Source organism: Chiloscyllium plagiosum, unplaced genomic scaffold (assembly GCF_037043375.1).
Source record: "Chiloscyllium plagiosum isolate Xiang-an unplaced genomic scaffold, Cpla_swu_hap1 HiC_scaffold_20, whole genome shotgun sequence".
NCBI classification, from domain to species: domain Eukaryota; kingdom Metazoa; phylum Chordata; class Chondrichthyes; order Orectolobiformes; family Hemiscylliidae; genus Chiloscyllium; species Chiloscyllium plagiosum.
Genome location: NW_028270158.1, coordinates 71,659,364 through 71,803,542, shown reverse-complemented (window position 1 = coordinate 71,803,542; position 144,179 = coordinate 71,659,364). Strand labels below are relative to the sequence as shown.

The 144,179-nt window shown below is 46.8% G+C and overlaps 1 long non-coding RNA gene across 1 annotated transcript; it reads left to right on the top strand.

Moving 5' to 3' along the window:
* Positions 1-24,216: 24,216 nt before the first annotated feature.
* LOC148146661 (uncharacterized) lies at positions 24,217-126,808 on the top strand. Its single transcript, XR_015760654.1, has 3 exons — positions 24,217-24,444; positions 122,195-122,284; positions 123,630-126,808. It is a non-coding gene; the product is annotated as an uncharacterized LOC148146661 (long non-coding RNA).
* The last annotated feature ends 17,371 nt before the right edge of the window (positions 126,809-144,179 follow it).

Genomic DNA, 144,179 nt, shown 5'->3' with positions numbered 1-144,179 from the left:
AAAATAACGTCTCTGGTACTGTGTCAGCTCCACCTCCAAAAGAACGCTCCAACTCTGACAGATTGCCAGCAGCAGGAATGGAGAGGTTGTCTCACAAACAACAAAATGCATCTTCTAAGGGAAAAGATCGATATAATGTATGATCACATCCTTGTCATTGTTGGTGTTCCTGGTAAGTCTTGTAACAGCTTTAGCAGATGTAGATGTCTGCAGGAAATCATCCTTTTTGATACCGACAAAATATTTCCATTCAGCAAAGCAAATACCGATGCCATGTGACAGCGTTCTCACTTCCTGAGTTCAAAGAAAATACTTGTTTGATTAGGAGGTTCCTCAGTAATGTGCAGCATTGTCTGTTTCTCTATACTGTGCAGAATGGGTTTGCCCTGAGGCCACACTGATAGGGTTTTGCTGAGCACCGGCGCTGGATGGTCTCGAAAGTCTCGAGCATGTCCACTCTCCCTCTGTTGGAGTACAAATCCTGCTATCGGTCAGATGGGACTTGAAATAACCCACTTCTCAGTGACACCTGGTGTTTTCCAATCCTTAATGTGATAGGATTGTGTTGGTGGATCTTTTAAAGGGAGGTTGCTTCAAATGGGAGATCAGGTACAACATGATCAATGAGTGGGATGAGCAGGTCATTAGGAATGATAAGCAAGGGTCAGTACAGAATGGTTTGACCATCTTGTGTGATGTCACCAGTCAGTGGATGTGCAGGGGCATGATTTGTGAGGACAAGTCACAGAGAGGGGTGTTAAACACAGGGTTCCAATTATGACATTTATTGCTGAATTGTGTGATTGTGCCATTTTAAAAATGATACATGTTACTGTGGTGCAGAGTTTCACAGAATAAACGCTGGGATCCAGAATGTTCTGGCACCAGCTCTCCCACAGAAGATCAAACAACTTTGTCCAACAGGATAATTCCCACCCTGCCCTTTGTTGCTGTTACCCTTTGATGTTCCCCAAACAGTAATGGTCTCTGTGAAGATTATCTCATGTGCCTTCATTTGGGATCATTATTTTGTCTTTGGCTATTAATTTCTTTGTGCTTTTACTCATGTATCATGCAAGGCTATGGTACAATTGAGAATGCTGTTTAAACTATGGGGATTCCTCCTCCACATAGCTCCAAATGTGGGATGGGGAAATCAGTTTACAAGGAGAGGGCTTAGGAGAGGAACTTGGCAGTATGAACCCTGAAATCTTGTTGGAAGATTTGCTTCATCACAGATAGTCTGATTTCTAGATGGAGCCTGTGGTGTACGGTCTTGGACAAGCAGGGCAGTCTGCATCAAATATTGAAGTTCTAAGGATTGCAGTGGGTATCCGACCTGGCACATGATGATTGGATTCACTGCTGACTACCTACATGGTTCAGCCTGTCAGGATATTTAATCCTGTGCACAAAGGAGGGACTAATGCCCTATTATTTGCGGAGGACATCCATTCCTAGTGATTAAATGTCCTGTACTGTTGTTCATACAGTGTGGATATACAACTCTGGGGGCAATCTGAACTGTGGACTCTCCAAAACCGAATATAGAAATTTTGTAATCAATGTCCATGTGGGTGTCTCCTGTCCTTTGTTTTACTGATCCCAGGTGTTGTTGCATGTATGTTGTGGTCTGATGGGAAACTCCAGCCAATCCAAGTAATCTACAAAACAGGGGAAATCAAATGCTGTCAATCTCAAAACAAATTGAGTCTATGACCTGTTTCTGTGGGCAATATGCTGCTCATGTTCTTCCCTACGCGTTTTAAAGGTGCAAATGATTCATTTATAGTGAGTTTGTTGCTGTGGTTCATATTTGTTAAACTTCATATGACATGGGACGACAACTATCTTTGTGCCAGTATGTACAGTCTGGGCTCAGCAAAGGAGAATGTTTGATCAGTAATTTCAAATCTCTTTTTTTTTTCATTTCACTCTCTTACAGTTAGTCTAGTGATGATTGCAGCCCTGGCTTGGGGCAAGTGTGGTCTTTCTACATGTAGCACTCACTATCTGGTGGTCATGGCAATGTCTGATCTATTTTTCATTGTGTTTTGTATCATCCTTCTGGATTTCGCTCTTATTATTATCCACTGTGTTTCCTGGACATCACTCCTGTTTGTAGTGTTATCTTTGCCCTGAACCGCTTGTCCATTGATTGTTCTGTGTGGTCCACTGTTGCTTTTTCCTTCGATCGATTTGTTGCCATTTGTTTTCATCAGAAGAAACTTAGGTATTGCACAGAGAAAACTGCAAGGAAGGTTCTAGCAACAATCTTTATTTTCTTTTATTTAAAGAATGTTCCCAACTACTTTGTATGTATACCTGGAAAGATCATCAACAATATTCCATGGTACTGTTGTATCAGATCCAGCTATTTTTCTGACCGTCGGTGGTCAAGTTTTAAATATTTTGAGACTTTTTTAACACCAATGTTCCCATTCACTTTTATTCTCTTTATCAACATTCTGACTGTCAGACACGTCTTCGAGGGCATTAAGGTGCGTAAGGAACTGAGGGGTCAGAGAAAAATACAGAATGACCCAGAGACAAAAAGCAGAAAGAATTCTATGATTTTACTCTTTGTCATATCTGCCAGCTTCATCCTTCTCTGGTTTGTATATTTTATATTTCTTTAATGCTGGTTATTCCTTGAAAGAACCTGCTTTCCGTCTCTTTACACAAATTGCGTATATGCTGCGGAACCTCAGTTGCTGCACAAATGCATTTATTTATGTGGTGACACAGAGAAATTTCAGAGACCAGTTAAAGTATGCAGTGAAATATCCTGTTATAAAAATAATTCAATTGATGAATAAATCCAAGCAATTGAGAGCCAACATTAGCTGCAGCAGATAATGGAACAAGGAGTCCACATGAGGAATGAACCAAAAGGAAGAGGAACAGCAGCAACATAAAAGAACCAGGAAAACCAAAACCACTGTAAAGTGCTGTTTGTAATGAGCAAGTTAGTAGAAAGCTGAAGAACAAATGAAAATACAGAGGAGGAATTAGATCAACATAAAAGCTCCATTCATCTGAAACAATCAGTCCTAAGTAAATGAACCAGATACAAATCTAAATGAGCTGCAGGAAAAGGATCATCGTTCACTGCAGGCCAGAGTGGGAAACGCATCTATAGGATTCTGTCCGCTCTTCCTCACTGAATTCTTTGGTCCACACATCTGGACATTTTCTTTTCGACAAGTTTTTTTTATAAAGATTAAATAATATCCGATAAAGATTCTATGTCTTCTGATTGCAAATTTATTTTCAACAATAATTTACGTTGTTTCCATTTAATTCACTGATATCATTCCATTTTTTTATTCCTTTCTTTCCATGAACCAGATGATGCAGTCGTGGGAGAATCCAAGCCAAAACAGAGAGACTCCTGAACTGCCTCTCTGCACTCTCACAATGACACAGTTCCTTTACCTTTTTAAAATGTTCCTTAACACCCACCTCTTCATGCAGGTTATTAGTACCTGACCTAGTATCATCTTCAGTGAATCAAAATCAACTCTGTTTAATTTGTCAGGAATAAAGGTCTTTTTCAGTGTGTTTGCGGATTGTGTTGTATTAAAGTGGACAATGATGATGCTATTTTGTTGAGTATAGCTGTGTTGTGAGCAGGTGACTTGGATTTGATTCTTGGCAATCGCAAGTTGAGAGGTTTTTAAAATTGATCAATAGGAAAACCCAAAGACAAAAGGAATTTGATCAGTTTGAAAACACAAACATTTAACCTCACCCCTTCACCGAAACAGTCCTTCTAAAGCAAGCCGCCCAGAGTAGGGTCTGTCCCCAGTGACAAAGAGGGAGTGTGAACAACATCGAGAGAATTGGGCTCGACCTAAATGGTGAGTATCATCACTTTAATCTCGCCATGTCTTTCCTTAACTCCTGTTTACCTGTCTGAATTTTCCTCCTCCAGTCTCACACTTCGGTGTCATGATGTCTCAAACGTTAGCACTGCTTCCGCACAGCACCAGGGACCTGGGTTTAATTCCATCCTCGGGTGACTGTGTGGTAGGTACACATTCAGCCCGTGTCTGTGTGGGTTTCCTTTGGGTGCTCTGGTTTCCTCCCACAGTCCAAAGATGTGAATTGACCGTGCTAAATTATGCCATAGTGTTTAGGGATGTGTCGGTTAGGTGCACTAGATAGGAGAATGGTCCTGGGTGGGATACTCTTCAGAGGGTCGGTATGGAGTTGTTGGGTCAAACGGCCGTTTCCACACTGTAGGCGTTTTATGATTCCCCATCTTTCACTCGCTTACTGACAGTCTCTCTATTTTGTCTTTTTCTCTCTTACCTCTTCATTCCACCTTCAACTATATTCTTTCACATTCTCTTTCTTTTTCTCACTTTTGCTCTCTCTCTTTGTCTCCATCTGTTTCTTTTATTCATTCACAGGATGAGGGCATTGCTGTCAAGGCCAGCATTTATTGTCCATCTCTAATTACCCAGAGAGCAGTTAAGAATTGTCCACATTGCTTTCGGTCTGGAGTCACATGTTGGCCAGACCAGGTACGGATGGCAGGTTCCTTCCGTAAAGAACAACAATCGTCAATGGATTCATGGTCATTAATACACTCTGAATCCAGATTTTTAAAAGTTAAAGTTTGTTATGAAGTTGTAGATGTTTACCGAACCTTTAAGGGAGCTAAAATTACTGCTGGCACAAAGTGTTCTGAATGATTTTAAATTGAAACAGTGGATTGAACCAGATAGCTGCAGATGTGTTGCCTTTGTACACAGCAAATTCAAACGTAGCCAATCAATTTAAATTATGCCCCAAGTTATCAAAATCCAATCATTTTTTTGAAAAAGAAAATGCTTTGACAGCACTAAACCAATTAAATGTTCCGATGCCTCGAGGGTATAAGTGTCAGACATTTCGAACCGTTTTCCTGAGCAGCAAAGAGCACTAACAAAAAACAGAACAATACAGACTGCTCGCACACCTGCTCTCTGAAAGGTCCCTTAATCTATGAAAGATCTTAAAGCAGAATCCCAAAGAAGAAACGAAAACAAAATGCAGAGAAGAACCAAGTGTTGCTTGGTTTTGAAATAAGAAGTATTTTTCTAAATCTTAATTGGGTGTTTTTTTTTTATCAGACCAGTATTGTAGAGTTGGGAGGTAAACGAAAGGTTTAAGAAACATTAGAGTTTCTGTCCAATGTTCTTGTTTGGACTTAAATGAATAAATTATTCATTTTTACTGTAAATAGTGAAATCTGGGATAATTCTTTGACGCTCAAGATTAAACAGGTTATGGTGTAAAGTGAACTTTTTCTTTGTGTCGGTTTTAAATTTGCAGACTTCATGTCATAAGATTTTGGAGACTCGTTGTCATGATTTGAACAGTTTGGGTCTTGGATATATGGTTTGAATAGGTTTAGGTAGATGTTGTCTGAGATTTGGACAGATTTGATTAGATTTACGGTGCGAAAAATGCCCAGTCGGTTTAAACGCTTTGAGATTAGTGTGCTAGGTCTTTAAATAAAATGTTACCATTCAAATAAAACATAGGTAAGACAGTTTGCTTAATTTCGGTTACCCTGTGTCATAACAAGTTCCACCATCTGTCATGGCAGTGAAGCTCAACACGAACTGGAGGAACAGCCTGTCATCTTCTGACTGGGCACGATACAGCCTGCCGGTCTCAACATTGTATTCAACAACTTCAGATGATTATCCCATCTCGACCCCTCTGTTTTCATTCTGCTCCGTAACTTTATTTCATTTATTTTATTCCCTTTTTAAATTTTTTTTCACTGTTCTGTACCTCTTATTTCTTGATTGTCTCTCTTTCTCTTGCTCCTCACTCTCTCATCACCTTTTTCCTCTCCTCTTCCCCGTTTGCTACCCTTCTACCCTGTTTTCCTTTTTGCCTCTGCTTCACCCATTCCCCCCCATCCCCACTTATTTTGTCACATAGCACTGGCTTCAGCCTTGGTCATTCACAGCTCCTAATCAACCTATCATCTCTCTATGCACTGTCATTGTCTTCTTTTTATTGTTACCTTTGATTCTGGAGCCATGACTCACCTTCCCTCAGCCTGGTATAAATACCTCCCGATTTCTCCCTTTTTTTAGTTTTGACAAAGGGTCAGTTAGACTCGAAACGTCAGCTCTTTTATCTCCTTACAGATGCTGCCAGACCTGCTGACATTTTCCAGCATTTTCTCTTTGGGTTTCTGTCCATATTACTGTCTTTTGGTCCTGAATCTGTCCGTTCCCATTTTGCGGTCTCCTAAATTGAGCACCTTTGCCCATCTCCATGGCCACTGTCTAATTGTCCTGCCCTGTGTAGCTTCATCTCCACTGAACTGCACCCCCCCCCGGTAATTTCTCCATTACACACCCACTGCATGTAAAGGGCCCTCTGTATCTCTGTCCATCTACAATATCCTTGCCCCACGCCATGTCCCAGCCCTTGGGATCAAGGGTAAAGTGAGCATGTGCAGAGACGAACCCACCTTTCGACTGCCTATGTTATATTATAGTGTCATAAAGTCATAAAGCCTGGAAACAAAACCTTCGCTCCTACCAGTCTATGCCAACTATAATCCCAAACTAAACTCGTCCTACCCTCCAAACTGTACCTATTCAAGAACTTATCCAAATGGTTTTTAAATGCTAAAACTCACACGACACCAAGTTATTATCCCACAGGCTTATTTGCAGTTAGAACCTTTGGAACACTGTTCCTTCATCAGGTAGCTAGTAGGGCAGGATCATAGGACACAGAATTTATAGCAATTGATCATAGTGTCAGACAACTAATGGATATATTAAACAAACCGAGATTGCTGTTTTTAACGTTGTAACTGTACCTGCATCCACCACTTTTCCGGGCAGTTCATTCCGTACACAAACCATTCGCTGTGTTAATAAAATTGCCCATCATGTCCTTTTTACGTCTTTCTCCATTCACCTTAAAACTATAACCTCAACCTTTGAACTCCCCCAACATAGGGAAAAGATCCTTGTCATTCACCTTGTCTGTGCCCTTCATGGTTGTATGAACCTCAATAAGATCACCCTTCCATCCCCAATGCTCCAGTGAGAAATGTCCTAGCCTTTCCAATCTCAAACCCTACATTCCCAGCAACATTTTCTGAAACCATTTGCAGTTTAATAATATCCTACCTAGAACAGGGTGGCCATAAATGGACACATTAATCCAAAAGACGCCTCACGAACATCCTGTACAACCTCAATAGGGCATCTCCCAAGTGCTATACTCAAAGGTCTGAGCAATGAAAGAAAGTATGCAAGATGTCTTCTTAATCATCCTGTCTACCTGTGATGCAAATTTCAAAGAATTATGTATCTGAACTCCGAAGTCTCTCTTCTTTTTATTTCAAAAATAAACTTTATTCATAAAATAATTTGATGATCTGTACAGTTGGTCATGCCATACATTTGTAAACATTTGCATATAGAGAACAGAATTTATCATTTGTACATACAGGTCTGTATATTTATCAATCATATATCCATATATTTAGCTGAAGCGTCAGCGGAGCCCAAATGACTGCATGGACCCCCTGTTCTTCTGAGGCAGGCAGATGTTACACGGTGGTCTTTCCCCACTGCGCCTTGGCGGCAGCTGCCCTGAGCTTCAGCGCATTGCTCAACATGTAGTCCTGGACCTTGAAATGTGCCAGTCTGCAACACTCAGTCAGGGACAACTCCTTCAGCTGGAAGATGCACAGGTTTCGGACCGCCCAGAGAGCGTCCTTCACCGAGTTGATGCTCCTCCACGCACAGTTGATGTTCGTCTCGGTGTGCGTCCCGGGGAACAGACCGGCACTGTTCAGGACGAACCTCGACAAACACCACTGCATTCCTCTCCAGACGTCTTCTGCATAAGCACATTCCAGAAGGACGTGTGTGACAGTCTCGTCGCCCCCGCAGCCACTCCGAGGGCAGCATGCGGTGCAACTGAGAGTCCGGACGTGCATGAAGGATCTCACAGGCAGAGCCCTTCTCACCACCAGCCAAGCCATGTCTTGGTGCTTGTTGGAAAGTTCTGGCGATGAGGCATTCTGCCAAATGACTTTGACAGTCTGCTCAGGGAACCGCTCGAGAGGATCTGCCCTCTCCTTTTCCTGAAGGGTCTCAAGGACACTACGTGGTGACCACTTCCTGATGGACTTGTGCTCAAAGGTGTTTTTCTTCATAAACCTCTCCACGAAGGACAGGTGATACAGAACGGTCCAACTACTTGGAGCGTTCCGTGGCAGCGGGGCTCGGGCCCATCCCTTGCAACCCCGGGGACAGGTAGAACCTCATTACATAGTTACACTCGGTATTTGCATACTGGGGATCCACACAGAGATTGATGCAGTCACACACAAGGGTGGCCATCAGGGTGAGGGTGGCATTGGATGTATTTCCCCCCCACCCCGTTGTCCAGATTTTTATACATCGAGTCCCTTTGGCTCTGGTCCATCTTTGATCTCCATATAAATTCGAAGATGTCCCGGATGACTGCAGTGGCACAGGTTCTGGGAATAGACCAGACCTGTGCCACATATAACAGCAATTACAGTGCCTCACACCTGATGACCAGGTTTTTTTCCCGCGATGGAGAGCGACCACAGCTTCCATATGCACGGTTTCTGCCTCACTTTGCTGATACGCTCCTCCCAAGACTTGGCACATGTCCCAGCTCCCCAGAACCAAACACCCAGCACCTTCAGGTGGTCGGTCCTGACTGTGTAGGGGATCGAGGATTGGTCGGCCCAGTTCCCAAAGTGCATGGCCTCGCTTTTGCCTCGATTTACCTTGGCCCCCGAGGCCCATTCGAACTGGTCACATATGCACATGAGTCTGTGCACGAACAGCGGATCCGAGCAGAAAATGGCGACGTCATCCATGTACAGGGAGGCTTTAACCTGCAGGCCCCCGCTGCCAGGAACAGTCACATCTCTCAGGCTCGCATCCTTCCTGATGGACTTGGCAAATGGCTCTATGCAGCATACAAACAAGGCAGGAGAGAGCGGGCAGCCCTGCCTGACTCCAGATCTGACTGGGAAGCTATCTGATTCCCACCCATTGATTGAGACTGCACTGATAATGTTGGTGTAGAGCAGTCTGATCCAATTGCAGATTCCCTCCCCAACGCCCATTTTGCAGAGAACATCTCTCATATACGTGAGTAATATCCTGTAAAAGGCTTTCTCCTGGTCCAGGCTGAAGGTCTCTCTGTTATACAACAATACACAAGGGCATTACCATTAATTGTATAAATCCTGTCCTTCCTTGTGTCTAAAATGCAACACCTCACTTTTAACCAATTTAAACTCATTCTGCCACTCTTTAGCCCATTGACCCAATTGATAAAGATCTCTTTGTAATCTTTGGGAACATTCTTCACTCATGCCAAACAATTTTAACCTTAACTGCAAACTTACTAACCATGCTTCAGATGTTCTTATCCAAATCATTTATGTAAATGACAAATGAAAGTGGATCTAGTACCGATCCTTGTTGAACACCACTGGTCACAGACCTCCAGTACCAAAAACAACAATTTGACTCCGACATAAAGCCAATGTTGTGTCCAACCGGCAAGCTCACCCTGAATCCCGAACTTCCCTCGTTGGTCTACCATGCCCGAGTCATAGGGTCATAGAGTAGTACAGCACAGAAACATCCATGCCGACCAGGTATCCCAAATCGATCCAGTGCCATTTACCAACATTTGACCCATATCCCTCCAAGCCCTTTCCATTCATATACCGATCCAGATACCACATTGCATTCAAGGTCGTCAGTTACAGGCTCTGTCTTTTATTTCAAATGACCACTTCCTAAACCTTCAGGATCCTTTCTGCATTGCAGTCCCTGTCAAACCCATCAGGTTTGACACTCCCAACATTTCCATCCAATTCCTTTACCTAGCTTTTCTGCTTCCAACTTTACTCTTCAGTGAAAAGCAACTCCTCACCTCTCTTAAAAAACATCAACCCTGACTTTCAATGCAGCATCTATTAATTCGGGACTCACACAAAAGTATTTTTTCATGTCTACCTTTCAAGACCATTTAAGGTCCTATAAACTCCAGTGTAAACAGGTCCAGCCTGTCCAGTCTTTCCTCATAAGGCAACCCATTCATTCCAGCTTATCAGCCGAGTAAAACTCCCCCGAAAGACTAACGGAACTGAAAAATAACATTATTACGTTTATGTTCAATTATTTCTGTAATAAAGGAGAGCATTCCATTAGCCATCTTAATCATTTGCTGTAACTGTTGCTCATGATTTGAGATTGATGCCCTTGGTGCCTTAGATTTCTCTAAACCGTGGGATTCTGTCGTTTTTCGCCATTTAAGAAAATAATACTTTGCTTTTTATTCTTTTTATCAAAGTGAACAACTTCACATTTCTAACATTATACTCCATCTGCCAGTCACTTTATCTATCCATATCTGGCTGCATACTTTGGATATCATATTAACAATAAACTTTCCTAACTATGTAATCTGTGTCATCTATAAACTTAGTTGCCGTGCCTTTTTTTTGTCTCAACGAAATCAGTACGACTTATTGGGATTGTATTTTACACCTCCTAATAGTCAGAGAGAAATTTAGAAACAAATTTGTAAGGAGACCTCAGTTAACGGAAGAATAATAGGGTGGTTCTGGGAGGGGATTTTAACTTTCCAAGCATAGACTGGGACTGCCATGGTGTTAAGGGTTTAGATGGAGAGGAATTGTTAAGTGTGTACAAGAAATGTTTTTGATTCAGTATGTGGATGTACCTCCTAGAGAAGGTGCAAAACTTGGGAAATAAGGCAGGGCAGGTGACTGAGGTGTCAGTGAGAGAGCACTTTGGGGCTAGCGACCATAATTCTATTAGATTTAAAATAGTGATGGAAAAGTTGAAGTTCTAAATTGGAGAAAGGCCAATGTTGATGGTATTAGGAAAGAACTTTTGAAAGCTGATTGGGGGCAGATATTCACAGGTAAAGGGATGGCTGGAAAATGGGAAGCCTTCAGAAACAAGATAACGAGAATCCAGAGAAAGTATATTACTGTTAGGGTGAAGGGAAAGGCTGGTAGGTATCGGAAATGCTGGATGACTAAAGAAATTGAAGGTTTATTTAAGAAAAAGAAGGAATCTTATGTAAGGTATAGACAGGATAGATCGAGTGAATCCTTAGAAAAGTATAAAGGCAGGAGGAGTATACAAAAGTGGGAAATCAGGAGGGCAAAAGGGGACACGAGATAGCTTTGGCATATAGAATTAAGTAGAATCCAAAGGGTTTTTACAAATACGTTAAGGAGAAAAGGGTAACTAGGGAGAGAATAGGCCCCTCAAAGACCAGTAAGGCGGCCTTTGTGTGGAGCCGCAGAAAATGGGGGAGATATTAAACGAGTATTTTGCATCAGTATTTATTATGGAAAAGGATATGGAAGACATAGACTGTAGGGAAATAGATAGTGACACCATGCAAAATGCACAAATAACAGAGGAGGAATTGTTGGATGTCTTGAAACGCATAAAGATGGATAAATCCCCAGGAACTGATAAGGTGTACCCTAGAACTCTGTGGGAAGCTAGAGAAGTGATTGCTGGGCCTCCTGCTGAGATATTTGTATCATCGATAGTCACAGGTGAGATGCAGGAAGACTGGAGGTTGGCTAACGTGGTGCCATTGTTTAAGAAGATTGGTTAGGACAAGCCAGGGAACTATAGACCAATGAAGCTGAACTGGTTGGTAGGCACGTTGTTGGAGGGAATGCTGAGGGACAGGATGTACATGTATTTGGAAAGGCAAGGACTGATTAGGAATAATCAACATGGCTTTGTGCATGAGAAATCATGTCTCACAAACTTGAGTGAGTTTTTGAGGAAGTAACAAAGAGGATTGATGAGGGCAGAGCGGTAGATGTGATCCATATAGACTTCAGTAAGTCGTTTGGCAAGGTTCCCCATGGGAGACTTATTAGCAAGGGGAGATCTCAGGGAATACATGGAGAACTAGCCATTTGTATACAGAACTGGCTCAAAGGTAGAAGACAGAGGGTGGTGGTGGATGGTTCTTTTTCAGATTGGAGGCCTGTGACCAGTGGAGTGTCACAAGGATCGGTGCTGGATCCTCTACTTTTTTGTCATTTACATAAATGATATGGATCTGAGCATTAGAGTTACAGTTAGTAAGTTTGCAAATGACAGCAAAATTGGAGGTGTAATGGACAGCGAAGAGGGTTACCTCAGATTACAACAGTATATTGACCAGGTGGGCAGAGAAATGGCAGATGGAGTTTAATTCAGATAAATGTGAAATGCTGCATTTTGTGAAAGCAAATCTTAGCAGGACGTACACACTTAATGGTAAGGTCCTAGGGAGTGTTGCTGAACAAAGAGACCTTGGAGTGCAGGTTCATCGCTCCTTGGACGTAGATTTAGCGTGAGAGGGGAAAGATATAAAAGAGACCTACGGGGCAACGTTTTCACACAGAGAGTGGTATGTGTATGGAATGAGCTGGCAGAGCAAATGGTAGAGGCTGGTACAATTGCAACATTTAAGAGGCATTTGGAAGGGTATATGAATAGGAAGTGTTTAGAGGGGTATGGGCCGGTAGCTGGCTGGTGGGACCAGATTGGGTTGGGATATCTGTTCGGCATGGACGGGTTCGACCGAAGGGTCTGTTTCCATGCTGTACATCCCTATGATTCTATGACAAATTGTAAAACAGTTGAGGGCTCAAGCAGTGACACCTGTGGGACCCCACTTGTCACATCCCGCCAGGCTGAAAAAAACACATTTGTGCATACTCTATGTTTTCTCTCTGGCCGCCAACCTTATCTCTATACTCTCATGTTACCCCTTACACGGCGACCTCCTACTTTGTGCAATAACCATATGTATGAAACCTTGTCAAATGCCTTCTGAAAATCCAAGCACGTTACACCAAAAGGTTCTGTTGTTCACAGCATATGTTACTCTACCAAAGAATTTTAACAAATTTCGTTAACACAATTTCCACTTTAAAAAGAGGACTTGCCTCTTTTATTTGGTGCCATAGTCGGCTTCTTATCAAGTTGACTAAACTACAGTTGTCTTATCTGTTGGGGGTAGTGGTTTTCCCAGATATTAGAAGATACCAACTAAATTCTCTTCTATCGTTTGTTCGTGATTGGGCCTGTGAAGACCCATCATCAATGTGGCTAGATATTGACACCTCCCTGTCAAAATGTACCCTCATCAGCCTTTTATGCTTGGATAAAATGAAGACGGTCATGGAATTTTTCCGTAATCTGATTGTTATTAATACTGTTAAGGCATGGAGGAGAATGCGGCAGAAGGAGGGTAATATGTACAAAACGCCATTTCTTACCCCTAGAGTGGATATGCTGGGTTTTCAACAGGGGTTAATGCACCCTGGATTTAAGCTCTAGGAAGCTTGGGGACGCTCATGTTTGGCTGATTTATTTGAAGGTGAAATAATAATATCGTTTGACCAAATAATTTGTAAACATAATCGAGTTAGCAAAGCGCTTTTTCACTTTTTTTCAGGTCAGGGATTTTATTCAGAAAGGAATCACGTTCTTGTCCATCTGCTGCAGATCTATTATAGAGAAGAGGGAACTTTATGCTAAAAGTACTCTCTTTATTAGTACGCTTTACGCTGGGGAACGATCCTTCAGAAGACGATAAGCAGCTTTGCGAGGTTTGGGAGAGGGAATTAGGGGTTGAGTTTTCTATGGTAGCATGGGGGAATATTTGTGAGAATGCGAGCAGAACTTGACTTGTAATAGGACCCATGCCATGCAGTTAAAGATTTTGCATAGGGTCCATTTGGCTCAAGACCGTCTCTCAAAGTTTAAGATGGGAGCATCCCCCTTTTGTCGGAAGTGTAATGTAAACATCGGTACTCTCACACATTATTTATGGTGTGCCACAGGCTCCGTGCACATTGGAGATCTGTGGCAGAGGTCATAGAGAGGGTCTTGAGGGCTGAGGTTAAGATGGGCCCCTATTTCGCTTCTCATGGGACTACCCAGTATACTCTCTATGGATGCTCATGGGGAGAAAAAACTTTCTAATATCCTCACTTTGTGTGCTAGGAAAGATATTTTAATGTATTGGGTTTCAGAACTCCCCCCATCAGGCTTTTGAGTTCGCATAGGCTTATTATGGAACATATCTCTTGGACCTTTTCATCGGAAAACAGAAACTTTTTATTGGATATGGCACCCCTTTCTGGACTGCTAAGATGCAGATTTATCTGCCATTTTAACTTGGGCTTTTGTATAGCCATGGCGTTCTGATTTTGTGTACTTGATGCCCTTGAAAGAAGACTCTGGAATATTTTGTGTGGTTGAGAGGCAATATTTTGTTGTGCTGAGCTGTTTTGCTTGTTTATTTATTCATTAAATACCTTTATTGATTTTTCTGTTTTGCACATGGGTGTAGTTGTGTTTTGGTTGTGTTGCTGTTGCTGTTGTGGGTTTTTGTTTCTCATTTTTCTGTTGTCATATGTATATAGAGTAATGTTTGCTGGTGATGTAATTTATCTTTCTTTTTATGGTTTTGTAAGAAAAGGTGAATTAAAATATCTGTTAAAAAAAGGACAACACAGATCAAAATTCAATGTATTGGCCTAATGAATGACAAAAGTCTAGTGATAATTTCTGTCAACTATTGATATATTTTTAAGTATAAAAAGCTGGTCTTTGTCGGTTTAACATGGAAGAGAAATTGAAAACAACTTGTACCTCTCCCTGTCTCAAGTTTTAGCCAAACCTGTTGCAGTTCCATTGTCTATAAAAACTGATTTTTTTGAGCATTGTTGGCTTTTTTGCTCTCATAGGTCCCAGGTGTTTTAGCTAATTTTAATCCAGTTCGACAGGTTTCCTATTTTTAGGCATTAAGCTGCCCAATTACAATGGGTAGTTACTCCAATGTAGTCTAATCAGAAATTTCCTGTCATAGGGTGAAGAGTCAAAATAGTGCCATCAAGCTCCCTTGTGTTGAAAGTGCTCTGCTGACTTCCCAACACCACTGCACAGCAGGTGGTAGGGGATGAAAACCCTCAAGGATCCAGAGAGGGAGAGGGGGAGAGAAACAGCTCACCAAACCATCCAAACTGACAGCACCATCAACGCAGAGCAACACACAAACACATATAACTACACAATGCTGGTGTGAAAAGAGGTCTCTCATGTGTAACATAGTGGAGAAATGTCGTGCTTCCTCTGCAACGTGGAAATGATTTGTCTTTGAACAGTATTCCTAACATTATGCACATTAAATATAATGTTTCTACTGCAACTATATCCAGACACCTCGGAGTGAACCGTTTCATAAGTAGACAGCGTGAATTTTATTGCACTACCTGCAACTTACAATGTATTCTGATGTTCTCTCACAAATTCAAAGTGAGAAAGAATTCAAAGGTAGAGGGGATGCGACTAACACTGGGCATGTTCATCTCATTTTCCTCATATCTCAGGGACAACATCATAAGGGATGGGGCAAAACTGCTCTGTTAAAGACATTCTTTGAAGATGGAAACAAATGTGCAATGTGTGACATTAAAAGACTTTGATGCTCCCCCCACTCCCACCAAAATAAACTGCAGCCTGTGCAGTGACATGGGGAGTCCAACAGAGAGTGGCGTTGTATCTCTTTAAACAGACGATGGAATGAATGATTGATAGATTAGATAGATTAGATAGATTAGATAGATTAGATAGATTAGATAGATTAGATAGATTAGATAGATTAGATAGATTAGATAGATTAGATAGATTAGATAGATTAGATAGATTAGATAGATTAGATAGATTAGACAGATAGACAGACAGACAGACAGACAGATAGACAGACAGATAGACAGACAGATAGACAGACAGATAGACAGACAGATAGACAGACAGATAGACAGACAGATAGACAGACAGACAGATAGACGGATAGATGGATAGATGGATAGACAGACAGACAGGTTTCACTCCAAAACAATAGAGACCCCAATTGGGCAGAGACACAGACATACACAGAAACAGAGATACGTGGAGATATTCTCAGGCTGAAGCAAACCCCTGAGACAGGGATGTCCCTCATGGGAGACAGTGAGTATGAGAAACCATCGAGGGTGCTGGGACCAACCGGAATACTGAGTATAACTCCTTCAGTCTGTCCATGTGTAAACTTGTGTTTGTTTCCGTCTGACTGTTCCCCTTATCTCTCTCTGTTCTTCTCTCACTCCCCTTGTCTCTTTCTCCCCCACCTTTCTCCATCCCCACTCTTCATCTCTCTCTCTCTTACTCCGTCTCTCTTTCTCCCTCGCCCTCCTTTTCTCCTCATCCTTTTCTCCATTTCAAATATGAAAGTGCCCACCATATTTTGTAACCCCTCAAAAATATTTTATTCCTCATTTCACTCTGCTCCCAAACTTAGGCAGTTTCCACAAATAGTTTTCTCACCAAAGGTGCACCCCAAATATTTTGCTGACCCCAATACTGCACTGAGCCCCATTCTCTGGGGCAGAGGTAAATAAGTCTGTGTGGATTGACTGGCCTGTGACTGACAGCAAGATCCTCGTGCCAGAATTACCAAAGTTTTACATCAGAGAGGGAGTTCCTTCAGCCAGTTACGCCTGCACTACCACAACATTCCCCCCATACTTAAATGGCCCATGTCCTGTCCAGCTCCTCAGGATTTGCCCAAATGGCATAATTGACTACCCTTCCTGTTGACACTGCTCCTCTGCTCTGTCTCACACCCTGCCTCTTGTGCTGCCCCTCCTCCATCTGTCTCTCCTACCACAACCCCTCCCTCTTCTCCACTAAAAAAAAACCGTAAAACACTCCCTCCTCTCTCAGGCTCTCCTGGCACCTCCTTTTTAACCACTCTTCCGCTCAGGAATTTCAGGGCATGGCCATTGTCTCTTCCCCTCCCCTCGCAGACTCACAGCCCCTAGGCTGAAGGACATGGTGCAGAGACTAACTGTCGTTTTGACTGACTACTGTAATGCACAGCAAGTTCCCAGCTTGCAGATATCCCCTGGCCACAGAATCAATGAGAAAGGTACTTCATGTGTCTTCCACTCCCCCTATCAATGTATTACCTACGCGAAACAAGACTCAGACAAGTATTTGAATTGTCCAAAACCAAACTTTATTTAATCACACATGGAGAGAGGTACTATAATCAAATATAGGACGCATCTCCAAACTTATCCAAATTACAGTCTTTTATAACAAAAACCATGAGAAAGCCTATACATGACTTATTCACTTTTGTAACAAGCGCAGTTATGATATAATGCCAGGCTTATAAAAAGGAATGAAGCTATATTTTTACAGTTCCATTGTTAGTATAGTACAAATCACAGCTTGTTCAGATCACAGACACTGTGTGTTCCTTCCCAATGATTCTAGCCAAAAAGGCCTAAACTTGCTAAGGCTCTTTGATTATGACTCCAATATATCTCCTTGATTAACACGTTATTTGCTTTAAAATGGTTACTGCTTTATGATTTCAACTAAATGTCTCTATTGTTAATAATAATACATTTTAATCCTTAACTCTTTTGTCATAGAGTCATAGAGACGAATGGCACGGAAATAGATCCTTCGGTCCAACTTGTCCATGCCGACCAGATATCCCAAACCAATCTAATACCACCTGCCAGCACCTGGATCAAATCCCTCCAAACACTTCCTATTCATATACCCATCCAGATGACATTTAAATGTTGCAATTGTGTTAGCCTCTACCACTTCCTCTGGCAGCTCATTCCATACTCTGAGTGGGAAAGTCGCATCTTAGGTCTCTTTTATATATTTCCCCTCTCACCCTAAACCTATGCCCTCTCATTCTGGACTCTCCCACCCCAGGGAAAAGGCTTTGTCTATTTATCCTATCCATACCTTTCATGATTTTGTAAACCTTTATATGGTCACCCCTCAGCCTCTGACGGTCCAGGTTTAACAGCTCTAGCCTATTCAACCTCTACCTACAGCTAAAATACTCCAACCCTGGCAACATCCTTGTAAATCCTTTCTGAACCACGTCAAGTTTCACAACATCTTTCCAATAGTAAGGAGACCAGAATATACTTGCAATTTTCCAACAGTGGCCTAACCAATGTCCTGCAACATGACCTCCCAACTCCTGTACTCAGTACTCTGACCAAATGCCTTCTTCATTATCCTATTGATTTGCGACTCCACTTTTAACGAGCTATGAACTTGCACTCCAAGGTCTCTTTGTTCAGCAACACTCCCTAGGACCTTACCATTAAGTGTATAAGTCCTGCTATGAATTGCTTTTCCTAAATACAGCACCTCATATTTCTCTAAATTAAACTCCATCTGCCACATCTCAGCCCATTGGCCCATCTGATCAAGATCCTGTTATAATCTGAGGAAAACTTCTTCGCTGTCCACTACACCACCAATTTTGGTGTCATCAGCAAACTTACTAACTATACCTCTGATGCTCACGTCCAAATCATGTATATTAATGATGAAAAGTAGTGCACCCAGCATCGATCCTTTTGGCACTCCACTGGTCATAGGCCTCCAGTTTGAAAGACAACCCTCCACCACCACGCTCTGTCTTCCAAGTTTGAGCCAGTTCTGTTTTCAAATGGCTAGTTCTCCCTGTATTCCATGAGATCCAACCTTGCTCGCCAGGATCCCATGCGGAACCTTGTCAAATGCTGACTGAAATCCGTATAGATCACATCTGCCACTCTGCCCTCATCAATCCACTTTGTTACTTCTTCAGAAAACTCCATCAATGTTGTGAAACACTATTTCCCATGCACAAAGCCATTCCTAATCTGTCCTTGCCTTCCCAAATACATGCACATCATGTCCCTCAGGATTCTCTCCAACAACCTGCCCACCATCGACGTCAGCCTCACTGGTTTACAATTCCCTGGCTTGTCCTTACCACCATTCTTAAATAGTGGCAAAGTGTTAGCCAACCTCCAGTCTCACCTGTGACTATTAATGATACAAATATCTTAGCAAGAGGCCCCCCAATCACCACCTTAGATTCCCACAGAGTTCTAGGGTACACCTGTTCGGGTCCTGGGGATTTATCCACTTTTATGCGTTTCAAGACATCCAGCACTTTCTCCTCTGTAATATGGACATTTCTCAAGATGTCACCATCTATTTCTCTACATTTTATATTTTTCATGTCCTTTTCCACAGTAAATACTGATGCAAAATACTCGTTTAGTATCTCCCCCAACTCTTGCGGCTCCACACAGAGGTCGCCTTGCTGATCTTTGAGGCGCTCTAATCTCTCACTCATTACCATTTGTACTTGATGCATTTTTAATTTGGATTTTCGTTAACTCTATTTGCCAAAATTATCTCATGTCTCCTTTTTGCCCTCCTGATTTCTCTCTTAAGTATACTCCTACTGAATTTATAGACTTCTAAGGATTCACTCGATCTATCCTGTCTATACCTTACATATGTTTCCTTCAAAGTTTGTGAGAAGATTTGTAGCTCGGGTGCTCGTTGCTCTGGTTCTGTTCGCCGAGCTGGAAGTTTTTGTTGCAAACGTTTCGTCCCCTGTCTAGGTGACATCCTCAGTGCTTGGGAGCCTCCTTTGAAGCGCTTCTGTGGTGTTTCCTCCGGCATTTATAGTGGCCTGCCCCGGCCGCTTCCGGTTGTCAGTTTCAGCTGTCCGCTGCAGTGGCCGGTATATTGGATCCAGGTCGATGTGTTTGTTGATGGAGTTTGTGGATGAGTGCCAAAATCCCATGCAAGGACTGCACAAAATACTATATAGGACAAACAGGAAGACAGCTAACGATCCGCATCCACGAACATCAACTAGCCACGAAACGACACGACCAGCTATCCCTAGTAGCCACACGCGTAGACGACAAGCAACATGAATTTGACTGGGACAACACTACCATTACAGGGCAAGCGAAACAAAGAATAGCCAGGGAATTCCTAAAAGCATGGCAACACCACAGAAGCGATTCACAGGAGGCTCCCAAGCACTGAGGATGTCACCTCGACAGGGGACGAAACGTTTGCAACAAAAACTTCCAGCTCGGCGAACAGAACCACAGCATATGCTTCCTTCTTTTTCTTAAGCAAACCCTCAATTTCTTCCGTCATCCAGCATTCCCTTTCCCCACCAGCCTTTCGTTTCACCCTAACAGGAATATATTTCTCTGCATTTTCATTATTGCATTTCTGAAGGCTTCCTATTTTCCAGCCTTCCCTTTACCTGCAAATATCTGTCCCCAATCAGCTTTTGAAACTTTTTCCTAATAGCGTGAAAATTGGCCTTTCTCCAATTTAGAACTTCAACTTGTAGTTCTGATCTATCCTTTTCCATTACTATTTTAAAACTAATAAAATTATGGTCGCTGGCCCCAAAGTGATCCCCCATTGACACCTCAGTCATTTGCCCTGTTTTATTTCCCAAGAGTAGATCAAGGTTTGCAACTTCTCTAGTAGGTACATCGACATACTGAATCAGAAAATGTTCTTGTGCACATTTAACAAACTCATCTCCATCTAAACCATTAATACTATGGCAGTCCCAGTCCATGTTTGGAAAGTGAAATCCCCTCCCAGAACCACTCTATTATTCTTCCGTTAACTGAGATCTCCTTACAACTTTGTTTTTCAATTTCCCTCTGACTATTAGGGGGTCAATAATACAAAACCAATAAGGTGATCATCCCTTTCTTATTTCTCAGTTCCACCCAAATAACCTCCCTGGGTGTATTTCCGGCAATATCCTGCCTAAGTACAGCTGTAATGTGTCCCTTATCAAAAACGCCACTCCCCCTCCTCTCGTCTCCCTTTCTGTCCTACCTGTAGCATTTGTATCCTGGAACATTAAGCTGCCAATCCTGTCCATCCCTGAGTCACGTTTCTCTAATTGCTATGATATCCCAGTCCCATGTTCCTAACTATTCCCCGAGTTCATCTGCCTTCCCGGTTAGTCCTCTTGCATTGAAATAAATGCAGTTTAAGTTATCAGTTCTACCTTGTTCTCTGCTTTGTTCCTGTCTTTCCTGACTGTTTGATTTGCCCTTGTTCTCAACTGTACCAATCTCAGATTGACATCTTCCCTCACAAACTCCCTGAGTCCCACCCACCCACCTTACTAGTTTAAATCCTCTTGAGCAGCTCGAGCAAATCTCGCTGTCAGTACATTAGTCCCCTTCCTCCCGAGCAGCTCTAGCAAATCTCTCTGCGAGTATATTAGTCCCCTTCCAATTTAGGTGCAATCCATACAGATCACTTCGACCCCAAAAGAGATTCCAATGATCCAAAAATGTGAATCCTTCTCCTGAACACCAGCTCCTCTGCCATGCATTCATCTGCTCTATCTTTCTATTCCTGCCCTCACTAGCTCGTAGCACCAGGAGAAATCCAGATATTACTACTCTCGAGAACCTCCTTTTTTATTTCCTGCCTAACTCTCTGTAATTTACCTTCAGAATCTCAACCTTTTGCCTTCATACGTCATTGGTTCCAATGTGTAAAATGACTTCCTGCTGGTCCCTCTCCTCCTTGAGAACATTCTGCACCGTCTCTGAGACATCCTTGATCCTGGCACCAGGGAAGCAACACACCATTCTGATTTTTCGCTGCTGGCCACAGAAACGTCTGTCTGTATGTCGGACTAGACAGTCCCCTAACACAATTGATCGCTTGGAACCTAACACGTGTCTCATTACATAGAGCCAGTCTCAATACCAGAATCTTGGCTGATCCTGTTACGTACCACTGAGTGTCCATCATCCCAGACATTTTCCAAAACAGCATACTTGTTGGAAATGAGGATAGCCACAGAAGACTCCTGCACTACCTGCCTCCTTCTCTTACTTTTCCTGGAGTTAACCCATTTGTGTGACTGAATATAACTGCCATCCCTTCCTATAACTGCCATCCATCACATCCCCTTGCTCTTGTAAAGTCTTCATTGCCTCTACCTGCCTCTCCAACCAATCCATTCGATCTGATAGGATTCGCAACCAGCAGAAGGAAAGGTCAGTCAGAAGAAGGAATGCGAGGAGGAATGGCTGGAAAGAGAGTCAGGAGAGGTGAAAGGAGGTCATTTGAAGTTGGAGAACTCAATGCTGAGTCCTTAAGGCTGGAGGCAGAATATGAGATGTTGTGGTCTGATTCACTGTGGCAACAGAGGAGGGTCATGTCAAAGAGGGAATGGGAAGGGGAAATTGTAGTGAGCGGTGACTGGGAGGTCAGATCAGCCCTTTCGGGCCTGGCTGAGATGTTCAGTGAAACATGCCCTTAGTTTACTTTTGGTCTCACCAATGTAGAGAAGACCACATCAGGAGCACTGGATACAGTAAACTCGGTTGGACGAGAGGTAGGTGAACCTCTGTCTCAGGGAGGACCGTTCAGGGCCCTGGATGGAGATGAGGCGTGTCGTGTGCCAGCAGACTTTGCATCTCTGACTGTTGCAGGGGAACGTACCAGGGATTTGGGGTGTTCGTGGGGACAGTGGCAGAAACCAAGGATTGTCGAAGGGAATGGTCCTTGTGAAAGGCAGACAGAGGTGCGGAGTGGAAGATATTCTTGGTGGTGGGGTCTAGATGGAGTTGGTGGAAGTGTTTAAGGATGATGTATTGGATACAGTGAGTGATGAGGTGGAAGGTGAGGACAAGGGAGACCCTGTCTTTGTTGCTTTTTGGGTAGAGGAAAGTATGTTTAGAGCAGTGGAGTGAGGAATTTTCCTGAAACCCTGCAACCGTAAAAGATGCTAAACCTGCCGGCACATTACCCCACTCCTCATCTCCATCCAGGGCCCCGAATAGTCCTTCCAGATGAGACAGAGGTTCATCTGCCTCTCTTCCAACCTAGTTTCCTGTATCCAGTGCTCCCGATATGATCTTCTCTGTATCAATGATACCAAATGTAAACGAAAGGCACGTTTCGCCGAGCCTCTCAGTCAGGCCAACAAGGACCAACTTGAACTCCCAACCAGTGCCCACTACAATTCGCCTTCCAATTTCATCTCCAGCTTGACCATCCTTGGCCTCGCCCATTGCCACAGCGGATCAGACTGCAAAGTGGAGGAACTGCACCTCATCTACCACCCGGGCAGCCAAACGCCAGGAGGACTTAACATTGAGTTCTCTAATTTCAAATAACTTCCAAGCCCATCCCCCGATTCCTTTTCCAGCACCCTCCTCCTCCCTTCCATATCTCTGACCGAGCCTGCCTTCCAGCTACTGACTAGATTCATTCCTCCCATCGACCAAACAGGCCGTACCCTCCATCTGTGCTCACTACTTTCCCCACTCCGCCCGTCTCAACACCCTCCCTTTATCTGCAGCTCATCTTCCCCAACACCCTGCCCCCATCCCTGAAGAAGGGTTATACCTGAAAAGCTGCCTTTTCCACCTCCTGATACTGCCCGGCTTGCTGTGTCCTTCCAGCCTCCTGTCCAATTGCCATGGTTTCCAGTATCTGCAGTTTTCTTTGACTCTAACAAAGAAATAGCTCAGGCAAATCAAGTGAACTGTCTGATGAACGTACCAAGCCTGGAAGATTTTCTCCAGTGGAACAGTGGATCACAAGAAAACCATAAACACCACAAGATGTAGTAGCAGACGTAAGTTAAAAATCCCACAACACCAGGTGAGTCCAACACGTTTTATTGAAAGCACTAACTTTTGGAGCGCCGCTCCTCCTTCATCAGGTGGTTGTGGTGTTCGAAAAGATAGAGTACTTCCAATTAATCCTGTCGTGTGATTTTTAACTTTGTACAACCCAGTCCAACACCAGCATCTCTAAATCAGCAGAAGTAAGTGATTCAGTCACCAAGTCTCCTCCAGCATTCAATCAGATCATGACTGATGTGATCATTCTCAATCCATCTTTCCTGCTTTTAGGACGTACCCCCTCCCCTCTATAACTGAAGATAAACCTGTCCTTCACCTTGGAAGATCACATTCCCAGCTCTTATACACAAGTTGTGACCAATCGTTAGATCACTTGCTTGAAATAGTTAATGTAAAATGTCCAGAGATTTTTCAGGACAGTAAGATCTTTGATTGTCTTCATAATAAGCATAAAATAAAACAAAGTTGGTAGCTTTGCCTAATTACTATCAGTGAATCTGAAACGTTACCTTTGCTTCATCTCTCCAGCTGCTCCCAAATCCGCCGAGTTTCTCCAGCGATTCCTCTTTGCGTCACTGGGCGGACCTCACGTCCTATTGGGTGGAAACACGGGATTGACGGTGTTCTGACCGATCCGAGCTGGACAGGAGCTAAGGCCCGCCCTAAGGGGGGGGGGGGGGAAGGACGCTCGCGGAGTCTCGAGGCCCGCGGCCGTTTTACGGACTCGCCTTGAACGAGCGGCGCGTCACCAAGTGTTGGCGGTGCTCACTGTTTATACCCGGAACCGAAAAATGGCCTGTGGTTTCGGCAAGAGCGAAGTGAGTGCTTTTTTAATCTTTCCAGTGACGGTAAGAAAACAGGTTCGTTTTTAGTCAACAGACGCTTAGTGTGCAGACAGGCTGGAGGAGGTTACATCAAACACGTTATCGGGTGGAAGGAGTCAGTGAGGTCAAAATGCCAAAAATAATTAACATAACACGCAAACAGACCCTTCGGCCCAAAAAACAATAACAGAAAATGCTGCAAAATTTCAGCAAGTCTGACAGCCCCTGTGGAGAGAAATCAGAGTTAACGTTTCAGGTGCAGTGCCCTTTCCTCAGGATTGACCTCGTCCAGACCGGCAGAACGTCCTGAACAAAGTTACTAACTTCCTATTGGTCGGCTCAAGAGAGATTGACAGATTTGTTGACCAATCAAAACGGGAAGAGGGAGCTAAGGCCCGCCGTGAAGGCTCAGGGATTCTTGGGGTGCGGCATTAACCGACTGTGCGCGAGCTCGCGGGGAGGCGCGGCTTTAACCGACTGCATGTGATTTCGCGGGGAGGCGCGGCGTTAACCGACTGCGCGCGAGATCCCGGGGAGGGGCGGCGTTAACCGACTGTGCAGGAGCCCGCGGGGAGGGGCGGCGGGTTACAGCTTGAACCTGCGCATGCGCGCTATTTAATGCGGGAGATGGTGGTGGGTTTTCGACTCGACTCGACTGGACTGGAGTGAGAGTTTAATTCTTTCATCCTTCCAGAGAGAAAACAACTTAGATATTAGTCTAATTGTGCTGACGTACTGGGGAGGAGGACACATCAGACCGTGTCTATATCCCGTGGAAGTGACTAGCAAAGAAATCAAACAGCACAGAATATTTTAAAAATTTTATTTCAAAGTATACTTTATTCATAGAAATAAATCATTGGTATATGTACAATTGGTCATGCTGTTCATATGTATCCATGGCATGTCTTAACATTACAAAGAACAGATTGAGTTAATCGAATTTACAGTTATCGTATTTACAGTTCTGTCTATTAACCATCCAGTCTCTTAGTATTTAGTAGAGGCTTCAGCGGAACCCAAGTACTGAGTGGGCACCCTGTTATACTATCGCAAAGAAACCTTCTTTAACCCCCAGTTTATGGGGTTACCATTGTCCATTTCACTGTCCTGTCTCTGGGGTGGCTGACTGCATCCCCATGGTGAGTGCGAACTGCTGGACACTCGCAGGTCTAAGGTAGCTGTCCAGCTCCTCACTGGGGTCATTTACCCGCTCTGGTGTCATTGAGCCGATGCAACGGTCCGCACCATCCAGTTCTGTCTCTGACAGTGGGACTGTCAGAGGATCACGGCTCTCAATTAGCTGTAGCTGTGGGGCAGTGGGTACCCCTCGTTCTCACTGGGTGGGGGGTGGACTTCGGGGGTCCGTTGTTTCCTGGTTGGGTGGAAATGCCCTCCTCTTCAGCTATGGCGCTCTGTCTCTTCTGGCGATGACCCTCCTTGCGCCCATCTTCACCATCCGAAGAGCTGGCCATACCTCCCTCGTGCAGTTGTCGTTTCCCCCCTTTGCTGGGAAGCTTTGGGGGCTTGGCAGGATTTTCTTTTCCTGTTTTTTTACAGGTATTCACTCCTCTGCCTTCTCGATTACCTCTTCTTCCATTGCTTCCATCTGCCCAGCGAGGGCTAGGATCAGCTGCTGTGTCTCTCCGCTGGCTGCCATCTCCTCCACTCCAGCCTGTTCTTCTTTCTGGGTGTTACCACACTCCGTTTCCTTGCATCTGGGTGGACCTAGCTGGTCTTTGGGGGTCCACAGCTCACATTGCCACCTTCGGCCATCTGTGTGTAAATGCCGCCTCCCCCGTCTGGGGCAGGTCTACCACATGTGCCCCGCCTCTCCGCAGAGGTTGCAGCTCCTTGCTTCCTGACAGTCCTTGGTCAGGTGACCCTCCAACTTGCCGTTTCTGCAGTAGGTCACCTTGCAATCCGACGTCATGTGGCCTGACCTCCCGCAGGTTCAGCACAGTTTTGGCTGCCCTGCATGTGTCAGGTAGCGTCTGCTCCATCCAATTGCAAAGCTGGAGGGTGGGTGGAGGATGTTCCTGTTGTCATCGACCCTCAGGGTTAGCATGACCTGCCGCTTGCTGGTCCAGATCCCGAAAGGGTCGACCACATCGATGCTTTCTCCCTCTACTTGGACGTACCTTTCCAGGAAGGTCAGGATATCAACTCCTGGAACATAGGGGTTGTACATATGGATTGTGACAACCCGACTCCTCTGTGCAGGAAACACACACAACGGGATCGCCGACACGATGGACAACAGAGGCTCCCCTTCCTTCTCCTTGAATACCTTCAGGAGCTGCTTGCACTGCTTCACGTTCATGAAGGTGACGTCGAAGTAGCCTGCCCCACGGAAATCCTGCAGGCAGTACACATCCTTTTTTTATTTCAGAAATATACTTTATTCATAAAATGATTGGGATCTCTATACAATCAGTCCTGCCATTCTTGTGCTCACATTACATTGCTTTACATACAGTCATCGAAATTTATTTTTCATACATACAAGTCTGTACATTTATTATCCAGCTCTTCTGAGAGGTCAGTGGACCCAAATGACTGGGTGGGCCCCCTTATCGTCTTAGGCAGGCAGATGTTAGACGTGGTCTTTCCCCACCGCGCCTTGGCAGCAACTACCCTAAGCTTCAGCGCGTCCCTCAACACGTAGTTCTCGACTTTAGAATGTGCCACTCTGCAACACTCAGTCGGGGTCAACTCCTTCAGCTGGAAGATCAACAGGTTTCGGACCAGCCCGAGAGCGTCCTTCACAGGGTTGATGATCCTCAGGCACAGTTGATGTTCGTCTTGGTGTGCGTCCCGGGGAATAGAGCATGGAGTTCCGCGTCATGGCGCTGCTCGGGACGAACCTCGACAAACACCACTGCATTCCTCTCCAGACTTCTTCTGCATAGGCACACTCCAGAAGGAGGTGAGTAACAGTCTCGTCGCCCCCGCAGCCGCTCCTAGGGCAGCGTGCGGTGCAGCAGAGAGTCCGGGCATGCATAAAGGATCTCACAGGCAGAGCCCTTCTCCCTACCAGCCAAGCCATGTCTTGGTGCCTGTTGGAAAGTTCTGGCGATGAGGCATTCTGCCAAATGACTTAGATAGTCTGCTCAGGGAATTGCTCGATAGGATCCTTCCTCTCCTTTTCCTGAAGGGTCTCAAGGACACTACGTGCTGACCACTTCCTGATGGACTTGTGGTCAAAGGTGTTTTTCTTCATAAACTTCTCCACAAAGGACAGGTGATACAAAACGGTCCATCTACTCGGAGCGTTCCACGACAGCGGGGCCAGGCCCATCCTTCACAACACCGGGGACAGGTAGAACCTCTGTACATAGTGACACTTGATGTTTGCGTGCCGGGGATCCACGCACAGCTTGATGCAGCCACTCACAAAGGTGGCCATCAGAGTGAGGGTGGCATTGGGTGTATTTGTTTTCCCCCGTTGCCAAGATCTTTATATATTGTGTCTCTTCGGACCCTGTCCATCTTTGAAAATCATATAAATTGGAAGATGACCCGGGTGACTGCTGCGGCACAGGTTCTGGGAATAAGCCAGACCTGTGCCAGGTATAACAGCAAAGACAGTGTCTCACACCTGATGACCAGGTTTTTTCCCGCGATGGAGAGCGACCGTAGCTTACATCTGCCCAGTTTCTGCCTTATGTTGCAGATCGTCCATCTGCATCAATGATGCAGTTGAAGTCTCTGGCCAGAATGACCGGCCCGGATGTAGCCAGCAACAGTGGAAGCTGCTGCAGGACTGCCAACCGTTCACTCTTACCCACTGGGGCGTACACATTAATCAGTCTCAGGGGAGCATTCCTGTACATGATGTCGTTGACGAGGCGGCACCCGCCCACCACCTCGTTAACCTCGGAGATGGTGAAGTTGCCTCCTCGCAACAGGATACCCAGGCCGGAGGCGCGGCTATCGTTGCCCCCCCCGACCAAACTGACGGCCCATGGGCCCACAAGATCGACCACCTCCTGTAGCTGCTGAGGTGCGGTTTCCCACACTCCTGCAGAAACAGGACGTTGGCTTTAACGTTGGTAAGAACGCTGGTCCTCACCTACCACCCCACTAACCTCCATGTACAGCGCATCATCCGCCGCCATTTCCGCCACCTCCAAACGGACCCCACCACCAAGGATATATTTCCCTCCCCTCCCCTATCAGCATTCCGCAAAGACCACTCCCTCCGTGACTCCCTCGTCAGATCCACACCCTCCACCAACCCAACCTCCACTCCCGGTACCTTCCCCTGCAACCGCAGGAGGTGCAAGACTTGCACCCACACCTCCCCCCTCACCTCCCTCCATATCCGCCACAGATTCACCTGTACCTCCACACATATCATCTATTGCATCCTTTGCACCCGATGTGGCCTCCTCTATATTGGGGAGACGGGCCGCCTACTTGCGGAGCATTTCAGGGAACACCTCTGGGACACCCGGACCAACCAACCCAACCACCCTGTAGCTCAACATTTCAATTCCCCCTCCCACTCCACCAAGGATATGCAGGTCTTTGGACTCCTCCATCGTCAGACCACAGCGAAACGACGGTTGGAGGAAGAACGCCTCATCTTCCGGCTAGGAACCGTCCAACCACAAGGGATGAACTCGGATTTCACCAGTTTCCTCATTTCCCCTCCCCCCAGCCTGTCTCAGTCAAATCCATCAAATTCAGCACCGCCTTCCTAATCTGCAACCTTCTTCCCGACCTCTCCGCCCCCACCCCAGTCTGACCTATCACCCTCACCTTGACCTCTTTCCACCTATCACATTTCCGACCCCCCTCCCCCAAGTCCCTCCTCCCTATCTTTTATCTTAGCCTGCTGGACCAACTTTCCTCATTCCTGAAGAAGGGCTAATGCCCGAAACGTCGATTCTCCTGTTCCCTAGATGCTGCCTGACCTGCTGCGCTTTTCCAGCAACACATTTCCATCTTTAACGTTGGTAAGGAAGGCCATCGTAGAAACACATTGCGTAGCTGATTTGATGCTATGCACATTGATGCTGGCAATTCTTATCTCCATTTTAACAGTTTACGAGGTTACCAGTGTCCATTTACTGCTGGTCTTGCCTCTCTGGGGTAGCTGTGTGCATTCCCGTGGTGACGGCAAACTGCTGGACCCTCCCAGGGCTGAGGTAGCTGTCCGGCTCCACGCTGGGGCCATTTCCCCGCTCTGGTGTCTTCAGGTCGGGCCGAGGATCCGCACAGTCCAGTTCTCCATCTGACAGCGGGGCTATCATAGGACCGCTGCTCCCAGTTACCTGGAGCTGTGGGCCAGTGGGTACCTCTTGGTTCTCACCAGGTGGTCTTTACCCATCCCCTCAGAGGGATCGTCTTTTCCTGCTTGGGCGGTGCTGCCCTCCTTTTTCCCCACGGCACTATGTCTCTTCTTCTGGTGACGACCTCCTTGCGCCTGACCTCACCATCGGAAGAGCTGGCTGTATCCTCGTCGTGTAGGTGTCGCTTCCCCCTTTGCTGAGTGGCTTTGGGGGCCTGGCGAGGTTTCCTCTTCCTGTATTTGACAGTAATCCAATCCTCTGCCTCCTTTGTTCCCTCCTCTTCCATTTCCACTGTCTGTCTTGAAAGAGCTTGGATCGGCTGCTGCACCTTCCCGCTGTCTGCCGTCTGCTCTGCTATAGCCTGCCCTTCCTTCTGGGTGCCTCCAGACACCGTTCCTGTACTGCTTTGTGGTACCTTGCTGGTCTTAGGCGGTCCACGGCTCGTGTTTCCACCTCCGGCCATCTGTGCATAGGTGGCGGCCCCTCGTCTTGGGCAGGCCTTGTACATGTGGCCCGTCTCACCACACAGATTACAGTTTTTGGCCTCTTAACATTCCTTGGTCAGGTGGCATTCCTGTTTGCAGTTTCGATAGACGGTCACCTTACAATCTGCCACCATGTGGCCTGACCTCCCACAGGTTCGGCACACTTTCTATTGCCCTGTGTATATCAGGTAACCTCTGCTTCCTCCGATTGCAAAGCTGGAGGGTGGATGGAGGATGTTCCCACTGGCATCGACCCTCAGGGTTACCCTGACCTGTCCTTTGCTGGTCCAGATTCCAAAAGGATCGACCACATCGGTGCTTTCTCCCTCGACTTGGACGTATCCTCTCAGGAAGGTCAGGACATCCGCTGCTGAGACATGGGGGTTGTTCATATGGATTGTTACAACCCGACCCCTCTGTTCAGGAAGCACACACAACGGGGCCGCCGACAAGATGGAGAATAGAGGTTCCCCTTACTTCTCCTTGAAGTCCTTCAGGATCTGCTCGCAATTCTTCACATTCCTGAAGGTGACGTCGAAATAGCCTGCCCCAGGGAATTTTTTTTATTTCAAAAGTATACTTTATTCATAAAATATTTTGATGTTCTGTACAATTGGTCATGCCATAAATATATAAACATTCCATTTATTTGCATACCGAGACAGAGTAATCATTCATATGTACAGATATGTATGATTACTATCCACATATTTAGCTGGGGGGTCAGCGGAGCCCCCTTACTGCGTCGGCCCTCTGTGCTTAGGCAGGCAGACGATACACGGTGGTCTTTCCCCACTGCGCGTTGTCGGCAGCTGCCCCAAGCTTCAGCGCGTCCCTCAACACGTAGTTCTGGAACTTGGAATGCGCCAGACTGCAACACTCCGTCGGGGTCAACTGCTTCAGCTGGAAGATCAACAGATTTCGGACCGCCCAGAGAGCATCCTTCACAGATGATCCTCCAGGCACGGTTGCTGTTCGTCTCGGTGTGCGTCCCAGGGAATAGGCTGAAGAGCACGGAGTCCCACGTCACGGCGCTGCTCAGGACGAAACTCTACAAACACCACTGCATTCCTCTCCAGACTTCTGCTGCATAAGGGATGAATGCAGATTTCTCCAGCTACTTCATTTCCCCTCCCCCCACCTTATCTCAGTCCCAACCCTCGGACTCAGCACCGCCTTCTTGACCTGCAATCTTCTTCCCGACCTCTCCGCCCCCAACCCCCTCTCCGGCCTATCACCCTCACCTTAACCTCCTTCCACCTATCGCATTCCCAACGCCCCTCCCCCAAGTCCCTCCTCCCTTTCTTTTATCTAAGTCTGCTTCGCACACCTTCCTCATTCCTGAGGAGTGGCTTATGCCCGAAACGTCGATTCTCCTGCTCCTTTAATGCTGTCTGACCTGCTGCGCTTTTCCAGCAACACATTTTTCAACTTCCTCTGTATAGGCACATTCCAGAAGGAGGTGCGTGACAGTCTCGCCCCCACCACAGCCACTTCGAGTGCAGCGTGCGGTGCAGCAGAGAGTCTGGGCATGCATAAAGGATCTCACAGACAGAACCCTTCTCACCACCAGCCAAGCCATGTCTTGGTGCTTGTTGGAAAGTTCTGTCAATGAGGCATTCTGCCAAATGACTTTGACAGTCTGCTCAGGGAACCGCTCGATAGGATCCGCCCTCTCCTTTTCCCGAAGAGTCTCAAGGACATTACATGCTGACCACTTCCTAATGGACTTGTAGTCAAAGGTGTTTTTTTTCATAAATTTCTCCACGAAGGACAGGTGATAAGGAATGGCCCAACTACTCGGAGCGTTCCGCGGAAGCGAGGCCAGGTCAAAGGTGTTTTTCTTCATAAATTTCTCCACGAAGGACAGGTGATAAGGAATGGCCCAACTACTCGGAGCGTTCCGCGGCAGAGAGGCCAGGCCCATCCTTCGCAACACCGGGGATAGGTAGTACATAACCCCAGTACATAATGAGACTTGGTGTTTGCGTACTGGGGATCCACGCACAGCTTGATGCAGCCACTCACAAAGGTGACCACAAGGTGAGGGTGGCATTGGGCGTGTTTTTTCCCCCCATCGCCCAGATCTTTGTACATTGTGTCTCTTCGGACCGGTCCATCTTTGATCTCCACATGAAGTGGAAGATGGCCCGGGTGACTGCGGTGGCACAGGTTCTGGGAATAGGCCGGACGTGCCACACATAATGATACTGACAGAACCTCACACCTGATTAGCAGGTTTTTTTCCCACGATGGAGAGCGACCGTTGCTCCCATCTGCGTAGTTTCTGCCTCATTTTCCTGATCCGCTCCTCCCAGGTCTTGGCACACGCCCCAGCCCCAAAAAACAAATAACCAGCACCTTCAGGTGGTCTGTCCTGACAGTCAAGGGGATTGAGGATTGGTCTGCCCAGTTCCCAAAGAGCATGGCCTCGCTCTTGCCTCGGTTTACCTTGGCCCCTGAGGCCCGTTCGAACTGGTCACATATGCACATGAGTCTGTGCACGGACAGAGGATCCGAGCAGAAAACGGCGACATCATCCATGTACAGGGAGGCCTTAACCTGCAGCCTCCCCCTGCCAGGGATATTCACCCCTCTCAGGCTCGCATCCTTCCTGATGGACTCGGCAAAAGGCTCTATGCAGCACACAAACAAGGCAGGAGAGAGAGAGGGCAGCCCTGCCTGACTCCAGATCTGACTGGGAAGGTATCTGATTCCCACCCATTGATTGAGACTGCACTGGCAATGTTGGTGTAGAGCAGTCTGATCCCATTGCAGATTCCCTCCCCAAAGCCCATTTTGGAGAGAACATCTCTCATATACGTGAGTGATATCCTGTCAAAGGCTTTCTCCCGGTCCAGGCTGATCAGGCAGGTATCCAACCCTCTGTCCTGCACGCAGGCGATCGTATCCCTGAGGAGTGCGAGACTCTCGGCGATCTTCCTGCCTGGTACAGCACAGGTTTGGTTAGGGTGAATCACCAACCCCAGAGCAGACCTGACCCGGTTGGCGATTACCTTTGACAGAATTTTGTAATCCGCATTCAACAGTGAGATTGGTCTCCAATTTCTGAGTTCCTCACTCTCCCCCTTCCGCTTGTAGATGAGAGTGATGATGCCTTTCCTCATGGATTCACTCATGGTACCTGCCCGAAGCATACTGACATACACCTCCAGCAGGTCCTGGCCAATCAAGTCCCACAGAGCAGAATAGAGCTCGACCGGTAAGCCGTCGCTTCTGGGAGTTTTATTCTTTTCGAAGGACTCGAGGGCCTTGGTCTGCTCGTCCAGAGACAGCGGCTGGTCCAGCCTCTCCCGTGTTCTGTCGTCTAAGACCTCCGTGATAGAGGACAGGAAAGACTGGGAGGCCAGGCTGTCGGTTGGTTTCGCGTCATACAGACTGGCATGGAAGGATTTGCTGATCCTCATCACATCAGCCTGAGATGACGTTATCGAGCCATCATTTTCCTTCAGGCTGCTGAGCACCTTCTGGAAGAAGAAACGTGAGCACGTCTCGTCCTGCTTCACCGAGTGGACGTTGGAACGGAAGATTATCTTGGAGGCCTCCGAGGCAAAGACCGTGGCTTGCTGGCCTTTCACCTCCTTGAGGTCCTCCGTGACATTGACCCCCATCTTCTGCAGCAGGAGCAGGTTCTGCATATTTTTCCTGGAGCTGGGACAGTTTTCCCTGCCTCTCTCTAGCCTCCTGAACACCTTTCAGGATGAAGAACCTCTTGATGTTTCCTTTTAGTGTTCCCCCCGCCACCTCTGAGACTTTTTTTATTTCAAAAATATACTTTATTCATAAAATATTTTGATCTGTACAATTGGTCATGCCAGACATACATAAACATTCCATTTCTTTGCATACAGAAACAGAGTAATCATTCATATATACAGGTCTGTATGATTACTATCCACATATTGAGCTGGGGGGTCAGCGGAGCCCCCTTACTGTGTCGGCCCCCTGTGCTTAGGTAGGCAGACATTACACAGTGGTCTTTCCTCACCGCGCCTTGGCAGCAGCTGCCCCAAGCTTCAGCGCGTCCCTCAACACGTAGTCCTGAATCTTGGAATGTGCCAGTCTGCAACACTCAGTCGGGGTCAACTCCTTCAGTTGGAAGATCAACAGGTTTTGGAGACTGCCGAGAGAGCGTCATTCAACAAGTTGATGATCCTTCCGGCACAGTTGATTTTCGTCTCGATGATCTCCCGCGTCATGGCGCTGCTCGGGACGAACCTCGACAAACAGCACTGCATTCCTCCCCAGACCTCTTATACATAGGCACATTCCAGAAGGAGGTGTGTGACTGTTTTGCGCCCCCCCTCCCCACCCCCACCGCAGTCGTTTCGAGGGCAGCGTGCGGGAGAGAGTCCGGGCGTGCATTAAGGATCTCACAGGCAGAGCCCTTCTCACCACCAGCCAAGCCGATCTCCAAATCATTAAACTCTGCCAACCCCGCCTGTTGAAATGAACAGAACCATGGTGGACCTGAAGTTCGATCGAGTGAATCAGCCACAAATGATTTGGCTTTGACTCCAAATATTCCAAGTTATATTTGCTACCTTAGAATTGCAAATCAAGATTCATAGAGTCATGGAGTTGTACAGCGCGGAAATAGACTCTTTGTTTAAGTGGCTGGCATCCATCAGATAACTTTGATGAACCGAGTCCCACTTGCCAGCATTTGGTCAATATCCCTCTGAATCCTTCCCATTCATATACCCATCCAGATGCTTTTCAAATGTTGTAATTGTACCCTCCTCCACCATCTCCTCTGGCAACTCATTCCACACACATACCATTGTCTGCATGAAAAAAGGTTGCCCCTCAGGCCCCTTTTAAATCTATCCTCTCTCAAACTAAACTTGTGGCGTCTTCTTTTGGACTCCCCTACCTTGGGGAAAAATGCCCCGCATGATTTTATAAACGTCTCTAAGGTCACCCCTCAGCCTTCAACACCCCATCACCCCATACGGAACATTGTCACCCACCTTGCTGAAGTACATGTAGACAACGTCTGTTACTCTGCTTCATCAATCCTCGTTGGCACCTCTTCAAAAATCTCAAAAAAGTTAATAAGAGACCATTTCCCACACAAAAAGCCATGTTAACTATCCCTAATCTGTCCTTGCTTTTCCAAGTGCATGTAAATCCTGATCCTCAACATACCGTCCAGTAACTTACTTATCACTGACATCAGGTTCACCAGAACTATATTGCTGTTATGGTGCAGTCAGCACATTATTAAAACAAATAGTTTAGCATAATCTTAGCAATCAGAATGCAAAGTCTAAAATGCAAAATAAATCATAGAACTTCCTCACCTGCTCTACTCCTCATAGTATTCATTAAAATTGTCCAATTCAGTTTGTGGTCAAGTCTTGCTTCCTTGATATTGAAAGCAGTGGATTAACGGAAATGTATCTGAATAGCAAGTGGGATCATTTGGATTCTTTCTTACTCGGGATGCTCACTGCCAGGCAGGGTTATGACTTTTCTACACCTTGTCACTTTTCACCCCAAGCCTGAACTTCTTTGAATGCTGTCACGGATTGCTTCAGTGTCTGAGTAGCTGGAAATTATGTTGCACGTAAAGCAACCGATTGGGTACACACACACTTCAGGTCTCATGGTAGATAGAAAATGATTGACCAAACCAAGCGCTGGCCGTGGTGAGGTCAAAGAGACATAGAGATGTATAGCATGGAAACAGACCCTTCGGTCTAACCCGTCGATGCTGACCAGACATCCCAACACAATCTAGTCCCACCTGCCAGCACCTGGCCCATATCCCTCCAAACCCTTCCTATTCATATACTCAACCAAATACCTCTCAAATGTTGCAAATTTTACCAACCTCCATACATTCTCTGGCAGCTCATTCCATGAACGCACCACCCTCTGCGTGAAAACGTTGCCCCTTAGGTCTTGTTTATATCTTTCCCCTCTCACCCTAAACCGATGCCCTCTAGTTCTGGACTCCCCGACCCCAGGGAAAAGACTTTGTCCATTTATCCTATCCATGCCCCTCATAATTTTGTAAACTTCTGTAAGGTCACCCCTCAGCCTCTGACGCTCCAGAGAAAACAGCCCCAGCCTGTTCAGCCCCCCACTGTAGCTCAAATCCTCCAACCCTGGCAACATCCTTGTAAATCTTTTCTGAACCATTTCAAGTTTCGCAACATCTTTCCGATAGGAAGGAGACCAGAATTACACGCAATATTCCAACAGTGGCCTAACCAATGTCCTGTATAGCCACAACATGACCTCCCAACTCCTGTACTCAATACTCTGACCAGTAAAGGAAAGCATATCAAACGCCTTCTTCACTATCCTATCTACCTGCGACTCCACTTTCAATGAGCTATGAGCGTGCACTCCAAGGTCTCTTTGTTCAGCAACACTCCCTAGGACCTTACCATTAAGTGTATAAGTCTTGCTAAGATTTGCTTTCCCAAAATGCAGCACCTCGCATTTATCTGAATTAAACTCCATCTGCCACTTGTCAGCCCATTGGCCCATCTGATCCAGATTCTGTTGTAATCTGCGGTAACTCTCTTCGCTGTCCACTACACCTCCAATTTTGGTGTCATCTGCAAACTTACTAACTGTACCTCTTATGCTCATCCAAATGCCTCTCAAATGTGGCAATTTTACCAACCTCCACACATCCTCTGTCAGCTCATTCCATGAACGGACCACCCTCTGCGTGAAAAATCATTTATGTAAATGACAAAAAGTAGAGGGCACAGCACTGATCCTTGTGGCACTCCACTGGTCACAGGCCTCCAGTCTGAAAAACAATCCTCCACCACCACCCTCTGTCTTCTATCTGGTGAGCCAGTTCTGTATCCAAATGGTTAGTTCTCCTTGTATTCCATGAGATTTTAACCTTGCTAATCAGTCTCCCATGGGGAACCTTGTCGAACGCCTTACTGAAGTCCATATAGATCACGTCTACTGCTCTGCCCTCATCAATCTTTGTTACTTCTTCAAAAAACTCAATCAAGTTTGTGAGACATGATTTCCCACGCACAAAGTCATGTTGACTATCCCGAATCAGTCCTTGCCTTTCCAAGTACATGTACATCCTGTCCCTCAGGATTTCCTCCAACAACTTGCCCACCACCGAGGTCAGGCTCACCGGTCTATTGTTCCCTGGCTTGTCTTTACCACCCTTTTAAATAGTGGCACCACGTTTGCCAACCTCCAGTCTTCTGACACCTCACCAGTGACTATCGATGATACAAATATCTCAGTAATAGGTCCAGCGATCACTTCTCCAGCTTCCCTAAGTGTTCTCGGGTACTCCTGATCAGATCCTGAGGATTTATCCACCTTTAACCGTTTCAAGATGTCCAGTACTTTCTCCTCAGTAATCTGGACATTTTGCAAGATGTCACCATCTATTCCCTGCAGTTTATATCTTCCATATCCTTTTCCACAGTAAATATTGATGCAAAATATTCATTTAGTATCTCCCCCATTTTCTGTGGCTCCACACAAAGGTCGCCTTGCTGACCTTTGAGGGGCCCTATTCTCTCCTGAGTTACCCCTTTTCGTTAATATATTTGTAAAAATCCTTTGGATTCTCATTAATTCGATTTGCCCAAGCTATCTCATGTCCCCTTTTTGCCTTCCTGATTTCCTTCTTAAGTATACTTCTACTTCCTTTATACTCTTATCAGGATTCATCTCCAACATAAACAGGATCTATCCTGTTTATGTTGGAGATGATTGTACGGCACCCCCATGGAAAAGTTGTACTGCTGAGATGATAGTCTTGTGGTCACCAGAAACATTTCCCTTTGTGATATGGATAACTCTAACCAGTGGAGAATATATCCCTTGATTCCCATTGACTTCTGTCCCAGGCGCTCACTCAGCTATATTTGACCAAATGCTGCAAAGAGCTCTCAGTCTCTCTCGTATTTCCTGTTCAGTTTCTTTGTCCATGCTCTGGTGTAACAGTAGAGTAGAGTAGAATAGAGTAACTTTCTTATTTGTCATTTCTACCATATGCAACTGATCCAGTAAAAACTAGATAGTGTTCCTCCAGTACAGAGGATGCTCCATGGACAGCACAAACTACAGACTCGTACATGGCATAAGAAATGCAAAACACAGGTTACAGTGGAACAAAAGAATGATGGATAATAGACACTTTTCTAGCAGCAATATGTAAAAATTTCAGATTGGAAAGAGTCAAATCATTAAGGAGCCTGATGGCTTGGGGAAGGAAACTTGCACAGTCTGGCTGTGAGAGATCGTATGTCCTGGTATCTTCTGTCAGATGGCAAGTGGGAGAAGCGTTTGAGTGAGGGGTGTGTGGGGTCTTCCACAATGTTCTTAGCTTTTTGGATGCAGCGCGTGGTGTAAATGTCTGTAATGGAGGGAAGCGAGACCCCAATGATCATTTCAGACTGCATTGAGTTCTGGACCTCTGTGGATACAGTGGACTCGAACTCAGAGTGTGTTTAGTCAGTTGTTGCAAATATTTACCTCTTGATATTTTCCTCTTAACTCTCCCAATGTTGGAGCAAAACTGGGAGCAGCTTGATTAGCCTCAGGTCTGATTTTGCAGGACAAACAGTTCTTGATTTTCTGAAGCGTCTCTGACATTAACATAGGTTTTGAATTGATTTTATTGTCAACACAATTCAAAAGCCACTTTATTGTTAGTGATGCTGTAGGAAATCAAGACACTCGGTTCACTGTGCCTACAAAATCATTCATTCCTGTTATGACTGAATACAGAAAGACAAACCCAAACGATGTTGTGCATGAAAGAGAGGAAAGGCAGAACAGGCTCCCGAATCATTTTATATCGTTACGAGAGGAGCAGGACAACCGAAACAGGGAGGGACAGGAAAATGAGTGAATTCCCTATCAGATTTTTAAAATTAATTTGTACTATAGTTTATTGTTCTAATCTCAATTGTGTACAATAAACAAATATTATTTTCTGTAAAAGCCGACTCTCAGTTCTTTTACTAAATATAAAGATTTAAATACACTGTGTGGCAGGCACATCAATGTAGACATGGATGAAAGGGGATCAGCACTGGGAGCTAAATATCCAGGGATATGCATCCTATCAAAAAGGCAGCTGGGCAGATGGAATTGGGTTGCCTTGTTAGTAAAAAATGAAATTAAGTCAATAGCGCTAATCAAAGTACAGTTGGATGATGTAGAATCTGTGTGGATAGGTTTGAGGAAACACAAAGGTTAAAAAAAAGTCATAACGGGAGTTATCGACAGGCCTCCAAATAGTAATCAGGATTTGGGACATAAGATACAGCAAGAGATAGAAAAGGCATGTGAGAAAGGTAAGGTTACAGTGATCATAGGGGATTTCAATATGCAGATGGATTGGGAAAAAACAGGTGGTCATAGATTGCGAGAAAAGGTATTTGTGGAACGTGTACGGGATGGCTTTCTGGAGCAGCTTGTGGTGGAGCCCACTAGGGGGCAGTCAATATTGCCCCCTAGTGGGCAGTATTGACTGCCCCCTAGTTAGTGTTGTGCAATGAGGCAGATTTGATAAGGGCGCTTACGGTGAAGGGACTCTGGGGAGGCAGTGACCATAATATAATTGTGTTTACTCTGCAGTATAAGAGGGAGAAGGAGGAATCAGATGTAACAGTATTACAGTTGAATAAAGGCAACTCCAGAGGCATGAGGAAGAAGCTGAACGGAATGGACTGGGAGAGGAGCCTAACAGGATACACAGTGGAACAGCAATGGCAGGAGTATCTGGGGATCATTCGAGAAACACAGCAACCATTCATGCCAAGGAAAAAGAGGCGTACTGAAAGAAGGATGAGGCAACAGTATAAAAGCAAAAGAGAAGACATAAAATGTGGCAAATGGTAATATGAAGCCAGAGGATTGGGAAGCCTACATAGACCAACAGAGGGCAATGCAGAAAGAAATCAGGAGGGACAGGAATAAATATGAGGGTAAGCTAGCCGTTAATATTAGGAAAGGTTGCAAGAGTTTCTTCAGATATATAAAGGACAGGAGAGAGACATAAGTGGACACTGGAGAAATTGTAGTGGGAAACAAGGAAATGGCAGCGGAACTGATTAAGTACATTGTGTCAGTCTTCATGGCAAAGACACAAATCATATCCCAAAAATTCAAGAGAGTCAGGGGAAGAGATAAGTATAGTAGCCATCACCAAGGAGAAGGTGCTAGAAAAATGGAACGGTCTGAAAGTGGATAAATCACCAGGACCAGAGGGGCTACAGACCAGAGTTCTCAAGGAGGAAGCTGAAGAGCTAAGGGAGGTTTTAGCAATGATCTTTTTTGAGGTATCACTGGACTCAGGGCGGATCCCGAGGGACTGGAAAATTCCTTCCTTTGAAGCAGTGAGAGAGTCTAGCAGGTGGTATATTATGAAAAGTTTCTGTATGTGACAGAGTGATACAGAGTGAGAAGAGGAGAGGTGAGAGTATTAAGTATTTGTGTGTGAGCGATAGTGAGAAAGTGCAGCAGAGATTACATTGATAAAGATTTGTACGTATGAGTGCAGCACAGGGGGAATTAGTAATATGCCTGTGTGAGAGAGAGACAACACGATGCACAGTACATCGAGGGACGGGGAGACACAGTTAATTTAGGATTTGTGTGTTACCCAGAGAAAGTACAGCAGAGGGCAATTTATTAAAGATTTGTGTGAGTGAGACAGAGCGGTACGGAGATAGCCCAGCAGGGGAGAGATAATGACATATTATTGTCTGAACGAGTGTGTGATAGATAGAAAGTGAAGCAGAGAGGATATTATTAAATATTTGTGTGTGCGTGTGTGAGTGAGAGAGAGACAATACAATACAGAGTGCAGAGGAGAGATGCACGTTATTCGAGATTTGTATGTCATCAGTTACAGGGAAGCTTTGACCTGCAGGCCCTTGCTGCCTGGAATAGTTCCCCTCTCAGACTCTCATCCTTCCTCAATGACTCAGCAAAAGGTTCCAGAGAACACGCAGACAAGGCAGGAGAGAGTGTGCCGCCCTGCCTGACTTTGGATCCAATCGGGAAGCTTTCTGATTCCCACCCATTGATTTAGACCGCGCTAATGACGTTGGTGGAGAGCAGTCGGATCTAATTACAAATTCCCTCCCCACAACCCATTTTGGAGACCATGCCCCACATTTAGGAGTGTGATATCCTGTCAAAGGACTTCCCCAGGCTCAGGTTGATGAGGCCATCCCCCTTGTAGGCGATCATCTCCCTGGAATGGTCCTGCCTGGTACAGCACAGGTTCGGTTGGGGTGAATCACCAATCCAAGAGCAGTTTGCCAGTTGTTGCTAATGTATGAACAATTCTCTTGTCGAAAGAAAGTTGCCCCTATGTTCAATTTAAAACTTTCTCCTCTCACTGTGAGCAATGCCCCCAGTTTTGATATCCCCCACCCTGGGGAAAAGACCCTAACCGATTGCCCTCATGATGTTACAATTCTCAAATGTTAATTTCTAGTTTATATTGATCCTGAGGATATGCTTGAACAAGGCTGTTGTAATTTTGTTCAAAAATAAAGGTATTGAGACTGAACCATCAGGTAAAATCACCATTGTCCCACTCTCTCATGAAGGAGAGAAAGAGAGGGAGAGAGAGAGAGAGAGATGACTGGTGGCGGTTTAACCTGAGGGGCCCCACGCTTCATGAGAGTGGGAGAGTTGAGAAGGAGAATCCTTGATGGTAACCTCAGCCAATGCAGGAATTAAGCCCACATTGTTGGCCTCATTTTTTTGTGCAAACCAGCCTCCACCCAACTGACAGAACCAGTCTCCAACAGTAAAAGAACTTGCCATGTTTCTGAGAATGGAAATTCTGAAGCCCTTTTGAGAATAATTTTCAGATTCGGCAGAATTGATCAGAATTGATCAGTTGTGACAGTGTGATAGATGGATGAAGCTTGTAACAGCTGATTTCACAGAGTTAAATCTAAAGGGACCCCAACTAACAAGGAGTTAACCATAACTCTGTCCATGGCCGTGTGGTTCATGGAGATGAACAGGCAGAGTCTGAGAAACATGCTCAATAGAAGAACTTTCAGCTCTGCAGTGTGATTGACAGAGACGATGTGGGCTTCAGTATCAATCCTTTTCCAATCACTAATCCGAACAACCAGATTAAGTTAATGGCAAATTGCAATTTGGGGAAAATCTTGAGGCATCCTTACAGAGCCGTCTGTGATAGTGGGGAAATCAGGCAGAGAACATGTGCTCTGGCTTCCAGCCCATAACTGCCTAGTGCCAATTGGTCAGGCCGTTCATTTGGAGCCTGCTAATGGGCTGAGTCACTGAGCCCATTGAAGCAACGTTTTTCCAAATTACTCACATAGAACACAACAAATGCTTGCCCCTACCCTGGAAGGAAATATTGGAACAGTCAGTCAGTGAAGATGCTCATCCCCAAACACAGCTGCTGTCCCACCCCCAGCCCTGTCGTCCTTTCCCCATCACCACCATCCACAATTGGTGCCAAGATCCTTTTTGCTTATCAGGACACCAATGTTGATAATGATCTGTTGATGATGGTGTCTGGGAAATACAACACTTAGACACGAGAATCACTCGCACTCACTGCTGGTATGGCCTTCAGTTACTTTTGTTCAGGCAGTTCCTTCAGAGATGGGCGGCACGGTGGCACAGTGGTTAGCACTGCTGCCTCACAGCGCCAGAGACCCGGGTTCAATTCCCGCCTCAGGCGACTGACTGTGTGGAGTTTGCACGTTATCCCCGTGTCTGCGTGGGTTTCCTCCGGGTGCACCGGTTTCCTCCCACCATCCAAAGATGTGCAGGGTCAGGTGAATTGGCCATGCTAAATTGCCTGTAGTGTTAGGTAAGGGGTAAATGTAGGGGTATGGGTGGGTTTCGCTTCGGCGGGTCGGTGTGGACTTGTTGGGCCGAAGGGCCTGTTTCTACACTGTAATCTAATCTAAAAAAAAATCTAATCTAAATCTAATCTAATCTAAAATCTAAGATGTCACTATCTACATCTAGATAGGGACACTACCACTGTCCAACAAGTGCTCGGAGCAGATTTGCTCCTTATGAATTAACAAAATACTTGGTGTGAGTGGATGTTGCACAGAGCTCTGTGACTGCTCTCTGAACCGAGGCTGAGTTGGAGGCTCAATTTGAAATTGAAAGGCTGGAAGTTGAGAGGGGATTTGAGAAGGAGCCTTTCCCCCCAGAGGGTGGTGAAGAATCTGAAATGCACCGTCAGGGAAGGGTGGTTCAGATAAGAAACCTGGAAACCTTTAAAACGTTCGAGGATGAGTACTTGAAGTGTCATAACATTGAAAGCCTTGAGCATAATGTGGGAAAATAGGACGACTGTAAGTAGTCAGGTCTTTTTGGCCGTCCAGGCTGGATGAGCCGAACGATCATTTTCAGCCATGTCCCCTACTATGTCCCAAGGGAGTGAAATGCGAGGGCAGTACAGTGGGAGCACCTCACTGCTGGAGGGTCAGCCCTGCGAATGATGGCCAGTCAGAGGTTTAGTAACGAGGGTGTGCTGCCCAGTCAGAGGGTTAGTACTGAGGGACTGCTGCACAGTCAGAGGGTCAGTACTGAAGGAGTGCTGCCCAGTCAGAGGGTCAGTACAGAGGAAGTGCCACACTGTCAGTGGGTCAGTACTGAGGGACTGCTGCCCAGTCAGAGGGTCAGCATGAGGGAGTGCTGCACTGACAGAGGGTCAGTACGGAGGGAGTGCTGCACTGTCAGAGGGTCAGTATTGAGCGATTGCCGCACTGTCAGAGGGTCAGTACTGAGGGAGTGCTGCCCAATCAGAGGGTCCGTACTGAGGGAGTGCTGCACAGTTTGGGGGTCAGTACTGAGGGAGTGCTGCACTGTCAGACGGTCAGTACTGAGGGGGTGCTGCACTGTCAGAGGGTCAGTACTGAGGGAGTGCTGCCCTGTCAGAGGGTCAGTACTGAGGGGGTGCCACACTGTCAGAGGGTCAGTACTGAGGGAGTGCCACACTGTCAGAGGGTCAGTAATGAGGGAGTGCTGCACTATCAGAGGGTCAGTACTGAGGGGGTGCTGCACTGTCAGAGGGTCAGTACTGAGGGAGTGCTGCCCTGTTAGAGGTAAGTACTGAGGGGGTGCCACACTGTCAGAGGGTCAGTACTGAGGGAGTGCCACACTGTCAGAAGGTCAGTACTGAGGGAGTGCCACACTGTCAGAGAGTCAGTACTGAGGGAGTGCTGCACTGTCAGAGGGTCAGTACTGAGGGGGTGCTGCACTGTCAGAGGGTCAGTACTGAGGAAGTGCTGCACTGTCAAAGGGTCAGTACTGAGGGAGTGCTGCACTGTCAGAGAGTCAGTACTGAGGGAGCGTGGCACTATCAGAGGGTCAGTGTTGAGGGAGTGCTGCGCTGTCGGCGGGTCAGTGCTGAGGGATTGCTGCCCAGTCAGAGGGTCAGTACTGAGGGAGTGCTGCTCTGTCGGAGGGTCAGTACTGAGAGAGTGCTGCACAGTCTGAGGGTAAGTGCTGAGTGAGTACAGCACTCTCAGAGGGTCAGTGCTGAGGGAGTGCTGCACTGTCGGACGGTCAGTGCTGAGGGAGTGCCGCACTGTCAGATGGTCAGTATTGCGGGAGTGCTGCCCAGTCAGAGGGTCAGTACTGAGGGAGTGCTGCCCAGTCAGGGGGTCAGTACTGAGGGAGTGCTGCACTATCAGAGGGTCAGTACTGAGGGGGTGCTGCACTGTCAGAGGGTCAGTACTGAGGGAGTGCTGCACTGTCAGAGGGTCAGTACTGAGGTGGTGCTGCACTATCAGAGGGTCAGTACTGAGGGAGTGCTGCACTGTCAGAGGGTCAGAACTAAGGGAGTGCCACACTGTCAGAGGGTCAGTACTGAGGGAGTGCCACACTGTCAGAGGGTCAATACTGAGGGAGTGCTGCACTGTCAGAGAGTCAGTACTGAGGGAGCATGGCACTATCAGAGGGTCAGTGTTGAGGGAGTGCTGCGCTGTCGGCGGGTCAGTGCTGAGGGATTGCTGCCCAGTCAGAGGGTCAGTACTGAGGGAGTGCTGCTCTGTCGGAGCGTCAGTACTGAGAGATTGCTGCACAGTCTGAGGGTAAGTGCTGAGCGAGTACAGCACTCTCAGAGGGCCAGTGCTGAGGGAGTGCTGCACTGTCAGATGGTCAGTACTGCGGGAGTGCTGCCCAGTCAGAGGGTCAGTAGTGAGGGAGTGCTGCACTGTCAGAGGGTCAGTGACGAGAGACTGCCGCAATGTCAGAGGTTCAGTACTGAGGGAACGCTGCACTATCAGAGGGTCAGTACTGAGGGAGTGCTGCACCGTCGGTGGGTCAGTACTGAGGGAGTGCTGCAATGTCGGAGGGTCAGTGTTGATGGAGTGCTGCACAGTCAGAGGGTTAGTACTGAGGGAGTACTGCACAGTCAGAATGTCAGTGCTGCGGGAATGCTGCCCAGTCAGAGTGTCATCACTGAGGAAGCACTATTCTTTTGGAGTTTTGCGAGATTAATCTGTCTGGGTGTTATTTGAATTATTGTGGCTTGTCTGGTGAAGAATAAAAAGGACATGATCGACCATTTTATGGGATGATGTTGTCACTACATTGATCATCCAACATCCCAATCTGAAAAGGTATGCCAAGTGCTGCCATTCTCAAAATGTTGTTGCCTTCTTCACCCATTGTGACAAGTGTGCTCTCATTGAGTCTGAAGAACAGCAGAAACTGAGTCACATCTTCCGGATCAATGACAATAAAGGCATCAGTTCACCAACTGGATCCTGACCCACAGCCAATCCAGGACCCCTCAACCCAGAATCCTCAGGCAGGTCCCTCGACCCCAGCCAATCCTGAACCCGGGAGCCTCAGCTTACTGTCAATTCAGGTCCTTTGCCTCCTGACCCCCATCCAAATAGGAACCCCCTGGCGATCCTCCATCATTCTGGGCCCCCTGACCCCCCAGCCAATCAGGACCTCCAACAATCTTCCATCATCACGGGCTCACTGATTCTGAGCCAATCAGGCTCCCACCCCACCCCATGCCCCCACAACCCTCTGTCATTCTGGGCCCCCTGACCCCCAGCCAATCAGGAACAACCATTTCCTGGAGAAGGTCAATGTATCGGGAGCTCCTCTTCCCATCCTGTGCTGCCCAATGTTACACTGAAAACCAACATATTCAGAATTAACACTCCCTTGCTGAAAGTGAATAGGACCTACTGGCCCTTGCATTGACTGACCAACTTAAATTGCCAACTTTCCATTGCATACCCAGCTCACATGCCTGAGGGACCCAGTCAGAAGTCAGAACTAAACCTGAAATAACTCCATCGAGGCCGGAATTTGTCCCTAAGTCACTCTTTATTTACACAAACATTCCTTAACTTTAGTACTGCCTCATTCAGAGACAGAGTGTCAATATCTCTGACACTTTCTATATCAGCTAGGGTTCCATGGTTGGACCAGATTAACCGCCCCAGTCAAGGACCTCATACTGTAAGGGGGCCAGCTGGCTGGCATTGTTACTATGACGACGAATTCCCTGAAACGACGGACATATTAAAATTCAGAAATGTAAAAGTGGGTCTTGAGATCCAGTGGATCTGTCCTTCTTTCTCAGTCAGAAGTCGGGATGCAAGCTACAGAATGGTCCTGTGGCCTGTCTGAGCAAATTGATTCCTACAATATTGTTAAACATCAGCTTACACGAGCATCCCCTCCCTGGGAGCAAACACAGCATTGTGTGGTGGTGCAGTGAGCAAACTGACGAAAACACAAATCCCTTTACAGAGACAACTTTCAGCTACAAGTCATGAAGCTTCCACACTCTCTCACCTTCTGGGAAAATCCACTCAACATAAACAGAACTAATTGCAGTTTCTTGTCCTAAACACAGTCATCCTTTCTAAAAAAAAAATCTTCCTTGATCAACTTGCTTTTACACAGCTCTGTAGCAGGTGGGACTTGAACCTGGGTCATTACGTCTGGGGGGTGAGGGCGGGGAGCGGTTGGGGACACTGTCACTACAGCTCAAGGGGGTGTTTAGTTCCCCTTTTTCAATGTTACAGTGGACTGTTTACCCCTTGCAATTTGATTTCACAGAGAGTGGGATCACTTCAGGCTGAATTTTGTACTCACTTCTCTCAAAGGTACCCTCACACTTGTGTCTTTAATTTTTCATTTTCAATCAAGAAGTGTCTGTTTCTCCTTCCCATACCCAGCAACCCATCAGATTTCACCTCTGCAGCCTCAGGCCCTCAAATAAACACTGGGTGCTGGAGAAACTCAGCAGGTCTGGAAGCATCTGCAGAGAGCGCGAGCAGAGTTCAAATCCAGGTATGAGAGTGCTTCAGAGTAAATCCCAATCTTGTGGCACTGCAACATTGGCAATTGTTAGTGCCAACATCTCAATCAAAGTCTCAATCAATCATTGTCCTGCTTTTTGAATCACAGAGGTCTACACTGCAGAAAAAAGGCCCTTCAGCCCATTGATTCTGTGCCAGTCAAAAACACCCATCAAACCATGGTAACCTCATTTCTCAGGGTCTGACCAATAACCTTGTACGCCTGGGCATTGCAAGTGTACATCTGAATAGTTCTTCAACGTTTTGTGTGTTTCTGCCTGTAACACCCTTATGGCAGAAAATTCCAGTTCCTCACCAACCTCTGGGTGAAAATCTTTTTCCTTCATTCCTGAAACCTTTGAGGACAGGAGTTAGGAAGTCATGTTGATGTTCTATATGATGCGGGTGGGGCCTGTTCCGGAATACTGTGTCCAGTTCTGATCTCCCTGTTATAGGAAGATATTGTTAAACTGGAAAGGGTTCTGAAAAGTTTTACAAGGATGTCGCTGGGAGTAGACGGTTTAAGTTATATGGAATGGCTGAATAAATTGGACCTTGTTTTCGCTGGAGCGATGGAGGTTTAGAGGGGACCTTATAGAGTTTTATAAAATCATAAGAGGCATTGGTAAGGTGAATGTCAGATATCTTCTCCATCGGGTGATGGATTTCAAGACGAGGGGCATATTTTAAAGTGAGAGGAGAAAGATGTAAAAGAGACATGAGGGACAGTTGTTTTGCACAGAGAATTGTTCATGAGTGGAATGAACCTCCAGAGGAATTAATGGATGTGGGTACAGTTCCCATGTTTAAAACATATTTGGATAAATGGGAAAAGGTTTGGAGGGATATGGACGTGGAGCAGGCGGTGGAACGAGTTTCGTTTGGGATTATGGCTAGCATGGACTCATTGGGTCAAAGGCTCTGTTTCCATGCTGGTTGACTTTATGACTCACATTCCCTTTAAACCTCCTGCCCCTTTCCTTCAATATCTGCACCTCCTTCCAGTCATTAACGGATCCTTCCATCAAGGGGAAAATTTAGATTAGATTCCCTACAGTGTGGAAACAGGCCCTTCAGCCCAAACCGACCCTCCAAAGAGTAACCCACCCAGACCATTTCCCTCTGACTAATGCAACTAACACTATGGGCAATTTAGCATGCCCAATTCACCGGACCTGCACATGTTTTGGACTGTGGGAGGAAACCCACACAGACACAGGGAGAATGCGCAAACTCCACACAGGCAGTCACCAGATGCTGGAATTAAACCTGAGACCCTGGTGATGTGAGGCAGCAGTGCTAACCATTGAGCCACCGCGCGACCTTTTCCTTCCTGTCTACCTGAATAATGCCTCTCATTATTTTGTATATTTCAGCATTGTCATACAGTTATAGAGATGTACAGCACGGAATCAGACCCTTTAGTTCAACTGCTGACCAGATATCAGAAATGAATCTAGTCCCATTTCCAGTATTTGGGCCATATCCCTCTAAACCCTTCCTATTCATTTATGCATCCATATGCCTTTTAAATGTTGTAATAGTACCAGCCTCCACCACTTCCTCCAGCTAATTCCATACACGCACCACCCTCTGTGTGAAAACATTGCCCCTGAGATATTTATATCTTTTATATCTTTCCCCTCTAAACACTAAACCTATGCCCTCTAGTTCTGGACTCCCCCACCCCCCAAATATACCTTGTCTTATTTTCTATCCATGCCCCTCATGAGTTTATAAACCTCTATATGGTCACTCCACAGCCTCCGACGCTCCAGGGAAAGCAGCCCCAACCCATTCAGCCTCTCCCTGTAGTTCAAACCCTCCAACCCTGGCAACATCCTTGTAAATCTTTTCTGAACCCATTCAAGTTTTACAACATCCTTTCAGTCGGAGGCAGAGCAGAATTGCAACACAATATTCTGACAGTGGCCTAACCAATGTCCTGTACAGTCGCAACGTGACCTCCCAACTCCTATACTCAGTGTTCTGACCAATAAAGCATACCAAACACCTTCTTCAATATCCTACTTACCTGTGACTCCCCTCTCAATCTTCTGTGGTCTAAGGACAATGACCCAATCTTTTCAATCTCTCTTCATAACTGAAACTCTCCAGCTCAGGCAACATCCTTGCAAGTCTCTTGTACATCCTCTCCTGTTCTATCACATCCATCCTATAATGTGGATTCCAAAAATGCACATAACAATGTCACTGTCCCCAAACCAATGTTTTATCCAGTTCCAATGTAACCTCCCAGCTCAAACTCTGTGCTCAACAAGTGAAGGCAATATCCCATCAGTTTACCACTTGACCTGGTGCTTAAATGACCTGTGAACATGCGCATCAAGGTCCCTCTGATCTTCAGTGTTTCCCAGTGTCCCATAATTCTTCATGGATTCCCTGACCATATTGGATCTCCTGCAACCTAAGTCTAAATTCCTCACTACTTAGCACCACACTAGTTTGCATATCGTCCAGGAACTCATTGATCAATCCTCCTACATTCAAGTCAAAATTATTTCCATAAACCCAGAAACAGCGAGGGCCCCCAATACTGGTCCCTGCAAGATGCCACTGGGCACAAGCTTCCCGTGACAGAAACACATCTCAATCCCTGTCACCCTCTGCTTCCTGCCACTCAGCCAACTGGGGATCCAATTTGCCAAATTCCCTTGGAACCCAAGGGGCCTTATTTTGCAATCAGTCTCCGATGCGGGACCTTATCAAAAGCCCCACTGACGTCCAAGTAAAAGACACCAAATGAATTGCTGCCATCTGCACGTCTGGTCACCTCTTTGAAAAGGTCAATTATGTTGGTCAGACATGACCTCGCTTTAATAAAACTGCCCCGACTGTTCTTGATTAATCCCTGCCTGCTCCAAGTGCAAATTAATTCTGTCCCTGAGTATTGATTCCAATAGTTTCCCCACCATGGCGGTTAGACTGATTGGCCTGTCGTTTTCTGGTTTCTCCCTCCTCCCTTCTTGAAGAACTTGTCACGTTGGCTGTTTTTAATTGATGTCTGCAGCCAGGTGTTAGGCCTCTCATTCAGACTGGGGAAGGTAGAAAGGGTCAGTGGCAATGTTTTTACCTCTGAGCCAGGAGATCCAGGTCCAAGTCCCACCTGTTCCAGAGGAGTACAGTACCATCATTGATCAGGTTGGTTCAGAAAATATCTCCAAGCTGTGTTTGATACACCTGGAATTGTCTGCTTTCTCTCCTGATGAGAAAATCCGAAGGACTGAGTTAATCCTGAATAGACATTCTGACAGCACCTCTACACCTGAATGTCACTGCGTTTTATCAATCTAATGACACATATCCCTTCCATCCGAACCTCTTTTGGGAGTTTTACAGCATTCACTTTATCCCCATTTAGCAAGTCCATGGAGTCAGACAGCAATTGCAAATGATTTGTTGGATCATCTTGTGTACAATCTCTTGCATCGACAGGATTAGTCTGTTTGGGTGCCTGCTTTTATAAAGCGTCTTCAAGCAACAAGTGACGATAGATTCAGAATGGTTTTGCTCCAATCCATGGTTAAGATACGTTCTCATGTTATTTTTGACTGATTTGTTTTCAAAATCCCAACCTCCTAAAATGGGGACTGGCCTCCGTCTCAAATTATGACACCAGAGCGATTTGGGGACCCTGACGAAATGATCAGGGAATTGTACCTGTACCTTTCCACCGTCTGGAGCCTGTCCCACCAGACAGTGCTCCTCAATACCTCAGAACGTACCCCCAGCCCTCAGTGTGTTACTGCCAAAGATCCTCAGACACCACCTCCACAAAAAACGTTCACACCGTCAACACCTCCGAAAGCAATCTTACTGCTCTCGAAAAACTGTGCTCCTCCGAAGCTTCTTCTCACTGTGATGACCCACAGCTACTCTAGGATTGGAACCCAGGGCCCAGAACAATTCCTTGAGTCTCTGGATTAATTACAGAATCCCTACAATATGGAAGTAGGCCATTCGGCCCATAAGGTCCACACTGACCCTCTGAAGGGAATCCCACACCCTGCTCTATCCCTGTAACCCTTCATTTCCAAAGGCGAACCCACCTCACCTGCACATTCCTGAGCAATGTCAGTAATTTAACATGGCCAATCCACACAAACCTGCATATCCCTGAACACTGTTGGTAATTTAACATGGCCAAACGACCCTGACCTGCACATCCCTGAACACTGTGGGGAATTTAACATGGCCAATCCACCGTGACCTGGACATCCCTGAACACTGTGGGTAATTTAACATGGCCAATCGACCCTGACCTGCACATCCCTGAACACTGTGGGTAATTTAACACGGCCAATCCACGGAACCTGCACATCCCTGAGCACTGTGGGGAATTTATCATGGCCAATCCACCCTAACCTGCACATCCCTGAACACTGTAGGGAATTTAACATGGCCAATCCACCCTAACCTGCACAGCCCTGAACAATGTGGATAGTTTAACATGGCCAATCGACCCTGACCTAGACATCGCTGAACACTGTGGGTAATTCAGCATGGCCAGTCCACCCTGACCTGCACATCCCGTAACACTGTGGGTAATTTAATATGGCCAATCCACCCTGACCTGCACATCCCTGAACACTGTGGGTAATTTAACATGGCCAATCCAACCTTACGTACACATCCCTAAACACTGAGGGTAATTTAACATGGCCAATCAACCCTGACCTGCACAGCATTGGACTGTAGGAGGAAACCGGTGCACCCGGAGCATACCCATGCAGTCACGGGTAGAATGTACAAACTCCACACAGACAGTCCTCTTGGTGGTGTGAGCCACCGTGAAAACCCCAAGATCTCCTCCCCATTGTTAAATGTTTGAGGTTTATTACCGGGGAGCGTCAAACTTGTCTAGTGTTTAGTTCAGAAAGAGTGGTGTCAAGGCCAATGCCCCCATAAGCTCAAGATGCACCATCTCCCTCCAAAAAAGAATTTATATCCATTTCAAAAAGATACTTGATTCATAAGATATCTTTATGTACAAACATCGTCATGAAAGTACTTTGGTTGTGTATAGTCTTTGGAACAAAACACAAACACAACATTTTGAACTGTCATGGCCTTTCGTACAAGTTGGTCATTTTGGGAGGTCGAATAAGGCAAGGACGGGCACAATGATTGGTCAGTCCCTCGGGAGTACTGACGGTCAAAGGGACATTGGTGTACAAGTCCATAGACCCTGAGGGTGCAGCACAGCTCAGCGGGCTGGGGAAGGAGCTACACGTGATACTGGTACCCCTTACGGACAGCACGGTGGCTCAGTGGTTAACACTGCTGCCTCAAAGCCCCATGGGACCTGGGTTCGATTCCCGGCATCAGGTGGCTCTCTGTGTGGAGTTTGTACATTCTGCCCATGTCTACATGAGTTTCCTCTGAGTGCTCTGGTTTCCTCCCAATCCCAGGCTGTGCTAAATTGTCCAGTGTGTTTAGGTTACGTGTGTTAGTCAGGGGGTAGATGTAGAGTAGTAAGGGAATAGGTCGGTGTGGGTTACCCTTCATAGGGTTGGTATGGCCTTGTCAGGCCAAAGGGCCTGTTTCTACACAGTAGCGATTGTATAAGATTTTCTTGGCTGATTACCTGAAGCATTAAATCTGAGCTGTTCCTTCTTAATTAACATCATAAAGTTAAATTATATGGAGCTTTGTGAATAGCCGAGTGCCTGTATTCTGTGTCTGTTCTGCCCTGCACTCCTCTCTCCGAATACAGTATCTTACAAAGCCACAAACCTGTTTTTCAACTTCCAGCTAAAACAGCATCAGGGCCATTGAAAACCTGCTGCATTGCTCAGTTACACTTGAATGACTGGGTCCGATCAAATGCTCAAGCAAGCAAGCACACAGCTTGCTGGAGAATCTCAGCAGATCTGGCAGCTTCGGTCATGAGAGAGAAACAATTAGCATTTCAAGTGACCCTTCCTCAAACCGGTCTGTTCTGAAAGAACGTTCCTGAAGAAGGTCACCGGACTTGAGTCATGAACTCTCTCTCTCTCTGTCCATTTCTCCCTGTGTCTCTTTCTCTCTCTGTCTCTTTCTCTCTCTCTTTCTGTCTCTTTCTCTCTCTCCCTTCACACAGATGCTGCCGGACATGCTCAGTTTCTCCAGCAATCTGTATTTATTTGTTTCAGGTCTCCAGCGCCAACAGGTATTTGGTTTATTTTCGTGTTGAATTCTCAAGCTTGATCTATTAAAGGGATTGAATTCATACAGCAGGGGTCAGTTAGCTCAGCTAGCTGGCTCCTGATGGCAACACTGAGGTGTCAATTTCAATCATGTCTGAATTGACCATTAAGATCCCAACTATTCAACCTCAGCTGAGGTGTGTGATCCACCAATCATCTCTCCCTCTCCCCTCTCTCTTTCCTCTCTCTCTTCTCTCTCACTCTCTCCTCCCTCTCCTCTCTCTCTCTTTCTCGCTCCCTCTCTCTGATGAGACAATAGCTCTTGGGTAGTTTCGGTCAACAGTAACTTTCTAATTTAAAGGGACACTCCAGTAAGAAGAGAGTTTTCTGCATGATTCAGGTAAAACTCCAGGATCTCCCTGTCGAAGATCACTATGGGCCACCCCAGGACAGCAGCAGGACAGGACAGCGCACTCCCACCTTCTTTACAACAATGAGAGCGTGTAGTTACTATTCACTCGCCAAATTTGAAATTAACTGTAACACAAGGTCACACTGGGTGGTCACAAAGACTGTTCCTGTACCTCAGTTAAAATCGTCATAACAGATAAGCCAGGGTTGGTTTGAAAATGACAGGGATAGCATTTTGAGGGTTTGTGTTTATGTGAGATCGCATCTACTGTCTGAATGTTGGAATTCACGGGTCAGCGGGTTGGAGCCGGATTGAAATGTCAGAGGGTTGGTACTGAGGGAGAGCCGCATTGTCAAATAGTCAGTACTGAGGGAATGCTGCACTGTCAGAGGGTCAGTACTGAGGCAGTGCCGCACTGTCAGAGGGTGAGTACTGAGGGAGTGTCACAGTGTCAGAGGGTCAGTACTGAGGCAGAGCTGTACTGTCCCAGGGTCAGTACTGAGGGAATGCAGTACTGAGGAAATGCTGCACTGTCAGAAGGTCAGCACTGAGGGAGTGCCACACTGTCAGAGAGTCAGTACCAAGGGCGTGCCTCACTGTCATAGGGTCAGTACTGAGGGTTTGCCGCACTGTCAGAGGATCAGTACTGTGGGACTGCTGAACTGTCAGAGGGTCAGTACTGAGGGAGTGCCGCACTGTCAGAGGGTGAGTACTGAGTAAGTGCCGCACTGCCAGAGGGTCAGGACTGAGTGAGTGCTGTACTGTCAGAAGGTCAGTAGTGAGGCATTGCCACTTTGTCAGAGGGTCAGTACTGAGGGAGTACCGCACTGTCAAAGGGTCTGTACTGAGGGAGTGCTGCACTGTCAGAGGGTCTGTACTGAGGGAGTGCTGCACTGTCAGAGGGTCAGTACTGAGTAAGTGCCGCACTGCCAGAGGGTCAGGACTGAGTGAGTGCTGTACTGTCAGAAGGTCAGTAGTGAGACATTGCCGCTTTGTCAGAGGGTCAGTACTGAGGGAGTACCGCACTGTCAAAGGGTCTGTACTGAGGGAGTGCTGCACTGTCAGAGGGTCTGTACTGAGGGAACGCCGCTCTGTCAGAGGGTCAGTGCTGAAGGAGAGCCGCACTGTCAGAGGGTCAGTACTGAAGGAGTGTCGCACTGTCAGACGGTCAGTACTGAGGGAGTGCCTCACTGTCAGAGGGTCACTATTGAGAGAATACTGAACTGTCAGAGGGTCAGTATTGAGGGAGTGCTGAACTGTCGGAGGGTCACTACTGAGGGAGTGCTGCACTGTCAGATGATCAGTCCTGAGGGAGTGCTGCACAGTCAGGGGGTCAAGTAGTGAGGGTTTGCTGCACTGTCAGTGGATCAGTATTGAGGAAGCGCTGCACTGTTAGAGGGTCAGTACTGCGGAAGTGCAGCACGGTCAGATGGTCAGGACTGAGGGAGTGCTGCACTGTCAGAACGCCAGTACTGGGAGTGTTGTACTGTTCTTGGGTCAGTACTGAGTGAGTGCTGTACTGTCAGAGGATCAGTAGTGAGGGAGTGCCGAACTGTCAAAAGTTCAATGCTTAGGGAGTGCTGCACTGTCAGAGGATCAGTACTGAGCGAGGGCCGCAGTGTAAGTTGGTCAGGACTGAGGGAGTGCCGCGTTGTCAGAGGGTCATTACTGAGGGAGCGCCGCACTGTCAGAGGGTCAGCACTAATGGAGTGCTGTACTGTCAGATAGTCAGTACTGAGGGAACGCCACTCTGTCAGAGGGTCAGTACTGAGGGAGTGCTGCAGTATCAGAGGGTCAGTACTGAAGGAGTGCCGCACTATCAGAGGGTCAGTACTGATGGAGTACTGCACTGTCAGAGCGTCTGTACTGAGGGAATGCCGCTCTGTCAGAGGGTCAGTACTGAGGGAGTGTTGCACTGTCAGCGGTTCAGTGATGAGGGAGTGCCGCACTGTCAGAGGGTAATTACTGAAGGAGTGCTGCACTGGCAGAGGGTAGTCACTGAGGGAATGCTGCACTGTCAGAGGGTCAGTAATGACTGGGTGCGGCACTGTCAGAGGGTCAGTATTGGTGGAGTGCTGTACTATCAGTGCGTCAGTACTGAGGGACTGCTGTACTGTCAGGGGGTCAGTACTGAGGGTGTGCCGATCTGTCGAATGGTCAGTACTGAGGTAGTGCCTCACTCTCAAAGGGTCAGTCCTGAGGGAGTGCAGAACTGACGAAGAGTCAGTACTGAGAGAGCTCCGCACATTCAGAGGGTCAGTACTGAGGGAGTGCTGAACTGTCAGAGGGTCAATACTGAGGGAATGCAGTACTGAAGGATTGATGCACTGTCGGATGTTCAATACTGAGATAATGCCGCAGTCTCCGAGGGTCAGTCCTGACGGAGTGCCGCACTGTCAGAGGATCAGTACTGAGTGCTGCACTGTCAGAAGGTCAGTAGTGAGGCATTGCCGCACTGTCAGAGGGTCAGTATTGAGAGAATGCTGAACTGTCAGAGGGTCAGTACTGAGGGAGTGCTGCACTGTCAGAGGGTGAGTACTGAGGGAGTGTTGCACTGTCAGATGGCCAGTACTGAGGGAGTGCCGCACTGTCAGATGGCCAGTACTGAGGGAGTGCTGCACTGTCAGAGGGTCAGTACTGAGGGAGTGCTGAACTTTCAGAGGGTCAGTACTGAGGGAGTGCTGCACTGTCAGAGGGTCAGTACTGAGGGAGTGTTGCACTGTCAGAGGGTCAGTATTGAGGGAGTGCCGCACTGTCATTGGGTCAGTACTGAGGGAGTGCTGCACTGTCAGAGGGTCTATACTGAGGGAACGCCGCTCTGTTAGAGAGTCAGTACTGATGGATTGCCGCACTGTCAAAGCGTCAGTACTGAACGAGTGCCACACTGTCAAAGGGTCAGTACTGAGGGAGTGACGTACTGTCAGAGGGTCAGTATTGCGAGAATGCTGAACTGTCAGAGGGTCAGTACTGAGGGAGTGCTGCACTGTCAGAGGGTCAGAACTGAGGGAGTGTTGCACTGTCAGGGGGTCAGTACTGAGGGAGTGCCGCACTGTCAGATGGTCAGTACTGAGGGAGTGCTGCACTGTCAGAGGGTTAGTACTGAGGGAGTGCTGAACATTCAGAGGGTCAGTACTGAGGGAGTGCTGCACTGTTAGAGCGTCAGTACTGAAGGAGTGCCGCACTGTCATTGGGTCAGTACTGAGGGGGTGCCACACTGTCAGAGGGTCTGTACTGAGGGAGTGACACACTGTCAGAGAGTCAGTACTGAAGGAGTGAGGCACTGTCAGATGATCAGTACTGAGGGCACGCCGCTCTGTCAGAGGTTCAGTGCTCTGGGAGTTCTGCACTATCAGAGGGTCATTACCAAAGGAGTGCTGCACTATCAGAGGGTCAGTACTGAGGGAGTGCTGAACTTTCAGAGGGTCAGTACTGAGGGAGTGCTGCACTGTCGGAGTATCAGACTGAGGGAGCGCAGCACTGTCAGAGGATCAGTACTGAGAAAATGCACCACTGTCAGAGAGTCATTACTGAAGGAGTGAGACACTGTCAGAGGGTCAGTACTGTGGCAACGCTGCACGGTCCGTGGGTCAGTGCTGAGGGAGTGCCGCACTGTCACATGGTCTGTACTGAGGGAGTGCTGCACTGTCAGTGGGTCCGTACTGAGGGATGGCAGCACGGTCAGATGGTCAGGACTGAGGGAGTGCTGCACTGTCAGAGGATCACTACTGAGGGAGTGCCACAGTGTCAGAACGCCAGTACTGTGGGAGTGCTGCACAGTCAGAGGAGCAGTACTGAGGGATTGCCGCACTGCCACATAGTCAGTACTGAAGGTGTGAGAAAGTGTCAGAGGGTCAGTCCTGATGGAACGCCGCTCTATCAGAGGGTCAGTCACGAGGGCGTGCTGCACTGTCAGAGGTTCAGTACTGAGGGAGTGCCACACTGTCAGAGGGTCAGTACTGAAGGAGTGCTGAACTGTCGGAGGGTCAGTACTGAGGGAGTGCTGCACTGTCAGAGAGTCAGTACTGAGAGAGTGCCGCACTGTCAGAGGATCAGTACTGAGGGAGTGCTGCACTGTCATATGGTCAGTACTGATGGAGTGCTGAACTGTCGGAGGGTCATTACTGAGCGAGTGCTGCACTGTCAGGTGGTCAGTCCTGAGGGAGTGCTGCACTGTCAGAGGGTCAGTACTGAGCGAGTGCCGCGCTGTCAGACGGTCAGTAATGAGGGACTGCCGCAATGTCAGAAGGCCAGTACTGAGGGTATGCTGCATTGTCATTGGGTCAGTACTGAGGGATTGCCACACTGTCAAAGTGTCAGTACTGAGGAACTGCCACACTGTCAGAGGGTCTGTACTGAGGCAGTGACACACTGTCAGAGAGTCAGTACTGAAGGAGTGAGTCGCTATTAGAGGATCAGTACTGAGGGAGTGCTGAACAATTAGCGGGTCAGTACTGAGGGAGTGCTACAATGTAAGAGGGTCAGTACTGAGGGAGTGCCGCACGGTCAGAGGATCAGTACTGAGGGAGTGACACACTGTCAGAGAGTCAGTACTGAAGGAGTGAGACACTGTCAGAGGATCAGTACTGAGTGAACGCCGCTCTGTCAGAGGTTCAGTGCTCTGGGAGTGCCGCTCTGTCAGAGGGTCATTACTGAAGATGTGCTGCACTGTCAGAGGGTCATTACTGAAGGAGTGTTGCACTGTCAGAGGGTCAGTACTGAGGGAGTGCTGCAGTGTCATTGGGTCAGTACTGAGGGAGTGCCGCACTGTCAGAGTATCAGTACTGAGGGAGTGCAGCACTATCAGAGGATCAGTACTGAGGGAGTGCCGCACTGTCACATGGTCTGTACTGAGCGAGTGCTGCACTATCAGAGGGTCAGTACTGAGGGATGGCAGCACGGTCAGATGGTCAGGACTGAGAGAGTGCCACAGTGTCAGAATGGCAGTACTGAGGGAGTTCTGTACAGTCAGAAGCTCAGTCGCGAGGGAGTGCCACACTGTCAGATGGTCAGTACTGAGGTTTTGCCGCACTGTCAGAGGGTCAGTACTGAGGAAGTGCTGCAGTGTCGGAGGGTCAGTACTGAGGGAGTGCAGCACTATCAGAGGGTCAGTTCTGAGGGAGTGTCGCACTATGGGAGGGTCAGTACTGAGGGAGTGCTGCACTGCCAGAAGGTCAGTACTGAGGAAGTGCTGCACTGTCGGAGGCTTAGTACTGAGAGAGTGCTGCACTGTCAGAGGGTCAGTACTGAGGGAGTGCTGCACTGTCAGAGGGTCAGTACAGAGGGAGTGCCACACTGTCAGAGTGTTAGTACTGAGGGTGAGCTGCACTGTCAGAGGGTCAGTACTGAGGGAGTGCTGCACTGTCAGAGGGTCAGTACAGAGGGAGTGCCGCAATGTTGGATGGTCAATACTGAGGGAGTGCTGCACTGTCGGAGGGTCAGTACAGAGAGAGTGCCACACTGTCAGAGTGTTAGTACTGAGGGTGAGCTGCACTGTCAGTGGATCAGTACTAAGGGACTGCTGTACTGTCAGAGGGCCAGTACAGATGGAGTGCTGCACTATCGGAGGGTCAGTACTGGGGGAGTGCTGCACTGTCAGAGGGTCAGTAATGAGGGAGTGTGGCACTGTCGGAGGGTCAGAACTGAGAGAGTGCTACACTGTTGGAGGTTCAGTACTGAGGGAGTGTCGCACTGTCAGAGGGTCAGTACTGATAGATTGCCGCACTATTGGAGGGTCAGGACTGAGGGAATGCTGCACTGTCAGAGGGTCAGTACTGAGAGAGTGCTGCACTGACAGAGGGTCAGTACTGAGCGAGTGCCGCACTGTCAGATTGTTACTATTGAGGCTGTGCTGCACTGTCAGTGGATCAGTACTAAGGGAGTGCTGCACTGTCAGAGGGTCAGTACTGAGGGAGTGCCGCACTGTCAGAGGGTTAGTACTGAGGGTGTGCTGCACTGTCAGATGTTCAGTACTGAGGGAGTGCTGCACTGTCAGAGGGTCAGTACTTAGGCAGTGTCGCACTGTCGGAGGGTCAGTACTGAGAGGGTGCTGCACTGTGGGAGGGTCAGTACAGAGTGAGTGCCTCACTGTGAGAGGGTCAGTACTGAGAGAGTGTCGCACTGTCGGAGAGTCAGTACTGAGAGATTGCTGCACTGTTAGAGGGTCAGTACTGAGGTAATGTCGCACTGTCGGAGGGTCAGTAAAGAGGGAGTGCTGCACTGTTGGAGGGTCATTACTGAGTGAGTGCCTCACTGTCAGAGGGTCAGTACTGAGGGAGAGTCGCACTGCCAGAGGGTCAGTACTGAGGGAGTGCTGCACTGTCTGAATCTTTGTAATGAGGGATTGCCGCACTCTCAGATGGTCAGTAATGAGATAGCGCTGCACGGTCAGAGGGTAAGTACTGAGAGAGTGCTGCCCAGACAGAGGGTCAGTACTGATGGAGCGCTGCACTGTCAAAGGGTCAGTACTGAGGGAGTGCTGCACTGTCAGAGGGTCAGTACTGTGGGAGTACTGCACTGTCGGAGGGTCAGTAGTGAGGGAGTGCTACACTGCCAGAGGGCCTTTAATGAGGGAGTGTTGCACCGTCAGAAGGCCTGTACTGAGGAAGTGCCGCACTGCCCCAGGGTCAATACTGAGGGAGTGCTGCACTGTCAGCGGGTCAGTACTGAGGGAGTGCTGCATTGTCGGAGGATCAGTACTGAGGACGAGCGGCTCTGTCATGCGTCAGTACTGGGGGAGTGCTGCACTGTCAGAGGGTCAGTAATGAGGGAGTGTGGCACTGTCGGAGGGTCAGTATTGAGAGAGTGCTACACTGTTGGAGGTTCAGTACTGAGGGAGTGTCGCACTGTCAGAGGGTCAGTACTGAGAGAGTGCCGCACTATTGGAGGGTCAGGACTGAGGGAATGCTGCACTGTCAGAGGGTCAGTACTGAGAGAGTGCTGCACTGACAGAGGGTCAGTACTGAGTGAGTGCCGCACTGTCAGATTGTTAGTACTGAGGCTGTGCTGCACTGTCAGTGGATCAGTACTAAGGGAGTGCTGCACTGTCAGAGGCTCAGTACTGAGGGATTGTTGCACTGTCAGAGGGTCAGTACTGAGGGAATCCTGCACTGTCAGAGGGTCACTCTTGAGGGAATACTGCGCTGTCGGAGGGTTAGTACTGAGGGAGTGCTGCACTGACAGATGGTCAGTACTGAGGGAGTGCCGCACTGTCAGAGGTTCAGTACTGAGGGAGTGCCGCAATGTCGGAGGGTCAGTACACAGGGAGTGTCGCACTGTCGGAGGGTCAGTACTGAGGGAGTGCTGCACTGTCAGAGGGTCAGTACTGATGGAGTGCCGGACTGTCGAAGGGTCAGTACTGAGGGAGTGTTGCACTGTCAGAGGGTCTGTACTGAGGGAGTGTCGCACTGTCAGAGGGTCAGTACTGAGGGAGTGCTGCACTGCCAGAGAGTCAGTACTGAGGGAGTGCCGCACTGTCAGAATCTTAGTACTGAGGGAGTGCCACACTCACAGATGGTCAGTAATGAGAGAGTGCTGCACTGTCAGATGGTCAGTACTGAGAGAGTGCTGCACTGTCTGAGGGTCAGTACTGAGAGAGTGCTGCACTGTCAAAGGGTCAGTACTTAGGGAGTGCCGCACTGTCAGCGGTTCAGTACTGAGGGATTGCCGCAATGTCGGAGGGTCAGTACTCAGGACGAGCCGCACTGTCATGGGTCTGTACTCATGGAGTGCTGCATGTCAGAGGGTCAGTACTGGGGTAGTGTCGCACTGTCAGAGGGTTAGTACTGAGGGTGTGCTGCACTGTCAGATGTTCAGTACTGAGGGAGTGCTGCACTGTGAGAGCGTCAGTACTGATGGAGTGCTGCACTGTCGAAGGGTCAGTACTGAGGGAGTGCTGCACTGTCAGAGGGTCAGTACTGAGGTAATGTCGCACTGTCGGAGGGTCAGTACTGAGAGGGTGCTGCACTGTGGGAGGGTCAGTACTGAGTGAGTGCCTCACTGTGAGAGGGTCAGTACTGAGGGAGAGTCGCACTGTCAGAGGGTCAGTACTGAGGGAGTGCTGCACTGTCTGAATCTTAGTAATGAGGGAGTGCCGCACTCGCAGATGGTCAGTAATGCGATAGCGCTGCACGGTCAGAGGGTAAGTACTGAGAGAGTGCTGCCCAGTCAGAGGGTCAGTACTGAGGGAGTGCTGCACTGTCAGAGGGTCAGTACTGAGGGAGTGCTGCACTGTCAGAGGGTCAGTACTGAGGAAGTGCTGCACTGTCGGAGGGTCAGTAGTGAGGGAGTGCTACACTGCCAGAGGGTCTGTAATGAGGGAGTGTTGCACTGTCAGAAGGCCTGTACTGAGGAAGTGCCGCACTGTCCCAGGGTCAATACTGAGGGAGTGCTGCCCTGTCAGCGGGTCAGTACTGAGGTAGTGCTGCACTGTCAGAGGGTCAGTACTGAGGGAGTGCTGCACTGTCAGAGGGTCAGTACTGAGGGAGTGCCGCAATGTCGGAGGGTCAGTACTGATGGAGTGCCGGACTGTCGGAGGGTCAGTACTGAGGGAGTGTTGCACTGTCAGAGGGTCAGTACTGAGGAAGTGTCGCACTGTCAGAGTGTCAGTACTGAGGGAGTGCTGCACTGCCAGAGAGTCAGTACTGAGGGAGTGCCGCACAGTCGGAATCTTAGTACTGAGGGAGTGCCGCACTCGCAGATGGTCAGTAATGAGAGAATGCTGCACGGTCAGAGGGTAAGTACAGAGAGAGTGCTGTCCAGTGAGAGGGTCAGTACTGATGGAGCGCTGCACTGTCAGAGGGTCAGTACTGAGGGAGTGCTGCACTATCAGAGGGTCAGTACTGAGGGAGTGCTGCACTGTCGGAGGGTCAGTAGTGAGGGAGTGCTACATTGCTAGAGGGTCTGTAATGAGGGAGTGTTGCACTGTCAGAAGGCCTGTACTGAGGAAGTGCCGCACTGTCCCAGGGTCAATACTGAGGGAGTGTTAGTACTGAGGCGGGTCAGTACTGAGGGAGTGCTGCATTGTCGGAGGATCAGTACTGAGGACGAGCGGCTCTGTCATGGGTCAGTACTGGGGGAGTGCTGCACTGTCAGAGGGTCAGTAATGAGGGAGTGTGGCACTGTCGGAGGATCAGTACTGAGAGAGTGCTACACTGTTGGAGGTTCAGTACTGAGAGAGTGTCGCACTGTCAGAAGGTCAGTACTGAGAGATTGCCGCACTATTGGAGGGTCAGGACTGAGGGAATGCTGCACTGTCAGAGGGTCAGTACTGAGAGAGTGCTGCACTGACAGAGGGTCAGTACTGAGCGAGTGCCGCACTGTCAGATTGTTAGTACTGAGGCTGTGCTGCACTGTCAGTGGATCAGTACTAAGCGAATGCTGAACTGTCAGAGGCTCAGTACTGAGGGATTGTTGCACTGTCAGAGGGTCAGTACTGAGGGAATACTGCACTTTCAGAGGGTCACTACTGAGGGAATACTGCACTGTCGGAGAGTTAGTACTAAGGGAGTGCTGCACTGACAGACGGTCAGTACTGAGGGAGTGCTTCCCTGTCAGAGGGTCAGTACTGAGGGTGTGCTGCACTGTCAGAGGGTCAGTACGGATGGAGTGCCGGACTGTCGGAGGGTCAGTACTGAAGGAGTGCTGCACTGTCAGAGGGTCAGTGCTGAGGGAGAGTCGCACTGTCAGAGGGTCAGTACTGAGGGAATGATGCACTGTCAGAATCTTAGTAATGAGGGAGTTCCGCACTCTCAGATGGTCAGTAATGAGATAGTACTGCACGGTCAGAGGGTAAGTACTGAGAGAGTGCTGCACTGTCAGAGGGTCAGTACCGAGGGGAGTGCCGCACTGTCAGAGGTTCAGTACTGAGGGAGTGCCGCAATGTCGGAGGGTCAGTACTGAGGCAGTGCTGCACTGTCAGAGGGTCAGTGCTGAGGGAGAGTCGCACTGTCAGAGGGTCAGTACTGAGAGAATGATGCACTGTCAGAATCTTAGTAATGAGGGAGTGCCGCACTCTCAGATGGTCAGTAATGAGATAGTACTGCACGGTCAGAGGGTAAGTACTGAGAGAGTGCTGCACTGTCAGATGGTCAGTACTGAGGGAGTGCCGCACTGTCAGAGGTTCAGTACTGAGGGAGTGTCGCAATGTCGGAGGGTCAGTACTCAGGGAGTGTCGCACTGTCGGAAGGTCAGTACTGAGGGAGTGTTGCACTGTCAGTGGGTCAGTACTGATGGAGTGCCGGACTGTCGGAGGGTCAGTACTGAGGGAGTGTTGCACTGTCAGAGGGTCAGTACTGAGGGAGTGTCGCACTGTCAGAGGGTCAGTACTGAGGGAGTGCTGCACTGCCAGAGAGTCAGTACTGAGGGAGTGCCGCACTGTCGGAATCTTAGTACTGAGGGAGTGCTGCACTCGCAGATGGTCAGTAATGAGAGAGTGCTGCACTGTCAGATGGTCAGTACTGAGAGAGTGCTGCACTGTCTGAGGGTCAATACTGAGAGAGTGCTGCACTGTCAAAGGGTCAGTACTTAGGGAGTGCCGCACTGTCAGCGGTTCAGTAATGAGGGATTGCCGCAATGTCGGAGGGTCAGTACTCAGGACAAGCCGCACTGTCAGAGGGTTCGTACTGAGGGTGTGCTGCACTGTCAGAGGATCAGTACTGAGGGAGTGCTGCACTCTCCAAGGGTCAGTACTAATAGAGTGCTGCACTGTCAGTCGGTCAGTATTGAGGGACTGCTGCACTGTCAGAAGGTCACTACTGATGGAGTGCCGCAATGTCGGAGGGTCAGTACTGAGGGAGCGCTACACAGTCGGAGGGTCTGGATTGAGGTTGTGCTGCATTATGAGAGGGTCAGTCCTGAGGGAATGCCGCACTGTCAATTATTCCGTACTGAGGGAGTGCCGCATTATCGGAGGGTCTTTACTGAGGGAGTGCTGCACTATCTGAGGGTCAGTACTGAGAGTGTCGCACTATGAGAGGGTCAGTACTGAGGGAGTGCTGCACTGCCAGAGGGTCAGTACTGAGGGAGTGCTGCACTGTCGGAGGCTTAGTACTGAGGGAGTGCCGCAATCTCAGATGGTCAGTACTGACAGAGTGCTGCCCTGTCAGAGGGTCACTACTGAGGGAATGCTGCACTGTCAGAGGGTCATTACTGAGGGATTGCTGCACTGTCAGAGGGTCAGTATTGAGGGAGTGCTGCAATGTCAGAGGGTCAGTACTGAGGAAGTGCTGCACTGTCATGAGTCAGTACTCATTGAGGGCTGCACTGTCAGAGGGTCAGTACTTAGGGAGTGCCGCACTGTCAGAGGGTTCGTACTGAGGCTGTGCTGCACTGTCAGAGGTTCAGTACTAAGGGAGTGTTGTACTGTCAGAGGGTCAGTACTGAGGGAGTGCTGCACTGTCTGAGGGTCAGTACTGAGGGAGTGCCGCACTGTCAGAGGGTTCGTACTGAGGGTGTGCTGCACTGTCAGAGGATCAGTACTGAGGGAGTGCTGCACTCTCCAAGGGTCAGTACTAATGGAGTGCTGCACTGTCGGAGGGTCAGTACTGAGGATGAGCCGCACTGTCAGATGTTCAGTACTGGGTAGTGCCGCACTGTCGGAGGGTCAGTTCTGAGGGAGTGATGCACTGTCGGAGGGTAAGTACTGAGGGAGTACCGCACTGTCATGGGTCAGTACTGAGGGAGTGCCGCACTGTCAGAGGGTCAGTACTGAGGGAGTGGCGCACTTTTGGAGTGTCAGTACTGAGGGATTGCTGCACTGTCGGAGGGTCCATACTCAGGGAGTGCTGCATTGTCGGAGGATTAATTCGGAATGAATGTTGCATTTTCAGTTCTGATGGAATGCTGCGCTCATTAATGATTTTTCCTGTGATGAAATCCCTGGTGTACAACTCAGTATCTCTCCATTCGCCTGGGAGAATACATTGAAGATATGTTAATCTCATGTTGACCTATTCTGAAACTGATGTTTTGAATGCATCTGAAGGATTGTTATTAAATCTCAGACAGGATGTTTTTCCACAGAGATATTTACCCATGCAGCAGGTTGGAACATGACAAGGCTGCCTCCCGATATGATCCGATATGCAGCAACATGTCTGATCCATCTCACTGTGAGAAAGACGGAGGAGTTGGTTTGAGGAATCCATCGCTTCAATATCCTGACAGTTCCTGGGAAAACAGCGATCGGGAATCAAGTGATGCAACATGAAAAGCAGAAACATAGCAAGATATAACACAACGGCTCCATTAGCAGGTCCACTGAAACTTCATTTCAGCTTTGAGACAAGTAAGAAATATTTCCAATCCATTGAGAAAGTTGGGGGATGGAATCCCTGTTGGCAGGAACTTGCTCCTCAGAGCGACTGGCTCCGGAATCTGGGTCAACTGGACAAGGTGAATAAAGCAAGGCAGCTGAAGGGAATGATGGGAACTTGTGTTCAATGACAGTGTTGAAAGTGTCAGCAGGAAACAGGACAAGGCAAGCTGCTGGGAAAGGGAAATGATTCCACTTTTAAAGGAGATGCTGTCACTCCCAGAATGTGGCTTGGTAGAAATTACAATGAGTAATAGAAGATATTGGAGTGAGCTTTACTCAGTACCTAACCCTGCGCTGTCCCTGTCCTGGGAAGTTTGATGTGGATTGAATCTCATGACATCCCCGCCTTGGGAGAGTTTGATGAGGGCAGGATCTCGGGGGATAACTCAAATGAATGAATAATTTCAATAAAGTTTATTTTTGTTGCGAGTTTGCAGAAAAATACAGTGAAAAGTTTTCATGTGTAGTCACGTTTCAGTGCCATTCTGAAGAAATGAAGAATAAGTCAATGAAGGATCGCTTTAGGTTAAAGAGAGTCCATCAGCAGGGAGCCAGCACATCATCCATTGTGCCTGAGTTACCATTCCACCATCTCACTTCACCTCAATTCATACAGGAACAAACCAACAACAGAGTCACACATCCTCAGGCGCCATTTTCACCGCTGGGCCTACCTCAGCAAAGGATGTCACTGCCACCAAATCTGATGTCACCAGGATGAGGAAGACAGGTCGCACAAAAGGTCTTCATTTGGAAAACATGACATCACTAACCGGACCCAGTCTCCCCTGTGCTGGGTGTACACTCCCCCTCACCGGGCCCACTCTCCCCTGTGCTGGCTGTACACTCATCCTCACCGGGACCACACTCCCCTGTGCTGGGTGTACACTCATCCTCACCGGGACCACACTCCCCTGTGCTGAGTGTACACTCCCCCTCACCGGGCCCACACTCCCCTGTGCTGGGTGTACACTCCCCCTCACCGGGCCCACTCTCCCCTGTGCTGGATGTACAGTCCCCCCCACCGGGCCCACTCTCCCCTGTGCTGGCTGTATACTTCCCCTCACTGGGCCCACTCTCCCCTGTCCTGTGTGAACACCCCTCCTCATCAGACCCACTCTCCCCTGTGCTGGTGTACACTCCCCCTCATCGGGGCCTCTCCCCCCGTGGTGTGTGTACACCCCTCCTCACCAGACCCACTCCCCCCTGTGCTGGGTGTACATCCCTCCTTACTGGGCCCACTCTCCCTGTGCTGGGCGTACACTCCCCCTCACCGGGCCCACTCTCTCCTGTGCAGGGTGTACACTCCTCCTCACTGGGCCCGCTCTCCCCTGTGCTGGGTGCACACCCCTACTCACCGGGCCCACTCTCCCTTGTGCTGGGTGTACACTCCTCCTAACTGGGCCCACTCTCCCCTCTACTGGGTGTACACTCCCCCTCATCGGGCCCACATTCCCCTGTGCTGGGTGTACACTCCTCCTCACCAGGCCCACTCTCGCCTGTGCTGGGTGTACACCCTTCCACACCCAAAATCTTGCATTATAAAATTGAGATGCACGTGGAAATGCTACACAGTGTGAAGCGAAAACAGGTAGAATTATCTATGATTAATAGGGCAGAGCAACTGTAGAGCAGGGTGTACCTGTAACAGGAGAATAGTGTGCTCGTCGCAGGAGGGATTGGGCCAACGGATAGAATTTAGTTTGGCAGGATGATCACACAAAGACAACAAACTATGCCAGGATAGTCACAAATAAGGAATAAGATAAATAAGAGTAAGGGACGACAGGCTTAGAATAATGGGAGAAGTAAACAGAGGCGGAGTGAAGCTCGAGCTTGTGATAGGGTATACACTGCAGCAAAAGTAACCAATCGGGTAAAAGGGGAGGACTGAGAGACGCAGCTAAACTGCATAAATCCGAATGTAACCCTCAGATCGGGGAGCCTACTCGTTAGACACCCGTCTTGCAAGTACGTTTCAATAAAATTCGCTGCTTCAGAATTTGACTCGGACTGAAATTTATTAATATGTGAGCTTTGTTTCTCACAATTATTGGACGAGTAGTTCCATAAAGGGCCTGTACTGTGCTGTAATGTTCTATGTTGCATTAGTTGAATGTCCTTTATTAGCCAAGCAGTTCCATGAAGGGCCTGTACTGTGCTCTCATATTCAATTTTGTATGAGTCTAACCTCCAGTATTAGCGAAGTCGTTCCATAAAGGGCCCGTACTGCGCTGTCACCTTCAATGTTGTATTAGTCCACTTTCCTTTCTTAGCCGAGCAGTTCTATAAAGGGCCAGCACTGTGCTGTAATTTTCGACGGTCTATGAGTCTAACTTCATTTATGAGTCGAGCAGTTCCATAAAGGGCTTGTACTGCGCTGTAATGATCTATGTTGTATTCGTCTAACTTCCATTATGAGCTGAGCGGTTCCATATAGGACCTGTACTGCGCTTTCATATTCTTTGATCTATGAGTGCAACTTCCTTTATTAGCCGAGTGGTTTAAGAAAAGGCCTGTAATGCATTGTAATGTTCTATGTTCTATGAATCTAAGTTGCTTTTTTAGCCGAGTTGTTCCAAATAACTCCTGTACTGCACTGTCATGTTTTTTCCTCAATGAGTGTAACTTCCATTATTAGCTGGGTGGTTCCATAAAGGGCCTGTATTGCGCTGTAATGTACCATGTTGTATTAGTGTAACTTCCTTTATTAACCGACCAGTTCCATAACTGCTTTATTAGCCGAGTGGTTCCATAAAGGGACTGTGTTTCACTGTAATGCCCTGGGGTTGAAGTTTTCCAAGGTAGAAGATGAGGCTTTCTTCCTCCAAGCTTTGGGTGGCGAGGGAGCGGCGGTGAAGAAGGCCCAGGACCTGCATGTCCTCGGCAGAGTGGGAGGGGAAGTTGAAATGTTGGGTGAGGGGGAGTTGATTGGTGTGGATGTCCCAGAGATGTTCCCTAAAGCGTTCTGCTCGGAGGCGTCCAGTCTTCCCAATGTAGAGGAGACTGCATCGGGAGCAATGGATACAATAAATGATATTGGTGGATGTGCAAGAAAAATTTGAAGGATGTGGAAGACCCCTTTAGGACCTTGGATGGAGGTGAGGGAGGAGGCGCAGGTTCTATGTTGTAGTCGTCCAACTTCCGTTAATAGCTGAGGAGTTCCATAAAGGGCCTGTACTGCGCTGTCATATTCTATGTTGCAATAGTCGAACTTTCTTTTTTTAGCTGAGCGGTTCTATAAAAAGCCTGTACTGTGCTGTAATGTTCCATTTTCGATGTGTCTAACTTCCTTTATTTGCTGAGCAGTTCCATAAAAGGCCTGTACTGCACTGTAATGTTCTATATTTTATGTTATTCTGACTTCCTTTATTAGCCAAGCAGTTCTATAAAAGGTTATAGTGCGCTGTAATGTTCTATGTTGTAGTAGTCTAAATTCCTTAATTATCCGTGTGGTTCTATAAAGGGCCTGTACTGCGCTGTCATGTTCTATGTTGTATTAGTCTAACTTCCTTTATTATTCAAGCGGTTCCATAAAGGGCCTGTACTACACTGTCATATTCTGTGTTGAATTAGTCTAACTTCCTTTATTAGCCAAGCGGTTCCATAAAGGGTCTATACTTGTGAGACGTGATTTCCCATGCACTAAGCCATGATAACTATCCCTAATTAGTCATTGCCTTCCCAAACACATGTACATCCTGTCCCTCAGCATTCCCTCCTATTACTTGCCCACCACCGATGTCAGGCTCACTGGTCTATAGTTCCCTGGCTTGTCCTTACCACCCTTCTTAAGCAGTGGCACTACATGAGGCAACCTCCATTCTTCCGGCACTTCAGCTGTGACTATCGATGATACAAATACCTCAGCAAGAAGCCCAGCAATCACTTTCCTGGCTTCCCACAGAGTTTTTGGGTACACCTGATTAGGTACTGGGGATTTAGGTGTTTCAAGACATCCAGTACTTACTCCTCTGTATTATGGACATTTTTCAAGATGTCACCATCTATTTCCCTACACTCCATGTCCTTTTCCACAGTAAATACTGATGCAAAATACTTGTTTAATATCTCCGCCCTCTCCTGTGGCTCCACACAAAGGCCGCCTTGCTGCTCCTTGAGGGACCCTATTCTTTCCCTAGTTACACCATCGACCTTAATGTATTTGCAAAAACACTTTGCATTCTCCTTAATCCTATTTGCCAAAGCTATCTCATGTTCCCTTTGTGCCCTCCTGATTTCCCTCTTAAGTATACTTTTACTTAAATGAAATGTTGTAGTGTTCTCATTTATTATCTCAGCTCTGTCCTCATTATCCATATGATACCTTGTTCCCACTCTTTCCTATAAGTGCCCATTTACTATTTAAAGAAATTTTTGAAGTAACCTGTTCAGAGATGTTTCTTTGCATCTGAGGAACTGGTGGAGCTTAAATCTGTGCCTTCTGGCTCAGAAGTAAGGATACTACAACTGTGCCAAAAAAGCCCCTTCTTTTCCTCAGTGTAGGTTAACCATGAATCTAATCTCATGTGCTCTCTTCTTTCCTCTTTTAGACCACCTTCATGCTTTCCATCTATAGTTCAGGGGTAATGAAGTAAAGAAAAAAACCTAAAACTGACATGAGAAGTAAATTTTATTAAATATGTTTACATAACATGAGCCTGACTTCCATTTAAAAGTACAGGGGAATGTTCAGACAACTGCTGCAGTTAGGTATTTTCCAAGCAGCTGTTTTTCACCACAATAAAGGAAGTCGAACTTTGTGAATCCGTGGTTTAATCCTTCCTGCTCAGCAGTCAGGTAATAATCAACCTTATAGATCTTAACCACTTCTATCATCTGCCTGCACTACTACACTTCACAGTGAGTTCCAGACACCTACCACTCAGTGTACAAAAACTTGCCCCTCACATCTCCTTTGAACTTACCCTTTCTCATGTTAACTGCATGCCCCTAGTATTGGGCATACCAACTCTGGGGGAAAGGATTCTCACTGTCAACTCTATCTCAATTGAACAGACTTCTATCAAGCCTCCCCTCCACATCCACTGCACGGCAGAAAACAACCCGAGTTTTTAAGCCTCTCCTTATAGCTCATACCCTCTAGACCAGGCAGCATCCTGGTCACTCTCTTCTACACCTTTTCCAAAGCCTCCTTATTCTTCTTAAGTGGCAACCAAAGTTGAACACAATGCTTTAACAGAGGAACAACATTATCAACTCGCCAGGCCTCGGGACCTCACCAGTGACTAAGGAGAATACCAAGACCATGGTCAAGGCCCCAGCAATCTATTGGCTCACTCAATAACCTGGGTTAGATACCATCAGGACCTGAGGACTTATTCACCTTTACGCTCTTCAGGTGACCCAGCACTACTACTTTCTTGGTCTAAAAATGCTGCAGCATATTAGCATGCTCAACACAAATCTCACTAATCCCCACACCCCTCTCTTGGGTGAATACTGATACAAAATACTCATTTAAGATCTCACCCATATCCTTAACCTCCAAGCACGCATTTCCTCCTTTATCCTTGAGTGGTCATTGGTTATACCTTATCCAAAGTTATCCTCATATTTTTGATATATGTATAGAATGCTTTGGGATTCTCTTTAACTCGAATTGCCAAGGTCATTTCAAGGCCCCTTTAGATTAGATTTCATTAGATTAGATTAGATTACATTACAGTGTGGAAACAGGCCCTTCGGCCCAACAAGTCCACACCGACCCGCCGAAGCGAAACCCACCCATACCCCTACATTTACCCCTTACCTAACACTACGGGCAATTTAGCATGGCCAATTCACCTGGCCCAGCACATCTTTTGGACTGTGGGAGGAAACCGGAGCACCCGGAGGAAACCCACGCAGACACGGGGAGAACGTGCAAACTCCACACAGTCAGTCGCCTGAGGCGGGAATTGAACCCGGGTCTCAAGCGCTGTGAGGCAGCAGTGCTAACCACTGTGCCACCGTGCCGCCCCTTCTTGCTCTCCTAATTCCCTGTTTGAGATTTTGTCCTCTTTTCTTTATATTCCTCACAGGCCCTGTTCAATTTTAGCTTCTTAAACTTTATATATGCTTCTGTTTTCCCTTTTGATGAAATTCAGAAATTTCCTGTTATCCATGGTCCCCCTGACCTTGCCATCTTTATCCTTCCTCCTTTCTGGAACATGATCGTCTCAATATTGAACCCGTGGGAACGCCACTCCAAACATTGCTCCAGCTGCCAAAATATCCATTGATCATTGCTTTCTCTTTCCTTATACTCAAATCAATTTTGTTTCTAAGTTGCCAGTTTCACTTGTACCAGAAACTGTAATCTAATGGAAATCCATCTGTATCATATCAGTAACGCTGCCCTCATCTACCATTTCCATTAGTTCAAAATCTTTCAGCAAGTTACCAATACACAATTTCCCATTAACTTTTCCTAATCACCTCACCTTTTGTCACGTGACCACAAGCTTTAACCCGAATAAACGTTGCCAAGAGCTCTCCCATCACCAGAGTTAAACAGACAGGGATGTAACTGCCAAGAATGACCGCACAACCCTCTTTAGAACAAGCTTGCAATGGTAATCCTTCAGTTTCTGACACCTCCTCCAAGTCCAGGGGAGACTGCAATGTCAATCCTCCAGTCTCATGACACCTCCTCCCTCTCAAAGGGAGGCTGCAATGTCAATCCTCCTGTCTCTGACACCTCCTCCAAGTCCAGACGAGACAGTAATGTTAATTTTCCAGTCTCCTGACACCTCTTCACAGTCCAGGGGAGACTGTAATGTCAAACATCCAGTCTCCTGACACCTCCTCCCAGTCCAGGGGAGACTGTAATATCAATCTTCCAGTCTCTGACACCTCTTCCCAGTCCAGGGGAAACTGTAATGTCAATCCCCCAGTCTCCAGACACCTCCTCCCAGTCCAGTGGAGACTGTAATGTCAATCCTCCAGTCTCCCGACACCTCCTCCCAGTCCAGGGGAGACTGTAATGTCAATCCTCCAGTCTCCTGACACCTCTTCCCAGTCCAGGGGAGACTGTAATATCAATCTTCCAGTCTCATGACAGCTCCCCCCAGTCCAAGGGAAACTGTAATGTCAATTCCCCAGTCTCCAGACACCTCTTCCCAGTCCAGGGGAGACTGTAATGTCAATCCTCCAGTTTCTGACACCTCCTCCCTGTCCAGGGGAGACTGTAATGTCAAGAGACAGAGGGTGAGAAACAGAGTGACTGAAACTGAGGGGCAGAAACAGTGGGCGAGAAACAGAGGGGCTGAAACAGAGGGACTGAAACAGCGGGCGAGAATCAGAAGGGCTGAAACAGAGGGTTTGCAACAGAGATATGTGACACCTCCTCCCATTCCAGGGGAGACTGTAATGTTGGGGCCAATGGCCCCACAGCCTCTCCTCTCACTTCACTCAGAATCCTCGGATGTGTCTCATCCTGTCCCGGTTTCCCGATAACCACGAGTGTTACCACCATTTGGATGGTTACATGGAAACGACAGGTTTCCTCCTCAGTATAGGCGAAAGTGAGGACTGCAGATATTGGAGATCAGAGCCTAGATTAGAGTAGTGGTGGAAATGTACAGCAGGTCAGGCAGCATCCAAGGAGCAGGAAAAGCGACGTTTCAGGCAAAACGCCTTCACCAGGAATGAAGGCAGGGAGCCTCCGGGGTGGAGAGATCAATGGGAGGGGGTCCGACTCGCAGATGGTAGCCAAGAGTACAATAGGTGGATGGGGGTGGGGATGAAGATGATAGGTTAGAGAGGGTGGTGGAATGGATCAGTGGGAAGGAAGATTAGCAGGCGGACAGGTCAAGGAGCGGACACATGCGGTCCACCCATCACCAATGTTTAGTGGCAGAATTATGTATAATTGACAAAACGCACTGCCGTAATTCACCAATGCTCCTTAAACAGCATCTTCAAATCAACGACTGACATCTTCCGATAGACAAAGGTAGTCGATGCATGGGAACACCTCGAACTGCATGTTCCCAACCAAACCACTCACCATCCTTACTTGAATATATCTTCCTTCAGAAAAGATGCTCTCTGCCAGAGCACCATAGAGCTGCCCTCTCATTCGTGAGACACGACTGGTGGTGAGTTTAACCTGAGAGTCACTGTGCCTCAGGGGAGAGCTGACTTTGAGAAGGTGGGACCTTCATGGTGATCTCAGCCTGTGTGGGAATTGAACCTGTGCTGTTGGTGCCACTCTACATCACAAACCAGCCGTAGAGCCAACACTGCTGCAGGGTGTCAGTTAGTACAGTTGGCTAGATGGCTGGTGCGAGATGTAGAGTGACGGAGTCAACCTCAGTTTAAAATCACCAGCCGTTGTCTCTCTCGATGAGAGAACATGCCTCTGGAACTTGGACAGAATGTGCCTCTGTTAAACTCCTGGACAATCCCTTTCCCTCCTTCCCTTCACACCACCGACGGGCTGTTCCTACACTGTCAGGACTGCAGGGACACAGGAAAGCAGCTCCCATCACATTCTTCAGGGCAATAAACTCTGACCCAGCCATCAAACCCCGAACCCCTGAAATATTTGATTAAACACACCTGAGAAACCATTTTGAAAGCCATGATTATGATTACCAGAACATTCAGACAAATGTACCAGTAAAATTGTTGGATATGCAAACATTTGGCAGACTCTTTGAGATGGAGACTGACTGAATGAGTGTGAAAGTAAGAATGAGAAAGAGAGAGAGGGGGCAAGAAAATGGGTGTGACAGTTGCTGAATTCAGTTCAACCTCATTTTCACGATGATGCAAAACATTGAACAGAGAACAGTGCCGACTGAATTTTCTTCTAAATATTTCTAATCTGTGAAGTATTTTCAGACAGGACTATCAGGAAGTGGTTAGTCCATGTAGCATGTCATAAAATCCCTGTTTCTAAAAGCAGGAATAAGTTCTTATCAACCTAAGTAATCATCTGATGATTGTGCAGTCATAGAGTCATAGAAATGTATAGCATGGAAACAGACCCTTCGGTCCAACCCGTCCATGCCGACCAGATATCCCAACCCAATTTAATCCCACCTGCCAGCACCCGGACCACATCCCTCTAACCAGCACCTTCCTATCATGTACCCATCTAAATGCCTTTTAAATGTTATAATAGTACCAGTCTCCACCACTTCCCCTGGCAACTCATTTCATACACATACCACCCTCTGCGTGAAAAGGTTGCCCCTTAGGTCTCTTTTATATCTTTCCCCTCACACCTTAACCTATGCCCTCTAGTTCTGGACTCGCCGACCCCAGGGAAAATACTTGTCTATTTATCCTATCCATGCCCCTCATAATTTTGTAAACATCTATAAGGTCACACCTCAGCCTCTGACGCTCCAGGGAAAACAGCCCCAGCCTGTTCAGCCTCTTGCTGAACAGGTCCTACAAACCTTGCAACATCCTCGTAATTCTTTTCTGAACCCTTTCAAGTTTCACAACATCTTTCCAATAGGAAGGAGACCAGAATTGCACGCAATATTCCAACTGTGGCCTAACCAATGTCCTGTGCAACCACACCACGACATCCCAACTCCTGTACTCAGTACTCTGACCAACAAAGGAAAGCATACCAAACGTCTTCTTCACTATCATATCAACTTGCGACTTCACTTTCAAGGAACTATGAACCTGCACTCCAAGGTGTCTTTATTCAGCAGCACTACCTAGGACCTTACCATTAAGTGTATAAGTCCTGCTAAGATTTGCTTTCCCAAAATGCAGAATTTGTCTGATTTAAACTCCATCTGCCATTTCTCAGCCCATTGTCCCATTTGATCAAGATTCTGTTGTAATCTGAATTAACCTTCTTCGCTGTCCACTATACCTACAATTTTGGTGTCATCTGCAAACTTACTAACTATACCTCTTATGCTCGCATCCAATCCTTGTGTCTCAGATGTGAATATAGTTCTCGTGATCCAAGGTTGGGCAGTGTTTGTGCTCGAGAGCAATTAAACATAGTGCCTGTGCCAACAGTGCAACAAATCGCTTACTGTCATTGCAATGAGAGTGTGTCCTATAACCAGCACTGAAGTTGCAGTTGGATGAGAAGAGTATTGTTATCTCTGATGTAACTGTTGGGTAACACAAGTATCAGGAGAGTACAGTACCTGCTAGAGTGAGCAGTTTTACAGTCAAACCGGCAATGTTTGCTTACTGTTAGTGTAAGGATATGGTGGTATAGTAATTAGTGCCGCTGGCCTCAGTTCCAGGGCCCCAGATTTGATTCCAGCCTCAAGCAACTGTGTGTGTGGAGTTTGCATATTCTCCCCGTGTCTGCATGAGCTTCCTCCAGGTGCTCCGGTTTCATCCCACAATTCAACAATATGCAGTTTAGGGGCATAAGTCAGAGGTAAATATAGAGTAAGGGAAGAGGGGAATGGATCTGGTTGGGTTGCTCTTTTCAAGTATGGTGTCGACTTATTGGGCCAAATGCTCTGTTTCCACACTGTGGGGATTCTGTGATAACAAAAGTACTGATTTGAAGGAGATAGGGAACGAGACCTTGAGCAACAGCTGGTTCAGGGCAACCTGTCTGAGAAGATTTCCCATCACCTGTGGAGATAGGCTCACTGTCAGTACTTCAAAGTCTTAGGTTCCAGTTGTAAATATTGTTTACGGAATTATCTAATGTTATGGCCAACTCTTTCTTTCAATGTGTAGCAAATAAAACAAACTAAGTATATTTGTTAAATGACTATCAATGATGTAACTACTTAGTTAACACAATTGACTTCCTGCAGGTTTGGTGCTAGAATTAGAACCAGAATTAGATTTTATCGTCACGTGTGATAAAGAATAGGAATACATGAGTCCGTTGAAAATGTACAAAGTCTCCATTCTCTGGTACAACCTTGGTTACAAAATCAAAATTAAAAACAAACAGCAGAAATAACAGAAAGCCAAAAGGCAAGCAAAACATCCAGACATTAAAGTTGAAGTGTTTTCTCCATAAGTGTGTTTGGAACCACCAATGCAGGCACACATGCCCAGCCATGGCCTGGAGTCTTGGTCAGTCTGTGCGTCTGAGGAGGAGTTACACGCACCAGCTCAGACTGTCAGGAGGCTGCTGCCATTCCACACACCTCTCGCTGCTGTGCAGATGTCACTTATTTCACCAGTGCAAAAGGCTAACTATGCTCTTACTAAGAGAAGGCACAAATAATCTTGGCCGTCCTATCACTGCGCATCACCCGTCTATCTACTCTCTATGGCTGGAAGAGCTTTGTACATTCTGGGATATGAACATATTGTAACCTGATGACAGTGAGGGTTTCAGTATCACTCTGTTTGATCGCAGTCAGACCCCTTGTACTGGACAGGTCAAAGTGTGACCTCACAGTGTCAGTGTGATCTCACCACGTACATCACATAGAGAGAGCTGACATCACAATCGGTTTGTAAACTGGCTTTGTCTGAGCCACGAGGCTGCACGAGGAAACCCACGGAAGGCAAGATCACTGCACTGATTGTGTCTCAGGCTGATCTGTTTGGGAGTGAGTGTGATCAGAGAGAGGATCAAAGCAGTTTCACTTTACACAACACAACGCTGTGAAAAGACCATCAGGGAGGTAATCAGACAGAAGATGGTGAGGTTTCAAAGGTTAATGTAAAGTTCTTCCTTTTGCACTGACTAAGGGTTGAAAGGGGAATGGGAATTAATGTTCCGCTGTTCATGAAAACGGCATTTAGCATTTATTTAAACTTGTAAATTGTCCAGATCTGATTATTAGCATGGGTCAGAAATTTTAATCCAAAATGTAATTCTCCTTTTCTCACTTTACCAATCCCTGCTTCATTGGAGGATGATACAGAGATAGGAAGGGATATAGTTGCTGTAAAAGGTTACAGCGATAAGTAATGGTGTACAGGCTGGAAGATGATACAGAGATAAGGAGATTTGCGCGGAATTGAGGAGATAACAGTAATATGAGCGGGTGTAGGGGATGGAGGAAGTTCCAGATATGTCAGGAGTAGCAGGGATGGGAGGTGGTTGCAGAGATATAGAGGACAGGAATATCTGGAGGAGGTGACAGCGATAGGAAGATGTGTGAGAGCTGGTGGAGTTTTCAAAGATAAGGGCATTTGTTGGTTTTGGAGCAGTCTACACAGACGGGCATTGGTGCTGGATGAAATTACAGAATTATAGAGGCTCTTGGGGTGGAGGAGATTACAGAGACAGGAAGGTATGTATGGAATGGAGGAGGTGATGAAGGTAGGAAGTGGTGTGGGAGATGGATATACCACAGAGACAGAGAATGATGTAGATGGTGGAGGTGGTTCAATATATAAGGAGGTATGTAGCTGCTGGAGAATATTACAGAGCTAGGGAAAGATAGGGGATCCAGAGATAGAGAGAGATATAAATACTGGAATTTATTGTAGTCAGGTGTACCCTAGGACAGTGAAAAGCTTTGTTTGTGAGCAGTACAAGTAGACCAAATAAGCAAGGGCATACAGACCATAGGGTGTTTTGATAAAGTGAAGCACAAAGTTTACATTGCATAAGGGATGGATGAAGCAATCGCAATATTAACAGGATCAGCTCAATTTGAATTCAGTGAAGGAGGTGGCAGAGATAAGGATGCAGGGTGGGCCGAAGGTAGTTACAAATTTAGGGAAGCAGGAGATTGTACGGAGATAGAAAGTTGGAGGGACTTGGAGAAGGTGTAGGGGCTTGAGAAGGTTTCAGAGATACGGGCGTCGCTGGGATCAGAGGTCATGGAAGTGGGAGGGGAGAGGTGTTGGGGTTGGAGGGGGTTACAGAGATAGGGAGGGGTGTAGCTGGGGTCAGAGGTCATGGAGGTGGGAGGGGACAGTTGTTGGTGCTGGAGGAGATTACAGAGTTAGTGAGGGGTGTAGCTGGGGTCAGAGGTCATGGAGGGTGGGAGGGGAGAGGTGTTGGGGCTGGAGAAGGTTACAGAGATAGGGAGGTGTATAGCAGGGTCAGAGGTCATGAAGGTGGGAGGGGAGGGGTCTTAGGTCTGGAGGAAATTCAAGATTAATCCAGAAGCTCAGATTCAATTCTTACCACAGCAGATTGCAGAATCTGTCCTGAATATATGCTTCGAATTAAGAATATACTGATGACTTTTTCATAGGACATAGGACATAGAACATTACAGCGCAGTACAGGCCCTTTGGCCCTTGATGGTGCGCTGACCTGTGAAACCAATCTGAAGCCATGTAACCTACAGTATACCATTTTCATCCATATGTTTATTCAATGTCCATTTAAATACCCTTAAACTTAGTGAGTCTCCTATTGTTACAGGGAGTACGTTCCACGCCCCTACTACTCTCTGAGTAAAGAAACTACCTCTGACATCTGTCCTATATCTATCACCCCTCAAGTTAAAGTTATGTCATTCGCTCTAGCCATGACCATCTGAGGAAAAAGGCTCTCATTGTCCACCCTATTGGATCCTGTGATTATCTTATATGTCTCAATTAAGTCACCTCTCAACCTTCTTCCTCATAAGACCTTCCCTCCTTACCAGGCAATGTCCTCGTAAATCTCCTCTGAACACTTTCCAAAGCTTCCACACACCTCCTATAATACGGTGACCAGAACTGCACAGAATACTCCAAGTGCAGCTGTTAAAGTATAGATTTGAGATGGCCCAGGAAATCCCTTGTTGACTCAACCTGTAAGGCTCTATCTTGGTTCGTCCCCAGAGATCGCACTCTTTGGTGGTCTGGAATAAAAAATAACCTCTTACAAACAATTTAGTTTAATTTTAGTCATCCCCTTTATTTACTAATAGCATTACTGTTCGAACATAACACTGATACCTGTAAGATAAACTAACTGGGTTGAGGCAAATATTCTTAATTGCCTTACTCTCCCTGCCTGTCTGTTTTCTAATGTGTAGCAAATGTATTGTATAATTCAACATGGCATTTTAGTCTAAATGTTTAAGAACAAGCTTTAAGGCTATAGACATTCTCATTCCATCCTTTTGACATTTCATGACAACTACATTGCTTAGCTGAAAAATGTGTTGCTGGAAAAGCGCAGCAGGTCAGGCAGCATCAAAGGAGCAGGAGAATTGACATTTCGGGCATAAGCCCTTCTTCTGCTTATGCCCGAAACGTCGATTCTCCTGCTCCTTGGATGCTGCTTGACCTGCTGCGTTTTTCTAGCAACACATTTTTCAGCTCTGATCTCCAGCATCTGCAGTCCTCACTTTCTCTCAACTACATAGCTTATACAAGTGTAATTAGTCCATTTAGTTGATTTGTATTCTCAATAAGTCAAGTGCATTCCCTGGCGAGTCATCATCCATAGGAGCAGAGTCTGAAAGATACTGGATTTCAGCATGAGAGTTCGCGCATGGAGGTACATGGGTAGACAAGGGTTGATTAACCAGCTTCCTCTTTGACTTTGGCGAAAAGCAATATACGGTCAATTCATGCATAAGCAGTTGACAATGTATATTCCTAGGATGAGATCAAGGACAATCAGTACGTCCCACATGATCCATCCGCACAGCGACTATAGCCAGCAGGTAATACTTCATCCACGTGAATCAGATGGCGACTTGGTAGCTATCTTCCCTGCGTCTTGGCCCGTTTTGTTGATAACATCTGTGTCGTCCAAAATATCTTCTGAGAAATCATTGATGTAGGTGCAACACCGCGGGCCAATGACTGAACAAACACTTCCTTCTTTAGCAAGGAGGACGTCTAGCACGAGCCGATTCTGAAGCATCATCATCCGGGTCTCCTGCAACTCTTTGTTCATCAGCTTCAAAGCGTGTGCAGTTGAATTGACAATCTTTCAATGTCATATGCAAGGTCACTTATCTGATCTAGGGCCATCTCACCACCCAAGCCAGGAAAAAGACCTCCCAGCAACTTGGACCACCAGATTTGTTGATGGAAGAAGTTGTGTAAGTCCTGAATAGTTTTTCCTCTACTTTTTGTTCCGTTTAAAATCTCCTTCAGGTACCTAATGGTGGATGGTGAAAAGTGGTACGGTGTGTCCTGGGACACAATGTCCGTACCAGTTATTGGGTTAATATGGGTAGTCTTTGCTTTCGCATTGCCTATTAAGGCTAAAAGGACTGCCAAAGGTGCAGTTCTGTGAGTGAATGTTGAGTCCACTCAGAGCGAGAGCTGAATCTTGTAAACAGTGGGTGCTATCAAACCAAAGTGAATTAAACCGAATGGGTTTTTCCATCACAAATGAAGGATTGCATAAGTGGGTGAATCATATTTATACACTGTCCATCAGAATGATGGAAGTGTGAGCAGGTAACACATGAATCGTGGGTTTAGTTTGAATAAAGAAACTATTAGTAACAGAAGGAGAATTGGCAGGGCAGAGTATGTTTGGTCTTTCTTCATCTTGAGCTGAAAAATGTATTGCTGGAAAAGTGCAGCAGGTCAGGCAGCATCAAAGGAGCAAGAGAATCGACGTTTCGGGCATAAGCCCTTCTTCATCTTTCCAGCTTGTTGTGTTTATTACAGCAGCTACTAAATACAGGAAATGTGTCAAGTTATTTCTATCAGTGGTTGTAGGTCAGATAGGAGAGGATTCCATCGAGAAGGTACAGGTGGGCAGTCTTATGGCAATCGGTGCCTTCGGGTTTGGTGATTTCGGTATTATGTGCTAAATTCTGTTATCTGTACGGTTCATTTTGAGAGGGGAACAGACAAGCATTTCAAAGTAACAGTTTTCGGTTGACAGAGTGGCTGAGGTTATGGAATTGTGCTATCTTATGATGACTGGCATAGAAGTGTTGCGAGGATGATAATAAGGTCGAGAGTGATGTTTGGATACACAATGTGAGTAGTTTAAATGAGTTTCAGCTGGGCAGCTGCATTCATGACTTCCGTGGTATTAGTACAGGTTTCATTTATATCGTCACATTGGGGTTGTCGCCGGTCTGAGATTTCACAGATGGGTTGGTTAGATTTAGGCGCATGTGTTTGGGTTGGTTTTCATTAGATGCCTGTATCAGTACTATCACTAAGACTGTGAGGGGGCACAAGCTTGCAATATCATTTGTAGACCATGTTGACTGTCCATCTACCTTTACTGCAGTTTCAGTTGTCAAAAGAACTTGATAAGGTCCTTTCCAGCGGGGACCCAATTTTTCATGATTAAAGTCTCTCTTTCAATAGTACATAGTCAACAGGGTTAATGTCTTTAAACTTTGGAGCTTTTTCTTGTTCCTTCCCTGGTACTCGATCGGCTTCTTTGACCTGTTAATGATCAGACTGCAATGCTTTGGTCAGCTTAATCAGGTACCTGTGCATCTTTTCTGCCAGGACATGTACATCAACAGGTTGTTGGGTAGTTAATGGTGAAGACCAGGGAGTCTTCAGGGCCTTTCCATGTATCACATTAGCTGCCGAGAATCCCGTCTTTTTCTGTGTCATGGTTCTCATGTTAACAAGGGCATTTGGGAGTACTTGCAACCAATGAAGGCCCGTTTCTTCTACCAACCTGTTTAGTTGACCTTTTAAGGTACCATTGACTCTTTCCACAATTCCCGTTGCTTGGGGATGGTTAGCACAATGGAATTTTTGATTCAAATTCAAAATCTTACATAGTTCCTTGTTTAGCTCCGCACAGAAGTGAGCGCCATTATCGGAAGAGATCGTTACTGGTGTTCCAAATCTAATATGATTTCCCTTAACAGAATTTTACAAATAGTTGTTGCAGTCCAGTCAGTACAGGGATAAGTTTCAATCCATTTACTAAATATATCGATTATCACTAAGCAATACTTATAACAATGACATCCAGGTAATTCCATAAAATTGAACTGGATAGTATCAAAAGCTTCTCTTGGCAAGGGAGTTTCACTTGGTGGAACTTTACTGCTTTCCTGGGATTATGCTTCGGACAAATGAGGAAATTTGCACCTGCGTGTTTTGATTTTTCTTGCAGATGGGGATTCCACCAAGTTTGAAGAATTCTGTCCACCATTCCCTCCTTACCTACATGTGTATGTGGATGAACAGAATAGGCGGAGATGAGTTGGGCAGACATGTCTGTCCTACCGGCATAACCCAAAGCTTATTGGAACTATTTACATAACAACCATGGTTCATCCATCTTTGCCTTTCCTCATCATAGGCATCCCCCTGGTGGGTCCGTAATTGTTCTAGGTCAGGCATGGTCAGGTTGTAAGAAGAGGAAATAGGAGAGTCTCCTTTTAGTTTCCTGTTGGTCATTTGAGTAACCATGTCTTTTTGCTCAAAAGCTGTTTCCTTAGCAGCTGCATCAGCGGCATTGTTGCTTTCAGAGACAACGGAAGCGTCAGAGGAATGAGCATAACATTTAATAATTACCAATTAGGAGGGAAGTTGAATAGCACTGAGGAGATTAGCAAGACAGGCAGCATTGAGTATAAGGGTTCCTGATGAGGTAAAGAAGCTGCCTCTGTTGAGGAGCTGTGGCCAATATTCTCCTGCACAGGTTTTCATAATTAGGATACAGACTTACGACTTCTGTTAGTTGTAATTCTCTTCCATCTTATCTAAGGTATCATCCATATTTATCCTATCGATTTTAAATCTCCACAAAACTAATGGTCTACTGGGGACTCGAACCTAATTACAACAAGGGCTTCTAATCTCAAAAAACTAAGGGGCCTCTAAACCCAACTGCTACAGGGGCCTCTAACCCCACAAAACACAGGGGTCTTTAACCCCAATTTCAGCAGGGGCGTCTGACTCCAGAAAACACAGGGGCCTCTAACGCCACTTACGATAGGGACCTCTAACCCACAAAGCACAGCGGCATCTAACCCCACATAACACAGGGCCTTCAAACTCCAATTATTACAGTGGTCTATAAACTAAATTACTGCAGGGCACTCTATACCCAATTACTACGGGGGCCTCTAACCGCACAAAACACAAGCGGCTACTAAACCCAATTACTACAACGGCCTCTAACCTCAATTATTACAGAGCACTCAAATTCCAATTACTACAGGGCACTCTCATCCCAAGTACTAAAGGGCACTCTAATCCAATTATTACAGGGCACTCTAACCCCAACTATTACAGACAGCTCTAACCTCCATTATGGCAATGGCCTCCAACCCTAATTACAACAGGGGCCTCAAACCCCACAAAGCATAAGGGACTCTAACCCCACTAAACATAAGGGCATCTAACCCCAAATACTACACGGGGCTCTATCCTCAATTATTACCAGGGGTCTCAAACCCTACAAAACACAGGGGCCTCTAACCACAATTATAACAGGGGCGTCTCACCCCACAAAGCACAGGGGCCTCTAACCCCACACAACAAAGCAGCCTCAATCCCCAGTTACTATAGGGGGCTCAAAACCCACAAAACACAGGGGGAGGGGTCCAAAACTAATTACTACAGGGACATCTAACCCCAATTAATTCAGGGGATTCTAACCACAATTACTACAGGGCACTCTAAATCCACAAAGCACAGGAGTTTTTAAACCACAACACACAGGTGCCTCTAACCCCAGTTACTACAGGGGGCTCTAACCCCACAAAACACAGTGGCTCAAGCCGCAATTACTACTGGGGGTTCTAATCTCAATTACTACAGGGAATGCTAAACCCAATTACTACAGGGGCAACTAACCCCAACTCCTACAGGGCACTCTAACCCCACAAAGCACAGGGGCCTCTAACCCCACAAAACACACCAGCCTCCAACCCCAATTATAACAGGAGCCTAAAACTCGACAAAACATAAGGGATTCTCACCCCACTAAACACAGCGGCCTCAAACCCCACAACACACAGATGCCTCGAACCCCAATTATTACAGGGCACTCTAACCCCAATAATACAGCGAGCATAACCTCCATTATAACAGGGACCTCCAACCTCAATTCGAACAGGAGCCTCAAAACCCACAAAGCATAGGGGTCTCTAACCCTACTAAACACAGGGGCCTCTAACCCCAAATACTACACCGGGCTCTATCCTCAATTACTATCAGAAGTCTCAAACCCCACAATACACAGGGGCCTCTCACCACAATTAATACAGGGATGTCTAACCCCACAAAGCACAAGAGAGTCAAACCCGAGTTACTATAGGGGGCTCAAAACCCACAAAACACAAGGGGGGTCTAAAACCAACTACTACAGGGGCCTCTAACACCATCAAAACACCAAAACAGGAATTGAACCCAGGTCTCTAGCACTGTGAGGCATCAGAACTAACCACTGTGCCACCATACTACCAGGGACTGCAACCCGATTTACTACAGGGGCCTCTAACCCCACAAAGCATACGGGCCTCTAACCCCACAAAATATAGAGGCCTCTAAACCCAATTACTACAGGGGTGTCTAACCCCGTAAAGCACAGGGGCCTCGAACCCCAAATACTACACGGGGATCTATTCTCAATTACTACCTGGCGTCTCAAACCCCACAAAACAGAGGGGCCTCTAACCCCAATTAATACAGGTGCGTCTAACTCCACAAAGCACAGGGGCCTTCAACCCCAGTTACTTCAGGGCCTCACATACCACAAAACACGGGGGGGGGGGGGGGGGGGTGGTGTCTAAAACCAATTACTACAGGGGCCTCTGACCCCATTTCTTACAGGGGACTGTAACAGTACAAAACACAGGGGCCTCTAACCCCAAATACTACAGGGCACTGTAACCCCACAAAAACAGGGGCCTCTAATACCACAAAACACAGGGGCCTCCAACCCCAATTAATACAGGGGATTCTAACCACAATTACTACAGGGCACTCTAAATCCACAAAGCACAGGAGTTTCTAAACCACAACACACAGGAGCCTCTAACCCCAGTTACTATAGGGGGCTGTAACCCCACAAAACACAGCGGCTCAAGCCGCAATTACTACTGGAGGTTCTAAACTCAATTACAACAGGGGAGTCTAAACCCAATTACTACAGGGGCAACTAACCCCAATTCCTACAGGGCACTCTAACCCCACAAAGCACAGGGGCTTCTAACGCCACAAAACACACCAGCCTTCAATCCCAATAACAACAGGGGCCTTAAACTCAACAAAACATAGGGGATTCTCACCCCACTAAACACAGCGGCCTCGAACCCCAATTATTACAGAGCACTCTAACCCCAATTACTACAGCGAGCTCTAACATCCATTATGACAGGGGCCTCCAACCCCAATTACAACAGGGGCCTCAAACCCCACAAAGCAAAGGTGTCTCTAACCTCACTAAACACAGGGGCGTCAAACCCCACAAAGCATAGGGGTCTCTAACCTCACTAAATATAGGGGCCTCTCACCCCACATAAAACAGAGTCCCCAAACCCCGCAAAACAGGGGCCTGTAACCCCACAAAAACAGGGGCCTCTAATCCCAAATACTATACGGGGCTCTATCCTCAATTACTACAAGAGGTCTCAAACCCCACAAGGCACAGGGGCCTCTAACCCCACAAAATACAAGAGCGACAAACCCCAGTAACTATTGGGGGCTCAAAACCCGCAAAACACAGTGGGGTCTGAAACCAATTACTAAAGGGGCCTCTGACACCGAGACGAGAATTGAACCCAGGTCTCTGGCCCAGTAAGATAACAGTGCTATCGACTGTGCCACCATAAATAGAGGAGATCAAATTTGCTTCATACAGGGCCTCTAACCTCAGGAAATACAGGTGTCACTAATCCCACAAAGCACAGGAGCTCTAACCCCACAATGCACAGGGGCCACCAATCCCACAAAGCACAAGAGCCTCGAACCCCAAATACTGCACGCGGCTCTATTCTCAATTACTACCGGGAGTCTCAAACCCCACAAACCACAGGTGCCTTAACCCCAAATACTACATGGGGCTCTATTCTCAACTACTACGAGGGGTCTCAAACCCCCACAAAACACAGGGGCCGCTAACCCCAATTAATACAGGGGTGTAAACCCCACAAAACACACCAGCCTCCAACCCCAGTTACTAGAGCGGCCTCAAAACCCACAAAACACGGGTGGGGGGTGTCTAAAACTAATTACTACAGTGGCCTCTGACCCCAGTTATTATAGGGGCCTCAAACACCACAAAACACAGGGGCCTCTAACCCCAATTACTACAGGACATCTAACCCCACAAAACACAGGGGCCTCCAACCCTAGTTACTACACGGGATTCTAACCACAATTACGACAGGGGTTTCGAACCCCTATTACTACAGGGGCCTCTAACCCCAATTACTACAGGGGCCTCTAAAGCCACAAAACATGGGGGCCTCGAATCACACAAAACACAGGGACCTCTAAACCCGGAGGTCTCTAACCCCAATTACTACAGGGGCCTTGAAACCCACATAACACACGGCCTCTAACCTCAGTTACTACAAGGGACTCTAATTCCACTAAAAACCAGGGCCTCCAACCCCAATTGATACAGGGGATTCTAACACAATCACTACAGGGCACTCTAAACCCAAAAACCACAGGAGTCTCTAACCCCATAAAACACAGGGGCCTCTAATTTGAATTACTACAGGGGGCTCTAAGCTCAGTTGCTATTGGGGCCTCTAACCCCAATTCCTACAGGGGCCTCAAAACCCAAAAACACGGAGGTGGGGGGATCGGGGATCTAAAACCAATTAGTACATTGGCCTCTAACCCCCTCAAAACGCAGGGGCCTCTGACCCCAATTACTACAGGGGACTCTAACTCCAATCACTACAGGGCAATCCAACCCCAATTACCACAGAGGCTTCTAATCCCATCAAACACAGTGGCTTCTAACCCCAGTTAAAACAGGGGTCGCTAACCTCAATTACAGCAGGGACTCGAACCCTAATTACACCAGGGGCTTCAAACCCCCACAAAGCACAGAGGCCTCTACCCCACAAAACACAGAGACCTCTAACTAGGCTTGCTACAGAGCACTCAAACCGCAATTACGACAGGGGCCTCTAACCCCAGAAAACATAAGGGCCTCTAACCCCATTTACGACAAGGGACTCTAATCCCAATTACTACAGGAGCGTCTAACCCCACAAAATATAGAGGTGTCTAACCCCACAAAACACAAAGGGGGCTAAAACCAATTATTACAGGGCCTCTAACCTCAATTACTACAGTGTACTCTAACCCCACAAAACACAGGGGCCTCTGACCGCAATTACTACATGGGACTCTAATTCCATTTACTACAGGGCACTCTAACCCCAATTCCTACAGGGGCCTCTAATTCCATGAAACATACGTGCCTCTAACCCCAACTATTACAGGGCACTCTAACCCAATTACTACAGCAGCCTCTAACACCACAAAACACAGGGGACTCTAACCCCACTAAACACACGGGCCTCCAAACCCAATTAATACAGGGGATTCTAACTCCTATTACTACAGGGAGCCCTAACCCCACAAAACACAGGGGGCTCAAACTCCAATCCCTACAGGGGCCTCTAAGCCTAATTCCTACAGGGGCCTCTAACCCCAATTACTACAGGAGGCCTCTAACCTCAGGAAACACATGGGCCTCGAACCCCACAAAACACTGGGGTCTCAAACCCCATAAAACACAGGGCCTCTAAAACCACTTACATCAGGGGCGTCTAACCCGACAAAACATAGAGGCCTCTAACCCCAAATACTATACGGGGCTCTATCCTCAATTACTACCAGGGGTCTCAAACCCCACAAAACACAGAGGCCTCTAACCCCAATTATACAGGGACATCTAACCCCGCAAAGCACAGGGGCTTCAAAACAGAGGGGATGCTAACGCCATAAAACACAGGGGCCTCTAACTCCAATTACTACAAGGGCCTCTAACCCCACAAAGCACAGTGGCCTCTGTGCCCACAAAACACAAGGGCCTCGAACCAAAATTACTACAGAGCACACTAAACCCAATTCCTACAGGGGGCATATAATCCCACAAAACACAGGGCACTCTAACCCCAATTACCACAGGAGTGTCTGACCCCAATTACTAGAGGGGGCACTAAACCCACAAAACACAGTGTCCTCTAACCCCATTTACTACAGGGGCCTTTAACCCCACAAAGCATAGGGGCCTTTAACCCCATACCTTAAAGGGGCCTCTAACCCCAGGAAACATAAGGGCCACTAGCTCCATAAAACACAGAGGCCTCTAACCCCAATTAACACAGGGGGCTCTAACGTCAATTACTACGGGCGGCCTCTAACCCCAAAAAGCACATGGGCCTCTAACCACAATTACTACAGGGCACTTTAAAAACAATTAGTACAGGGGCCTATAAAACCACTAAACAAAGGAGCCTCCAACAACAATTAATACAGGGGAATCTAACCCCAGTTACTACAGGGCACTTTAACCCCAATTGCAGCAGGGGTCTCTAACCCAATTACTACAGGGGACACTAACCTGAAAAAGCATAGGGGCCTCTAACCCCACGAAACACACTAGCCTACAAACCCAACTACTACAGACGCCTCTGACCCCACAAAACACAGGGCCATCTAAGCCCAATGACTACAGCGACCTCTATCCCCACAAAAACAGCGGCCTCTAACCCCACAAAACACAGGGCCTCTAACCACAGTTATTAGAGGGTATTCTAACTTCAATTACGACAGGGCACTCTAAACCCACAAAGCACAGGAGTCTCTAACCCCACAACACATACAGGGCCCAAGCCCCAATTACTAATGGGGGCTCTAAGCTCAATTACGACAGGGGCCTCTAACCCCACAAAAAAGACAGGGGGCTCTAACCCCACAAAACACAGGGGCCTCGAACCGCACAAAAGACAGGCGTTTCTAACACCACAAAACATAAGGGCTCCATACCCCACAAATCAGGAGCCTCTAACACACAAAACACAGGGGCTTCCAACCCTACAAGGCACAGAAGACTCTCACCCCACAAAACACACAGGCTTCAAAGCCCACCAAACACACAGACCTCCAAGCCCAATTTATACAGGGGATTCTAACCCCAATTACTATAGGGACCTCTAACCCCACAAAACACAGGGGGCTCAAATCCCACAAAACACAGGATCCTCTAACCCCAATTATTACAGGGGTCTCTAACCCCAATTACGACAGGAATCTTCAACCCCAATTACTACAGGGAGCTCTGACACCAATTATTACAGGTCTCTAACAGGGCACCCTAATCCCAATTACTACAGTGCAATCTAACCTCAATTACTTCAGGGATCTCTAACCTTACAAAGCACAGGGTCCTCGAACTCCAATTATTGCAGGGGTCTCTAACCCAATTACTACAGGACTTTCCAACCCCAATTATTACAGGGTCTCTAACTCCCAATTACTACAGGGAACCCTAACTCCAATTACTGCAGTGGACTCTAACCCCAATTACTATAGGGATCTCTGACGTCAATTATTAGAGGGGCCTCGCACCCCACAAAGCACGGGGACCTGGAACACCACAAACACACCAGCCTTCAACCCTAATTACGACAAGGGCCTCAAACCCTACAAAACATGGGGGACTCTAACCCCAGTAAACACAGGGGCGTCTAACCCCAACACTACAGGATACTCTGATCCCAATTACTACAGAGGATTCTGGCCCCACAAAACACAGGGGCTTCGAACCCCAATTACTACAAGGGCCTCCAGCCCCAATTAGTAAGGGGTCTCTCACCCCACAAAGCACAGGGGCCACTAACCACAAAAACCCATGTGTCTCTAACCCCAATTACTGCAGGAGCCTCTAACCCCAATTACAACAGGAGGCTCTAACCTCAATTACAAAAGGGGGCTCTGGAGGCTCTAACCCCAATTATTACAGCGGCCTCTAACCCCACAAAACAAACGTGCGTCTGACCCCAATTACTAAAGACGCTTCTAACCCTACAAAACACAGGGACTTCTAACCCCAATTACGATAGGGGCCTCTAACCACACAAAAACAGGGGGTTCTCACCCCACTAAACCCAGAGGCATTCAACTCCAATTAATTCAGGGGATTCTAACCACATTTACGACCGGGCATTCTAAACCCACAAAGTACAGGAGTCTATAACCCCACAACACACAGGAGCCTCTAACCCAATTACTACAGGGGGCCTGAACCCCACAAAACACAGGGGGCTCCAGCCACAATTACGACTGGGGGCTCTAAGCCAAACTATGACAGGGTACTCTAACACCACAAAACACAGGGGCATGCACCCCCAATTACTACAGTGAACTCTAATCCCACAAAACACAGGGGTCTCTAACCCCAATTACTACATGGGACTCTAACTCCAATTACTACAGGAGTCTCTAACCCCAATTAGAACAGCAGCCTCTAATGCCACAAAACACAGGGACTCGAACCCCACAAAACACAGGGGGTCTAAAACCAATTATTACAGGGGCCTCTAACCCCAATTACTCCAGTGGCCTCTAACCCCAGTTAATGCAGGGGACTCTAACCCCAAGTTCTACAGGGGCTTCTAACCCCAATTACTACAGGGGCCTCTAACGCCATAAACCACAGGGGCCTCTAACCCAAAGTATTACAGGGGCACTAACCCCAATTATTACAGGGGTCTCTAACCCCACGAAACACAAGTGCATCTGACCCCAATTGCTACAGATGTCTCTGACCCCACAAAACACAGTGGCCTCTAACCCCACAAAAAATAGGTGTCTCTAACCCCACAAAACACACGTGTGCCTGACCCCAATTACTACAGATGCCTCTACCCGTACAAAACACAGGGGCATTTAACCCCAATTACTACAGGGGCCTCTAACCACACAAAAAACAGGAGGCTCTAACCCCACTAAACACAGGGGCCTCCAACCCCAATTAATACAGGGAATTCTAACCACATTTACGACCGGACATTCGAAACGCCCAAAGCATAGAAGTCTCTCACCCCACAACACACAGGGGCCTCTAACCCCAATAACTGTAGGGGGCCCTAACCCCACAAAACACAAGGGGACTCTAACCCAACAAAACACAGGGGGGTCTAAAAGCAATTATTACAGGGGCCTGTAACCCCAATCACTACAGGGGGTCCCAACCCCACAATACACAGGGGGCTCCATCCCCAATTATGACTAGGAATTCTACGCTCAATTACTACAGGGTACTCTAACATCACAAAACACAGGAGCATCCACCCCTTACTACATGGGACTCTAACTCCAATTACTACAGGGGTCTCTAACCCCAATTAGAACAGTGGTCTCTAATGCCACAAAGAACAGGGGACTCTAACCCCACAAAACACAGGGGGGTCTAAAACCAATTATTACAGGGGCCTCTAACCCCAATCACTAAAGGAGGCCCTACCCCCACAATACACAATGGGCTCTAAGTCCAATTATTACAGGCGCCTCTAACCCCAATTAGTACAGGGGCCTCCAACCCTAATTCCTACAGGGCACTCTAACCCCAATTATTACAGGGGCCTCTAACCCCACAAATTCAGGGGTCTCGAACCCCACAAAACACATAGGCCTCTAACCGCAATAATGACAGCGAGCTCTAACCTCAGTTATTACAGGGGCCTCTAATCCTAATTACTACAGGGGCCTCTAAACCCACAAACCACATGGGCCTCTAACCCCACAAAACACACCAGCCTCCAATCCCAATTACTACAAGGGCCTCAAACCGCACAAAACATAGGGGACTCTAACCCCACTAAACACAGCGGCCTCTAACCCCAATACTACAGGGCCCTCTAACCCCACAAAACGAAGGGGACTCTAACACGAATTACTACAGGTTGTTGTGACCTCAATTAACGCAGAGGGATCCAAGCACAATTACTACAGGGGCTTCTAACCCGCACAAAGCACAGAGGCCTCTACCCCCACAAAACACAGGGGCCTCTAATCAGAATTGCTACAGGGCACTCAAACCCCAATTACTACGGGGGCCTCCAACTCCTGAAAATACAGGGGCCTCGCACCCCATTTACTACAGGGAACTCTAACCCCAATTACTACAGGGGCATCTAACCACACAAAACACAGGGTACTCTAACCCCACAAAACACACGGTACTCAAACCACAATTACTAAGGGGTTTCTAACTCTACAAAGCTCAAGGGCGTCTAACCCCACAAAACACAGGGGTCTCTAACCCCCAAACACACATGGGGTCTAAAACCAATTACTACAGGGGCCTCTAATCCCAATTATGACATGGGACTCTAACTCCAATTACGAGAGGGCACTCTATCCCGAATTACGATAAAGGTCTCTAACGCCATGAAACACAGTGGCCTCTCACCCCAACTATTACAGCACACTCTAACCCCAATTACTACAGCGCCCTTAATCCGACAAAACACAGGGGACTCTCACCCCATTAAACACAGGGGGGTCTAAAACCAGTTACTACAGGGGCCTCTAACCACAGTTAATACAGGATACTCTAACCCCAAGTTCTACAGGGGCTTCTCACCCCAATTACTACAGGGTCCTCGAAAGCCACAAAACACAGGAACATCTAACCCCGATTACTACAGAGGCCTCTATCCCTACAAAAAACAGGGGCCTCTAACCCCACAAAACATAGGGGGTCTCAAACCCCACAAAACACAGGGGCCTCAAGCCCCACAAAATACAGAGGGCTTCATACACCACAAAACACAGAGGCCTCTAATCCCACAAAACACAGGGGCTTCTAACACCACAAAACATAGGGGCCTCAAACCCCACAGAACGCAGGAGTCTTTAACCCCAAGTACAAAAGGTACTCAAACCCCAATTACTACAGGGGCCACTAACCCCACAAAACATAGGGGACTCTAACCCCCCTAAACACAGGGGCTTCTAACCCCAATACCACAGGGGCCTCTCACCCCACAAAACAAAAGGACCTATAACCCAAATTAATACAGTGTACTCTAAAGCCAAATACTGCAGGGGCCTCTAACCCAATTACTATAGGGGACTCTAGCCCCAATTAGTAAGGGGTCTCTAACCCCAATTACGAGAATGGCCTCGAACCCCAATTCCTACTGGGCACTCTAATCCCAATTACTACAGGGGGCTGCAGATTCAATTACAACAGGGGCCTCAAACCCCACAAAACACAGGGGCCTCTAACCCCAAAACCTCACATGTCTCTAACCCCAATTACTGCAGGGGGCACTAACTCCAATTATTACAGGGGACTCTATCCCCAATTACTACAGAGGACTCTAACCCCAAGTACTACAGAGCACTCTAACCCCAATTATGACAGGGGACTCTAACCCCAATTACTACAGGGCACTCTAACCCCAATTACTACAGGGCACTCTAACCCCAATTACCACAGGGGACACTAACCCCAATTACCACAGAGGACTCTAACCCCAATTACTACAGAGGGCTCTAACCTGGTGAAATACCAGTGCATGCTGAAACCAATTATTACAGACGCCTCTGACCCCACCAAACGCAGGGGGATCTAACCCCATAAAACACAGAACATCTAACCCCAGTTACTACAAGGGACTCTAACCCCACTAAACACAGGAGCCTCCAACCCCAAGTAATACAGGGGATTCTAACCACAATTACTACAGGGCACTCTAAACCTACAAAGCACAGGAGTCTCTCAACAACAACACGCAGGGGCCTCTAACCCCAGTTACTACAGGGGGCTGTAGCCCCAATTACTACCAGAGCCTCTAACCCCACGAAGCACAGGGGCCTCGAACCCGACTAAACACAGGGGGCTCAAACCCCAGTTACGACAGGTGCCTCGAAGTCCACAAAGCACTGGGGCCTCTAACTCCAATTATTACAGGGGCATCTCACCCCAATTACTGCAGGAATCTCCAAACCCAATTATTACAGGGTCTCTAACCTCCTATATACTACAGGTCACTCAAACCCCAATTACTCCAGTGCCCTCTAACCCCAATTACTACAGGGATTTCTAACGTCTATTATTACAGCGGCCTGTCCCCCACCCCCACAAAGTGCAGGGACCTGTAACACCAGAGAACACACCAACCTTCAACTCTAATTACGACAGGGACCTCAAATCCTACAAAACATAGGGGCCTGTAACCCCAATTATTACAGGGCACTCTGAACACAATTGCTGCAGGGGGCTCTAACCCCAGTTATTGCAGGGGTCTCTAACTCCAATTACTAAAGGCCCGTAGTAATTGGGGTTAGAGCCTTCTAACCCCAATTAGTACAGGGCACTCTAGCTCCAATTATTACAGGAGACTCTAATCTCAATTACAACGGAGTCATCTAACTCCACAAAACACAGTGGACTCTAACCCCAATTACTACAGGGGCATCTAACCCCAATTACTACAGAGGCCTCTAAACCCAATACTACAGGGGACTCTAACCCCACAACACACAGTGGCCTCTAACACCAATTACTACAGGCCACTCTGACCCCAGTTACGACAGCGGCCTCTGGCCCCACAAAGCACAAGGGCCTCTAACCCCAATTACTACAGGCGAATCGAACCCCACAAAGCACAGGGGCTTCTATCCATACATTACTAACGGGGGCTCTAATCTCAATTACGATATCGGGCTCGAAGCCCAATTACTATAGGGGCTTCTTACCCCAGAAAGCACAACGGCCTCTATCCATGCAATACTATAGAAGGCTCTAACCCCAATTACTACGGGCCTCTAATGCCACACTACATTCGGGCTTCTAACCCATATTACTACATTGGCCTCTAACTCCAATTACTACAGGGCACACTAACCCCAATTACTCCAGGGGACTCTAACCTCAATTAATACAGGGGCATCTAACCCCACAAAACACAGGGGCCTCTAACCCCACAAAATACAGGGGCCTTTAACCTCACTAAACACAGGGGCCTCTAACCTCACAAAACACAGGGGCCTCTAACCTCACAAAACACAGGAGACACGAACCTCAGGAAACACAGGGGCCTCTAATCTCAGAAAGCACTGGGGCCTCTAACCCCTCAAAGCACTGGGGCTCTAACCTCACAAAGCACAGTGCCCTCTAACCCCACTAAACACATGGGCCTCTAACCCCAATTACTACAGGGGACTCTAACCACACTGATTCACTGATGTTAAGACAAATGTTCTTAATTGCCTTACCCTCCCTGTCTATCTACTTTCTAATGTGCAGCAAATGTGTTCTATAATTCAACATTACATATTAGTCTAAATGTTTAAGGACATAGTTTTTGGCTGTAGACTTTTTCACAGCTGCACTAGAGTTTTGTACAGCTGCATCATGACCTCATGGCACCAAAACTCAATCTCTCTAGCAATAAAAGCTAACACACCATATGCCTTCTTAACAGCCCCATCAACCTGGGTGGCCTATGTACATGAACACTGAAATCTCTCTGCTCATCCACACTGCCCAGAATCTTACCATTAGATCAGTACTCAGTATTTCTGTTATTCCTTCCAAAGTGAATCACCTCACACTTTTGCGCATTAAACTCCATTTGCCACGTCTCAGCCCAGCTCTGCAGCTTACCTATGTCCCTCTGTAACCTACAACATCCTTCAGCATTATCCACAACTCCACCGACCTTAGTGTCATCTGCAAATTTACCAACCGATCCTTCTACGCCCTCATCCAGATCATTTATAAAAATGACAAACAGCAGTCGACCCAAAACAGATCTTGACGAAACCCCACTCGTAACTGAATTCCAGGACGAACATTTCTCATCAACCACCACCCTCTGTCTTCTTTCATCTAGCCAATTTCTCACCCAAACCACTAAATCACCCTCAATCCCATGCCTCTGTATTTTCTGCAATAGCCTCCTGTGGGGAAACTTATCAAACGTTTTCCTGAAATCCATGTGCTCCACATCAACCGCTTTACCCTCACCCACCTGTTTGCTCATCTTCTCAAAGAACTCAATAAGTTTTATGAGGTATGACCTACCCTTTACAAAAGCATGCTGACTGTCCCTAATCAACTTATTCCTCTCTAGATGATTATAAATCCTATCTCCTATAACATTTTCCAACACTTTACCCACAACCGAAGTAAGGCTCACTGGTCTATAATTACCAGGGTTGTCTGTACTCTAGGGAACAACATTTGCTATCCTCCAGTCTTCTGTCACTATTCCTGTCGACAACGATGGCATAAAGATCCAAGCCCCGGCAATCCCCTCCCTGGCTACCCAGAGAATCCTTAGATCAATCCCATCTGGCCCAGGGGACTTACATTTGTTTACATTTTCCAGAATTGCTAACACCCCGTTTTTGTGAACCTCAATTCAATTTAGTCTAGTGACCTGTATCTCAGTATTCTCCTTGACAACATTGTATTTTTCTTGTGTCAATTGTCAGAAAAATCGTTTTGGCTCACAGATGTCTACAGAGAAGGAAACCTGCCATTCTCACCTGGTCTCCTACATTTGGTTCCAGACCCACAGCACTGTGGTTGACTGTTAACTGCCTTCTGAAATAGCAAAGTAGACTGGCAGCAGGCTGGAAGAACACAGTAACCAGGCAGCATCAGGAGGTGGAGAAGTTGATGCTTCTGGTGTAACCCTTCTTCAGGATTGGGGGTGGGTGTGGGGGGAGCTACAGATAAAGGGAGTGCCGGGAGCAGGGTGGTGAAGTGGGGATAGGTGAAGACAGATAGAGGGTATGACCTGGTTTGTCACTGGGAGGAATGAATATGGTTGGTGGCAGGGAGCAATGGAAGGGAGGGCGAGTGGCTGGGAAGGGAGTCGGGTTTTGGGAACGAGATTATTTGAAAAGGGAAAATTCATCGTTGAATCCTCCTGGGCTGTAGCTTGCCCGTGTGAAAGATGAGGTGTTGTTCCTTCAATTTGCGCTGTGGTTCATTGTGGCAATGGAGGAAACCAAGGATGGTAATGTTGGAAAGGGAGTGAGAAGGGAATTGAAATGGACGGTGATTGGGTAGTCCATTCGGCCCCTGTGGGCCCAGCTGAGATGTTCGGTGAACCGTTCCCTAAGTTTACGTTTGGTCTCCTCGATGTAGAGAAGACCACTTTTGGAGCATCTGATGCGTAATTTATTTTGGAAGAGAGACTTTGAACCTCTGTCTCACCTGGAAGGATTATTTGGGGCCCTGTACGGAGGTGGGGGAGGTGGCATACCAGCAGGTTTTGCATCTTTCCCAGTTGCAGGGGGAAGGTACCGGGAGTTTGGGGGGTTATTGGGAAGAGTGGCACAAACTAAGGATTGTTGAAGGGAATGGTCCTTTTGGAAGGCAGAGGGGGTGTGGAGGGAAAGATGTTCTTGGTGGTGGGGTCTAAGAGGAGTTGGTGGAGGATGATGTGTTGGATGTGGACACTGGTGAATGGTAGGTGAGGATAAGGGGATTGCATTGGGGGTTAGAGCATTATAACAGGTAATGGAGGTTGTTTGTCAGAGGGCTATCTGGATGACAGAGGGAGGAAAAGCATGTTGTGTGAAATAGGGGGACACCTGGGATGCTCGCAAATGGAATGTCTCCACATCCGAGCAGTTGTGGCGGAGACAGAGGACCCTGGAGAATGGGATAGAGTTCTTGCTGGATACTGGGTGGGAGGAAGGGCAGTCCAGGTAATTATGGGAGTCTATGGGATGGTCGTAAACATCCGATTGGAGACTGTCACCAGAGAAGGAAATAATGAGGTCAAGAAAGAGGAGGGAGGTATCCGAAATGGGCCAAGTGAATTTGAGGGTGGGGTGGGAGTTGTGGGTGAAGTCGATGAACTGCTCCAGTTCAGCCTGGGTACAGGATGCTGCACTAATGCAGTCATCGATGGAATGGTGGAAGAGTTGGAGCACAGTGCCTGTGCAGGTTCTGAAGAGGGACTGTTCAATATAGCCGACAAAGAAGCAGACGTAGCTGGGGCCCATCCGGGTACCCCTGGCCACCCCTTTGATTTGGAGGAAATGGGAGGAGTTAAAGAAAATGTTATTAAGGGTGAGGACCAGTTCGGTGAGGTGGAGGAGGGTATTGGTGGAGGGGGACTGGATGGGTCCTTTCGAAAGGAAGAAGCAGAGGGCCTGGAGGCCAGCCTTATGGGGTATGAATGGGTACAAGGACTGCATGTCCATCATCAAGATAAAACACTGGGGATCAGGGAACTGGAAGTTGCTGTAGAGATGGAGGGCATGGTTGGTGTCGCGGGTGTCGGTGGGAAGTGTCTGAATTAAGGGAAGAGGACGGAATTGAGGTAGGATGGAGTTGAGGTAGCATGAGATGTGTTCAGTGGGGCAAGAGCTTGCTGAGACGATGGGTCAACCAGGATAGTTGGGTTTGTGGATCCTGGGGAGCAGGTAGAAACGCGCAGTATGGAACTGGGGGATTGTGGTTTTGGAGGCAGTGGAGGGGAGATCACTGGAGACAATGACGGGCCAAACAATGCAGGTGATGTTCGCCTCATGGGTCACAGTGGGGTCGTTGGAAAGAGGGAGTTAGGACGAGGTGTCGGAGAGTTGGCATTCGGTCTCTGCGCCCTAGAGGACCATTGTCCAGACTACCACAGCCCTGCCTTTGTCTGCGGGTTTGATGGTGAAACGGGGGTTGGTGCAGAGAGAGTAGAGTGCTGTACATTTGGAGGGGATGAGGTGGGTAGTGAAATGGAGGTGGCTGATGTCACGTCTGCAGTCCTCAAAGATGAGGTCTAGGGTGGTTATAAGGCCAGTGGTGGTGAGCAAGTGGAGGAGGAAGGTTACCCTCGAGGGAAGGACTGACAAGGAGGAAGTGGGCTGTGAGAGGAGGCAGAGCGGCTCCAGTAGGAGGAATCATTCGCGACTCTGAATGAATGAAACTGAGTCCTATATTCTCCTTTCACCATCCTCTAACAAGGCAGCACCCACCCCTGAAATATCAATGTGAATTACTTCTCCACGATAATACAGAGCTAGTGTAAATGTTAGGAACCACAGAAGGATGAAAACATTTCATATTATTGGCCATAGTGTCCAGGGAGGAGCGGGCTGGAGTGGGTTGGCCATGGGAAATGCACGTTACAGGGACAGGGTAGGTATGTAGCTTTAGGTGGATAATCTTCGGAGGGGCAGTGCAGACTCAATGGATCAAGTGGTTTCCATCTGCACTGCAGAGATTCTCTGATTCTCAGTTAGCTGGATGGCTACTTTGTGATACAGAGCTAACAGCAGGGGCTGTGTAACCCCATACCAGCCGAGGTCACCGGAAGGTCCTGCCTTCCCAACACTGTGGTGGACCCCCCAAGTAAAACTCACTGCCAGGTGCCTGTTCATAGTGAGAGATGGACCCTCCAGGGCAATAGTGACTGGGTCTGTGACAGAGACACAGTGGGATCAGTCTAATGCCCCCAGGGGACAGTGACAAGGACACAGTGGGGTCAGTCTAATGCCCCCAGGGGACAGTAACAGAGACACAGTGGGGTCAGTCTAATGCCCACAGGTGTCAGTGACAGAGACTCAGTGGGATCAGTCTAATGTACACAGGGGTCAGTGACAGAGACACAATAAGGTCAGTCTAATGTCCCCAGGGGTCAGTGACAGAGACAGAGTGAGGTCAGTCTAATGTCCCCAGGGGACAGTGACAGGGACACAGTGGGGTCAGTCTCATGCCCACAGGTGTCAGTGACAGAGACACAGTGGGGTCAGTCTAACGTCCCCAGGGGTCAATGACAGAGACACAGTGAGGTCAGTCTAATGTCACCAGGGGTCAGTGAGAGAGACACAGTGGGCGAGTCAAATATCCCCAGTGGACAATGACAGAGACACAGTGGGGTCAGTCTAAATGACTCCAGGGGTCAGTGACAGGTACACAATGGGGTCAGTCTAATGTCCCCAGGGGACAGTGAGAGAGACAGAGTGGAGTCAGTCTAATGTCCCCAGGTGTCAGTGACAGAGACACAGTGGGGTCAGTCTAATGTCCCCAGGGGTCAGTGACAATGACACAGTGGGGTCAGTCTAATGTCCCCAGGGATCAGTGATAGTGTCAAAGTGGGGTCAGTCTAATGTCCTCAGGGGTCAGTGACAGAGACACAGTGGGGTCAGTCTAATGCCCCCAGGTGTCCGTGACAGAGACACAGTGGGGTGAGTCAAATATCCACAGGAGTCAGTGACAGAGACATAGTGGGGTCAGTCGAATATCCGCAGGGGTCAATGACAGAGACACAGTGGGCTCAGTGTAATGTCTCTCGGGGTCTGTCAATGAGACACAGTGGGTTCAGAGTAATGTCCCCAGTGATCAATGACAGAGACAAAGTGGGATCAGTCTAATATCCCCAGGGGTCAGTGACAGAGACACATTGGGGTCAATCTAATGTCCCCAGGGATCAGTGACAGAGACACAGTGGGGTCAGTCTAATGTCCCCAGTTGTCAGTTACAGAGACACAGTGTGGTCGGTCTAATGTCCCCAGGGGTCAGTGACAGAGACACCGTGTGGTCAGTCTACTGTCCCCATGGGTCAGTGACAGAGACACAGTGGGATCAGTCTAATGTCCCCAGGGCTTAGTGACATAGACACAGTGGGGTCAGTGTAATGACCACAGTGGTCAGAGACAGAGTGGGGTCAATCTAATGTCCCCAGGGGTCAGTGATTGAGATATAGTGGGGTCAGTCTAATTTCCCTGGAGTTAGTGGCAGAGACACAGTGGGGTCAGTCTAATGCCCCCAGTGGTTAGTGATAGAGACACAGTGGGGTCAATCTAATATACCCAGAGGTCAGTGACAGAGACACAATGGGTTCGGTCTAATATCCCCAGGGGCAAATGACAGAGACACAGTAGGGTCAGTCTAATGCGCCCAGGGGTCAATGACAGAGACATAGTATGGTCAGCTTAATGTCCCCAGGGGTCAGTGACAGAGACACAGTGGAGTCTGTGTAATGTCCCCAGGGGTCAGTCTAATGTCTCCAGCGGTCAGTGACAGAGACACAGTGGGTTCAGGCTGATACCCCCAGGGGTCAGTGATAGAGCCACAGTGAGGTCTGTCTAATGTCCCCAGGGGTCAGTGACAGAGACACAGTGGGGACTGTCTAATGTCCCCAGGGGTCAGTGACAGAGTTAAAGTGGGCTCAGTATAATGTCCGCAGAGGTTAGTGACAGAGACACAGTGGGGTCAGTCTAATGTCCCCAACGTTCAGTGACAGAGACATAGCGGGATCAGTCTAATGCCCACAGGGTAAGTGACAGAGATACAGTGGGGTCAGTCTAATGCCCGAGGGGTCAGTGACAGAGACACAGTGAGGTCAGTCGAATATACCCAGGGGTCAATGGCAGATACACAGTGGTGTCATTTTAATGTCCCCAGGGGTCAGTGACAGAGACAAAGTGGGGACGGTCTAATGTCCCTCGGGTTCAGTGACAGAAACAGAGTGGGGTAGGTCTAATGCTCCCAGGTGAGTAACAGGGACACAGTGGGGTCAGTTTAATGTCCCCAGGGGTCAGTGACAGAGACTCAGTGGGGTCTGTGTAATGTCCCCAGGGGTCAGTCTAATGTCCCCAGCGGTCAGTGACAGAGACACAGTGGGGTCAGTCTAATGTTCCCAGGGATCAGTGACAGAGTTAAAGTGGGGTAGGTCTAATGCCCCCAGGTGAGTAACAGGGACACAGTGGGGTCAGTTTGATGTCCCCAGGGGTCAGTGACAGACACTCAGTGGGGTCAATCTAACGTGCCCAGGTGTCAGTGACAGGGACACAGTGGGTTCAAGCTAATGTTCCTAGGGGCCAGTGACAGAGACAAAGTGTGGTCGGTCTAATGTCCCCCGGTGTCAGTGACAGATACACAATGGATCAGTCCAATGTACCTAGCGGTTAGGGTCAGAGACACAGTAGGGTCAGTAAAATGCCCCCTGGGGTCAATGACAGAGACACAGTAGTGTCAGTTTAATGTCCCAAGGGATCAGTGACAGTGATACAGTGGGGTCAGTCTAATACCCCCAGGGGTCAATGACAGAGACACAGAAGGGTCAGTTTAATGTCCGCAGGGGTCAGTGGCAGAGACACAGTGGAGTCAGTGTATTGTCCCAAGGGGTGAGTGACTGAGACACAGTGGGGTCAGTAAAATGCTCCCAGGGGTCAATGACAGAGACACAGTAGGGTCAGTTTAATGTCCCCAGGGATCAGTGACAGCGATATAGTGGGGTCAGTCTAATACCCCCACCTGTCAGTGACAGTGACACAGTGGAGTCAGTCTAATGTCCACAGGGACCAGTGACAGAGGCACAATGGGGTCAGATTAATGTCTTGAGGGCTCAGTGACAGAGTCAAAGTGGGGTCAGTAAAATGTCCCCAGGGGTCAGTGACTGAGACATAGTTTGGTCAGTCTAATGTCCAAAGGGGTCAGTGGCAGAGACACAGTGGAGTCAGTGTATTGTCCCAAGGGGTTAGTGACTGAGACACAGTGGGGTCAGTAAAATGCTCCCAGGGGTCAATGATAGAGACACAGTAGGGTCAGTTTAATGTCCCCAGGGATCAGTGACAGCGATACAGTGGGGTCAGTCTAATACCCCCATGTGTCAGTGACAGTGACACAATGGAGTCAGTCTAATGTCCACAGGGACCAGTGACAGAGGCACAATGGGGTCAGATTAATGTCTTGAGGACTCAGTGACATAGTCAAAGTGGGGTCAGTAAAATGTCCCCAGGAGTCAGTGACTGAGACATAGTTGGGTCAGTCTAATGTCCAAAGGGGTCAGTGGCAGAGACATATTAGGGTCAGTCTAATGCCCCCAGGGGTCATTGACAGGTACACAGTGGGGTCGGAATAATGTCCCCAGGGGTCAGTGTCAGAGACACAGTGGAGTCAGTCCAATGTCCCCAGCGGTCAGTGACAGAGACACAGTGGGGAAATTCTAATACCCCCAGGGGTCCGTAACAAGGACAGAGTGGGGTCAGTCTAATGTTCCCAGAGGTAAGTGACTGAGACACAGTTGGGTCATTCTAATGTCCCCAGGGGTCAGTGGCAGAGACATAGTTGGGTCAGTCTAATGCCCCCAGGGGTCATTGACAGAGACACAGTGTGGTCGGACTAACGTCTCCAGGGGTCAGTGTCAGAGACACAATTGGGTCAGTCTAATGCCCCCAGGTGTCATTAACAGAGACACAGTGGGGAAAGCCGAATACACCCAGGGGTCCGTAACAGGGACAGAGTGGGGTCAGTCTAATGTCTCCAGAGGTCAGTGACAGAGACACAGTGGGGTCAGGCTAATGTCCCAAGGGGTCAGTACAGAGACACAGTGCGTTTGGTCTAATGTCCCCGGGGTCAGTGACAGAGATACAGTGGGGTCAGTCTAATTTCCATAGGGGTCAGTGACAGAGACACAGTGGGCTCAATCAAATTCTCCCAGGGGTCAATGACAGAGACACATTGGGGTCAGTCTAATATCCCCAGGGGTCAGAGACAGAGACACAGTGGGGTCAATCTAATGTCTCCAGGGTTCAGTGACAGAGACACAGTGTGGTCAGTCTAATGTGCCCAGTTGTCAGTGACAGAGACACAGTGTGGTTGGTCTAATGTCCCCAGGGGTCAGTGACAGAGACACAGTGGGGTTAGTCTAATGTCCCCAGGGGTTAGTAATGGAGACACAGTGGGGTCTGTTTAAAGTCCCCAGGGATAAGTGACAGAGACACAATGGGGTCAGTCTAATGCCTCCAGTGGTCAGTGACAGAGACAAAGTGGGGTCAATCTAATGTCCCAAGGGGACAGTGACAGAGACACATTGGCTTCGGTCTAATGTACTCAGGTGTCAGTGACGGATACTCAATTGAACAGTCTAATATCCCCACGGTACAGTGACTGAGACACAGTGGGATCAGTCTAATACCCCCAGGTGTCAGTGACAGAGACACAGTTGGGTCTGTCAAATGCCCCCAGGGGTCAATGACAGAGACACAGTGGGGTCAGTTTAATGTCCCCAGGGCTCAGTGACAGAGAGACCGTGAAGTCAGTGTAATGTCCCCAAGGGTCAGTGTCAGAGACACAGTGGGGTCAGTAAAATGCCCCCTGGGGTCAATGACAGAGACACAATAGGGTCAGTTTAATGTCCCCAGGGGTCAGTGACAGTGACACAGTGGGGTCAGTGTAATGTCCCCTGGGGTTAATGACAGAGGCACAGTGGTGGCAGTCAAAGGCCGCCAGGGATTGATGACATAGACACAGTAGTGTCAGTTTAATGCCCCCAGGGCTCAGTGACAGAGACACATTGGAGTCAGTTTAATGTCCACAGGGGTCAGTGGCAGAGACACAATGGGCTCAGTTTAATGTCCCCAGGGATAAGTGACAGAGACACAGTGGGGTCAGTCTAATGTCCCCAGGGGTCAATGACAGAGACACAGTGGGCTCAGTCTGATGTCCCCAGGGGTCAGTGACAGAGACACAGTGCGATCAGTCTAATGTCCCCAGGGGTCAATGACAGAGACACATTGGGGTCAGTCTAATATCCCCAGGGGTCAGAAACAGAGACACAGTGGGGTCAATCTAATGTCCCCAGGTTCAGTGACAGAGACACAGTGGGGTCAGTCTAATGTCCCCAGTTGTCAGTGACAGAGACACAGTGGGGTCAGTCTAATGTCCCCAGGGGTTAGTGATGGAGACACAGTGGGGTCTGTTTAAAGTCCCCAGGGCTAAGTGACAGAGACACAGTGGGGTCAGTCTAATGCCTCCAGTGGCCAGTGACAGAGACACAGTGGGGTCAATCTAATGACCCCAGGGGACAGTGTCAGAGACACAGTGGGGTCGGTCTAATGGCCCCAGGTGTCAGTAACAGATACACAATGGATCAGTCTAATGTCCCCAAGGTACAGTGACTGAGGTACAGTGGGGTCAGTCTAATGTCCCCAGTTGTCAGTGACAGAGACACAGTGGGGTCAGTCTAATGTCCCCAGAGGTTAGTGATGGAGACACAGTGGGGTCTGTTTAAAGTCCCCAGGGCTAAGTGACAGAGACACAGTGGGGTCAGTCTAATGCCTCCAGTGGTCAGTGACAGTGACACAGTGGGGTCAATCTAATGACCCCAGGGGACAGTGTCAGAGACACAGTGGGGTCGGTCTAATGCCCCCAGGTGTCAGTAACAGATACACAATGGATCAGTCTAATGTCCCCAGGGCTAAGTGACAGAGACACAGTGGGGTCAGTCTAATGCCTCCAGTGGTCAGTGACAGAGACACAGTGGGGTCAATCTAATGACCCCAGGGGACAGTGTCAGTGACACAGTGGGGTCAGTTAAATGTTCCCAGGGGTCAGTGACAGAGAGACAGTGGAGTCAGTCTAATGTCCCCAGTGGTCAGTGACCGAGAGACAGTGGGGACAGTCTAATGTCCCCAGGGCTCAATGACAGGGACACAGTAGAGTCAGTTTACTGTCCTCAGGGGTCAGTGACAGAGACATAGTGGGGCCAGTCTAATTCCCCCAGGGGTCAGTGACAGAGACACAGTAGGGTCAGTCTTAAGACTCCAGCGGTCAGTGACATAGCCACAATGGAGTCAGTCTAATGCCCCCAGGGGTCAGTAACAGGGACAGAGTGGGGTCAGTCTAATGTCCTCAGAAGTCAGTGACAGAGACACAGTGGGGTCATTCTAATATCCCTAGGTGTCAGTGACAGAGACATAGTGGGTTTGGTCTAATGTCCCTAGGGGTCAGTGACAGTCACAGTGGAGTCAGTCTAATGCCACCAGGGGTCAATGACAGAGTCACAGTGGAGTCAGTCTAATATCCCCAGGGTTCAGTGACAGAGACACAGTGGGGTCAATCTAATGTCCCCAGGGTTCAGTGACAGAGACACAATGGGGTCAGTCTAATGTCCCCAGTAGTCAGGAACAGAGACACACTGTGGTTGGTCTAATGCCCCCAGATGTCAGTGACAGAGGCACAGTAGGCTCAGTCTAATGTCTCCAGGTGTCAGTGACAGAGACACAGTGGAGTCAGTCTAATGTCTTCAGGGGTCAATGACAGAGACACAGTATGGTTGGTCTAATGTCCTCAGGGTTCACTGAAAGAGACACAGTGGGATCAGTCTAATGCCCCCAGTGGTTAGTGACCGAGACACAATGGGGTCAATCTAATGTCCCCAGGGGTCAGTGACAGAGTCGATCTGATGTCCCCCGGGATCAGTGACAGATACAGAATGGGTCAGTCTAATGTCCCCAGGGGTCTGGGACTGAGACACAGTGGGGTCAGTCTAATGTCGCCAGGGGTCAGTGACAAAGAGACAGTGGGGTCAGTCTAATGCCCCCAGGGGTCAGTGACAGAGACACAGTAGAGTCAGTGCAATGTCCCCAGGGGTCTGTGACAGAGACACAGTGGGGTCAGTCAAATGCCGCCGGGGTCAATGACCAAGACATAGTAGGGTCAGCTTACGGCCCCCAGAGGTCATTGACAGAGACACAATGGGGTCAGTTTCATGCCCCAGCAATCAGTTTCAGTGACACAGTGGGGTCAGTCTAATGTCCGCAGGGGACAGTGAGAGAGACACAGTGGGTTCAGTCTAAATGTCCCCAGGGGTCAGTGACAGGTACACAGTGGGGTCAGTCTAATGCCCCCAGGGGTCAGAGACAAGTACACAGCGGAGTCAGTCTAATTCCCCCAGGGGTCAGTGACAGAGACACAGTGGGGTCAGTCTAATGTCCCCAGGGGTCAGTGACTGAAACACAGTTGGGTCAGTTTAATGTCCCCAGAGGTCAGTGACAGATGCACAGTTGGGTCAGTCTAATGTCCCCGGGTTCAGTGACACAGACACAGTGGGATCCGTCTAATGTCCCCAGGAGTCAGTGACAGGGTCAAAGTGGGGTCAGTATAATGTCCCCAGGGGTCAGTGACAGAGACGCAGTCGAGTCAGTCTAATGTCCCCAGTGGTCAGTGACAGAGACATAGTGTGGTCAGTCTAATGCCCCTAGGGGTCACTGACATGTACACTGTGGGTCAGTCTAATGCCCCCAGGTGTCGGTGACAGAGACACAGTGGGGTCGGTCTAATGTCCCCAGGGGTCAGTAACAGAGACAGAGTGGGGTCAGTGTAATGTCCCCAGGGGTCAGTGAGAGAGACACAGTGGGATCAGTCTAGTACACCGGGGTCAGTAACAGGGACAGAGTGGGGTCAGTCTAATGTCCCCAGAGGTTAGTGACGTAGACACAGTGGGGTCAGTCTAATGCCCCCATGGATCAGTACCAGGGACACAGTGAGGTCAGTCTGATGCCACCAGGGGTCAGTACCAGGGACACAGTGGCGACAGTCTAATGTCCTCAGGGGTCAGTGACAGAGACACAGTGGGGTCAGTCTAATGTCCCCAGGCGTCAGTGGCAGAGACATAGTGGGGTCAGTTTAATGCCCCCAGGTGTCAGTGACAGGAACACAGTGGTGTCAGTCTAATGCCCCCAGGGGTCAGTGACAGAGACTCAGTGGGGTCGGACTAATATCCCCAGTGGTCAGTTGCAGGGACGCTGTCAGGACAGTGTAATATTCCCAGGGGTCAGAGACAGAGACACAGTGTGGTCAGTCTAATGTCCCCAGGGGTCAGTGACAGAGACACAGTGGGTTCAGTCTAAAGTCCTCAGTGGTCAGTGACAGAGACACATTCGGGTCAGTCTAACGTCCCCAAGGGTCAATGACAGAGACACAATGGTGTCAGTCGAATGTCCCAAGATGTCAGTAACAGAGACACAGTTTGGTTGGTCTAATGTCCCCAGAAGTCCGTGAAAGAGACACAGTGGGGTCAGTCTAATGTCCCCAGGGGTTAGTGACAGAGACACAGTGGGGTCAGTCTAATGCCCCCAGTGGTTAGTGACAGAGACACAATGGGGTTAATGTAATGTCCCCAGGGGTCTGTGACAGAGACACAATGGGGTCGGTCTAATGTTCCCAGGGGTCAGTGACAGATACAGAATGGATCAGTCTAATGTCCCCAGGGGTCTGGGACTGAGACACAGTGGGATCAGTCTAATGTCGCCAAGGGTCAGTGACAGAGACACAGTGGGGTCAGTCAAATGCCCCCAGGGGTCAGTGACCAAAACACAGTAGGTCACCTTACGGCCCCCGGTGGTCAGTGACGAGACACAATGGGGTCAGTTTCATGCGCCAGCAATCAGTTTCAGTGACACAGTGGAGTAAGTCTAATGTCCCCAGGGGACAGTGAGAGAGACACAGTGGGTTCAGTCTAAATGTCCCCAGGGGTCAGTGACAGGTACACAGTGGGGTCAGTCAAATTCCCCCAGGGGTCAGTGACAAAGACAGAGTGGGTTCAGTCTAATGTCCCCAGCGGACAGTGGCAGAGACATAGTGGGGTCAGTCTAATGCCCCCAGGTGTCAGTGACAGGAACACAGTGGTGTCAGTCTAATGTCCCCAGGGGTCAGTGACAGAGACTCAGTGGGGTCGGACTAATGTCCCCAGGGGTCAGTAACAGGGACACTGTCAGTTCAGTCTAATATTCCCAGGGGTCAGTGACAGAGACTCAGTAGGCTCAGTCTAATGTCCCAAGGGGTCAGTGACAGAGACACATTGTGGTCAGTCTAAAGTCCCCAGGGGTCAGTGACAGAGACAGTGAGGTCTGTCTATTGCCCCCAGGGGTCAGTGACTGAGACACAGTGGGGTCAGCGTAATGTCCCCAGGGGTCAGTGAAAGAGTCAAAGTGGGCTCAGTATAATGCCCCCAGGGGTCAGTGACAGAGACACATTGGGGTTAGTCTAATGCCCCCAGGTGTCAGTGACAGGCACACAGTGGTGTCAGTCTAATGGCCCCAGGGGTCAGTGACAGGTACACAGTGGGGTCAGTCTAATGCCCCCAGGGGTCAGTGACAAAGACACAGTGGGATCAGTCTAATGTCCCCAGCGGACAGTGACAGAGACAAGTTGGGGTCAGTCTACTGCCCCCTGGTGTCAGTGACAGGAACACAGTGGTGTCAGTCTAATGGCCCCAGGGGTCAGTGACAGAGACTCAGTGGGGTCGGACCAATGTCCCCAGGGGTCAGTAACAGGGACACTGAGAGTTCAGTCTAATATTCCAAGGGGTGAGTGACAGAGATACAGTGGGGTCAGTCGAATGTCCCAAGGGGTCAGTGACAGAGACACAGTGGGGTCAGTCTAAATATCCCAGGGGTCAGTGACAGAGACAGTGAGGTCTGTCTAATGCCCCCAGGGGTCAGTGACTGAGACACAGTGGGGTCAGCATAATGTCCCCAGGGGTCAGTGAAAGAGTCAAAGTGGGCTCAGTATAATGTCCCCAGGGGTCAGTGACAGAGACACAGTGGGGTCAGTCTAATGTCCCCAGGCATAAGTGGCAGAGACATAGTGGGGTCAGTCTAATGCCCCCAGGGGTCAGTGACAGAGACTCAGTGGGATCGGACTAATGTCCCCAGGGGTCAGTGACAGGGACGCTGTCAGGACAGTGTAATATTCCCAGGGGTCAGAGACAGAGACACAGTGTGGTCAGTCTAATGTCCCCAGGGGTCAGTGACAGGTACACTGAGGGTTAGTCTAATGGCCCCAGGTGTCAGTGACAGGTACACAGTGGTGTCAGTCTAATGCCCCCAGGGGTCAGTTGCAGGGACGCTGTCAGGACTGTGTAATATTCCCAGGGGTCAGCGACAGAGACACAGTGTGGTCAGTCTAATGACCCCAGGGGTCAGTGACAGGTACACTGAGGATCAGTCTAATGCCCCCAGTTGTCAGTGACAGGTGCTCAGTGGTGTCAGTCTAATGCCCCCACGGGTCAGTGACAGAGACACAGTGGGGTCTGTCTAATGTCCCCAGGGGTCAGTGGAAGAGACATAGTGGGGTCAGTTTAATGCCCCCAGGTGTCAGTGACAAGAACACAGTGGTGTCAGTCTAATGCCCCCAGGGGTCAGTGACAGAGATTCAGTGGGGTCGGACTAATATCCCCAGTGGTCAGTTGCAGGGACGCTGTCAGGACAGTGTAATATTCCCAGGGGTCAGAGACAGAGACACAGTGTGGTCAGTCTAATGTCCCCAGGGTTCAGTGACAGAGACACAGTGAGTTCAGTCTAAAGTCCTCAGTGGTCAGTGACAGAGACACATTCGGGTCAGTCTAATGTCCCCAGGGGTCAATGACAGAGACACAATGGTGTCAGTCGAATGTCCCAAGATGTCAGTAACAGAGACACAGTGTGGTGGGTCTAATGTCCCCAGAAGACCGTGAAAGAGACACAGTGGGGTCAGTCTAATGTCCCCAGGGGTTAGTGACAGAGACACAGTGGGGTCAGTCTAATGCCCCCAGGGGTCTGTGACAGAGACTCAGTGGGGTCGGACCAATGTCCCCAGGGGTCAGTAACAGGGACACTGTGAGTTCAGTCTAAAATTCCCAGGGGTCAGTGATAGAGACACAGTAGGCTCAGTCTAATGTCCCCAGGTGTCAGTGACAGAGACACAGTGGGGTCAGTCTAATGTCCCCAGGGGTCAGTGACAGAGACACATTGGGGTCAGTCTAATGTCCCCAGGTGTCAGTGACAGAGACACAGTGGGGCCAGTCTAATATCCCTGGGGTCAGTGACAGAGACACAGTGGGGTCAGTCTAATGCCCCCAGTGGTTAGTGACAGAGACACAATGGGGTTAATGTAATGTCCCCAGGGGTCTGTGACAGAGACACAGTGGGGTCGGTCTAATGTTCCCAGGGGTCAGTGACAGATACAGAATGGATCAGTCTAATGTCCCCAGGAGTCTGGGACTGATACACAGTGGGATCAGTCTAATGTCGCCAAGGGTCAGTGACAGAGACACAGTGGGGTCAGTCAAATGCCCCCAGCAGCCAGTGACAGAGACACAGTGGGGTCAATCAAATGCCCCCAGGGGTCAGTGACCAAAACACAGTAGGTCACCTTACGGCCCCTGGTGGTCAGTGACGGAGACACAATGGGGTCAGTTTCATGCTGCAGCAATCAGTTTCAGTGACACAGTGGAGTAAGTCTAATGTCCCCAGGGGACAGTGAGAGAGACACAGTGGGTTCAGTCTAAATGTCCCCAAGGGTCAGTGACAGGTACACAGTGGGGTCAGTCAAATTCCCCCAGGGATCAGTGACAAAGACAGAGTGGGTTCAGTCTAATGTCCCCAGCGGACAGTGGCAGAGACATAGTGGGGTCAGTCTAATGCCCCCAGGTGTCAGTGACAGGAACACAGTGGTGTCAGTCTAATGTCCCCAGGGGTCAGTGACAGAGACTCAGTGGGGTCGGACTAATGTCCCCAGGGGTCAGTAACAGGGACACTGTCAGTTCAGTCTAATATTCCCAGGGGTCAGTGACAGAGACACAGTAGGCTCAGTCTAATGTCCCAAGGGGTCAGTGACAGAGACACAGTGGGGTTAGTCTAAAGTCCCCAGGGGTCAGTGACAGAGACAGTGAGGTCTGTCTAATGCCCCCAGGGGTCAGTGACTGAGACACAGTGGGGTCAGCATAATGTCCCCAGGGGTCAGTGAAAGAGTCAAAGTGGGCTCAGTATAATGTCCCCAGGGGTCAGTGACAGAGACACATTGGAGTCAGTCTAATGCCCCCAGGTGTCAGTGACAGAGACTCAGTGGGGTCGGACCAATGTCCCCAGGGGTCAGTAACAGGGACACTGTCAGTTAAGTCTAATATTCCCAGGGGTCAGTGACAGAGACACAGTCGGCTCAGTCTAATGTCCCCAGGTGTCAGTGACAGAGACACAGTGGGGTCAGTCTAATGTCCCCAGGGGTCAGTGACAGAGACACATTGGGGTCAGTCTAATGTCCCCAGGTGTCAGTGACAGAGGCACAGTCGGGCCAGTCTAATATCCCCGGGGTCAGTGACAGAGACACAATGGGGTCCGTCTAATGTCCCCAGTGGTCATTGACAGAGACATAGTGTGGTCAGTCTAATGCCCCCTGGGGTCAGTGACAGGTACACTGTGGGTCAGTCTAATGCCCCCAGGTGTCAGTGACAGAGACACTGTGGGGTCGGTCTAATGTCCCCAGGTGTCAGAAACAGAGACACAGTGGGGTCAGTCTAGTACCCCCAGGGGTCAGTAACGGGGACAGAGTGGGGTCAGTCTAATGTCCCCAGACGTTAGTGACAGAGTCACAGTCGGGTCAGTCTAATGCCCCCAGGGGTCAGTGACAGAGATTCAGTGGGGCCAGTCTACTGTCCCTAGGGGTCAGTGTCAGAGACACAGTGGGTTTGGTCTAATATCCCCGGAGACCAGTGACAGAGACATAGTTTAGATTATTAGATTAGATTACATTAGATTACATTACAGTGCGGAAACAAGCCCTTCGGCCCAACAAGTCCACACCCACCCATACCCCTACATTTACCCCTTACCTAACACTACGGGCAATTTAGCATGGCCAATTCACCTGACCTGCACATCTTTGGACTGTGGGAGGAACCGGAGCACCCGGAGGAAACCCACGCAGACACGGGGAGAACGTGCAAACTCAACACAGTCAGTCGCCTGAGGCGGGAATTGAACCCGGGTCTCAGGCGCTGTGAGGCAGCAGTGCTAACCACTGTGCCACCGTGCCCTCCACAGTTGGGTCAGTCTAATGCCCCCAGGGGTCAATGACAGAGACACAGTAGTGTCAGTCTAATGTGCCCAGGGTTCAATGACAGAGACACAGTGGGGTCAATCTAATGTCCCCAGAGTTCAGTGACAGAGACACAGTGTGGTTGGTATAATATTCCCAGGGGTCAGTGACAGAGACACAGTGTGGTCAGTCTCATGACTCCAGGGGTCAGTGATAGAGACACAGTGGGGTCAGTCTAATGCCCCCAGTGGTTAGTGACAGAGACACAGTGGGGTCAATCTAATGTCCCAAGGGGTCAGTGATAGAGGCACAGTGGGGTTGGTCTAATGTCCCCAGTGGTCAGTGACAGATACAGAATGGGTCAGTCTAATGTCCCCAGTGGTCAGTAACAGAGAACAGTAGGGTAAGTCTAATGTCCCCAGGGTTCCGTGACAAAAACACAGTGGTGTCAGTCTAATGTGCATAGGGGTCAGTGACAGAGACACAGTGTAGTCAGTCTAATGTCCCCAGGGGTCAGCAATAGAGACACATTGGGGTCAGTCTAATCCCCCCAGTGGTCAATGACAGAGACACAGGAGGGACAGTTTATTGTCACCAGGTTTCAATGACTGTGACACAGTGGAGTCAGTGTAATGTACCAGGGGTCAGTGACAGAGAAACAATGGGGTCAATCAAATGCCCCCAGGGGTCAATGACAGAGACACAATGGGGTCAGTTTAATGTCCCCATGGATCAGTGACACAGTGGGGTCAGTCTAATGTCCCCAGCGATCAGTGACAGAGACACAATGGGGTCAGTTTAATGTCCCCAGGGGTCAGTGACAGAGATACAATGGGGTCAGTTTAATTTCCCCAGGGGTCAGTGACAGAGATACAATGGGGTCAGTCTAATGTCCCCAGTGGACAATGACAGAGACACAGTGGTGTCTGTCTATTGCCCCCATGTGTCAGTGACAGTGACACAGTGTAGTCAGTGCAATGTCCCCAGGGGTCAGTGAGAGAGACATAGTGGGGTCAGTCAAATGCCCCCAGGGGTCAGTGACAGAGACACAGTGGGGTAAGTTTAATGTCCCCAGGGTTCAGTGACAGTGACACAGTGGGGTCATTCCCCTCTCCTTCCTCCTTCCACTTGTGGACAGGGTTGATGATGCCTTTCCTCAAGGATTCAGACAGGCGGAGTCATGCTCTCGTATACCACGGGAGATTCATGGCTGGTCAAGTCCCATAGAGACAAACACTAGTCTTTGGATCATTGCTTCTGGGAGTATTTGTCTTCTGAAAGGATTTTCCAGGGTTTGTGGTTTGTCTAGACCCTCCCATATACCATTGTCCATGGTCTCTATGATGTAGATTGGGAGCAGATAGGAGGCCATGCTGTTTGTGGACCACATCATACAGTCTGGCATTAAACAGTGGGTTATCTCCGGGTGCTCCAGTTTCCTCCCACAATCCAAAGGTGTACAGGTTGGGTGAGTTGAGTATGATAAATTGTCCATAGTGTTCAGGGATGTGTAGGTTAGGGGTAAATATGGAGTATCAGAAATGGTCTGTGTAGGTTACTCTTCGGAGGGTCGGTGTGGACATGTTGGGCCGAAGGGTCTGTTACCACACTGGAGAGATTCTATGGATTCTACAGAATTCTCTGACCTGCAAAAATGTCAGACTGTGAGGAAGCTAGGGAAGAGCTTGCTGGGCCCCTTGCTGAGATATTTGTATCATCAGCAGCAGCGGGTGGGGAGCCAGAGATTTGAGGGTGGCTGATGTGGTACCATTATGTAGGAAAGTTACTAAGGAAAAGCTAGGAAACTAGAGAGGACTGGGTCTGTCATAATTTATGGGTAAGCTTTAATAGAAGTAAAATTACATGAGCAAATATGTGAAAAAGGAGGAATTGTTTATATACAGAGGTTGTGGAGAGGCCTTCACGTGGATGACTCTGGAGAAACTGATTATGTACGGAGTTTGTGGAGACGTCTAAATGTGAACAGCTCTGGAGAGATTGTTTATATGTGTAGTTTGTGGAGAGGCCTACACATGGTCGGCCCTGGAGAGATTGTTAAACATAGAGTCATAAAGTCATAGAGATGTGTAGCATGGAAACAGACCCTTCGGTCCATCCAGTCCATGCTGACCAGATATCGCAACGCAATCCAGTCACACCTGCCAGCATCCGGCCCATATCCCTACAAACATTTCCTATTCATATACCCATCCAAATGCCTCTTAAATGTTGCAATTGTATCAGCCTCCGCCACTTCCTCTGACAGCTCATTCCTTTCACGTACTACCCTCTGTGTGAAAAAGTTGCCCCTTAGGTCTCTTTTATATCTTTCCCCTCTCGCACTAAACCTATGCCCTCTAGTTTTAGACTCACCGACCCTCGGCAAAAGACTTTGTCTATTTATCCTATCCATGCCCCTCATGATTTTGTAAAACTCTATAATGTCACCCCTGAACCTCCAATGCTCCAGGGAAAACAGCCCCAGCCGATTCAGCCTCTCCCGGTAGCTCAAATGCTCCAACCCTGGCAAAATCCTTGTAAATCTTTTCTGAATCCTTTCAACTTTCACAAAATGTTTCTGATAGGAAGGAGACCAGAATTGCATGGAACTCGTGGTGAGGCTTACACGTGGACGACTCTGGAGAGATTGTTTGCATATGGAGCTTACGGAGCGGCCTATACGTGGCCACCTCTGGATAGATTGTTTATATATGGAGATTATGAAGAGGCCGACACATTGTTGGCTCTGGAGAGATTGTTCATATACAGAGCTTGTGGACAGGCCTACACGTGGACGGCTCTGGAGAAATTGTTTATTTATGTGGAACTTGTCGAGAGGCTATACGCGGATGACTCTGGAGAGATTGTATATATGCGGAGATTATCTTTAGATGTAAGGTGCTATTGAGAGCTTCTTCATTTCATACTTCGTGTCATTGAAGCCATACAGGAGACACTGAGTGGGATGACGAGTAGATTTAGAGAAGGGATTACACAGCAGGAACAGTCAGACAGATCGTTGTCTGTCAGCAAAGGGAAGAGGGTCATTCAGACGTCTCCTGCAGTTGTTCCCCTCTCTCTGTTTTGTTCAGGTGCTGTTGAAAGAGATATTCTCTCAGAGGTAAAGAGAAATAGTAGCCAGATCTTGGGCACGAAGGAAGAATCCAATGTTCAATGGGTTTTTCAAGATTTAAAAGAATAATTGTTATCCTGGGCTCTGCTGACAGGGACACAGACAGGAAATTCTGCAGCAGTAATTGTGAATCTAGGAGAGTGTGTTGCTTTTCTGGTGCCAGGGTAAAGGACTTCTCAAAACGTGTGAAGCAGATTGTCAAAGGGGAGAGAGAGAGAAAAACTGGAAGTTATTGCACACATTGGGAGGACTGGCATATTCAGGGAATGGGTTAATGCTTTGCAGAGTGAGTCTAAGAGGTTAGGTAGAAGGTTAAAGTGCAGAGCATCACAAGAAAAAATCTCGGGTTTGCTTCTGATGCCAAGTTTTGATGAGGGAAGGAATAAAAGGAGAGGACAGATAAATCAATGGCTGAAGAGCTGGTGCAATGTGCTGGGACTCTTGTTTCATGGATCATTTGGATATCGTCTGGGACAGAAACGACCTGTTCAAGAAAGGTGGGTTTCACCTGAGCTGGAAAGAGACTGATATCCTGGTTGGGAGACCTAATAGTTCTATTTCGAGAACCTGTAAACTTTTAGAGATGGGGCTGGGGATTCCTAAATAACAGTGAAAATAGAAAGAAAGATGAGAGAGGCTCTGAATTTGAAAAGAGCAAGTTAATTAGAAAAAAAGCAGACAGGAGCAAGTCAGAGAACCAAATAATTCTAACAAATTAAACCAAGAGATCTTACATATCTGGCCAATGAATTTAGGGCATGTATGGGAACATGGGCCTGGGCTGTTGTTATTACAGAAAGCTAGCTGTGGGCAGGACAAGACAGGCTACTCAATGTTCTAGGTTTTAGATGTTATGGGAAGGATTGGAAGAGAGGCAAGAGAGTAGGGGGAGTAGCAGTTTTGATTCAGAAAAACATTCCTACTGTACTTAGCGTAGCCACTATTGAGAGATCATTTGGTGAAAATCTATATTTTGAAATTAGAAATAAGAAAGGGATGGTCATCTTCATGGGATTGGACTATCGCCATCCCAACAGTCAGAAGAAAATTCAAAAGCAAATATTTAGAGCTCTCAAATATATATAAGACTAATAAGTTTGTAAAATTAGGGGATTTTAATTTTCCGAACGCTGACTGGGACTGCCACAGTGTTAAAGGTTAGGATCATGAAAAAAATTCCAAAATGTGTTCAAGAAAATTTTCTTTATCAATACATTAATGTTCCAGCTGGAAAAGGAGCAAAACTTTAACTTCTTAGATCCGTACAGTGTGGAAACAGATCATTTAGCCTCACGAATCCACGCTAAACCTTGGAAGAGGATCCCACCTAGACCAATGCTCCTATCCTATATTTCCCATGGAGTAGCACACCTAATCTGCACATCCCTGGATACTATTGTGTAATGGCCAACCAACCTAACTTGCTCATCCCTGGATACTATGGTGGAATGGCCAACCAACCTAACTTGCACACCTTTGGACTGTGGAAGAGAACCAGAGCATCTGGAGGAAACCCACATAGACACAAGTAGCATGTGCAAATCCCACAGAAGCGCCGTCACTGCAGGAGAGGATCGAACATTGTTTTCTCCTGCTTTGAGGCAACAGTGAGAACCACTGAGCCACTGAGCTACTGCAGCAGCCTTTAGGAAATAAACCAAGGTATGTGACTGAAGTGTTAGCAGGGGAACACTTTGGCGCGAGTGATCATAATACTACGAGTTTTAAAGCAGTTATGGAAATGGGTTAGTCTTCCACAAAAGTTAAAGCTCTTAATTGGAGTAAGGCACATTGTAAGGATATAAAACTGAACTTTGAAAAGTTGATTGGAATATACCGTTCACAAATGGGAGCCCTTCAATTGTGTGATAATGAGAGTTCAGAAGCATAATGTTCCTGTTATAGTGAAAGGCAAAACTGATAGGATTAGAAACAAAGCATGAGCACAATAATTAAAGTTGTTGTCAAGAAGAAAGAAGGAATCATATATTAGATACAGACAACTGGGATCAACTGAATCTCTTGACGAGTTTAAAGCATCTATTTGTACTCTTAAGAAGGAAATCGGGAAGACAACGATGGGATAAAATACCACTCCCAGATAAGGTTAAAGATAATGTTTTAAAAATTCTGCAATTCCATTAAGAGCAAGAGAGCAAATTGAGAGAGAGTAGACCCCTCTCAAAATTAGTGAGGTCTTGTTTGCATTTAAGTTGAGGAGATGGGACAGATATTAAATGAATATTTTACATCCATTGCATTTGTTGAGAAAGACATGGGTATTTTACATCCCAGAGAAATAAAAGTTTATGTTTTGATAACAGTTTACATGACAGAAGAAGGCATGCTAGAGGTCTTCGAAAAAATAAAGGTAGGACCTGATCAATAGTATCCCAGGTCATTGTAGGAATTTAAGGAGGAAATTGCATGGCTCCTAATAGAAAATCTTGTATCATCTCCAAACAAGGGTGAAGTACCGAAGGGCTGGAGGGTGAAGAAGGTTATGCCAGATTACAATGGGACCTTGATCAGATAGGCCGATTGACTTAGGAGTGGCAGATAGAGTTTAATTTCGATAAATGTGAGGTACGTTCAATTCTGGTCTCCCTGTTATACGAAATATGTTCTTAAACTTGAAATGGTTCAGAAAGATTGACAAGGATGTTGTTGGGATTGGAGAGTTTGAGCTACAGGGAAAGGCTGAACAGGGTGGGGCTGCTTTCTCTTTTGCAACAAAGGCTGAGGGATTACCTTATAGAGGTTTCTAAAATCATAAGAGATTGTGAATCCCTTAATAAATCATAAGGTATAGGGTGAATAAACAAAATCCTTTTCTAGTGGAGAGGAGTCCAAAACTAGATGGCACAGATTTAAGGTGAGAGAGGAAAGGTTTAAAATGAACCTGAGGGGTAACTTTCTCACATAGAGTGTTTTACGTGTATGGAATGAACTGCCAGAGGATTTGGTGGATGCTGGTACAATTACAGCATTTAAAAGTCATCTGGATGGGTATCTGAATAAACTATGGTTTCGAGGGACATAGGCCTAATGCTGGCAAATGGCATCAGATGACATCAGGATATCTGGCTGGTGTGTATGAGTTGGACCTAAGGGCCTATTTCCATGCTATACAATTCTATGCCTCTGAAAACGTATTTAAAAATACATTTATTATATCAACTTACATAGAGTTGGTGTTGATTCATTGAAGGTGATATTAGGTCATTTGGCAATAACTTGTTCCAGGAGGTAAATTTTAAGGAGTATTTTAATTTGGAGAAGGAGTTGGGTAATCGGAAGGACTGAGAGAGGGAGTCCAGAAGTGAACACAGCTCAGTCATGCAGGATTGACCACATTGTCAGAGTTGGTATTGTTTCTGGCATTCTCCCCTGCCATTTCACTTTGTCGTTGCATGACTTAGATGTGAACATTGGAGTCATGAGTGTGGTGTTGGAAAAGCACAGCAGATCAGGCAGCGTCCAAGGAGCTGGAGAATCTATGTTTCAAACAAAAAGCCCCCCATCAGGAATGAGCCTGATCTTAGGAGCTCTAGTTAGTCTGCTTGCAGATAACACCAAAATTAGAGGTGTAGTGGACAGCAAAGAAGGTTACTTAGAAGTACAACTGGATCTTAATCAGATGTGCCAATGGGCTGAGGAGCGGAGATTAATTTCAATAAATGTGAGGTGCTGCATTTTGGAAAGGCAAATCGGAGAAAGGCCTATACACTTAATGGTAAGGTCCTCGGGAGTGTTGCTGAACAAAGAGACTTTGGAGTGCAGGTTCAAAGTTCCTTGAACGTGGAGTCACAGGTAGATAGGATAGTGAATCAGCCATTTGGAATACCTTCCTTTATGAATCAAAATATTGAGTGTAGGAGTAGAGGTCATGTTGCGGCTGTACAGACCATTGGTTAGGCGACTTTTGGAATATTGTGTGCAATTCTCGTCCCCTTCCTAGCAGAAGGATGTTCTGAAACTTGAAAGGGTTCAGAAAAGATTTTCAAGGATGTTGAGCTATACTGAGGGACTATATCGGCTGGGGATGTTTTCCCTGGAGTGTCAGAGAATGAGGGGTGACGTTATAGATGTTTATAAATTCATGAGGTGCATAGATATGGTGAATATATAAGGCACTTTCTCTAGGGTGGGGGAGATCACAACTAGAGGGCAAAGGTTTAGAATGAGAGGGGATAAATGTAAAAGGGACATCAGGAGCAACTCTTTCATGAAGAGTGTGTATGGAATGAGCTGCCAGAAGAAGTGATGGAGGCTGGTACAATTTCAACATTTAAAAGGATTCAAGATGTGATAGTGAATGAATAAGAAGGGTTTAGAGGGATATGGGCCAAATGCTGGCAAATGGGACTAGATTATGTTAGGATAACTGGTCGGCATGGACGGGTTGTACCGAAGGGTCTATTTCCATGCTGTACGTCTCTTTGACTCTATGGCTTAATTCTAGGAAATCTATCATTTCTTTGACTATAACACCAGCTGATAATATTACACCACAGTAGAACATCAACACTTCCATAGAGATTTTACAAAACATGACTTACACCCGACCAAGAAAACAAAAAATCAATGGGTGACTTTGAAATATTTCGTTTAGCCGAGTGCAATGTAAACTTGAGAATTTGGAGGACAACATGCTTGTGTAGATCACTGTGGTCAGTGGATGGTCACGAAATGGAATTTGTTGAAAAAGCAAAGCAGGACATTGGAAGAAATTTGGACAAAGAAAATGTATGGAGTTTACAATCTGATGTTGGACTGATATGGCGCGGGAATACAAGGGCCAGAGGTAACAGTGGAATGGATGGCTGTTACTCGATGATGAGCTGTGAGGCAGGGGGATGGGTTTAGGAGCTGTGTTACAGATGGAAACAATCACCTTGGTGATGATGCAGATTGAACTGATCTCAGGCTCCATTCTGAAGCCACAAGCGAACAGGCTTCGTCCAGAGCCAGTTCCCGCTGAGCTCGGTGCAGTCAGTGAAAGGCACAAAACCTTTTCATAGAAGCACGGAGGATATTGGCACATCTCCCACATCCCATTCCCGAGCTTCAGATCCCTCTGATTGGGCCTTGGATTCCCCATCAACACAGCAGCTGAAAAAATAGAATAAAGTCTGATATCAGCATCAGGATGGGGGGGGGGGGGGCGGGGGGAAGCTGAATGGAACTCAACAAAGTTTTGCTGAAAATACATTTGTAATCAAAAACTGGAGTTGAAACTTTTCTTTTATTTACTTTTGTTGAGATGTGTGGATCAGAGAATTCCATGAGGAAGAGTGAACAGGAGCCTGACATTGCGGTTTACCCTGCAGTGAACGATGGTCCTTTCTTACAGGTCTGTTATTAAATGTATCTGGGTTACTTGCTGTGAACTGATTGTTGGGAATGAGTCTTTTTTGGCACGCCAAATTCCTCTTTTGGTTATCTTTTTATCAGTCCTTTCCCATTTGAAAGGGAGTGTTGTCATGTTGCTGCTCCTTCTTCTCCTTTCGGGCCATTTCTCACGTGAACTCCTTATTCCATTATCTGCTGCAGCTCATAATGTCTCTCAATTACTTGGATTTATTAATCAATTGAATTATTTTTATAACTGGATATTTCACTGCATACTTTAACTGGTCTCTGAAGTTTTTCTGTGTCACCACATAAATCACTGCATTGGTGCAGCAACTGAGGTTCCGCAGCATATAAGCAACTTGTTCAAAGAGATAAAAATCACTTACGTAATAACCAATATCATATATATATAATATACACCGACCAGAGAAGTATGAAGCTGGCAGATATAGCAAACAGTAAAGTCACAGATTTCTTTCTGCTCTCTATCTCTGGGTCATTCTCTGTTTTTGTCTGACACCTCAGTCCTTTACGCGCCTTATTGGACTCGAAGATGTGTCTGACTGTCAGAACATTGAGAAAGAGAATCAAAATGAATGGAAGAAGTGGTGTTATAAATGATTCAATATATTTAAAACTCACCCACAAATGATCATTAAAGTAATTGTAACTGGTGTAACAATATCACGGAACATTGTCGATGATCCTTCCAGCTTCAAGTCGAAAATAGTTTGGAATGTTCTTTACAGAAACGAGAATACAGATTGTTGCCAGAACTCTCTTCGCAGTTTTCTCTGTGCAATACTGAGATTTTAACTGTTGAAAACAAATGGTAACAAATCGATCAAAAGAAAAAGCGACAGTGAACCAGACAGAACAATCAACTGTGAAGTCAGTCAGGGCCCAGTTTATACTACAAACAGGAGTGATGTCCAGGAAACACCGTGGATAATAATAGTCAGCAAAGCGAATAAGTATGACCTCAAAAATAATAAACAGTAGATCAGACACGGCCATCGCGACCAGATAGCGAGTGGTGCATGTTGAAAGACTACTCTTGTTGCCAGCTAAGAATGCAATCGCTGCTAGATTAACTGAAAGGCAAAGAAAGAAAAAGAAAAGACATGAAGTTACTGATCAAATATTCTCTGTGCCGGATGGTTTTAGCACAAAGATGCTTGTATGTCATATTGTCTGAACCATTACATTTATCACTGTCAAATGAATTATTTTCACTTTTAAAAAATGTAGGTAATCACATAAGGATCAAATGACTTTTAGAAATATGATTATGTATTCAATATTTTTGGAGCAGTCAATAATTAATTTCTTCTGCTTTTCAGCTTACTCTGACTGGCTGGAGTTGCTCATAAGATCACAACATCCAAACAACACCACCCGGGATCAATGAAGAATGGAAGACACCAAACACAGACATCGATTACAACATTCCTGCACTCGGTTGTGGAGTCTCCACAACTCAGACTGCATTCAGAATTGCACATCCACACTACATAACTATGGTACAGGGCAGCGAATACTTCCAAGCGTCCAGGAATGGATGCCCTCTACAGTGTGAATGAAGAAATTATAGGGTATTGAACTGCTAACCCTCCCAGCGCCACCCCCTTCCCACCCCCCTCACACACACACACTTGTACAGGATTGAACACAATGACAATCTGAAACATGGAAGTTTTCAGCAGGGAATCCAACCACCATGTCCCAGGTTGGGTACCCCCTACAATCAAAAGAATGGAAATATTTGGTCTGGACTCCCCCCATAATGTTAAAGATTGCACACCACAGCCCCCACTCAAGTAAAATCTGAATTGATGCAGCTTTGGTCATTGCAAATTTCCGGTTTGGAAATCATGAGATGAAGCAAAGCTTCCTGCCTGATGTCCAGGCTCCTGCAGTTCTCCTTGTGAACAGAGATCCTCCTCCCAGATTCGGAGCAAAACCTGGGGTGAGGAATCGCCATAGTTAAAGCAGCGCTCTCCATGGAGGTCAACAGAATTGTACCCCAGCTTGTTCTGGGACAGCCATACATTGTACCATTGCTTGGTATCAGAGGCTGCTTCTGAGTATTCAATCCAATGCCAAGGATTAGGAGAGGTGATGGCCAAGTGGTCTTATCATATGAGACTATTAATTCCGAGACTTGTGTCATGTTCTAGGAGATGGGTTCAATGTCTACTATGAGAAAGTGAGGACTGCATATGCTGGAGATCAGAGTTGAGAGGCTTGAGGCCTCATTCCTGATGAAGGGCTCTTGCCCGATACGTCGTTTCTCCTGCTCCTCGGTTGCTGTGCTTTTCCAGCAACACACTCTAGACTCCATGTCTGTTATAGCAGACAATGAAATCTGAGTTCAATAAAAATCTGGACTTAACAGTCTAATGGTAGCCATTAAACTGTTGTCAACTGTCATGAGAAACAAACATCTCCTTTACAAATGTCCCTTTGAGAAGATAATCCTAACATGGCCTGGCCTACAAGTGACTCCAAAAGCATGTAAATCTGGGGAATCTGACGTGCCCTCTGAGCAATTAGGGATGGGGGTAATTACTGGCCAAGGCAGTGACACCCACATCCACCGAATGAATAACAGAAAATGGAGATCCCCCACACACAGCTAACTCCCCAGTATAGACAACTCCTCCCCTTTTTACAGCATCCCATTGAATGAATATTCCGACTCTGAGTTGATTGTCATCAATATGCAACGCCCAAAACTGAACCACTTTTGAAAATAAGAGATCCTTCACTTGATTCATCACAGTTTTCTGGAATAGGGAACACCAACACATAGACCAGGTCCCAGCACAGATAATTGAGGCAAAAGCGTCTGTCTCTTGGCTTTGAGAGTTTGAAAATTCATTGAAATCAGCCAATTAAGACATGACATGGACTGTCCTCTGGGATAACGGATGCCCTGAGTTCAGCAAGACCTCAGCACCAATCATCTAATCTTCCACTTAGTATATTTCTCCTGTTCTGTGCTGTACAGGAACACAAACTCCCTTTGGGTTCAGAGATGCCTTCTTGAAGAGATGTTAATCACGATCATTTTTAAATGTGCTCATGCAATGTAAGCTTTAGCGAGGCCAATGTTGATTGCCCAGCTCTTATCGCCATTTTGATGCTGTTGGAGATCTGTCTTTTTGAATATCTGTAATGCCTGAGTGCAGGACATTCCAGTGTTTTGGGAGGGAAATTGCAGAAATGTTACCCAGCAACAGTGATGATACAACCATATACTGTATTTCCAAATTGGAATGAAATCTGTTTTGAGAGGGAACTTGCCTGTGACAGTGTTTCTGTTCACCTGCAGCCCTTGATCATGGGTCAAGTGTTTACGTGGTGCTCTTGAAAGAGAGTTGAGGTATTCCTAGTTTGCATCTTGTAGGTGGTATCCATTTCTGGTCATGCATGGTGAAGAGTGTGAGGACTGAATGTGGTGATTGGTTGTTTGTACTGCACAATGAGGAGCTCTGTGAATGTTGCACTCAGCCAGATACGAGGAGAGCCCTGAGATCGACTTTCTGGATGGAGGACATGGATTGGAGAGGGAGGCAGGCAGCGTAAGTACCACAGCAATCAGGGTGAGTGACATAGAGCACATTTATGGCCAGACCAGTTCATTCTCTTGTCAATAGTTGGCCCAGGTCATGCACTCAGTGATGGTAATGTCATAGTAAGCCAATGGGAGATTGGTAGATTCTCACTTTTTGAGACGGTTGTTACTCGGTGCTTGTGGGGCATGAATGTTACTTTCCAATTGTCAGTCCAAGGTCATTTTATCACACTTTATATGGACACAGATCTCTGCATTACCTAAGGAATTGTAAATGGTGCTGCATATTGCACGACCATGTGCAAACCTCTTTACCTCAGAAATGATGATGGAGGGAAGGGCAGAAATTAGGCATTTTTATTCTGGGGTCGAGGACACGATCCTGAAGAATTCCTACAGAGATGCCCCATGGCTGAGATGATTGACCTTCATAATTATCCTGTCCTGAATTCAGAATTGATACCGAAACAAGCTTAATCTCATTGAGTTCAGTTCTTTGAGGGCTCGCTGTTGTGAATATGTGTCCATAATATAAGAGCCTAATATTTCTTTTCAGTCATTAAAACATAAGTATAAAAGTAGGCAAATATAACTGAGGAACAAGTAATAACTGTTTCTGTAAATGCAAGACAATCCTGAGTTTGTCACACTTTGCATGAACGTGGCTGTTTTGGAATGTCAGATGCGAGGGAAAAAAAACTGTGCAATGTATCATTGAGATTGGACACCTGGCAGAGTCTGACTGGTTGTCATTATCATGCAAAAGGTCGCAGTTCTGAAAATGGCTTTGTGAGCTCTGTTTGTGATATAGTGTGTATAGATGGCGGGTAAAACCGAATCACGTTAACGTCTCATTCACAGTTTCCGTATTTAATGTACCACGTTCTGTGTTATGTACTGTTAATTCTCTGTAATGCTTTTCAATACAATTATTAACTATAGTCATAATATTGCAGGTACTAGGCAGTTATTTGATGAAACAATTTTATTTTTCTAGATTGCCATAAAACTGATTGTAGCACGGCCCTCATCAAATCCTCTTCCTCCCAAGGACAGCATGTATCATAAAGCAGTGATCAGTGTAGCATTAACTCTGGATAGATGAAAGATCATAGTTTAACAATAGTTGATCTAATCAGATTCAGAGGTGGAATAGTGGCAACTAGTCCTTATTAACGTCGAGATAATGAATGAGAGTAGTCATGTCCTACAGCCTACCTAACATTGCTGGAAGATTAATCACTCCCAAAAATATTATTTAAGGAAACATTATTTGTCTATGGAACAATTGATTCAATTCATTGTTCTATTATTCTGTCACACCTATTTATCCCCAATAGAACACTTCACTTTGTAAACTTAGTATCAAACATATTCAACCAAAGATTTTTCCACTTGTAATCCATTGTGTTTGCAATCTTCATTGACAGTTCCGTCAGTGAACAGATTAGAAACAAGATATGTAATGTAAAAGAAGCATCACAAGGTTTCAGTCAAATTATTGTCCTAGTTACAACTGCATTCAAATCTTCCCTTTCATTCAGTTTCCCATGAGTTAAATTCTATCATCAGAGATACTTCTTTTGTGCAAGACCACTGGGCTGAATTGTTTCCCTCTTGTTGGTAACTCATACTCAGTGTAATTGTAGTTTGACAGCTGTTCCCAGTAACACTTGGAGACTAGGCCCACTGTTCTCCTTTGGCTAAGAACCCAGACCCTGTTAGAATTTTACAGAAAGCAGCTCACTGTATCACATTGCCACGGCAATCGGATGTTACCTTCAGGTTATTGAAACACATTTAATACAGCTCTCCACTGAAAGATATTCCCAATAACATTTACAATTGAGGTCATGGATATCCCCCCGTTCATGCTACACACTTACAGCAATGCTGCATTTACAGATACCCGAGAAAAGCAACAACATTGGGTCAGAAGTTCATATCTGAGCAGTTACACACACTCTGTACAATTCTACAATGACACATTCTCCCAGCACCATGAGGCACCAGTAATAACAGGTTATTCCCCATTCAGTACAATTCCACGACCAGTAATAGCTTCATTCAGAGTGATTCCTGGAGATCTGGATAAACAGTACACAGCATTCGAATCAATCACTGGATAATGTCGAGTGTGTATGAACGACAGATACAGATTTTCCTTTCTCAGTTGAGGACTTACACCATAGAGTTAGTTTAGAAATGTTAACTACGTGCATTTTTATCACACATTTGGAACTCATACTAACTTGATTAGCTGCCCTCAAAAAATTATTTTCCCCAACATCCACTGACTAAGGAAAGCACACAAGATCATCAAGATCATCTGCCCTTCACTTATCACTCCACAATCACCTGCTCAACTCCCCGTTGACCACCTGTTGGATCTGGGCTCCCATTTGGAAAGAGCTGCCCGAGCAAGACCCACCAACACAATCCCTTCACATCAAGGAATGGGAAAGATCAGGTATCACTAACAGGTGGGTTGTTACAAAACCCAACTGACCAATAGCAGGCTCTGAACTCCCAGAAAGAGAGAGTGGTCTTGCTAAACACTTTATAGACCAGCCAGGGCTAGTTCTCAGCCGAACTCCATCAGTGTGGCCTCAGTGTAAACCCATTCTACACAGTATAGAGAAACAAGCAATCCTGGACACTACTGAGGAGTCATCGATTTGACAAACTATTTGCTTTAAACTCAGTGAGAACACTATTCACTGGCATCGGGATTTGCCTTACTAAATGGAAATAAAATAATTATCACTCATAGAGCGGAAAGGAATCTGATATAATGCAGGGATTTATACAAGATAAATTGTAGCAAGGCTTACCAGGAACACCAACAGTAGCAAGGATGGTGTAATATACTTTAGCGACCATTACCCTTGTCAGATTCATTGTGTTGTTTGCGAAACAACCTCTCCCTTCCTGCTGTTGTCAACGTGCTGAAATTGGAGAATTCTTTCGGAGTTGGAGCTGACCCAGGTCCAGAGACTTTATTTTATATTGTGTAGTATCTCCACTGGGAATCTGTGATGATGTCTTTTTTAAATATAATTTTGAACAAACAGATTAGGACAACAGGCTTATTTTAATGATATGATATCATTGAAATTTAAATCTGCATTTGATTCCCCCAAAGACTGGATCAATCTGATCATATTTGGTGACAAATGTTACTTGCAACTTGTCTTCAAACAGCAATACTTGAAATATTATCTCACTCACTACCAGTCCCATCAATAACCAAATATCTTCTGATATTCTTTTCGGTGAAGCCCTTCATTTTGCTGATGTTGTTCAGTCATTCAATCCATCATATTGTTGAGCTCCTTTAGAGCTGTACTACTCCACACTGTCATCCCAATGCTTTCCTTCTTAATTCAGTTTTACAGCACATTTGGGAAATTCTATCTGGGAATGATCACTGTTATACAGAACCTGAAACTGATACTGACCACAACAACAGCTGGAACTTATACTGGGAAATGTTTCCTCTAAAAATGGAACAAACTAGAAAGTGATTCTGAACCTTCAGAATTACAGAATGATAGAATCCCATTGAACAGAAGGTGCCCTTTGGCCCATCATGCTAAAACTACACTAAATCTACATCAGTCCCACTTCCCAGCACTGGGCCCTGGCCTTGAATGTTATGACATTTCAAGTACTTGCGCAAGATCTTTTTTAAGGTTATGAGGTTTCCCGCCTGAACTACCCTCCCAGTCAGTGCATTGCAGGCCCCGACCATCCTCGTAGTGAGAAGAGTTTTCTTCATGTCCTTCCCTAAACATCCTGCCTTTCAACTCAAAAGCATGCCACCATGTTATTGGCCCCTCGGCTAAGGGGAAACGACTGTTTTCTGTTCACCCTGTCCACGTCCCTCATAGCCTTATATACGCTGATATATGTTCTAAATACTGCAACCCCAGTTTATCCAGCCTCCCTCTTCACAGCTAAATTGCTGCAGCCCAAACAACATTCTACTGAATCACCTTTGCACTCCCTGCAATGCAACCTCATCCACCCTATGGTACAGTGACCAGAACCACACAGAATACTCCACTGCGGCCGAACCAAAATCCTGTACAGCTCCAACAGGACATCTCGCTCTTATAATTTATGCCTCCGCTATGTGCCTTCTTAACGCTCCTATTAACCTATCTTGCTACTTTCAGGGATTTTTTTGACAAGCACCTCAAGATAGTTTAGGTCCTTTGAAGTTCCCAGTGTGTTACCATTCATTGCGTACTGCCTTGTCTTGTAACTTCTGCCAAAGTCATGAGTTCACATTAAAGAGGCTAATGAGGACTGGTTGTCGGTTCACTCATACCTTTAGGGAGGGAAACTGCTGTTCTTCTCTGGTAAGTACTACATGTGACTCCCGATCCACAGCATTGTGGTTGACACCTGCCCTCTAAGCAATTAGGGATGGGCAATGAATGCTCGTGTTAGCAAGCGACGCCCTCATCCTCTGAATGAATAAAAACAAAGCCCCTTCTTGAAACTATAACAGAGGAATTGGAGAAGGCAATTTAACTCATTTTGAGATGCCAAAGGGGAACAGCAGAAGTCCATTCAACCCCTCTCATTTGAGGACAAAAATAGCTGATGGGTCTTATGTCAATCCACAGTGTTCTACTTGACAAAAGCCAAGTCCCGCAGGAAAGGGAAAGGCGTGAGGAGTGGGAATTTGTGTGAGGATCAACGACAATATGTTTAGGAATGAGGATTAGTTGGTGAGGTGGAGAGAAGTGATCCTGGCGGGCAATGCAACAGGGAGGCAACGAATTGTCTCAATGGACAGAGTGAAAGTAAGGCTTAATGTTGATGTTTTGGAATTTGAAGGGATTAGACGATTTGTTAGTAGCTCATCTGAAGGCAATGCTCCTCCCCCCAACACTGACGAAAGCTGGACATCGTCTCTCCTGGAGTCATAGTGTTATAGAGATGTACAGCACGGAAACAGACCCTACCATCAAACTCGTCCATGGCGAACAGATATCCCAGCTGAATTTAGTTCCACCTTACAGCATCCAGCACATATCCCTCCAAACCCTTCCTATACATACACCCATCCAGATGCCTTTAAAATGATGCAATTATACTAGCCTCCACCACTTCCTCTGGCAAGTCATTCTGTACACATACCACACTTTGCATGAAAAAGTTTACCCTTAGGTCTCTTTTATATCTGTTCCATCTCTCCCGCAACCTATGCTCTCTAGTTCTGGACTTCCCCAACCCAGGGAAGAGACCTTGCCTGTTTATTCTGTCCATGCCATTCATGATTTTATAAACCCTGATTAGGCCACTCCTCAGACTCCAGAGAAAACAGCTCTAGCCTTTTCCACATCTCCCTATAGCTCAAATCATCCAACCATTGCAATATTTCTGTAAATCCTTTCTGAACCCTTCCAAGTTTTACAACATCCTTCTGATAGGAAGGAGACCAGAATTGCATGCAATATTCCAAAAGTGGCCGAACAAATGTCCTTTACGGCCGCAACATGACCTCCCAACTCCTGCACTCAATACTCTGACAAATAAAGGAAAACATACCAATAGCTTTCTTCACTATCCTATCCACTTGCGAATCCACAATCAAGGAGTTATGAACCTGCACTCCGAGTTCTCTTTCTTCTGCAACATTCGCGAGGATGTTAATATTAATTGCATAAGTCCGGCTAAAATTTCCTTTCTCAAACTGCAACATCTCGCATTTATCTAAATTAAACACCATCTACCACTTCTAAGCCCATTGGCTAATCTGATCAAGATCCCGTTGTAATCTGAAGTAACCCTCTTCGCTGTCCACGGCATCTCCAATTTTGGTGTCATCTACAAACTTGCTAACTATATCTCTTGTGCCCAAATCGAAATCATTTATATAAATGACGAAAAAGAGTTGACCCAGCACCAATCCTTGTGGCAGTCCACTGATCACAGACCTCCAGTCTGAAAAAAAAACCTTCAACATCACCCTCTATCTTCTACCATTGAACCAGTTCTTAATCGAAATGGCTAGTTTTCCCTGTATTCCATGAGATCTAACTTAGCTTACCAGTTTCCCATGTGGAACCTTGTCAGATGCCTTACTAAAGTCCATAGAGATCACTTCCACGATTCTGGACTCATCAGTCCTCTTTGTTATTTCTTCAAAAACCTCAATCACGTCTGTGAGACATGATTTTACCCACACAAAGCCATGTCGACTATTACTAATCAGTCCTTGCCTTTGCAAATGCATATATATTCATTCGCTCAGGATTCCATCCAACAATTTGCCCACCATCGACGTCAGGCTCACCGTTCTAAAGCACACGGGTTAGTCCTTCCCAGCCTTTTGAAACGGTGGAACCACGTCAGCCAACTTCCAGTCTTCCAGCACATCGATGACACAAACTTTTCAGCAATGGGACCAGCAATCGCTTCCCTAGCTTTGCACAGAGGTCTCGGGTACACCTTTTCAAGTCCTGAAGATTTATTGACTTTTATGCGTGCCAACCATTAATCTTTACTCTGTATTCAACTTTCTCCCTCATACTTTCTAATTCGCCCTCTCACAATTGCTCCTTGTTTAATCCTCCCCACTCTGGACTTAAACATTTCTGTTCCCTTGCATTTAACCCTGTCCCTGCTATGCTGTGTTCAACGTTCCCCTGTTTAGTCTCTATTTATTTCTTTTTCTGTTACTCAGTGTTAACGCCCCTTCCTTTACTCCTTAGGTAACTTCCCTGTGTTCAACTATCTCCCTCCTATTCTGTATTATATCCTCTCAAGTTCCGCAAAGGTGGTAGTCCATCATCCAGTCACTCTGCATTCACAGTTGTATAGTACATGCTGCTGACCCAACCAGGGTAACAACCCCAATCAGGGGACTCATATTCAATGAGATCCATCCGGCAGACTTCATTATAATCCCTGCAGCTTGCCCTGAATTAACCCTCTTCCAATTCCCTTTAATTTTGACTCTCCCGCTTATTCCATGTATACTTCTGCCCCTATGAATTTCTATTAAATGCTCTTCTTTTTCTGTCTTTAACCCTCCCTCTTTTCCTGCATTTAACTCTCTCTCTATCATTCTCAACCCTCTTCAGTTATCTATTAATTATCTTCCCAGTATTCTCTCCCTATTGCAATATTTAACCATCTCTCTATCTGTATTTATCCCTCTCTGTTTTCCCATTGCTCTTTAATTATTGCCCTCCACACCGACCTCCATTCCAGAATATGTGTTTAATCTCTACGATTACCAGAAACGATTTTCACTAATGATAATTCCCCACAACCGCTAAAACTCGACTGCCCCTCCTCTGTGCTGCCGCCTCTCTGCCCAATGCTGGGACAGCAGATCCATCCCAAAGTGCTGCAGGAGAGAAGCAGCAGGCCCACACCATCAGATACAATATTACTGATGGGAAGAAGAAAGGCACAACTTTAACATGAACTAATACAGTGTTGATGTATCAATAGGACCAGCTGCAATACACATCAGGATTTACATAATAAACAGGAACAGTTCTAACATGCAACAATATTTCGATATTCACTCAAACATCTTCAATACAAACAATATTTATATTCTAATGCACAATAATATTCCATGCAAGCACAATCAGCTCTAATACACAACAATATTTATCTAGACAAAAAGCTCCTACATATCAAATGAATTAATGTGTGTATGAAGGACTTGCAGGATTTACGTGAAAGTACTGTTGCTAAATTTGAAGATGACACAAACAAATAGGTGGGAACGCAAGTTGTGACATTGCATGTGCTTTCTTAGGTACAGGGATAGTGGTGGTCTTCTTGAAGGAGATGGGGCCTTCAGCTTGTTGAGCGGAGAGTTGGAAGATTTGGTGAATTCCTCCACCAGTTGCACAGGATCCAGGCACATGGCCAGGGACTCCATCCCGGCCTGTCGATTTCCTTGTGGTGCCTCTCAGTAAAACTGTTTTGACATGTGCAGCGGTGACCGGAGGAACAGGTGTATCTGGGGCTTTTGGAGCAGGTGTCACAATGCCACTGGCATTCTCCTCAAACAGAGCAGGGAAAGGATTGAGCGCCTCAGGGAGGGATGTGTCTTTGCTATCTTTCTCTGCTGTATTTTGCATCCAGTACTGTTCTTTAGTCCTTGCCATAGTCGGCGGGATCTGCAAAGTAGTATGGGCCTCTCACGTCTGGTAGTCCCTCTTATCATCCCTGATGGCGCTGTGAAGATCAGATTTGCATTCTCTATTTAAGTCTGGCTCTTCCCACTTGAATCTTGTCTGTCTGGTCTTCAATCGGGAGCGTATTCCCTGGTTCACACAAAGTCACACTTGGGGAACACTCAGATTGACTTTTTCAATATGCTGTCTTCCACACATTTGTGAATAATGTCCGTGATGGTGGTGAGACATCCAGGTTTTCTTTTTAATACTTGAACACGGTCCAGTCCACCAATTCCAAGCAGTCCTGTCATTCACAGCCTCAGATCAGCATTGTACTTCCTTTTGTGAAGCATTCTCCCATTTCAGCTTCTACTTATAACTTCTCCACACGTAGGAAGAGTACAACCTGAGGGCACAGCCTTAGAGCGAAGGGACCAGCTTTACAATTGAGATGAAGATTAATTTCTTCAGCCAAAGGATGGCTAACCTAAGGAGATTATTACTGTAGAGGGCTGGAGAGGCCAGGACATTGAGTGCGTGATGATGCTGTTCCTTTACTCAGGTTTTGATGTCCTTGGGATATTTTCTTAGAATGTGTGTAAATGCAGCGTGTGAGAAACAAACCCACTTAATCAATAATTTTCAGTCCGTGTCAAAGAGTTCCAAAGCAGTACATTTATTCAAACACCTTTAAATACGGGGGGCTCTACGAGGAGAGTCACACCCAACAGTAAAATACAGCGTTTTTAAATACTTTTCTGACGAGTCTCTCGACACCCCTACACTAAGCAATAAACCTATCATAAGTGTCTATTTCATTCTATCCCCTTATTTGGTTATTCCCTGCACCCAAGCCTAAGCCGATCATACTTACTAATTACCTCACTTGTTTTCCTTTTAAATATGTCTTATTTGGCTGTCCTTGTTCGTTACAGCCTTCCTGTTATTGTATCCAGTTCCTCTTTTTTATCCTTCTGACTTCTGAGATCATCCTTTACTATTTTGATAGTCCAAAAAGCAGACCTATAAACCTTCAGCGAAATGCCCCTGCTCCTTCTTTTGTGGTCAGTTACAAAACTGAAAGTTATTTCTTAGTTTAAAACTATTTCTTTAAAAGACCGTTATTCGTTAAAATGAACATACACCTGAGAAGCTGAAAATTTTCTCTCTCAATCCCTTCTTTTCTTTTTGTCACTGTATGTTGATCTCATTGATTCTGGGACAATGAGGCCTCCAGGTTAGTGAGCCTCAGACCTGAAAGCTCATCTACTTTGGAAACGCCTTCGGGCGTATTCTCAACATCATAAGTTGTTAACAAGTAAAGGCCCTCCCCCTGAATACCCTTCAGGGGCATCTGTTTGGTCAAGGCGGTCTCCATCATTCTCTGAGCGAGACCCCGAATACAAGGAATCATGCAACAGCCAAGTGCTGCCAGAATCCCAATGACCAATGTCAAGGAGGTTAGAATAGAAACCACAACTCCTTTCCATTTGCCGAACCAAGACTCCAACCACCCCGTTATTGTAATGTCCACCCCAGAATTTTCAGCCAATTCACATTAGAGTGTCGTCAATCCTTGTAAGGCTCGAGTAATCGAGCTGTCAGGACCCGTGTTATTCGGAATAAAGTTACAACAACTTCCCCCTAACATAACACAAACTCTCCCTTTTTCTGTCAACATCATATCTAAGGCCATTCTATTTTCCCAGGCCATCCTGCCTGTGGCATCGAACTGTTCAGTTATTCCTTTAACACCGTTTCTGGTGTAATTTATAAATCTTTGTTGGTTGTAAAAGATGTAATTAATCCAACTGACATTTTTATTAATCGTAACCCATCAGTCGAGAGACTCAAATCCAGCTGCTATCTGGTTACGGGCCTTAAATTCGTCCAGAACCCTTCTGGGAAGCCCTATCAAATCCAAATAAATATCATCATCAAAGGAGGTAGCAAAGACTGACCGTACCCTCCTTCTTTTCTTCATTTCAGGAATCTCACCTCGTTCAAATGCTAGGGTGAATGGAATAGCCAATTGTACAATTACACAAGTGTCTCGCCAGTCAGAGGGCATAGTAGGTCTTAGAATCTTTCCGCCATAGTACCACCACAAATCCGCTCGGGGTAACTTTAAAGCTGAATAGTTCCCTCCCCATTCTGTCTCGGAAACCGATTCAATTTCCAAGCATGACTTTCAGTCTCCTAGAAATCGGGACCAGTCCGACCCCTGCCTTCGTACACAGGAGGTGTGATCCCCGACCATGTCCGAAAATGAAGGGGGAGTTTTTAATTCCTCCTTCTTCAGGGGAGGCAACAACGACAGCAATGACCGACAGCCTGGGTTGTCCCACGCCGTCTCATCCTGATTCAGGGCTATCATGCATATTATACCAGCCCTGTCTTGCTTCCTCCCGAGCAGAAAGGTGACCACGCGAGGCACCGGTCACCTGAGGCACATGCATAGCAATTGCTTTTATTCAGATTTTTCACAGTATTTTTCACCCATTCAGCCCAAGTATTTGTATCCCCGTATCCAGTTTCTATATCAGTGGTCTGTTTTAAGTCCTTAATCACTACCATGTTTACTACTTTAAGTTGATTGGGAGGGGTGAAAGGTTGTTCGTCATTATCCAGTAGTTCTGCCCGTTTTGCTGTCCTATGCTCATTCGAAAACAACAGCCCAAGAAATCATTCCTGTTTTTTTTTCATTTCTATCAAAAATAGGGGACCCGCTGTACCGTGACGAGACTATTATACCAAGTACCATCCCCGAGGCCATCCCCAAAGGACTTAAGATGTATCTCTGAGCTGCTGTACTGTCTCTGATTATCTCCATCCCCACAATTTACTAAGCTGCATGCATTAGGTCTGTTACTTGCGGATTATCAGACTCAGGGACCGTTAATAACACACAAGAAAATAATGTTTGACAAAATCCCAATATTAAGAGGGCGAGTATCATAACTCGAAGCATCCCCAACATTCTAAAAATCGTGCTGAATCACAAAAAAAACTTAATACACAATCCTACAGAAATAATCCCGCGCTCGCGTCACCTCTTTATAATCAGTTAGTCAAAGTCTCTTTAGCCTGAGTTTCAGCGGTTCTTGCGTTGATTCGGCTGTCCAGACTTCTTCCTCAACTGGAGATTCCACTGTCCCTTTGATCAGAGTGTAGTGAGTCCAGCCTTTCTCCGCCGTCCTTATTGCTGTTTCAGTGGACAAGAGAGCCTGGTACAGCCCTTCCCAGTCTGGTTGCAATTTAATCTCTGTCCGTGATTTTACTAAGACTCAAACTCCCGGTCTGAGCAGATGCACAGCGAATTCAAGGGGCGGAGTCTGTGCCAGTAAACCTAAGGAAAAAGCCCAGCATTTGCTTCTTTAAGAACAAATCTTTAGTTTCTGGGATTGGCAGTGGCCAGAGATAGGAGCTTCCTGAGGACCTGGGACAGTACGTATTAGGGAATAAACCACTGCTTCCTGTGGATTCAGGGCTGCCTCTTTGGTTACCTCATCAGCCAGTAATGTATCTTTCCATTCTTTAATTAACAATAAATAAATGCAGTCATGTTTTAAATTAACCATGAGTCAATATAACAGGTCACTGAGAACGTGTGAAGGGATCCTGCCAATTAATATTGATTTCAGGCTAGCACAATCGATCTATTATAAATATTAATTATTAATTATATATTATATAAGTATAGAAATCATTTTCTGTAATTCAGGGTGGAAACGCAACAAGTGACTAAAACATTTTTAAAACTGTAATTGCGCAGTTCTGTTTGTTTACCAGTCACTTGTGACTTCTCATACTGTTTCTGTAATTGTTTTGCTCGAGCACATTCATTTTTAAGAACCTCAACAGATTTCATAGCACCATTTGCAGTTAATTCAATCCCAATTTGGTGACAGTATCTTGTCATGAGCGCAAAACTGATTCTTCGTGCCTCTTATCTCAAAACTGCCGCCATAATCCAATTAACTCTTTTGTTCCCGCTCCCTTGGGCTTAAAATTTAAGGATGACCTTACTGCCCCCATATCGATTAGGAAAACTATATCCACTTTATAAAGTCCCTCCTGTAAATTTATCAAGGGTTCCTGGTGGGTCCCCGAGGGCAGTAACTCCTGACACCCCTATTTTTCATCAAGGTTCATAAATGGTATTGCCTTTGCTTCCTTTTCCAGATTTGCACACTCTCTCTTAAAGTGACCTGTCCTTCCACAGTAATATCATCCTACCTGTGGGGATTTCCACTTTGATCCTTGTTCCTGTCCACCAGATCCCTTAACATCTCCTCCCCGACCATTACGGTTTCTTTCTCCTTTTAGTTTTGTCTTTTCCTTTATTATCACCTCAATGGTGGCTATCATTATTTTTGTCTTTTTTCTGCTTTTCGTTCTCTCTCCTTACAAATACTCTCTGAGCCTTCCGCAGCAATTCATCTAATGATTTCTCTCTCCATCCCTATATTTTCTGTATTTTCTTCTGAATATCAGGCCAAGACTTAGTCACAAAGTATATTTTCAATCCTTTCCCTACTGTCCCCTCTAAATCCATCACAGAATATTTGCACATAGAGTCATTCAGTCTTTGTAAAAACTCCAAGGGACTCTCTTCCTTTTCTTGACATACATCAAATGCCTTCGTTAAATTCTGAGACTTCGGGCGGCTTCTCCAATTGCCCTTATTAATAAATTTTTCATAATTTTCATCTTTTCCCTATCTTCTTATTTGTGATTATCCCAATTGGGGTTTCTTAAGGGGAACTTATCCTCTTCCTGACCTGCCCCTTCAGTTCCCATGAGGTGTTTCCTCTCCCAGACACCAAATGCTGCTTTCCTTATCAGCCCTCTTTCTTCTCCACTAAATAAAATATTTAGTATGGACATCAATTCTGTCCAAGTATATACATGCAGACCCAGGAATTGATCAATCTTTTCTGACAAACATACCGGGTCTCCTATAAGTATTTTAATTTCTCTTTTAAAGGACCTTATTTTCCCACTAGTTAAAGGGGCATTAACAAATCCAATTTCTCTTTGCCGATCGGGACCTCTCTTAATAGAAGCATGTTTTGGACCAACATTTCTTCCGCCTCCCCTTCACTTTCTTCTAATCTTTCCATTTGGCTTCGGGTGCGTTTTGCAATCAGGACCTGACTTTTATCTATTTCCTGTTCTGTCTCAGATGTGGTGGGACCTTCATCCCCCTGCCCCTTCCCAATGCCTGCCCCTGACTCGTACCATAAACCGCCAGGGGCTGTTGGGTTCTTCCATATGACGGGGGTAAATTGTCTAATACCTCCCATGGAGATAGAGGTGGTGCACTAGGGATTTTCTTTTCAACTATTTTTACAGTGCATATCCGTATTTTAGATTCACCCTTCCAACAGGATGCATAACCAGACTCCTCCTGACTGAAGGGTCCTTTTCATTAACATATAAATTTGAATATTGACAAACCCAGTCTTCGTTCGACCCGTATTTTGGCCAGAAGACGGCAGGACGAAGAATAGGTTCCTTAATCCATACGAAACAACAATACTTTATCATCTTCTTCCTATCTTTCTGTCGTGTGCGTGTGTTCATTTCCCAACATCCAACCTAACGGATTTTCTGGAGGAATGTTGCCAGGGACGCCTCCCTTCTCAACGGAGGATTTTCCTTTACGACTTGTTGCACAAACCATTTTACCCTCGTTCACCAACCTCAATTGGCCTCAATCACCTCTCCCAATAGGGATCCAATCCCTGTAGAATCTGAGGATTCTTACCCCAGAAAATCCTTGCGTCCAACTCAAGGTCGGGCACTTTTTAGGTGTTAGCCTGACCCCTGTGAGGTGATTCTGGTGTCCTTGTAAATCGCGAAAAGGCAATCGAATTTGGGGTCCAACCCTATGAACCAGAAACCTCGAGGCCAACTCGAGGTAGGAGTTTGGTACTCCCGAACCCAGGTTACTTTCGTTAGTCCCTCATGACTACTAAAACCCAAGCCCCAGCCACCAAGGTAGTACTTAAAAGTCAGTTGTCTTAGCTTGGTCTGTGCACAGAGTTACCTGGCTATTAGACGTCTTCCGGTTGTGCTTTCCCCCTTGGGTCCCACCCAAGGTCCCCTTGAGTCCAACTCAAGGTACATACAATCATTACCAACTGGTTCGTAACGACTCTTAAAGGATTTAATTCAGACAATCACTCAAGTCACCCACCGCTGAAAAACGCGAGACCGTTCTAAAGTAACGGGGCGCCCCTTCTCAGTTATCGACGGTGGGAGCCTTTAAGGAGCTGAGTTCACCCCGGACGAGTCCGCAATTGTGAGAAACGAACCCAAATAATCAATAATTTTCAGTCCGAGTCAAAGAGTTCTGAAGCAGTACATTTATTCGAACATCTTTCAAGATGGGCGGCTCTACAAGGAGAGTCACACCCGACAGTAAAATACAGAGAGTTTTAATACTTTTCTGAGGGGTCTATCGACACCCCTACACTAAGCAATAAACCTATCATAAGTGTCTATTTCATTCTATCCCCTCATTTGGTTATTCCCTGCACCCAAGCTGAAGCCGATCATCCTTATTAATTACCTCACTTGATTTCCTTTTAAATCTGTCTTATTTGGCTGTCCTTGTTCGTTACAGCCTTCCTGTTACTGTATCCATTTCCTCTTTTTTAACCTTCTGACTTCTGCGATCATCGTTTACTATTTTGGTAGTCCAAAAAGCACACCTACAAACTATAAGCTTATTGCAAAATGCCCTTCCTGCTTCTTTTGTGGTCAGTTACAACACTCAAAGTTATTTCTTAGCTTAAAACTATTCCTTTGAAAGAACCTCTATATTCGTAAAAATCAACATACACCGAACAAGCTGAATTTTTTCTGTCTCACAGCGCTTCCGCAATGTCTAGCTTAGATGGGTTGGAGGGCCAATATCATGTTAGATAACAGATACTGCCGTAAGTAAAAGGCTTTCAAGTGTAAAAAACATTTTTCCAATGAAAGGTGAGTGCCAATTCTCCCAGCTCAGTCAGATTTAGATTCGTTTGGTGTCAGCAAGCTGTGAGTGTTTTTAGGCTGATGTTCAAAGTAACAGCTGCAATGAAGAAGTTGTTCCATGCTGAATCTCTCTCTGAAATCTCTCCTGTAAGACCATATGTTTGATTTTACCTTATGTGGCAAGCGGTGTTTATGAGGATTGTTGCAGGACTTCAGAGAACTCATTAAGTTGGGACGGTCTGTTGGGTTTTCCAATAGGTTAATTATTCTGTATTCTATTCTCTTTTCTTTGTGTTTTATTTGGTAATCTGTGACTAAATCATGTTTCCATTAAAATTGAGGAATGTTGAACAGCTCCATCACTCCTGGAACATCCACTGTACACCTGCTCAAAACAAGTCGAAATGTCAGGATCTGATCTTCCATTTTGAAATGTTTTGAGAGCGTCTGGCCTGATCTATAACAAATAAATTTGAACTAGAGATGTATAGGTTCCTGATTGGTAAATGAATTATGGGAAGATGGCAGAAGAATAGAATTGGAAAATAGATCGTTCATGAGGAAATGGCAGAGCTGACTCAATGGGCGAACTGGCCTAATTCAATGCCTACATTGTATGACCTTGTGATCCAAGATGTAACAAAATTTATGTGTGGACACAAACAGCTCCAACATGAAAAAAAAACTTTATTTGTTACATCCTTGGTTCAAACATGGATAAAATAAATCGAATACTTTCTTTCACTAAATATTTCTCTGTCTTCTTTCGTTCTTTGGGCTTAGGTAATTGAACTGAAGTAACAGTTCAGCTATCAGGGTGCAGGAAGTACAGATACTGATATTTCGATATTTCCCAGGTTGCCAGAAAAATGCCATTGAAATCAATCTGTGCATCATGACGTACTGAACGGTCACTTGTGCTTTATTCAGGAGAGGGATTCTCATGATCAGACAGAGACAGAACCACATCGTACATTGTCCTCAGGCACGCATGGAAGGAAAAAGCAGCTGCAATTCTCTGAGCTGGCAAGAGGACCAGTCTCGAATGGTGGAAAGGCCTCCTGCTGCTCCTTATATGTGTAAGCCTGTGTCTGTCAATCCGCCAATTAATCAGGAATGGCAGTATGTTTCTGAGTGTGGTGAATGGTGACCCATCCTGTTCATCCATCCCCATCCACCGCTGCGTGTTTCTCCTCAGATGCATGTAATGGTGTTGATGGATTCTGGGCCGTACATACACAATTCCTGCACTGGTATCACTGTGGTTGCTTGTGGTGCTCTCTCAGTTGTTTTGCTGAGTCATTAAGTGAAGAATTTCCGTGACCAGTTGGTGCACGACATTCATGAACTTCGCTCTGAACTCAGGCAGAGTCACTGCATAAAATAATGTGTTTGTCCTGCACCTGAAATCTTTCGGCATTTCTCCGATGTACATAAAAACCCTAGATATCTGTACTTCCACCCATTTGTCCCTTTAAAGTTCAAGTATAAAATGTTTGCACCGTTCACCGACCTCTAGTATGAAGCTGATGGATATAGTGACGAGGGAAATTATCGACTTCGTTCGGCTCTGCATCTCTGTGTCCTTGTGACTCTCTCCCTTCCTATGACCCTCAACGTCTTTTGGACTCGTCTGGCCACCAAAATGTGCCTGACCGTCAGAATATTCATCAAAATAATTAACAGAAATGGGATGAAAGAGGTTAAAACGATATAAAACAATTTAAACCCCAACCACCATGGATCAGTAAAATAATTTGAGTTTATATATCAGTACCATGGGACGTTGTCAACTGTCCTCCTAGCTTGATTATGAAAATAGAAGTGAATATTTTTTGAACAGAACAAAATGCCAGTTTTAGCTAGAAATGTAGCCAAGGCTTTCTCTGTCCACTATTTTCTCTTCAGTTTCAGGCAGCAACTGACCACAAAATGATCAAAGGAGAAAAGGACAGTGAGCCAGATGGAACACTCTGTTGCTGCACTTACCAGAACAAATATAGCGCTGCACACAGGCGTGAGGTCCAGGAAACACCTTGGAAATTCAAAGTGGTTAAGTTGCCACAAGGAACAGTAGATCCGATGTTGCCACAGCCAACAGACAGCAAATTGTGCATTTACAGTGGCTGAACTTTCTCCATGAGAGAACCAGAATTGCCAGGAAATTAACTGTTAGAGACACAAGGTAAAGTGGAAATTGAAAATTACTGATCAAACAATTTCCGCTCTGCCCAGAGGGCAATGGAAGTTGTAACCACCTAACTAGGTCAAGAGGGAGGGTGCAGATGCCACATTTAAACACGACAGCTACAAGCTTTAAACACGACAGCTATATTTGGGCGGCATGGTGGCACAGTGGTTAGCACTGCTGCCTCACAGCGTCAGAGACCTGGGTTCAATTCCCGCCTAAGGTGACAGACTGTGTGGAATTTGCACGTGTCTGCGTGGGTTTCCTCCGGGTGCTCCGGTTTCCTCCCATAGTCCAAAGATGTGCAGGTAAGGTGAATTGGCCATGCTAAATTGCCCGTAGTGTTAGGTTAGGGGTATGGGTGGTTGGCGGGTCGGTGTGGACTTGTTGGGCCGAAGGGCCTGTTTCCACACTGTAATGTAATGTAATGTAAAAGCCTGACTCGTTTCAAAGTTGACTACTCCTGGCTTCAACTAATTGGGCAGAGGCAATTGACAAGCCTAGAAGGGGCATAATTTTAAAAGGGAACGGTGAGCAATTCCGAGGATTTTGGCAGATAAGGCTTTCAATCAGAGAGTGGGTGGTATCTTGTAATTCAGTGCTTCAGACTTTAACCAGATGAACATTTGAAGTGTCATAACATTCAGGATGATGAGTATGATTCCAAGGATGGCTGCTCGGACGCAATTTGGGAACTGAAATAGTGTAATCAAATCAATCAAAGAAGCGTGGTTGTTGATAACATGAAACAGAATCAAAACTACCTGGTTAAACTCAGCAGGTACGGCAGCATCTGTGGAAAGAAAAACAACGTAACCAGATTCACTCTTAATCAGAACATCTTCAACTGAAAATGGGTCACACGATTCTAAACATCATCACAGCTTTCTCTCGAGACAAGATCCATTCGTTGCAAACAAAGGAGAGGCATTCATTTCTAAAAGGGAATTGAGTTTCAAAGTGTTGATATTCA